Source organism: Mesocricetus auratus, unplaced genomic scaffold (genome assembly GCF_017639785.1).
Source record: "Mesocricetus auratus isolate SY011 unplaced genomic scaffold, BCM_Maur_2.0 Super-Scaffold_100048, whole genome shotgun sequence".
NCBI classification, from domain to species: domain Eukaryota; kingdom Metazoa; phylum Chordata; class Mammalia; order Rodentia; family Cricetidae; genus Mesocricetus; species Mesocricetus auratus.
In genome coordinates, this window is record NW_024429225.1 from 263,697 (window position 1) to 403,224 (window position 139,528).

Genomic DNA, 139,528 nt, shown 5'->3' on the forward strand with positions numbered 1-139,528 from the left:
CTGAGTTCAATTCCCAGCAACCACATGGTGGCTCATAATCATCTGTAATGAGACCTGGTGCCCTCTTCTGATCTGCAGGTATACATGTGGGCAGAACACTATACATAATAAATAATTATCTCATATTTTTTACAATGTAAAATTATTTCTGTAAAATAGTTGTGTATAAAGTATAGAACTATATACTTCAGTTTAGACAGAAAAAGCATGTTAACATTTTCTATAGTGTTTATCAGTAATTGTTAGCATTTATTTATCTCTTAAGAGTTTACCAGGAGGCTGGAGAGATGGCTCAGTGGTTAAGAGCACCCAGGGTTCAGTTTCCAGAAGCCACTCCAGACAGTTCACACCCACCACCTGTAACTCCGGTTCCAGGGGCTCCAGCTCACTCTCCTGGCCTCCACAAGTATGCGTACGGTGCCCATGTAGACAGTGCGTGTGCCTGCACCTCCCCCCATACACACACAGTCTTTTTGTTTTTGAAGGGCTTTATTAGAATGACTTTTTGTTGTTGTTGTCAGCTATTTCTTATATGGCCCTCTCCCTCTGTTAACAGAAAATATTCCCAGTCTCAGACCATATCTAATTTACCAGGGTTTGCTTAACACGTGACGATGGCTCATTTGGCTTCCTTGTGGACTTAGCGTCTTCATGAGGCACGACTTTAGTCTCAATAAAGTCAAAGCTGTAGTTCCTGAAGTCAGAAAGGTGAATAGTGCAAACGAATGTTGCTGACCTAGACGGCCCCTTGCCTGGAGGTGCAGATTGTGGATACCAGGGCCATCTTCTTTTAGCCCCCTTTTCTCTGTCTTGTTCTTCTTCGGAGACCTGGGCCCTAACCTCAAACCTGGGCTTTGCAGGGACCTCACATGCAGTGATCTTACCAAGCCAGGCTGGATTCTCCCCTTCCTGTCCCACAACAGGCCTCTCCAAACACCTGGCATAGAGGCAGTCCGCCAGTCCAGAAACAGCTCTTTCAGGATGCAGAGCTCTCCTTGAGTTCTCTGCATCCTGATCCACCCCCCAAGCACCCTGCCTTAGAAAGAGGGAAACCCCACCCCCAGCTGCCTCCTCGTGCAGTTGGGTTTAGACCTCGGTTGGGTGACTTGGCTCAGTGGGAATGTGTACTTTTCAGTCAAACCTAATGACCTGGGTTTCATCCCTGGAACCCATGAGGTAGAAGGAGAGAACAGATTCCTGCAGGTTGTCCTCTCGTGTGTAAGCTGTGGCATGTGCACGCCCCTTCCCCCATCAATTTTTTATGTTTTTGGATTTTCAAAATGGTTTCTCTGTGGCTTTTGGAGTCTGTCCTGGAACTAGCTCTTGTAGACCAGGCTGGCCTCAAACTCACAGAGATCCACCTGCCTCTGCCTGTTTTCACTGGATAGTGGGGCTTTGTGAGATTGCTCAGTGGTTAAGAGCGCTTACTGCACTTCCAGAGGCAGAGGAACTGGGTTTGGTTCCCAGCACCCACATGGTAGCTCACAGCCATTCATTCCTAATTCCACTTCCAGGGGATCTGATGCCTTCCTCTGGCACCAGCATGGCACATGGTGGGCATACTTAAACAAGCAAAAACAGTTACACACATAAAATAAACCTGAAACTTTCAGCTGGATAGGATAGAATACAAGCTATGTCTGACATCTTAATTAACTAATTGGGTTTTTCTTTAATATTTTAAAAAATTATGTGTATATCTGTGAGGGAGTATGTGCACAAGCCAGGAGCATCAAATCCGCTGGAGCTGGAGTTAGAGGAGGTTGTGCGCCATCAGATAGAGATGCTGGGAACTGAATTCCGGTCCTCTGCAAGAACAGTAAGCACTTTTCACTTCTGAGCTCTATCTAGTCCCTAATTTGGTATTCTAGAGTCTCATTCCATAACTCAGGCTGGCTTCAAAGTCACTGTGTAGATTAGATCATACAGTCCTCCTACCTCAGCCTCCTGAGTGCTGGGATTCTGGGCGAGAGTAGGCCAGTGCCTCCTGGCCACGCCCCTCCTGCTAATATGATCTGACTTTATTTTTTCTACAGACTTGCATTGCTTAGAATCTGTGGTGGAAATGAGTTGAAGTTTGAACTGGAAATCAGCGGATCCCAGATGGGGTGGATGTTGTGGGCCAACATAACCGTGGTTCTGGGCCTGGCCAGTGGCGGGGTTGGTCATCTTTCCAGCTCTCCCTTGTCCTCACCACCAGGGGGAGCTCTCCTGCATTGGCCTGGCCAGTTCACCCCTGGCGGCGATGAGCAAGGGTTGAGGCCGGTTCTCCTGCTTCCGCGTCCTCAGGGGCGGATCTCCCACACATTCACCTTCGGGGCCGGCTCTCCTGTGGTGCCCAGGCATGGCATGGGGGCCACTTTCTCTAGTGCTGCAGCTCATGAGGGAGGGGCAGGACTAGCTCTCCGGATGCTCTTAGGACCTCAGGGCCAGCTCTCCCATGTGCCTCAGGCGTTGATGGGGCTATTTGCTTTTTCTAATATCAGAATGTTTTACTAGCTGTGCAGAGGCAGGCTGAACATAAAGATAATTAAATCTTTTTAAAACTGGAAAACAGAGGTTCTTATCTTACCCGTCTCAGGTACATAGCTGAATAGTGTGAAGTAGTTTCATGTCGTGTAGCCCACCTCCAGAGCTTCTGCCCTGTGACAGGCTGCCCCCTGTACTGGTTAAACATCACTCTCCATTCTCCACTCCTCCCCAGCTCCACTCCAGCAACTGCTGCTCTGCTCCCTGCGATTACTGTCGGCACCTCGTGTGAATGAACCCCACAAGCTATGCTTTCCCATAATTGACTTGTTTCATTTAGCGTAGTGTCCTCAGTGTTAGCCATGTCGTGGCATGGTTTCAATTTTCCTTCCCTTTAAAAAGTTGAGCTGCATGCCTTTGATCCCAGCACTAGGGAGACAGAGGCAAGAGGATCTCCAAGGGTTCCAGGCCAATTGGGTCTACATAATGAGCTCCAGAGCAACCAAGGCTACATGGTAAGACCCTGTCTCAGTGTCCCCACACCCAAAAAGTTTGAAACTTGCATTTTTAAAAAGTTTTTTCAAGACAGGGTTTCTCTGTATTGTTTTGGAGGCTGTCCTAGAACTGGATCTGTAGTCCAGGCTGGCCTCGAACTCACAGAGATCCGCCTGCCTCTGCCTCCCGAGTGCTGGGATTAAAGGCGTGCGCCACCACCGGCCGGCTGAGAACCAAGTCTTACAAGTTATCTTTTGCCCTCCAAAATTTGCATACACACATGGAAGTCAAAATATACTGGTTTGAAAAGAAGAACTTTTATTGTCATCCATGATAATTCTGTGTGTACACACAGAGAATGTAAATGTTAAAATATAATTGCTTCTGCAGGGTAATAAAGCAGACAGTAATTCAAGTCAAGCCACCTTCTAATGACTTATTAGTAAAAAATAGTGTGCATGCTCTTTCTCTCTCTGTCTCTCTCTCCCTCTCTTTCTGAGTGTGTGTGTATGTGTGTGTCTGTGTGTGGTGTGTGTGACTGTGTGTGTGCACATGTGTATGTGTGTGTATGTGTAAGTGTGTGTCTATGTGTGTATGTATGTGTGGTGTGTGTGGTGTGAGTGTGTGTGCATGTGGGTATGTGTGTGTATGTGTGTGTGAGTGTGCATGTAGGTATGTATGTGTGAGTGTGTGTGATGTGAGTGTGTGAGTGTGTATGTATGTGTGTATGTGTGTGTGAGTGTGTGTATGTATGTGTGGTATGTGTGTGTGGTCAGAGGACAACCAGCAGGAGTCAGTTTTAGCCTTCTACTACCTGGTTCCCAGGCATCAAATTCAGATCATTGGCTTGGCAGCAACAGCTTTTCCTTCTGAGCTATCTCGATGGCTCTCAAAGACTGACTCTGTCGCACCTGCTGTGTAGCCTGCATCCGAGAATGTAGCGAGGTGGTCAGGATAGATGACACAGAGACCGGTCGGTTGCTTTAAGAAAACTTTATGTTTCTCAAGTCAGCTTAGGAGGAGACCCCAAGTCCGCTTAGGAGGAGAGCCCAAGTCTGCTTAGGAGAGAGAAGTCAAGTCCGCTTAGGAGAGAGAAGTCTCCCCAAGAAAAAATGCTTCCCTTTTTAAGGACTTCTGCCATCCACCTACATACAATTCTTTTCAGACTTCTCACCCTCTTGGCTGGTGGTTTAATCTCCGGCCCCAGAATTGGGGAGACACCGCAGGGGGGACAAGAAGAAGCATCTAGCCTTAGGGGGGATCAAAGTCATGGTGCTTCAGTGAGCGAGCCCTTATCTGAGCCCTATCAAGAGCTTTATAGCACTGAATTGTTTTCAGTAAACATTATCTCACAGCTGCCTGCTCCCAGGCCGAAGGGGAAGTGGATTTCTGCTCAAGGTCTGGTGTCCCCACATGACTCTTTGGAGATAGGAGTCACTATGACAGAGTCACAGGCAAGGCACTATGACAAGCATTTGTTCATGGTATACACGTGACCAACAGAGAGTGGAAATGTCTGCTTTCCCCTGGGCACTGCTGTTCCATTGCTGTGGAGAGAACCATGACCAAGGCAACTCTTCTAAAGAAAGCATTTAATTGGTGGATGGCTTACGGTTTCAGGGGACTGGTGCATTCTTATCATGGCAGGAAGCATGGTGGCAGCAGGCAGGCACAGGTCTGAGAGTTTACAGCCTTCCCAGTACACAGGCAGGCAGGCAGGCAGGCAGGCAGGCAGGCAGAGACCGAGAGGTTGGGCCTGACACGGGTGTTTGAAACCACAAACCCAAGTCCCAATGACACACTTCCCACAAGGCTACACCTCTTCCAACAAGACGACACCTACTGATCCTCCCAAACAGTTCCGCTCCCTGGTGACTAAGCATTCAAAGAGAGCCCGTGGGGGCCGTTTTCTGTCAAACCACCACAGGAACCCTCTTCTCTATAAAGCCTATATAAAGAGGGTGGCCCGTGGTACCTCCTCTGTTATTTAAAGGATGCCTTTGTTTTCAGGATGATGTGAAAACTTAATAGCAATTTGTAATTGTGTCTAGAGTAACCCCAATACCATGTCTGTGGAGGAAGTCCTGTGCATTTGTCAATAAAGCACTGCTGGCCAATAGGAATCTAGATAGGTTGGGACTAGGAGTCCAGGAGGACTCTGGGAAGGAGAAACACGTAGAGTCAAGATGTAACGCCATGGGGTAGGAAGCCCGGAACTATTCTCTGGTAAGAGAAATACTTAGATTAACAATTATGGGGTAATTACTTAAGTCAGAGCTAGCCAGTAAGAAACAAGCAAGGCCAACAGCTTCATAATTAACATAGCCTCCTGTGTGTTTATTTGGGACTAATGCGGCTCTAGAACCAGGCTGGCGGGAAGGCTTCTCTCAAGGAAAAGGTTTCCCTTTACACATGTCCAAGTTAAGAGAAAATCTATCTGTTTCTTAGTTGTGCCTTATATGATAAGGCTCTGAAATTGCCAACATTTACTGCTTTGACTTGCCAAAATAGCCCTTTACATCACTCAGCCTAGTAGAACCCTGTGGCCATTTTCCTTCATCTATCAGAATAAGTTATTCTTTTGTGGCGAAGTTGCGTGCGATTGATGCAAGCAGACCTGGATTTGGACCCTCACTCTTTGGCTCTGCAGCTGTGTGCACTGAGAGCTCCCTGGATTTGGACCCTCACTCTTTGGCTCTGCAGCTGTGTGCACTGAGAGCTCCCTGCCTGTAAAATGCACATCAGAGCAATACTTCTCCCATGGGGCTGCTGGGAGGTGAAATGATACAGCTATAAAATATCTCATGACCTCTGGCACGTAGTAATTGCTCCCACCAATGCTTATTATGACACCAAAAGCAGGGAAAGATAGTAGCATGTTAAGGTCAAGTGGTGTTAAGTCATGGGTCTCGGGTCATTCTCCTGTGCTGTGGAAAACTCCCCAACAAAAAGCAATCCAAGAGACAAAGGGTTTATTTTGTTTCACTGTTCCAGGGTACAGTCCGTCATGGCAGGGGAGTCAAGGCAGTAGGAGCTTGAAGTGGCTGGTCACATGACACCCACCGTCAGGAAGCAGACAAGGACGACTTCTAGTTCCAGAGTGTTCTATCTGCACTGTATACAGTCAAGCATCCCCACCTAGGGAATGGTCCCACCCACAGCTATGATCGGTTTTCTCACGTCAATTCACATAACCACAGCCATTGTCAGAGGCTTGCCTCAACCTGCATATCCCTCATGAGGGTGCCTGAGGCGTATCTCCTAGGTGACTATAGATTCTATCAGGTTAACAGATAACACTCTTACAGCATAGTAAGGTCATGTGATATCAAGTAGTGAGGTTGGCACCATGTTCTTGCCCGCTGTCCTGAACTGAGATGTGCAACCTTAGCCCAGTGGTGGTGGTGCACGCCTTTAATCTTAGCACTCGGGAGGCAGAGGCAGGCGGATCTCCATGAGTTCGAGACCAGCCTGGTCTACAAGAGCTAGTTCTAAAACAGGTTCCAAAGCTACACAGAGAAAACCAAAATAAATATAAATAAATAGAAAAATGATATGCAACATTGTAACAACAGCAGAGTTAGGTGGGGGTGGACCATGGCCCCCTGTGGTGAATGTCTGAGGCCTGTCCTGGCTGTCCTTTGTGGAGTGTGTCCTTTAAGGATGGAGGTTCTAGAATGGCATGTCATTGCTGAATACTCAGACTTCAGAAAGGGATGCCATTAAGTGTAAGGGACAAATGGCTCTGGCCCATACGTAATATTCAAGTTTTCTGTTTCTCTGGAAATTGGCTGGCTTCTGTTTGCTGTATTTCCTGTGTACCAGCCAGTTCGAAATGAAATGCTTGTGCTGTGATTTTAAAATCAGGCACATCCCAGAGACTCCTCACACTGGGCTCTTGCCAGTCTTCAACACACAATCTGTGACTCTAATCACGGCGACGGATTGGGAAAATCTGTTGTAGAGGAGGAAACGAAAGAGCCAAAGGCATGGCGGGTCACATCAGCTCTCTGTCACATCAGCTCTCTGTCACATCAGCTCTCTGTCTCGTTTGCGTTGTGGAGCAGGGAAGTGTTTTCTTGATGAGGCCTTTCACACTTACCTGGCGATCATGTTCATACACACAAAGGATCAGAGAAGCAATACATCCAGACCTTAAAGGGACAATCTGTCCAGCTGGCCTGGGCTGGATTTGCCCTCATGCCTCTGTGAGACCCTTGAGTTAATGCACATTGTGTTGGAAAACTGTCAGACACTGTTTGTCTTGCTTTTCCATTGCTGTGAAGAGGCACCACAACCAAGGCAACTTATACAGGAAAGCATTGGTCATAATTTCAGAGTGTCAGTATAGTCCATGACCATCCTGGTAGGGAGAGCGACAGCAGGCGAAAGCATTGCCACTGGGAGCTTGATCATAATTTCAGAGTATCAGTATAGTCCATGACCATCCTGGTAGGGAGAGAGACAGCAGGCAGGCACGGCACTGTAGCGGTAGCCAAGAACGCACATGCTAAGGCAATGCCCACAAGGCAGAAGAAAAGCTAACTGGAGATGGCAAGGGCTTTTGAAACCTCAAAGCCCACCCCCAGTGGCAAACCTTCTCCAACAAGGCCATGCCTCCCAATCCTTCTTAATCAGTTCCATCGACTGGGGACCAAATATATGAGCTCATGGGGGCCATTCTCATTCACACCCCCACACTGTTTGATGTCACTGAGAAGCTGAGACTGGAAACGGGGTTGGAGCCCACCCCCATTTCAAAGCAACCCCAGCTCTACCTAGGTATAGCTGGCCTCTCTTGCCTTTGACAGGAAGAAAGAATGACAAGTATCTAAGAGTATTAAAAAAACATTGTGGTACTGAGAACAGCTAGGGTAAGTCATTTCCCACAAGAGTGATTGTTGTGTCTTCCTTAATAAGAAAGTTCCATCGGTGGAAATGGAAGCCTGCACCTCGGCCATAGGAAGCTCATCTGTGGGAAGATAGTTCTCAATCGAGAACACTGGCTGACTGCCTCGGTTTCTCCAATAGGACTTATTCGATGACATTCTCTGTCTGTTGTTTGTTCTTTTACTTGGCAGCTTCACCCAAGAGGACATTCTGCTGCACCATGACCCTCCATCTGCTTGAACCCCAGCTGGCTCCCTCGGTGGGACATCTCTAGCTGATTTCTGCTGGATGAGTATAGGTGGCCAATTTGATAGTGTTTTGCTGTCTCGAGGTGTTTGATTGCACTGTGTAAAGATACGTTTGTGATTGGTTTAATAAAAAGCTAAATGGCCAATAGCTAAGCAGGGGGGGTATAGGTGGGACTTCCGGACAGAGAGAGCTCTGTCTGGGAGGAAGGATAGGGAGTTGCCAGCCAGGCATAGAGGGAGCAGGGCATGCAGGAAGAGTGGTAAAAAGCCATGAGCCACATGGCAACAATAGATGAATAGAAATGGGTTAATTTATCAGTGCTAGTGGGACAAGCCTAAGCTATAGGCCAAGCTTTCATAATTAATAAGAAGTCTCTGGGCCGGGCGTTGGTGGCGCACGCCTTTAATCCCAGCACTTGGGAGGCAGAGGCAGGTGGATCTCTGTGAGTTCGAGGCCAGCCTGGTCTACAAGAGCTAGTTCCAGGACAGCCTCCAAAGCCACAGAGAAACCCTGTCTCGAAAAACCAAAAAAAAAAAAAAAAAAAAAAAAAAAAGAAGTCTCTGTGCTATTTTTTGTGACCCAAACAAAAAGGCTGCTACAACTACTTGCTATTTATTCTTTTAATTACTATGTATTTAATAAACTCATTCATGAAAAAAGAAAACCAAAAGCGTGGCTATTACAGGTCATTCCTTGTTCAGATCATACAGAACACTTGGCAAGCTCTTTGAGTGTTCTCTGCCTCTATTTCCTCTAGGTTTGAGGTAATAATGGAAACTCTCTGGTTACTAGTGTTAAAATTACTAGAATAACACACTCAGAGCAATGAAACTTCCCAGGCCTTAAAATTCTTTGAAATGACCACATGAAATTATTTATTTTAGAGCCTTAAACTTCCAGGAACCATTCAGGTTTAGGGAAAGCTATTTGGAAAATCATGTAGAGAATTTGGGCTTCTTGATTAGTGTATTTATGCATAGTTCAGACCAAAGATCTAGCTGGATTGTAGTCACCAGCATTTGATGACAGTCATGGGAAAGTTGACAGGCTCCTGTAACCCAGGCTCTAGGACCCTGTCCTTCCTAAGACAGACTTCAGTCCCAAAGTGGAGTGTGAGGAAAACATCTCTTGGTGCTTAGGAGGCCATTCTGAGTGCTGGGCTGTGTGACTTGGGGGCAAAGGCCAGCTGGAGAGAATTCAGAGTTGTCATCAGTGGAGTCTACTGAAGCCATCCTTGAGAATCCTTGGTCCATCTGGGCCTGCAGCCTCCCTTCTCTGTTCCCCTCTGGGTCAGAGGCACACCCGTCACTCCTCTCTCTGCAGAAACTAGAGGAAATCGTAACCGATGCGCTAGAGTTCTCTTAGAGCATCACCCAGGGGATGGGGAAGGACCAGAGCCCTTAGAACTCAGCTTTCTGACTGTGCTGGTGGCACGCGCCTGCAATCCCTTCCACAGGAGGATTAGGACTCCAGGGAAGTGGAGGCTACATACATTATCTATTAAAACCAGTTTTTGATGGAAGATGTAATTCTGTAAATCTTATTGGTTGTTGAATAAAGCACTGTTGGTCAAGGAGGATTCTGGGAAAGAGAGGCAGAGTCAGACACGATGTAGCCGCCAGAGGAATAACAAGTCTGGACCCTTTTCTCCGGTAAGAGAAATACTTAGATTAACAATTACGGGTTATATAAATAAGTCAGAGCTAGCCACTAAGAAACCAAGCAAACGGCCAACAGCTTATAATTAACATAGCGTCCTATGTGTCATTTGGGGGTTCAGACAGCGCAGCAGGGCCCAGGAGACTAGCAAGGAAGACTACACTCTACAAGTTTTTTAAATTATACAACTTTTGCCGGGCGTTGGTGGCACACGCCTTTAATCCCAGCACTCGGGAGGCAGAGGCAGGCGGATCTCTGTGAGTTCGAGGCCAGCCTGGTCTACAAAGTGAGTTCCAGGACAGCCTCCAAAGCTACAGAGAAACCCTGTCTCGAAAAACCAAAAAAAAAAAAATTATACAACTTTTATTTGAACCTTCAGTTTGGTTTTCACTGATATGTAAAGTGTTAGGCTGCTATGGAGGTTTTTATTTAACCCTCCAGGGGTTATGGAGGTACAGCAATTACATCCACCCACTGGAGCAGTCAGGAAGAGGTTAAAGAATTTATTATTATTGTTATTATTATTATTGTTGTTGTTATTATTATTATACAAATCCCACAGCTATGGTGGAGGAAGGTAAGCCAAGCATCATGTGTTGCACTGGCTCACTCCACCTAAAGTCTGCATTCTCTTTGCCTTGCAATTTCCCCCACTCAGCACCCTCTTATGACCTACAGGTGGAAGGGAAGGGGGAAGTCATCCCGGGACTCGGCCAGTGGATTGGGTGTCAGCTTCCAGCACTGGGAGATCGGAGTTTAGTCTTCGGGCTGGCTATAATTAGCCAAGTGGGACCGCTGCTGGGAGCTGTACACAGCGGCGCTAAGCAGAGGGGGTATTCAAGTGAAGGCAAGCACAGGTCTGCTGTCTCCCGCCGGGGACTAAAAGAGAGCAAGTGGAAAGGAGGGCTTGACCCTGGCCTAGATGGCTACAGGTGTTTGCCGTTTTATTCTTGGAGAATCCTATCGCTAGTTCCTGTCTAGTTCACTATTCCAAAGTTGTTGTCCCCTTGGGGTGGAGTGAGGGGCTGACAGCCCGGTGAACTGAAGACAGTTGGAGGGGGGGGAAACCTCTGGTCTCTCCCCCCCCCGACGAGGATCCCGGCTTACTTTCCCTTTCTCTGGCAGAGCCTGACTCCAGCCCCTTGGTTTCAGGAAACCTTCCCTTTCCAACGTCGTCCCTGGAGAAGGGGAAGAAACAGGATGACAGCGACGACTCTGCGGAGCCTGAGGTGCTGTGCAGCTTGGAGCACCCCGGGCAGTTCTTCGCTGAAGCCCAGAGGCTGCGGGAGCAGAAGCTGCTGCTGGACGAGGAGGTGTCAGTAGGGGGCCAGGTATACGGGGTGCATCGGGTGATCCTCGCTGCAATCAGCAGCCTCTTCCAGGGCAGGCTGAGCGGCGGCGGAGGTCAGCAGCCTCGCCTCTGCCTCGACGTGACCCGGAGGGGCTGGGAGGCTGCAATGACCTTTGCGTACGAGGGGGTGCTGGGGGGCCCCGCCTCGCAGGGCGAAGTGCTGGCTGCTGCGGAGGCGCTGGGAGCGCCCCGGGTGAAGAACGCGGTCCGGCTGCGGCCGGAGGGGCTCGGCAAGGCCGGGGGAGACGAAGAGAAGCTCAGCCGGGCAGAGGAGCTGCGGGAGAACCTGCGCAGCATTGAGCGCCTGTATCGAGAGGGCATCGGGTGCGACCTGGAGCTGGAAGCCGAGGGCTACCGCCTGCGCGGTGAGGGCCTAGGGGCAACTGCTAAGAATGCATGTCGCGGGGTTCTGCTTGTTTTGCGAGGCAAAGGATGGAACCTAAGTCCTCACTTCCCTTTTACCTCTGGACCACACCCCCAGTGCTGTGCCGGAGTTCGGATCATTTCTCCGGCAAGAACGTCTCTTTTTTTTTTTTTTTTTGGTGCCTTTCCAGCGCCACCAAGAGATGCACATGCGCAGTTGCATTGTTTTCCTAGACGCCCGGACAGATTTGAAAGGAAAGTTCATGCGCTTTCCCCCCACCCCTGCCCAGTAGCTAGATCTCCAGCCATCTGGCTGGGGCTTCCAGTACAGTCCATGGCAGTCAAACAAGCAGAAAGTAACTGGCTCAGATTAACCGCAGGCCCTTGACACACAGAAGAGGCGGTCGGTAGGTGTGTTGACTCTGGCCACAGAGTCCAGACCAGCGGTTCTCAACTTCAATGCAGCGGCCCTTTAATATAGTTCCTCGTGCTGCGGTGATCCACAACCATGCAGTTATTTTCGTTGCTACCTCATAACTGTGATCTTTCTACAGTTGCTGGGCGGTGGTGACCACCCCTGCTTTTGATCCCAGCCCTCGAGAGGCAGAGGCAGCTGAATCGCTGAGTTTGAGGCCAGCCTGGTCTACAGAGTGAGTTCCAGGATAGCTAGGGAAACATAGAGAAATCCTGTCTCAAAAAATAAAAAAACAAACAAACAAAAATTTGCTAGCGTTATAAATCATAATGTGTTTTTGGATGGTTTTAGGCTACCCCTTTGAAAAAGTCATTTGACCTCCGCGGGGTCGCGACCCACAGGTTGAGAACCACTGCTCTGTACCGTGCAGTACCTGTTACTCAGTTATTCCGCTATGTGTCTGACCTGGAACATGTCGTCTGCATGCGACACGACGAAGTTTAAAGTTGCAATAGGCTTGTTTAGAGATACCTAGTTCGGGACTCACACTTCAGCAGTGAAGAAACCAAGCCAGGTTGGGGGGCTCATGCCTGTGATTCCAGCACTAGTGAGACTGAACAAGAGTACTGCCCAGAGGTTAGGGCCAACCTGGGCTACACGGCGAGCTCTAGGCTGGTGTGGGCCTATCTCACAAACCAGAATGAAAAAGGAAAGAAAAAACAAGGCTAGTATGGCCTTGGGACAGATACCTGTAGATGATACCAAAGGATGATTGACATGACTTCAAGGCCAGCCTAGGCTGACTCCAAGCCATGCCCAGTCACACCATTAAGTTCTTAGGGGGGGCGGGTACTCTAGAAGAAAAGCTATCATTAAAGGCTTTCTGCCTCATGGCATTAGCTGGAGAGTGATGATTTACAGTGTCGTAATTGTAACATTCCCATGAAGGTTTGGGGTTCCCACATATTCATAAAATCATATGGGGACTCATCACTTTAAATCTTAGAGTACAGCAATGAGTAAGAGGGAGATTCCAAGAGGCTGTGGGCTTCTCACAATTGAGTCTCAGAGACACATGTTGGTTGGTGATATGGAAACTGAGCTGATTTAGCTCATTTCTCAGAATGCAGATTTTCCTCAGACCACATAGACTAGGAAGCTGTAACTGATATTTATTATGTTTGGGACACACCAAGCCACTACCTACTGCTTAAAGAGACGCTAAAAACATTGTTATTGACAGTTGTCCTCTGAAAGGCACACATTCTGCCGCTGGTCAAAACAGAATGAAATTCATAAGATTCTCAGGGATGCAGAGGCCTGACTAAGACTTCCTGAGGCAGTTTCTAGCAGTGTTCCTCTTTCTCTCATGAAATACTTCAGACGCAAAGAAGAATGAACACTCAAGCATTTATCACACTGGCTTAGCAATTAATACGCTGCTATGTCTATGTATTTCTGCTTGGCATTTTACTGAGGGCTATGCATTTTAAAACAAAGGAGGGGGCTAGAGAAGTGACTCGGGGTTAAAAGCTCTTCTTAGTCTTCCAGAGGACCCAAGTTCGGTTCCAAGCATTCTCAATTGGGCAGACCACAACTGTCTGGCCTCCGAGAGAACCCATGCTCCCATGCACCTACCCATACATAGACACACTTGGAATACTAAAAACAAATCTGTAGAAGGGGTATTTGAGCTTTTGCTTTCTGTTTTGTTTTTCATTTTGATAAAGAGTCTCAGCAAGTTACCCAGGTTGATCTTGAATGCATTCTTCAGCCCAGGCGGGCTTTGAACTCGTGATCCTCTTGCCCCCATGTCACTGGGGTTACAAAGCCTTCAACACAAAGTCCATTCTTTTTAAAAACAAACAAACAACAACACTCTTCTATACTCAGAAAACATCGCATTTAATTATTCATGTATCTGAAAGTGTGTGTGAATATAAACAGCAGGACATTTCAGTACTAGAGTGTTTGTGGAGTCAGAGGGCAGCTTAGAGAAAGGAGCCCTCTCCTTCCATGTGGGTCCCAAGGTCAGAACTCAGGTCATTGGTCTTGATGACAAGTCCCTTTAGGAACTGAGCCATCTTGCCTGTTGATTTCTTTCTTTTCTTAAAGGCTTATATGTTTTGTGTGTTTGTGAATTCCTGCATCTATGTTTGTCATGCGCCATGTGTGTGCCTGGTGCCTTCAGAGGCCAGAAGAGAGTGTCCGGTCCCCTAGAACTGGACTTATAGGTGACTGTGAGCTTCTGGGCGGGTGCTGGAAACCAAACCTGGGTCTTCTGCACCAGTAGCAAGCATACCATCACGCCTGACATGGGTATAGCTATTTTGATTGGATGGCTGATGGCTGTAACTCTTGCAGCTATAAATGGAAACTCCTTATTTTGTTCACAGTGCAGTGATACCTTTCTGAGTTCACTGCTCTGTTCAGCTTATTTTGTATCCTATTAACAAGTGTTGTGTATAGGATTTTCTCAACTGGATTCATTAAGACTGTTTTTTTCTTGCGGTAATGCTACACACCTTTAATCCCAGCCCTTGGGAGGCAGAAGCTGGAGGCTCTCTGTGAGTTTAAGACTTTAAGACCAAGCTGGTCTACAGGGCAAGTTCCAGGACAGCCAGGGCACTATAGAGGAAACCCTTGACTGGAAAAACTAAAACAAACAAGCAAGACTTTTTTCTAGCTGACATGGGCCTAAAACACTAAAGTGTCCTCCAGACACTAACATGAGAATAATACAGGGTTATTGAAATTTTTAAAATAAAGGTTGGGTACAGTAGCACATGTCAGGTCTCTACAGTAAGTTCTAGGCCAGCCAAGACTACATAATGAGACCCTGTCTCCAGAAAGAAAGAGAAAGAAAGATATTAAAGCAACGACTCCCTCCCCCACCAAGTTACTATGTAGACCTTGGGATCATAACCCAGGGAGGTGCAGGGAGGGGTCTGAAAGCTCCAGTTTGCTTGTTTATTTATCCATTGAGCACTGGGGAAGGAGGAATCCAGGCTTTGCACATGCTGGACAGGTGTTCCTCGCTGGACTAGTCCCCAGAATGAAAGCTGAAAGCATTCCACGCTATTCCAGTGTACACCATACCATGGCTTGGCCTGTGCCCTTGGGTGATTGGTCAAAGTGGGGCTTACAAGTTAGCTGCCTTGCAACAACAGATTGGGTTTCCTTTGCCTCCACTGCAGTGCACCGAGTAGCCCTGGCCTGTGGCAGCGAGTTCTTTGGGGCCATGCTTCTGAGTGGGATGAGGGAGTCCCAGGGCACAAAGGTGTGTCTGCATACCATCTCTTCCCAAGACCTGAGATTCCTCGTTTCCTTTGCCTACTCTGGAGTTGTACGAGAAAGATGGCCAGGACTGCTAAGAGTCGCCCAGGCTGCGCTGCAGTACCAGAGCTCCTCCTGCCTGGATTTGTGTCAGAGAGCCTTGGCTCAAAGCCTCTGCCCTGCCCTTTGCCTGGCTCTGTTTCCTATGGTTGAAGCCCCTGGACTGGAGAAAGTCTGGGGGAAGGCCCATCGTTACCTCCTCAGTCATCTGCCCGCTGTGGCCTTGTGCCCTGCTTTCCCGTCGCTGCCGGCTACCTGCCTGGCTGAGCTCTTGGATAGTGATGAGCTCCACGTACAAGAAGAGTTCGAGGCTTTCACGGCTGTGCGGCGTTGGCTGGCTGCCAACCCCGAAACCCAGGAGTCGGAGGCCAAGGCCCTGCTGCGATGTGTCCGCTTTGGCCGCATGTCTACCAGAGAGCTGAGGAAGGTGCGGGCAGCTGGGCTCCCTCCACCTCTGTCCTCGGACCTGCTGTACCAGCTGATGGTGGAAGCCGAAATTCCAGGACAAGAGAGGTGGAGGCAGCCTGACCAAGCGCTGGTGGTGATCGGTGGGGATGGGCTCAGACCGAACATGGACCGAAGACAGCCATCTCGCAAAGTGTGGTGGGCCCGGGCTTTCCACTGTGGCATGGGTCTGGTAAGATCTGTGGAATGGTGCCGGCTGCCTGCCCTGCCTGCCCCGGGGCGCTTTCGGCATGGAGCTGCCAGCCTAACAGGAAGTGAACTCTATGTGTGTGGGGGACAGGATTTCTACAGCCATGCCAACACTCTGGCTTCAACTCTCAGGTATCATCCATGCGGGCGAGCAAAGAGAAAATGCTAATCCAGCCAGCCGTAGGCTCTGAGGGTCACCCCTTTTGTATCTTGTCCAGGTGGAGCTCCAGTCAAGAAGACTGGGAGGAAATGGCACCTTTGGGCCAGGCTCGGAGCTTCTTCCCTCTGGTGGCGTTCGACGGAGAACTTTATGCCCTGGGTGGACGGGACGATGGTGTTGCCCTTAATTCCGTCGAGGTCTATAACCCTGAACTCAATGTCTGGAGGTAAGCTGCCAAATGGACATCCGGGGAGTGTGAAGCCGGGCGTAGGGGCACACATCTGTGATCCTGGCACTCAGACGCAGAGGCGGGAGCCTAGGCGGGATAGCAAGACCTACCTCGAAATAAAGCGAGGTAGAGTTGGGCACTCTGGCTGCCTGACCTGATGCTCTGCTCTCCCGTAGGCCGGCACCTGCTCTCCCAGGACCACGCTTTGCCCATGCAGCTGCTGTCCTCGAGGGCCGATTGTATGTAAGCGGTGGCTGTAGCGGGACCGGCCAGTGCTTGGACTCACTGATGCTCTATGATCCCAAACTTGAGCAGCCTGGGACACTTTTGAGCCCAATGGGAGCAGCTCGGGCTGGTCATGTGATGGCTGCTCTGGGTGGGAGGTTGTATGTGGCAGGTGGGGTAGGCGACACCGGGGACCTACTGAGCTTTGAAGTCTATGAGCCAAAGACCGATAGCTGGACCCACCTGGCCCCCCTGCCCTCCCCCCACGTGGGGGCTGCAGGTGCTGTGCTGCAGGGGGAGTTACTGGTGCTGGGGGGCTATAGCCACCGTACTTACGCCATTTCCCACCTCGTCCACGCCTACTGCCCCGGTCTGGACCGCTGGCTCTGCCTGGGAACTCTGCCGAAGCCTCGGGCTGAGATGCCTGCCTGCATCCTGACGTTGCCCAGCGTGCGGCACATAGCTTTGGTTCCTACCCAGCACCAAAACAAACCTGCTGGGTGACTGAGAGTCAGCAGCGCATGGGGGAGGAAGGGATGAGAAAACCGTGACAAAAGGACAGGAATTACGAGAGGATAAAAGAGTTGTGCTTGCTTGCTTACTTTTAAAAAGCATCAAAAAAATATATCATTAGGGAGGTTCTTGTTATTGTAGCTCTGGCTGGCCTTGAGCTTGATGTATAGCCTAAGCTGGCCTCGAAGTCCTGCCTCCTGCATGCACTAGCCCTCCTTAATTGAGAGGTCTGATAATGATGATGGTGGTGATGGTGATGATGATGATGGTGATGATGGTGATGATGATGATGATTGACAGGGTCTTGTGTATCCCAGGCTGACTTACAACTCCCTATGTCATCAAGAATGACTTTGAGCTCTTAATCCTCCTGCCTCCATCTTGAAAGAATTGGGTTCACAGGCATATATTACCATACCTGATTTGTGTTAGAGATCAAACTCAGGACTTCTTGCATGCTGAGTAGGTACCAAACCAGCTTAACTACATCCCTAACCCTAAAAGAAGGCTTTGTTCCTTTTTGTTTGCTTGTTTTGTATTTAAATTGTTTAGTATTTATTTATTTTATATGTATGGGTATTTTGCTTGCGTGTATAACGTGAACCAAGTGTTTACCTGGTGACTGCAGAGGCCAGAAGAGGGCAGCAGATTCTGTGGAACTGGAGTTACAGTTGGCTGTGAGCAACCGTTTGAGTCCTTGAAACCGACCCCTGGGTCCTCTAGAACAGCAGCAAGTGCTCTTAACCGCTGAGCCATCTCTCTAGCCCGCATGTTGTGCTTTGAGGCAGACTCGTTATGTAGTGCAGACGGGAATGCTTGATTCTTATCAGTATTTTACTCCACCCTGGACCTTGCAGCTCATACAATGTCTTATCTTGACAGTTCTGGAACTCATGGGAAATGGGTCTTGGGAGAAGGGCTGGCAAATGAATACCCCGGGAAGACAGGCAGGCAGGAAGAACTCCACAAGGATTGATGGTTAGTTGGGAGCTAAAGCCGGAGCTCATTGACGGAGGGCCTCCTTAGCATAGGTAAGGTTCTGGTTCAATAATCCCTGGCATCAAAAATAAATCAAAGCTACAGAAACCAAACTTCAGCGGTCAAAACATAGGGACCAGGAAAGGACCCTGGGGCAACTGGAAAACTGATGGAGGAATGTGTGGAATGAGTTAAACAGTCCTCCCTTTGCTGACACGTTCCTGTTTTACTCTCCCGTCTCAGGAGACCTACATCCTCCTAACAACATTCTTTCTAGGGTAGGTTTGTAGGTCCATCTGGCTCCAGAGGCTGCCTGTAGAGTCTTTTGGTTCCCACGTGAGACGGACATCCCCGTTAGGTCTAGACATGGCGGTGCACACTGGGAACCCTGGCTTTTGAGGGTTGGGAGCAGGAGGACTTGAGGTCATTTTAAGAGAGCAAAAAAAAAAAAAAAAACAAACAAACCAACAAAACAAACAAGAACACCAAGAAGGAGACGCTCCCATCAGGATTTGGACTGCGCACCTGGGGACCTGAGGCCGGGGTGAGATGGGAGTATTCATGGGGGGAGGGAGGAGAAAGACAGAGGCCAAGGAGACAGACTAGTGTCCATGGTGGAAACTGGGACGTATGAGGCTGAGAAGATGGAAGAATCCGTGTCTTTCCTCCCCTTTGATGAGCTCAAGAATCAGGACTAGAAAAGGGACAATTGTGTGAGGTCCTCTGGCCGAGGAAATCGAAGGCCAAAAGACTGGGAGAGCAGTTTCTTCTCGTCAGTCCCTCTCCTTCATGTTCTTTTGAGCCTATTTCCCCTCTTTGTGTGTGTGTGTGTGTGTGTGTGTGTGTGTGTGTGTGTGTGTAGGTTTTTGTTTGTTTTAGACAAGGTTGCATGTAGCCTAGGCTAGCCTTGAACTCATTGTGTAGCTGAGATGACCCTGAACTTCCAATCCTCTTGCTTCTAACACCAGAGTGTTGGGATTACAGGAGTGGGCCACCATGTGAAACTATATGTCTCTGTTTGAGACAGACAAGGACTACAGTTGAAAATGAAAAGGGTTAAGTAGAATGTATAAAAAAAGAAAGAAGATTGGAGAAGAAAAGGAAGAAGGAAATTGCTAGTGATTTGTTCATAACGATGGCTGTAAATAAATGTTTCATACTGACAAAATCACTCTTGTCTGAATGCCTCTGCTATAAACAGAATCCAAAGTAAAAGTCCCTTTAGTTTGGTTTCTGCCTCATTATTCTCTGAAACCTCCCTCCATTCATCGTGACCAATGGAACAATCCATGGCACCATCATTTCCCCTCACCTTTCTCCAGGACCTTACTGGACTGTCTGAAAACTCAATCTCATCCTAAAACTGTCCCCTCTCTTGGCTCCAAGGATAACATAACCTCCTAGGCGAGCTTTCCCATCTCCCCAGAGGGGTGTGGCTTTGTCCCAGGTGATGCTGTCAGCAAGGGTTAAAACTATGCTTTGGGCTGGAGCATTGACAATGTCTGACCTCGTCTGAAAAACTGAACTGACCCCACAGTTATTCTCTGACCTCCATGCATGTGCCATAGGAACTCCCCCACAATACCTATCATGCACTCATGTGTACAATAATAAGTGATTTTAAAAAGTGAACACTGTACAGAAAGATTATTTAATAAAATCGTGGAATGGAGAGATTTTGGAAATAACAAAATTCACACATGTTTTCCATTTAAGATTTATTGTTTGAAAATGTGAAACATGTATATACTGTGCTTTCGTGAAGTCCAGCCCCCATTCCCCCTAGCCCCTCCCATACTCCCCCACTTTACCCTCCCAACTTCTTGTGTTCTAATCCAGTGACTCCACTTAGTGCTACCAGTGTGGGGGTTTCTGGGGGCACGTGGGGCCAGCAATGATCCCAGAGAAGCAAGAAGGAAATCAGGCTCAGCAAGACTTAGCTAGGGCTGGTTCAAACTTTTAGAGTTTGACTGACCCCATGCAGTTTACTGCAAGCATATTTAAATAAACACAGTACAATTTGGGGAAAAACTTTCCCGGTGTAACACAATCCTCTGTGCACAAGGAGGCATAATTGCATTGAAACTCAATTCAAAGTAACTCCATTTCTTCCAAGAAGATGGGTTCTAGAGATAGAACCTGTATTAGCTGAAGGGCCTAGGAAGGGGTCTGGTCTGGTCTCAGTCATACAGATAGCACAGAGGTCATTTGGGCTATTAGCTCCCTCTGGTCCTAGCTGGGGGAGCCTGGGGGAGCCTCTAGCCATACAGATAATGCAAAGGTCACTTAGACTATTAGGTATTGCAAATCCCGGTTGTGGGAGGTTGGGATGGTCTGGCAATTCAGATAAAACCAGGCTATTAATCAACTCCACTCCCAGTTATATGGGTGGAAAATCAGGTTATATATCATTCTCTTTAAAAAGACAGCCTTGCAAACATTCCTGGTGTTCTTAGTGATCTGAACATGTAAGGACCTTTATGCTCCCAACACTGCCAGTATGAGCATGGGTTTTCTGGACAGGACAGTGCTGCCACACATAGAAACTCACATGGACTGTGACTGCACTTCCAACACCTGCACACGGTCAAGCCAGATAGGAACTGTGGCATAGATAACGGAGGGTCTCACAAAGTAGTGTTCCTAGCTGGGTAGCTATCGGCAACTGATGGCTGCTGGGGATGGGAGAATGAAATTTTTTTTACTATATTACATTTATTTATTTATGCATGTGTGCGTGCATGCATGCATGCATATGTGCGTGCGTGCGTGCGTGCGTGTGTGTGTGTGTGTGTTGTGTACCTGTGCAATTACCTCAGCACTTGTGTGAAGATCAGAGGACAACTTGCAGAATCAATTCTTTCCTTCTACTATATGGGTCCCAGAGATCACTGTCAGGTTGTCAGGCTTGGTGACAAGTACCCTTATCCACCGAGCCATCTTGCTGGCCCACCTTCTTGTCTAACTAAATTTTATTTATTATTATGAGGTGTGTGTGTGTGTGTGTGTGTGTGTGTGTGTGTGTGTGTGTGTGTGATGTATGACCGTGGGCAGGCACTCATGGACCATTGTACATATTCTGTTTTGCTTCTGTTACTATGATAAAACACTTACCAAAAGCAACTTGGAAAGGAAAGAGTTTATTTCATCTTACAAGTTACAGCCCATTAGTGCAGGGCAGGGTTTTGAGGTGGCAGAAACTGAAGCAAAGACCATACAGGAGTGCTGCTTACTGGCTTACTCTCCACGGCATGCTCAGCTTGCTGTCTTGTAAACCGGGACCACCTGCCTAGGGGACGCACCGCCCACAATGGCAGGGCCCTCCCACACCCGTCTTTAATCAAGAAAATGCCCCACAACATGTCTATGGGCCAATGCAATAGAGGCAAATCCTTAGATGAGTGAGGTTCTCTTTTCCCAGGTGACCTCATTTTTATCAAATTGACAAAATCTAACCAGCACAGTGCATATGGAGAAGTCTGAGGAGCACTCTGGGGAATTAGTTCTCTTTTTCCACGGGGATGGGGTGGGGTTTCCAGAAAATGAACTTAGGTCATCAAACTTTCACTGTAAGTGCTTTTACACACTGAACTGTCTTGCAGGCCTGCAATCCATTCTTTATAAAGGGAAGAAGTTAAAAGCAGGGCCTACACCCATGGAGTTTAGAAAGCAAAGAGGAGGGTTTTTTTTTTAGTGTAGCCGCTAAGTGATATAACTACATGAGTACTGAACCATCCTAATTACTCCCTCATGAGTATAGACAGTGTTCTAAATCCTAGCTAACTTTTAAGATCAATGGGTTGTGGACAACGATTATGATTTTTTATTGATTTTATGAGACAGGGGTTTCTCTGTATTGTTTTGGAGGCTGTCGATTGCAGGCATGAGCCACCATGTTTGACTTTATTTTTTTGTTTGTTGTTTTAACAATATTAGTGTGGAAAGGTAGGTAATCTAACAATATTAGTGTGTAGAGGTAGGTAATTTAAGCCAGGCGTGGTAGTTTGTATCTGTAGTCCTAGTAGTTGGGAGGCTGAGGCAGAATGGTCCAGAGTTTAGAACCAGCCTGGGTTACAGGACACCCTGTCTCAAGATGGGGAAAAGGTAACCCTGAGTGATTGAGGGTAACACACCTAGTCACAACACTTCTGTTAGAACCAGCCTGGGTTACAGGACACCCTGTCTCAAGATGGGGAAAAGGTAACCCTGAGTGATTGAGGGGAACACACCTGGCCACAACACTTCTGTTAGAACCAGCCTTTCCTCTTAACAGTATTTCTCACACTAGGTTAAAGTGCTCTGAGGGTCACTGTCAAATTTCAGATTAAATCTAGGGCATGGTACAAATATCTGGTACTTGCTGCTGGGACTGGCTTACTGGAAGTCAGTGGCAGTGCAGTATGAGTCCTAACCCTCAGGAGAGTGACCTCTTTGTCATCTTTGGAACAGAGATGTAATAGCCTGTCACAGAGGCACAACCTTGCACAGATCCTTCATCCTTCATCCATTCCAGGGCGACACAAACGCTCCTCCGTGTAGGTCATCTCATAGAGGTGACAAGAATGAAGTCAGGCCGTGGCAGCTGCTGCATGGCTTTCGCTGTGAGTGAGGAGACAAACAGTTGAGGCCAAGCTATCTGCCTAGAAAGAATGTGCCCATGCAAGGGGAGAATTATGACGAGAAAGACACATTGATCCTATCTCCACATTAGTCAGGAAAAGTGGGAAAGGGGTTATGAGATGGAGCTGTTGGCTTGCTGCGTACGTCTAGTAGACTGTGCGGGAGGGGGTTATGCTAAAGAGCCTTTCTTAGGGTCCAAAATCTTGGTACCCGTGGGAAGGAATTGGATAGTGAGTATATTATCACTTCTCTGATAAAACATCATGACCAACGCAGAGAGAATCCACTTGACCTTGTAATTGGCTTGCAGTTCCAAAGTGGTAAGAGCCCATCAGCGTGGGGAGGCATGGCTGTGGAGCAGTAAGCTGAGACACTATATCCTCAACCACAAGCACGAAGCAGAGAGGGAAAACTGGAAGTAGGATGAGGCTATGTAATCTCAAACCCTGGCCCTCGTGGCATGCTTCCTCCAAGGAGGCTACCTACACCTTCTACACTTCCTTAAACAGTTGCAACTGGGGATGAAGTTCAGATATCTGTGAGCATGTGGGGGCTAATTCTTTTTTTTCTTTTTTTGGTTTTTCAAGACAGGGTTTCTCAGTATTGTTTTGGAGGCTGTCCTAGAACTCGCTCTGTAGACCAGGCTGGCCTCGAACTCACAGAGATCCGCCTGCCTCTGCCTCCCGAGTGCTGGGATTAAAGGCGTGCGCCACCAATGCCTGGTTTGTGGGGGCTAATTCTTATTCAAGCCATCACAATGAGGAAAAGTAGAAGTATTAGAGATTATCACCTAGGTCTGACTTTGAATAGAAAGAAAAGAAAAGAACAAAGAAATAAACTCAGCCGGGCATTGGTGGCACACACCTTTAATCCCAGCACTCGGGAGGCAGAGGAAGGCGGATCTCTGTGAGTTCGAGGCCAGCCTGGTCTACAAGAGCTAGTTTCAGGACAGCCTCCAAAGCCACAGAGAAACCCTGTCTCGAAAAAACCCAAAAAAAAAAAAAAAAAAAAAAAAAAAAAGAAAGAAGCTCATGGTTCAGAATACAGAGGCCCACTACAAGAAACCATGATAATCAGCGAGCATGCCCGATCTGAATTGCTTGACTTGGGATGTATTTATTTGTTTGTTTATTGACTGAGGGGGAGAGGCTCATAAGGCTGTGATACCTGGGGCCAGATTGGACCAGTTTGAGGAAGTAGAAAGGTTGGGTAAAACAGCTACCCATCCCTCTTTAAGATAAAGCTGTCTCAACCTCAAGCACTGATGGGCTTACTGGAACCGAGTTCACAGGATAATTTAAAAAGAACCTGAGCTGGACACGGTGGCACACAGGTGGAGATCGGACGACAGCCTGCATCTTGCCTGCCACCATGTTGAAGGAGGGTCAGGAGAATTGGGCCATCCAGGAAAGCAGGGATGGGCCCCATCAAGAGGGGCTGCCTGTTGCTTCTGGGGTTGTTCCTTGCCGTGATACCAGCTGTTACAAACGGCTCACCCTGGGGGAAAAGAGCTTACCTGAGAGAGGATACTGTGGGTGAGACAAATGAAGGGGAAGGAGAAGGAGTCAGGAACGGGAAGGGTCAGGAGCCTTAGGTCCCACACAGAGTCCCTGGGTGGCCTCTCAACTTTGAGGCCTTTTTCATCTCCTTGATGGGAGGAGTTTGCCTGTTCTTTCATGGTACTTTTTAGTTTTTGAGATTATAATATAATTACATCATTTTCTTCTTTCCCTTCCTCCCTCCAAACCCTATCCTATACCCCTCCCATTGCTCTCTTTCAAATTCACGGCCTCTTGTGTGTATACATATATAAATTCCTAGATGAATAAATACAACCTGCATAGTAGAAACTATTAGTATTAGTTGTGTGTATGTTTTCAGTGCTGACCCTTTGGTATGGGATAACAAGCTGGTGTTGGTGTGCTCTTCCCTGGGGAAGACTGTTTTTCCCAGTCCCAGCATTCCAGTTGATTGTAGTTCTTCGTGAAACCTCTTTGGCTTTTGCCATCCAAGTTAACATGTCTATTGGTGCTACCCTTGTTCGGGTCATGCTTGGGCAGTGGTATTTGTGAAGCTTCCTGGGGGTAGCTTCTGACATTTCTAGGAGCACCGTCTCATAGTGAACTCCTTGATCCCCTGGTTCTTTCGATCTTTGCACCCTCTCTTCCACAGTGACCCCCGAGCCTCAGTTGTAGGAGTTCTTCTGTAGATGCATCCACTGGGATTGGGATCCACAACTGTGTTTTGATTGGTTGTAGTTTTCTGTAATGATCTATGTCTGTTGCCAAGAGAAGTTTCCTTGATGAGGGATGAGGAGTAGACTAGACTTATCTATGTGTGTAAAAGCAAAAATTTAGAATGTAGTTAGGGAGGGTACTGGATAGTTTTATGTCAACTTGACACAAGCTAAAGTCTTCTGAGAGGAGGGAGCCTCAATTAAGAAAATACTTCTATAATATTGGGCTGTAAGCAAACCTGTAGGGCATTTTCTTAATTAGTGATTGATGGGGGAGGGCTCAGACCATTGAGGGTGGCACCATCCCTGGGCTGATGGTCCTGGGTTCTATTAAAAAAAAAATCAGTCTGAGCAGTCAGGTGTTGGTGGTGCACGCCTTTAATCCCAGCACTCTGGAGGCAGAGGCAGGTGGATCGACCAGCCTGGTCTACAAGAGCTAATTCCGGGACAGCCTCCAAAGCCATAGAGAAAAACCTGTCTCGAAAAACCAAAAAAGAACGAGAGAGACCCTCATACACATCAGGGAATGCTGCAGACAACACACAGTTGGAATGGTGGGAGCTTAGTATAAACCCAAGTTTTCTGAATAGCTTCACTATTAAAATTGGATAAAGCAAACCGGGCGTTGGTGGCGCACGCCTTTAATCCCAGCACTCGGAGAGGCAGGCGGATCTCTGTGAGTTTGAGGCCAGCCTGGTCTACAGAGTGAGTTCCAGGACAGCCTCCAAAGCCACAGAGAAACCCTGTCTCGAAAAACCAAAAAAAAAAAAAAAATTGGATAAAGCAGAGCTTTCCCATAGCCCACTGTCTGAAAGAACAAGATTGCTTCCTGAGAGCTTATAATTTAATTAGTCTTTCTTCCAGATAAAGACTTTAAGATTATATGCGAGCCTAATTTTTTGTAAATAAAAGCAACAGAACTATGTACAGGTGGCTTTTTTTATTTATAAAAAAGTAAAGTTGATGGTAGTTTTAAAGAAGAAATATAAATATAGAAATCTATAAATCAAAAGAAAGCTGTTGGAGATGAAGGGGAAAATGTTCAGGTAAAATCAATGGTGCCTTCATTCCTGATTTTCTTACTCCCCTTTCAGCTTCTTCTCAGAGGTTTGTCCTTCCCAGTTCAAAGTCTATCTTCTCCAGGAAGCTGCTGGAAATTCCCGACACACTTTACATCCCTGTGGTTTATGCCTTGTATCACTGCCCTTTGTGCTTGACAGAGGTTTGTTGAGGAGGGTAATGAGTGGGAAATAAAACTGACTACTACAGCAAGCGGTTTTAATAGACAGAAGGGTCTTTTCAGAAGGGCTTCCCGGGCTCTGCTGGCAGAGGCATGCTGCTCAGTCTGACCACAGAGTCTGCTCCCCAGACCCTCCCTGGGGTAAGGAGAAAGGCGACCTCCACACGTGTGCAATGAGCACGCATGTATGTGCGCATACACTCAAACTAACAAGACAGAAATGTACTAAGAATGTTTAAAGGCCATCCAAAGACTGAAGGCCACTGAAGCTCAGTGTCATTCAGCCACAATTAGGGGTGTAGTTAGTATGACTGAGAGCACAAGGCCTTAAGGGAAGGTGGAGAAGGGGTAAAAGAATGGAGTCCATGTGACGTAACAGTAGAAGATGCAGCTGTTGGGGAGGAGGAGCAGAGCAAGAGGGAGACAGGGAGTTGGGGTCAGGTGGCGGGGAGGAGAAGATAAACCAGAGTAAGACATGTGTGTATGACAATGTCATAGCTAACAGGGGATGAGTAGGGGGTGAATATAACCAAAAGGCATTGTGTGAAATTCTCTAAGAATTAATAACAATATTTACAAAAGAAAATGCCGTGATTAAATCCATTACTTTGTATGCTAACTTAAAAGAAAAACAAAACCAAATTGTAGAGGCTGGAGAGATGGCTCAGTGGTCAAGAGTATGCACTGCTCTTCCAGAGGACCCGAGTTCAATCCCCAGCAGGTGACTACTCATAATTACCTGTAATTCCAGTTCCTCTACCTCACCCTAACACCCCTACCCCCCCTTCTGAGGGCACCCATGCGCATACCCACTCACAGACACCCTTGTATACGTTGTTAAAAGTAAATATAAAAAAATAACACTTAAAGGTGAGTGGTTCTCTAAGCACTTGAAAATAAAGATACGGGATTTGGGAATTAGATGAATTCACGGTGATGGAAAATGACAGAGTGTCTCATTAGCTCTGAATAGTTACTTGACTGGCAAAACTCCTAATTCAGCAATGTAAAGAAAGAATGCTTCCACTCAAAGAAGCTGCTGCTTGGGGAAGTGGGCAGACGGAAGCAAACGTGGGTAATGGACGCTTAGTACCATCCACCCCAAAGACAAGCTGAGATTGGACTTGGTGACCATCTGCTCACTTAAAGGTTTTCTTTGTCCCAAGCAAAGACAAAAGTTACGTTTTCCCTAACTCCCAGCAGAAATGTCCCTTAGCATTCAGTCTGTAACTGTCTCTGGAAATTAAGTCCAGTTAACTTGTTTGTTTGTTTGTTTGAAATAGGATCTCATGTAGCTCTAGCTGGCTTGGAGCTTGGCCTCAAACATACAATAATTCTCTTGCTTCTGCCCGTGTGCTTTGGTTATAGGCATGTAATTATGCCTGTAAAATTTTAATGTATATACTTATAATTCAGGCTGGAAGATGTATTCCCTATTAAACTGGTTCAATAAAAACTACAGGAAACCAATGTTTTGGGTTAAGTTCCTACACTATGGTTCAACAGGTGAAAACTAAAAATGGAAGCTGGTATTGTAGAGCATGCCTACAATCCCAGCGCACCGGGGATACAGAGGCAGGAGGATCACTTCAAGTTCAAGGCTAGCTTGGTAGTAAGTAAAAAACGCTATCTCAAAGAGCCAAACCAACTAATCAAACAAACAAATTAGAAAACAAAACAACAAAACAAAGCAATCTTTGATGTTAGAGCTCAACACTGAGCTCTTCCCCTGGCGGATAAATTGTATTCGAGGATGGTGGGCAGAGGTCACAACCCAGTTGCAGTTGCAGTGACAGGAATTTTTTTTACCAAAACCACTGGCTGTTTACTCATCGATTTTCTCTTGTGAGGCCTCCCTGTTTAGCAGTTGTAAGGGAAATAACTGAGATGCCCAATCTACCTTTTGTTCTTTTGTCTCTGCTTTTCTCCACCTTTCTGTCCTTGAAACCAATGCCTCCTGCTTAGCCGATAGGAGAGTGCACTTTCTCAAGTGATGCTCAATTCGAGACCCATAGCTAATTAAGATCTTTAACGACTGAGGGTGTAGCTTTGTCCTAGAATGTCTGCTTAGCGTGCTCTAGGTTCTGAGTTGGACCCACAGCACCTCCGTTCCTAAAAAAGAAAGGAGGTCATTGAGAGGCTCTCTCCTCTTATTTCCATTTTTTCACTATGTCTCTTGCAATGGCTTTTTTAAAAAGATTTATTTATTATATATACAGTGTTCTGTCTGCAGGTATGCCTGCAGGCTAGAAGAGGGCATCAGATCTCATTTATAGATGGTTGTGAGCCACCATGTGGTTCCTGGGAATTGAACTCAGGACTTCTGGAAGAGTCATCAGTGTTCTCAACCTCTGAGGCACTCCCCAGCCCCTGGCTATCTTTTTTTTATGAAAAATTATTTACTTTGATTTTATGTGCATGAGTGTTTTGCCTGGATGAATGTGATATACCACTTGAGTGTATTGCCTAAGGAAGCCAGAAGAGGGACTCAGATCCTCTAGAACTGGAATTATGATGGTTAGCCACTATGTAGGTTCTGGGACTCGAACCATAGTCCTCAGCAAGAGTAGCCTCAGTGCTTCTTACTGGCGAGTCGTGTGATCAGTGTTCATGGTTGTCATCACATGTGGGAAGAGGGAATCTCAGATGGGGAGATGACCCGATCAAATCGGCCTATGGATACATCTGTGGTCACTTATTATTATTATTATTAATTGATGAGGGGCCGGGCAGTGGTGGTGCACGCCTTTAATCCCAGCACTCGGGAGGCAGAGGCAGGTGGATCTCTGTGAGTTCGAGGCCAGCCTGGTCTACAAAGTGAGTTCCAGGACAGCCTCCAAAGCTACAGAGAAACCCTGTCTCGAAAAACCAAAAAAAAACCAAAAGAGTTAATTGATGAGGAGAGCCAAGGGCCAAGGCAACCCTTGGGCAGATGGGCCTGAGCTGTATAAGAAAGTCGGTTGAGCAGAAGCAGGAAGCCAGCCAGTAAGTGGCATTCCTCCAGTGTTTCTACCTTGGCTTCCCATGACGATAGACTTGAAACAGGAAATAAATCCTTTTCACCAAGTTGTTTTGTGCAGGTTTTCCCCTTCCTTCCTCCCTCCCTCCCTCCCTCCCTCCCTCCCTCCCTCCCTCCCTCCCTCCCTCCCTTCCTTCCTTCCTTCCATTCTTCTTTCTTTCCTTCCTTCTCATCCTGAAGGTAGTTTCCCCTCCCTCCTCTCCTCCCATTCCCTCCCCCACTCCCCACCCCCCAATTCCACTCCTGTTTGTGTTCAGAAAAGGGAGGCCTCCCATGGTCCACAAAGCATGGCATATCAAGTTGCAGCAAGACTAAGTTCCTCCCCTTGTGTTAAAGCTGGGCAAGGCAATCCAGTCTGAGGAATATGTTCCCAAGAGCCAGCCAAGTGTTAGGGACGGCCCCTTGCTCCCATCGCTAGGAGTCCTACAAGTTGACCGAGCTACACTACCGTCATATATATATAATATATATATATATTATATATATATTATATATAGGATCTAGGTGAGTCTCATGCAGGCTCCTTGGTGTTTGGCCCACACTCTGTGAGTTCCTGTGATTCAGGTTAGTTGTTTCTGCGGGTTTTCTTGCCATGTCCTTGGCCCCTCTGGCTCCTACAATTCTTCCTCCTTCTTTTCAGCAGGATTCATTGAGCTTAGCCTGATGTTTGGCTGTGGATCTCTGCATCTATTTCTATCAGTTACTGGATGAAAGCTCTCTGATGACAGCGGGATGGTCACCAGTCTTATCAAAGGCGAGGGCCAGTTCAGGCGCCCTCCCCACCACTGCTAGGAGCCTTCTTGGGGTTTATTCTGAAGATTCGTGGGAATTTCCCTTGCATCAGGTTTCTACATGACCCCCAAATGCCCCATCTTTCCAGTCATCTCTTTCAGTACTCTCCCCCTCCGTCAAACCCCAACCCGATCCCTTGAGTTCCCACCTACTGCCCCCCCCCCCATTCACCCAGGAACACTCTTGGGCATATACCTAAAGGAGGCACATTCACACCACAAGGACACTTGTTCAACTGCGTTCATAGCAGTTTTATTCGTAATAATGGAAACAACCTAAGATGCCCCTCACCTGAAAAGTATAAAGAAAATGTGGTACATTTACACAAAGGAGTTCTACTTAGCGGGGGAAAAAAAAACAACGGCATCAGGAGATTTGAAGGCACATTCACTTCCAGGGTAGATAGAAGGAAGGAAGAGGGAGAGAAGGGATCTGACTTTCATAATCACTCAGAGGACACACTCTTGGAGATTTAACTCCTTTCCCAAAGTTTTCACCACCTCCCAATAGTTTGCCCAAGCTGGCAATCAGTCTTTCAGCACATAACCCTTTGGGGGCATACTTAAGATACATAATATCATCAGAACAGACAGTATTCGGTAGGGGTGCCCCGCAGTTGGTAAAGGTGGCCTGATCCTGCGTAAGAATCCGGGAACCGTGCAAATCAAACCGGGTGTGGTTGGCACAGGCCTGCAGTCCCAGCATTTGCGATTATACACCCCGCAGCAGTCCGCCCTCAGCCCCGCCCAGGTCGCTGTCCGGCCCCGCCCACAGCCCAGCCTCGCCCTTTCTCCTCCTTGGGGTGTTGGTTTCCTTTCGCTTCCCTGTTTTCCAACCTTTCCAGTGGCTGACCCAGGCCGCTTTCTGCTCCCCGCTGCGGCGAACCAAGGCGCCCCTCATTGGGCAGTTTTTCCAGTCCCGAGCGCAGGTAGAGAGCCCTGGCTGAGTCCCGTGTGGCTGGACTCTGGGAAAGATCGGGCGAGCGCAGTGCAGCCGCTTAGTCCTTCCGGGCCGCCTGGGTGGGGGTAGCGGGTGGGGGTAGCGGGTGGCGGAGGGAGGGGGTGGTAGGTGGTTGGGGGAGAACAGGTTCCTAAATGCTCCTGGGAGGAGTGAGTGAATGTCACAAATGAGGGGTGTTGTGAACACTCTTAGCGACAGAAACTCGCTAGACTGTCCACACTTAACACAGAGTTGTACGCTAAGATGCTAACACAGCAGGCCTTCACGACTTCCCAGAGACCAGAATGTTTGAAGTACGGCCCCATTCGTGAAGCCAAAGAGAAAGGTTGAAGTGGGGGCCGGTATACATGCTTGTATATGCACAGAAAATGTTTGCATGCAAGTATAAAATCATCGGTAGCAGTTCTCTCTGGGACACGGGGAAGAACTTCTAAGTTTTCTGATTTATTCATCTGAATCTTCACAAACTCCAGGGAGAGAGAAAAAAATTACATGTCTTTATTTTTCTGTTAACTTAGTTTTTATTTTGGTAACTTGTGTTTCAATCCTGGGTTATGCCGGGTGTGGTTGTATATGCCTTTAATAGCACTGGGGAGGCAGGGAGAGAGGCAGGTGGTTCTCTGTGAGTTGGAGGCCAGCCTGGTCTACATAGTAGCTCCAGGCCAGCCAGACCTACATAGTGAGACCTTGTCTCAGCAACAAATAAAAAAACAAACAAACAAACAAATAAAATCTCGGGTTAATTCCGAGAGACATTGTTGTTCATGGTGTGTGTGTATGTGTGTGTGTGGTATATGTGTGTGCATGTTCCGCGCGTGCAAGAGTGTGTGCACGTCCAGGTGTGTACGCAAGGCTCGGGGGCACACCAGGTGTCTAACTCTGTTGCTTCCCACCTTACTGTTGGTGGTTGCCTGGCCAGCTTGCTGGCAGAATCCACCTGTAGATGCTTTATCAGCTGAGTTCCTAGCTCCTCAGCCCTTTTGGACAAAGTCTCCTATATTCCAGGGTGGCTTTGCTCTTTTCACTTGCTAGGTAGTCAAAAATGACCTTGAACTCCTGATCCTCCTACTTCTGCCTCAGATGCTGAGAGGACAGGTGTGTGCCACGTCTACGCTCACTGCCCCCCCCTTCTAGTACAGAGACACGAGGGGAATAAGCCGGACGCGATTTCTTCCGAGAAAGGGTGTGTTAGGGTAGCTCACAGGGACCTGGAATTTGCTATGTAGCCCAGGCTGGTCTTTCGCATGCCCTCCTCTTCTGCGGGGATTCTAGGCAGGTCACCACCAGGCTAGGCTTTCTATTCCCTCTACACTCTTGCTTTACTTTTTCCCATCTTGTTCTCTTAGAATTCTCCCTGGATGAAGGGAAGGGCCGGCAAGACGGTTCAGTGGCCAAAACTGTTTGCTGTGCAATCCTGATCGCCTGAGTTCAATCCCTGGTCCCACTTTGGAAGGAGAGAGCCAACTCCTCTAACCTCACGCACGCTGTGACGTGTGTGCCTGAACTTACCCCAACCATGCACACAGCAATAATAATAATAATACTAGTAATAGTAATAATAATAATAATAATAAGCAGCCAGGCAGTGTTGGCGCATGCCTTTAATCCCAGCCCTCAGGAGGCAGAGGCAGGCAGATCTCTGTGAGTTCAAGGCCAGCCTTGTCTACAGATTGAGTTCCAAGACAACTAGGACTGTTACACAGAGAAACCTTGTCTCGAAAAAACAAATACTACTACTACTACTGCTACTACTACTACTAAATCTGATTTTTAAAAGAAATAAAAATAGTTTGTTCTTTGCATATCACTGGTACAAACAGATGAATATGGAGTTGGTATGTTTCTAATACAACTCATCACTCACTTGTTCTTTTCCCTAGGCATATGTTGGTTGTGCTGCAGCTATGGAGAAACTTTGTGGTCATGTGCCTGCCCACCGAGACATCCTCTCCTTGAAGAACCGGTGTCTGACCATGCTCCCTGACCTCCAGCCCCTGGAGAAACTACATGGACATATATCTGCCCACCCAGACGTTCTGTCCTTGGAGAACCAGTGCCTGCCCATGCTCCCTGACCTCCAGCCCCTGGAAAAATTACATGGACATACATCCGTCCACCCAGACATCCTGTCCTTGGAGAACCGGTGCCTGCCCATGCTCCCTGACCTCCAGCCCCTGGAGAAACTACGTGGACATACATCCGTCCACCCAGACATCCTGTCCTTGGAGAACCGGTGCCTGCCCATGCTCCCTGACCTCCAGCCCCTGGAGAAACTACGTGGACATACATCCGTCCACCCAGACGTTCTGTCCTTGGAGAACCGGTGTCTAGCTACCCTCTCCACTGTAAAGAGCACTGTGTCCACCAGCCCCTTGCTCCAGTGTCATCGTGCATCTCACATGATGCAGACTGATTTGTGCAGTGCAAACATTAGCCTGTTCTCTGAGCCTCCTACTAAGAAGGGTCCATGTTTCTCTGGGAATCCAGACCTTCTGACTTGTTCCAGGGCCCCGGAATCTATCTCTGCTACATCTGGAGTTCAGGAAGTAGCTTTGGTAATTGTTTTTGGATGCTGATCTCGACTCTAGCCATATCTGTTATGTTATCACTAGATTTCAGAACCTTCTCTAATGCTTTGCATCTAGGGAATTTTTCTCAGAGCGATTTTTGGTATCGGCCTTTTGGTACCTTTGACAGTTCAAGGAGTTGAACCCACGGGCATGCACATGGTAGGCAGGCTCCACTGCTGAGCTACATCTCCAGTCTCTCATGGCTTTTTCTGAGTTACTCTTTACCTTGTGGCTGTCTTCACTGGCATCTTTGTTCTTACCAAGTACTTAGTACAGGGATTCTAGGTAATAGATCTCAAAACCAGTCCTTGTCTCAGAAGGCCTCTGATCATCACAACAGAGTTAGCTGGCTGCGTCCAAGGTCAGACACGCAGTGTATCTACTGCGTCAGAACTTCCTTCCTTGTTCACTTGTGAGCTAACACATGGCCACTCAACAGATCCCTGTAAGCACATTTACTACGCAGATCAGGATGGCGGACAGGAACCCATTTCCTCTGTGGACACTTGGGGAAAAGTCTACCTGAATCTTAACAGCATCTCTGGTAACTCCAAAGAATATAGCCTTAGGCAACGCGAGCATTCCTGGTGGAGCTTTAATTTCCCCATCTTTCGAATCAAGCCAGGAAAAAGGCACTTCACAAAGTTCTGGTTTCAACATACAACCGCCGTTCCCCTGCTGTGATTTAGTGTTTTGCAATTTGTAGAGTTGAACATATGTTATTCCGTTGAATTTTCCAACAGCCCTATTAGGGAGAGGATAGTGAATGAAGAAGCTCTTTGCTTCTTGGGGGCTTGAATTGGGGCTTGACATTCCTCTGCCCCAGAAAACACCCGAACTGCATTTAGGAGGTATGCGAGAGACCTTGGGCTCCCGGATGGCAGTCATGAGCGGCAGTGTGGAAGCCTCAGAGCAGCTGAGCAAAAAGCTTAGGAGCTTGACTAGGGAAAGGTAGCGTGAGAAAGAGTGCCAAGCCAGACAGGAGGGACTCGAGGTGACTAGTGAAGGCAGAGATGTGGGCCTTCCCTGTCCCTGGGAGACACTTTCCATCCCTCTTGGAGGACTGTGAGTCCACAGTATGATTCGTAACTGCCACTGTTTCTAGGCTCAGCGGTGCTTCTCAGAAGACAAGGGAATGCAGGGAGAGACGGAGAGCGCCCAAATGCCGTTGTATAGTCTGAGCCTGGGGGAGGAGGAGGAGCTGGATGCGCCTGTCCTGAAACTCGCACCTGGAGACTCGGAGTCTCACACCGAAACCGCTGACCGGGTCCTACAGGAAAAGAAGGTAAAACTGGAGAGGTTCTTGGTGAGGGAATGGTGAGGGTGGAGACCAAGGGCTTCTCCCTAAAGGTGGCAGAGGGGACAAGATCCTGCTCTCATTTACTCTCCTTAATCCGCCTTTCCAACCTGTCAGCTGAGCAGATGCCTTTCTGCACCTGGAGTCCGTTCTTTCTGGGTTTTTTGGTTTTGTTTTTATGCCTGTTGAGTATTTGCCTGCCTGTGCAGATCTGCACTGTGTGTCTTGTGTTTGTGGAGGTCAGAAAGGACGGCACGTGACTTGTAGTCCAAGTGCATGGGAGGCAGAGGCAGATGGATCTCTGGGAGCTTGAAGCCAGCCTGGTCTATAATAGTGAGTTCCAGCTAGGGCTGCAAACTGAGACTCTGCCCCTCCCCCTAAAAAAATGTTTCATCCTCTGGAGCTGAAGCCAGAGGAGGTCATGAACCACATGTGGGTACTGGGAACTGAACCTAGGTCCTCTGGAAGAGCAGTGAGCTCTTAACCACTGAGGCGTGCCTCCAGCCCCTGATGGCGCAAGTTGGTCCATGTAGATAGATCCTTTCTTCCTCCTCCTTTCATCCATGTTTCCCGATTCTTAGATGGCTCTCTTGACCTTACTGTGCTCTGCTCTGGCCTCACACGTAAATGTAAAAAGTGCATCTGACCGTACCCGGGCATCCATCCTTAAAGTCTGTGGTGAACTGGCCTCCTTGGATCCCGAGTTCATCCTTAAGGTACCGTGGTATGAAGGAGTGGGGAGGAGAGGGGGGGTTGGAGATATTAATGCGGTTGTGGTGTGAAGAGCCGGTAGCTGGCAGGGGTGGAGGGGACATTTGCTGAGGAAGGGAGTAAGATGTCTGGGTGAGTCTGGGACCCCTGGGGTCCTGCAGAGTGGAGAAGGGTGGGGCGGGGACAGGTGTATAGGACTGGATTTGTACGAGCTAAATGCACAAGACTGGGCTGCGGGAGTCTCGTTAACATGAGGAAACTTGGGTCTTGTTCCAAGAAAGTAAAACACTTCCCCAGATATCAATCAAGTGTGGCGTAGATCATCATGGCTGCTGCAGAAGCAGAGAAGAGGCCTGCTCTAGTGTCATTCTGTTGCCAGGATAAGTCATTCTAACCAAAGCAACTGAGGGAAGGAAGAGGGTTCTCTTGGCTTACACTTCCAGGTCACAGTCCGTCCTCCAGGGGTCGTACAGGAACATGAGGGGGAACCTGGAAGAACACTGCTTGCTGGCTTACACAGGCTCAAGCTTTCTTTCTTTTCTTTTTTAACTCTCACTTTTATTTACCGTAACGAGAATATGCACAGTATCCATACAGCTCAGATGGTTATTGTCACAAAACAAACAAACAAAAAAGGTAGATTAATCTGGCTAACTAGCTCCAGAAACAGATCATTCCCTCAGTCTCTCCCAGAACCTGCTTCAGACCCTGTCCCTTCCTCCTTCAGTAAAAACAACCACCGCCCTTGGAGAAGTTGCCCAGGAAGAAGAAAGCGTCCTCAGTCAGATCCTCCTTGCTTGGGGGGGGGGGGAGGGGTGGGAACAGTTAGGATACTCACTTCAAACAGCAATTCTCGGTTTCGTATAGAGAGAGAATTATACTTTGGGCTTTTATGGGGAGGGAGGACAGTACTTTACCAGCATTATAACATTGACCCGCAATGTTGCATACAGCTGACGCTGACTGTTGCTGTAACAGAGTCTGTACACCACAGCTTATCGATGCTACAATTTAAGAATTTGTTCTCCTAGGCCATCACAAACAGTGCTGTCATGGACACATGCCATTTCAGTGTACACATACAAGCATCTTTATTGCATATTTTTGTACCAAGAGTTAGAATTTCAGACACTGATCAACTATTGTTCAAAAGAATTTATACCAATTCCAACCCTTTAGCCAGTTTTCTTATACAGCCCAGGATGACCTGCCTAGGGATGGTTCACCCACAGTGGGAGCCTTATTCAGCAGTTAGTCATTAAGACAGCCCTCCCCGAGACACGCCCATGGGCCAGTCTGATCTAGGGAGAAATGTTTACTATGGGGCTTTGGAAGACAACAAGTTTAATCAGCAATTTGAACCCTAGGTAAGCTTTTTTTTAGGTTATGATACTTTATTTTACTTAGAAATATTTCAATAGATAGTGAATGTTTTACTTAATATAATTTGTCATAATTCTGAGACTGAAAGTCACCAAAAAGATTTCAGAAACTGCCCGTTATTTCCCTCTTAACTTTTTTTTTTTAACAACGCATCCATGTTGTAATTGGTAAGTTTTTGATAGATGTTGGTGTGAAGGATCTTCCAAACAAGGACAGCCTGGTTGACTTAGGAGACGGTCGGTAGACCAAGAGGACACTTGGGTCTTTGTATTTTGTAGGTACTGAGGATGCTCAGCAAAGGTTTTATCCCGGCAGATAGAATGAGCGTGATAGTCCAGGGCATGAAGCTATGAGATAAGTGACCGACCAACATGCCACTCCTTTCCACCCTCCCCCCCCCTAGGCATCTCTGTATGCTAGGCAGCAGCTTAACATCCGGGAGGTAGCCAATACAGTTTTGGCGATAGCTGCCGTCTTGCCGGCCTGCCGCCCACACGTGCGACGGTATTACTCCGCCATTGTTCGCCTGCCTTCAGACTGGATCCAGGTAGCCGAGTTCTACCAGGTATGGTATTTAGCACCCTGCGCTGTGACCTTCACGGCTTTGTTTTTTTCCTTTATTCACTGGGGAAATTTTCAGATAGGGTAGCCTTCGCTCAGTTTTCCTCCATCCGAGTGCCCAGAAGGGATACATTGTCTCTGTATGAGGGATACATTTTCTCTGTAAGAGCCGAGTGGACGAACAGTGAAACAGGGACTGGACCAGAGTTTGAGGGGAAAAAAAATAGAGCTTATTCTAGACATCCTTTATAGCATTGGGTGTCTCCTCTGCTGACCTCCTCTCTTCTCAACAGAGCCTGGCAGAAGGAGATGAGAAGAAGCGGGTGTCCCTGCCAGCCTGCCTCCGTGCTGCCATGACTGAGAAGTTTGCACAGTTTGATGAGTACCAGCTAGCGAAGTACAATCCACGGAAACACCGGTCCAAGAAATGCTCCCGCAAGCCACCCCGCCCCCAAGTCAGTCTTTGCCTCTGGCCCCCGCTGTCTGGGAAGGGAGGGGTGAAGGAGCGTGGTGAGCTTTGGGGCGCCTGGCAATTCCGTACATCAAGAAAGCAAAGGAACCAGAGAGGTCCAGGTGACCTGTGTGGGGCTCAGGGGGAGAAAGAACAGACTCACCTGTGTGAACGCACTTCCTATTTGGCAGAGATGTTTGTTCAGGGGTGCTGGAATGGGAATCTCCAGGGGCAACTTCCTTTTCCCTGTTTGAAAATGTTTCTCCTATCCTTGTAGAAAACAGAACCACCGTTTTCAGAGCGCGGGAAACGTTTTCCGAAGAGCCTTTGGCCCTTTAAAGCTGAACAGATTATGGTGGGTTACTTGGTTGGGAACTGTCTGTATGTCTGCGCAATCCCTTCTGAATTTGTATTTAGAAATATAATCCCATTAATTAAAAAAAATTCTAGTAGCCAGTGTGGTAGACACTTACTTGTCCCCACCTGGTGATTCTTCAGTTGTGTTTGGTTTGGAGGGTAAAGGGAAGGGATCTTCTTTTTCATCTCTGTTCTTGTTGTAATACTTTGCTGACTGATGACATATCAAGTTGGATAAATGAGTTTAAAACATGAAATACCTACACTCCATATAAATTTTTTTCTCTTATTTTTCTCTGTTTTGTGGGAACCTGTGTTTTGTCTGCATGTGTTTTTACCACGCGTGTACCTAGTGCTCTTGGAGGCCAGAAAAGGGCAGCAGAGCCCCTGGGTTTAGAGTTACAGGCGTTTGTGAGTCACCATGGGGATGCTGGGAACTGAACCTGGGACCTCTGGAAGAGCAGCCAATGTTCTTAACCACTGGTCTCTCTCTCCAGCCCCTCGTAGAAAGTTTTCAAAACAGCAGCTGCTACCACTGCTTATGATATAATTAAGAGTTGCCTTCTTATTCTTTTTTAAAGATTTATTTGTTTATTATGAATACAACATCCTGCATCAGAAGAGGGCACCAGATCTCATTACAGATGGTTGTGAGCTACCATGTGATTGCTGGGAATTGAACTCATGACCTATGGAAGAGCAGTCAGTGCTCTTAACCTCTGAGCCATCTCTCCAGCCCTCTTTCCTATTCTTTCTCTGAGAGAATAAGGATGTTCTTTGTTCTCATTACCTGCCTTTTTTTTCATGTCAGTCCTACAGGGTTTTCCCTTGCTTGTTTCTATCCTTTGTCCAAATGGGTTTTAGAGAATGAAATCATCTCAAGTGGTATGCAATCTTTTTTTTTTTTTTTTTTGCTTTGCTTCCTGATGTGGTGTGGCAGGCTTATGCTTTTATTTCTGATACCCCATGATCATGGCTGAAACAGACCTTGTGGTGCTTGGGGCTGTTTCCACAGTTTGAAGCAGCTTACAATGCAGTGCCGGAGAAAAGCCTGCCAAGGTTCACTCTGAAGAAGTTGGTGGAGAAGCTGCATATCCATGAGCCTGCCCAGCATGTCCAGGCCCTGCTGGGCTACAGGTGAGACCCTGTTTCAAGCGCATGATTACCCCAGTTCATTCACGGCTCTGATTGTGGCGGCTCTCAATCCCAGCAGTATGAGTGTAGGCAGACAATGTTGTGAGCCAAACTTGGGCTCGTTTCTATTGATGTTAGCTTAGAAATGATAGGTACCGTCTTCCCTCTCCTAGGTACCCATCTACTCTAGAGCTCTTTTCTCGGAGTCACCTCCCTGGGCCGTGGGATTCTAGCAGAGCTGGGCAGCGGATGAAACTCCAAAGGCCGGAGACCTGGGAGAGGGAGCTGAGCTTGCGTGGGAACAAAGCTTGTGTCTGGGAGGAGCTCATAGGTAGGTGACCTTGACCACTATGTTCCTTTCGGGTCTTCCCGGTTCATGCTTCTGAATTGTGGATACCACGCTGAAGGTTTCCACAAAACGATGCAGTTATTTCGCAACGTGGTTTACATAAACCAAAGTTTGACTGGTATTTTGAGGTCTTCTACTGATGTGGACAGTCGAACTTGTCTTACATAGTGTTTATATCTCAGGTTGATCATTATTCCAAATATGCTTACGTGTGATATACAAGTCTTCAGGAACACGGGACAAAAAAGTGGCATCTCTTCCTTGTTTGCACCTGTATCAACATATCTGTAATTTATCTCAAGAGAGGTAGGATTAGATCATGAGATGATAGAACTTCTATAGAAATTCATGTAGGACCTGGACATTCTAATCATTTCCCAACACCGATAAAGGGGAAAAATTCATATTGGGGAATAACGAATTACCTCCAGTCTTTTCTGTCTCCCTTTGTTATCTGTTTTTAACTATGAAAGGCTCTTTCATGCTCTCTCTCTCTTTTTTTTAAGATAGACTTATTTTATTGTGTGTGTGTGCAGGTGAGTGCAGGTGCCCTCAGAGACCGGAGATGGGCATTGAATGCCTAGAGCTGAGTTACAGGCCCACTGTAGGTGTTAGGACCTTTCCTGCAAGAGCTGTCCTCACTGTTGACTGTCTTCAGCCCATTTTGAGGTGCTGAGAGATGGCTTAGTGGTTATGAACATTTTTTGTTCTTCAAGAGGCCCTGGGTTGGATTCCCAGCACCCACATGGTGGTTCATAACCATCTGTAACTCCAGTTCTAGAGGATTTCATACTCTCTTCTGGCCTTCACAGGAATAGGCATGCATGTGATTCATGGACATGCATACAGGCGAAACACCCGTACACATGAATGAATGAGTGAATGAAGAGTAATCTAAAAAAGTAAAGTTCCATTCTCTTTTAAGCCCCTTTCCTTCTGCTTCATCTTTTGTCTTTGTCTTTGGAAATTCAAGGGTATTTTTCTCTTTGTTGAAATGTATGCAACTTCAGACCTTGATGGAATATTGTAGACTTCCAATTTTGGAACTCAAGAAGCTCTAATGTCCTTTGCTGACTGCTGTATTTTAGACTCAGGGCAGCCTGAGTTTCTTGGCTACTTATTATTCTCTCTGTAGGTGCCACTGGTGATATGTGTATCAGAATTACCTGGGAATTAAATGCCACACCCATTTGACTGCCTTTTTGCCAATTCACAAGTTAAGATACAGCGATGAAGGGGCTTAGATGTGGGAAGGTGGGGTGATGCACATTTATAATTTCAGAGCTTTGGACACTGAGGCAGAAGGTGACTATTTTGAGAACAGCCTGGAGATCCTATCTCAAGCAAACAGAGAAAACAACTAACAAAGAAGGATGTGGCATAGGGCTGAGTCTGTATGCGTGTCTTTACTTCCTCCTTTTAGCCGAGAATCACTAACCCTGAAACTTTAAATTGTGACATTTACCTTGTTTGAGACTAATGCCTAATATAGACCAAATCCCCTATGGTTAGTTTTTTTTTCAAATTTTAATCTGATTTATTTATATTATATGTGTAGATGTCTTAGTCACTAAGACTAACCCTATTGCTGTTCTATTGCTGTGAAGAGACACCATGGTCAAGGCAACTCTTATAAAATAAAGCATTTAATTGGGGACTTGTTTAAGTTTCAGGGTTAGTCCATTATCATCTTGGAGGGAAGCATGGTGGCATGAATGGCTGGAGCAGTAGCTGAGAGGTATATCCTGATCTGCAGGAAGAAGGAGGGGGAGACAGAGAGATGAGAGATGAGAGATGAGAGAGAGAGAGAGAGAGAGAGAGAGAGAGAGAGAGAGAGAGAATCTGGCATCGACTTTTGAAAACCAAAGCCCATCCCCAATGACACACTTCCTCCAACAAGGCCACACCTCCTAATCCTTCTAATCCTTTCAACAGCTTTCATATGTATGAGTCTATGAGGGCTGTTCTTATCCAAGCCACCACAATGGGGGCTTTGCTTGCATGTATGTCTGTGAACCACGTTTGCATTTGCAGCCTGAAAATGCCAGAAGAGGGCATTGGATCTCCTTGGATTGCAGTGACAGAAGGTTGTGAGCCATCATGTAGGTGTTAGGAATTGAACCCAGGTCTTCTGGAAGAGCAGCCAGTGCCCTTAACTGCCGAGGCATCTCCCTAGCCCTACTTTTTTATTTTGAGGTAGTGTTTCTGTATATTGCCCAGACCGTCCTATTTTTTCTCCTGCTGAGATTGTAGGCATGAACCTAGTCCTAAAGACATTTATTTTCATTTTCTTCTTCTCCATGTCCCTCCCTTTCTGATAACGCCTACCTGTGTAATACAGGCTAGTCTCAAACTGGCAATCCTTCTGCTCCAGGCTCCACAGTACTGTGAGTATGCCTCCATGTGTGGTCACCTAGAACATCGATGAAGCTGTAATCCCACTTACTTAGATCTACAGTCAAATAACTGCTTGCTTTTTAATTTCTTTATCTTGAGAATATGTTTTATTTTTTCCTCCCTCCAACTCTTCCCATGTACTGACTGACACCTTGCTGTCTCTCAGATTCATTGCCCTTACTTCTTTGCTATACATAACATGAATAATAAAAACTCAGAGACTGATATTGGGGTTCAAGCTTCAAGCTGAAGATCAGAGAAGCGAAGCAGCTGGCTGCTAGCTCTTACCTCTACCTCAGGCTGATTGGGCTGTTCAATGGGCATGGCTGGAGAATAAATCTTTCCAACCAACCTCCGACTGAAAATCCTGTCTCCACCAAGCCTCAGAATGCAACCCCAGACTGCTGCCTCTTCCTTTAATTCCTATCAAATCCTGGGATTAAAGGCGTGTGATCCCAAGTGCTGAGATCACCTTTGTGTGAGCTGTTTCTCTTCAGGACTGGATCAATTTCGTGTAGCTCACTGTGGCCTTGAACTAACAGAGATTAGTCTGCTTGTCTCTTGAGTCCTGGGATTAAAGGTGTGTGCCACCACTGCCTGGCTCTGTGGCTTGTAGCTGGCTTTGCATTTTGATCCTAAGTGGCTTTATTAGATCGTGAACAATATATCACCACAGTTATAGTCCTAAACATATAAATACAACATGCTCAGTCTGTATAAAGTTAACCTGTGTGTACATGATTTCCTCTGTAGAGGACCTGAGTTCAGTTCCAAGCACTCACATCAGGCAGCTCACAACCTCCTGAAACTCTAGCTCCAGGGGACACTACATCCTCTTCTAACCTCTGTGGGCACAGCACTTGTGAGCAAGTGGTGTTGCTCCCACACAGACAAACACAAATGCATGGATATAAATGATTTTAAAAAGACAAGAAAAAAAAAAAACCAGGTAGTTGTGGTGCACACCTTTAATTCCAGAACTCAGGAGGCAGAGGCAGGTGGATCTCTTGAATTTGAGGCCAGCCTGATCTGCAGAGTAAGTTCCAGGACAGCCAGGGCTACACAGAGATACCAGAAAAAGAAGAAAACAGAAGAAAAGTTGCCTTTACTTATTTGCTTATGGGGAATGCTATCTGGAAGGTGAGAGTACAGCTTGCAGTAGTCAGTTCTTGCCTTCCATCAGGTTGGTGGAAAAAAGAGGAATAAATTTTGCCAGTTGAACCATAACTAAAGCCAACTGATAGTGACATACGTTGTTACTGAGACAGTTATCCCTTAAACAGTTACATAAATTTTACTGCCCGCTTCAGGCAACTCTGTTTCAGACTCCTGGATCTTTAAAACGTTTTGAGTAGAGCATTTTGAGTTTCTGTGTGACTCTGTGTTTCCTGCTGTGGGCTGCAACTTTGTGTCTGCCGCTCACTGGTTTTATCTTGTCCGCTTTGTCTGAAGACAATGGGAAACTCCCCTTCATGGCCATGCTCCGGAACCTGTGTAACCTGCTGCGGACTGGGATCAGTGCCCGCCACCATGAACTCATTCTGCAGAAACTCCAGCATGAGGTGAGTGGGATCAGTGGGGAGTGTGCGGCTTAGCGGATCCACGCTGGTCGGGAGCGGCTGCGCCTCTAGTGGCTGAGAATGGTCATGGCTACCAGCTGGTTTCTGTGTGGGATAACAATAGGCGTGGAAACCCAGATATGCTGGGAAGGACAGGTCTTCCAGAGATTACAAACAGAGAGTAACAACTTCCCCGTTTACTTTGTAAACTCAGAAGCACACAGAAAGATCCCCATCTATGGGTTAACTCACTTCAGGGGCAGTGTAGTATAAAAAAATGGGGCTCTGGGCCTGGAGAGATGGCTTGAGAGGGTTATGAATCCCGGCTGCTCTTCCAGAGGACCTGGATTTGATTCCCAGCACCAACATGGCTGCTCACAACCATCTGTAACTACATTTCCAGGCGATCTGGTGCCCTCTTATGGCCTGTGTGGGTACCAGGCATACATGTGGTGCAGATGCATACCTGTACACCCATACACATAAAATATTTTTTAATTAAAAAAATAGAAAGAGGGCTGGAGAGATGGCTCAGAGGTTAAGAGCACTGGCTGTTCTTCCAAAGGTCCTGAATTCAATTCCCAGCAACCATATGGCGGCTTACAACTATCTGTAACAAGATCTGGCGCCCTCTTCTGGCCTGCAGACATATATACATAATATACTATATACATAATAAATAAATAAATCTTTAAAAAAAGACCCTGACTCAAAGTAACAAAACAAAACAAAAAAACTCACTTAAAAAATAGAAAGAAAGAAATGGGGCTCTTTGTATTCTCTTTTCATGCCTGTCTCTCCTTCTGTTCCTTCTTGAGATCTGTTTTTCTCTCTTTACCTTCCTACAAGCCTCGTGGCGTCACAGCTCCATTGTCCTGGTCCTGTCAGCCCCACGGTCCTCATCCTCCCTGGACCTCTGCTCATAATTCTTCCTTGTTTTCCAGAAATCTGTGGTTAACAGTCGGCAGTTTCCGTTCAGATTCCTGAACGCTCACGACTCTATTGATAAACTTGAGGCTCAGCTCCGAAATAAAGGTATCTGTTCTCTTCTGACTCCCGTTTGCCTCTCGGGTGTAAGTGAGGCGACACTCAGATGCTTTCGGCCTCTTGCTTTGCCGACTTAGAGTGTGTCGTAACCAGTGGCAGACCGCTGCCAGCCCTGGGGGTAGGGGCTTAGAATACTACGGTAGTGGAAGCCGTCTGACCTGGGCGTTTTCCTGTTGCCACACAGCGTTGCCCTTTCCTTCCAATACAACGCTGATGAGGCAGATAATGATCAGAAGCTCAAAAACTATCAAGAGGCCTGCCAACCCGAGGCACCTATGTGCCAGCCTGACGCGTCGGCAGCTCCGGGCGGCCATGACCATTCCTGTGATGTACGAGAAACTCAAGCGGGAGAAGCTGAGGCTGCACAAGGCCAGGTATGGGCCCACTGTCTGGGACAAAGGAACTCAAGGACAGAGCTGAGGAGCCATCCGGGAACGGGCATCCACTGTCCTCCAGGGAGGGGCACGGGCATCCACTGTCCTCCAGGGAGGGGCACGGGCATCCACTGTCCTCCAGGGAGGGACATGGGCATCCATTATCCTCCAGGGAGGGGAACGGGCATCCACTGTCCTCCAGGGAGGGGCACGGGCATCCACTGTCCTCCAGGGAGGGGAACGGGCATCCACTGTCCTCCAGGGAGGGGCACGGGCATCCACTGTCCTCCAGGGAGGGGCACGGGCATCCACTGTCCTCCAGGGAGGGGCACGGGCATCCACTGTCCTCCAGGGAGGGGCACGGGCATCCACTGTCCTCCAGGGAGGGGAACGGGCATCCACTGTCCTCCAGGGAGGGGCTTGTGAAGTCATCCAGTGCCGACACCTTCTGGGCTCCCGCCACTTTCACACCAAAACCCAGCCTTTGGCACTCACGCTGAACTTTGTTCTGTGAAGACGATGAAACCCAAACTTCTCTAGCCTCCGCTTTGTAGCTTGAGATGATTTCACTGGTTCCGATGGGGGCTGTGAATGTTTGGTTCCCATGGGGGCTGTGAATGTGTGTCGCGTCTCTTCTTGCTGCCTGCTGAGTTGTAAGCGGTGTGAGCCACCTGGTGCGGATTGTAGGGAGTCTGAGGCTTGGGCTCCTCCGGTTCTCTGCAAGAACAGTACACACTCTTAATCACTGAGCCATCCCTCTAGCCTGAGACGGAGTCTGTTGCTGTAGCCTAGCCTGGCCTTGAACTTGCTATGTAGCCCAGCTGGTCTCAAACGTGAGATCCTCCTGCCCCAGACTCCTTGGTACTGAGATTACGGTTGTGTGCTAGCCTGCTCAGTCTAAGTTCCTTAGTGTAGTTGATGGCTTGTTCATTGATTTTTTTTTTTTTTTTTTGCCTTAGCCACATTGTGTTTATTGGCAGTTGGAGACTGAGTTTTCTGTCGTTCTGTTGTATTCACTAGGCTGGAAATCTAGAAAGTGATTCCCTCATCTGCTATATCCATTGGGAGGTGGAGGCCCAAGGATCAGCAGTATGAAGGCGACCTGGTCTATGTGAGACCTTACCCCCAAAATAAACCCCCTCGGCTAGAGCGATGGATGGCTCAGTGGTTAAGAATGCTGGATGCAAATCCCGCCCCTCAGATCTCAGGGAACCCCACGGAAAAGGAAGCAGAAAGAGTGTAAGAGCCAGAGAGGATGGAGGGCACCAAGGGGTGTTCTAAGTCAGCGTGATTACGCTCATATGAGCTCGCAGCGACTAAGGCAGCACACACCAGGCCTGCCCGGGTCTGCACCCCGTCCTGACTGTACATTAGGGCTTGCAGGGTTAGTGTTTCCCTGGGAAACCTGAATGTGTGAACAAGTGGGTCTCTGATTCTTGGGCCTTTTCCGTCTGTTGGTTTGGCTTGTCCAACTTTGAGGGGATAGTTCTTGTTTTATCTTATATTTTATTTTATTATTGCATCCTAGAAGCCTGTTCTTTAATAGACAGAAAGGGAGTGGATGTGGATGGGAAGGGACCTGGACAGAGTGGAGGGAGGGAAACCAGAATCAGGATGTATTATGTGAGGAAATAACCTATTTTAATAAAAGGAAAACCACGAAACAAACAGCAACAAAATCAAACCTACAAGTAAAAGTGTTAAAGAAAAGAACACTGGATGCTCTTCAGAAAATCTGGGTTTGAAGTTGGGCAGCGGTGGTGTTCGCCTTTAATCCCAGCGCTTGGGAGGCAGAGGCAGGGGGATCTCTATGAGTTCGAGGCGAGCCTGGTCTACAAAGATAGTCCCTAGACAGCCAGGGCTGTTAAATGGAGAAACCCTGTCTTGAAAAACCAAAAAATAAACGAAGGAAGGAAGGAAAGAAAAGAAAAGAAGAAAAGAAAGAAAGAAAAATCTGGGTTGGAGTCCCACCGTGTGGTAGCTCACTGCTGTCTTTAATTCCATTCTCAGGGGATCCAATACCATCTTCTGGCCTCTGTAGGCCTTGCACATAGGTGGTGCACAGACACACATGCAGTCAAAACACTCGTCACATAAAATAGTAAAATGGTTTTGAAAAATGTAATATCCCCTGATAGGCTTGTAACAGTTAACCCATGCCCCTCGAGGCAATTACAGATGAGCATGGCAGGCGATTGCGGCACCCGCTGGGAGTCCCCACGGAGAGCTTCTGTGGCAGCATGGGAAGTGGGCTGTGGGAGGGCGGGGGTGCTTGGGGAGGGAGAGAGAGGATCGGAGTGGCACATTTCTGTCTTTCCATCTGCTTCAGAGTTGCAGACAGACGGACAAGCTTCTGAGCCCCTGTGTCTGTGTCTTTTCTCGCTGTAGACAGTGGAATTGTGATGTCAAGTTGCTGGAGAAGTATCGCCAGGCCCTGGAAACCGCCGTTAACCTCTCTGTAAAGCACAACCTTGCCCCACTGCCGGGCCGGACCCTCTTGGTCTATCTCAAGGATGCAGGCGCCGACAGGATCTGTCCCAAGAGTCACTCACAAGGGGTAAAGAAGTAAAAACGAAACAAAACCCATCTTCCGTGGGGCTGCCAGGACGCAGGGTCTGCTGTATCCCAGTATGGGCGTGGGCATGGGCGGGGTTGCTGAATGTGACCCCTCCTGAGAGACCCGCAGTCCTTCCCCCGCCCCCCCAAACCAGGAGATTGGCCTCTAGAGCCGAGTAGGCCAGTGTGGGTTCTGAAGTGTGACTCGCAATGATGCTGTGTTCTGCAGCCTCCCCTGAACTATGTGCTCCTGTTGATTGGAATGATGATGGCCCGGGCAGAGCAGGTGACTGTCTTGTTGTGTGGAAGTGGAGCTGTGAAGATACCAGTGCTTGAGACAGACGAAGGTATCCTGAAGACGGCCATCAAACTTCAGGCTCAAGCCCAGGTCAGAAACGTACCCCACCACCCCGAAATATGTAAAGGACACAGCCCTGAGAGCACCTGAGAGAGTAAAGGCATGAATGGCCAGGTGTGGCAGGGCACACCTTCAATCCAGCACGCGGGAAGCAGGAAGCAGGGGCAGCGAGAATGCAAGTGTGAGGTCAGCCTGAGCCACAGAGCGGTTTTTCCTTTTCTTTAAGAAGCATATATGCTGGCCGTGACGGCACTCGCCTTTAACCCCAGCACTTTAGAAGCAGGGGCACGCAGGTCTCTCTGAGTTCAATGCCAGCCCGACCTACATAGTGAGTTCCAGACTAGTTAGGACTGCATAGAGAGATCCTGTCTCAGGAAAGAAAAAAGAAAAAAGAAACGCAGATATACATAACTCTGAGGATTTCTCAAACAAATTGACACTACTTTTTAAATTTTATTTATTTATTGTGTATACAGTCTTCTGCCTGCATGCCAGCAGAGGGCACCAGATCTCATCCAAGGTGGCTGTGAGCCACCATGTGGTTGCCGGGAATTGAACTCAGGACCTCTGGAAGAGCAGTCGGTGTTATTAACTGCTGAGCCATCTCTCCAGCCCTGCTTTTTTTTTATTAATCATAATAGTCTTCCATTTCCATAATAAAATGCAAGCTGACTTTACAAAGCAAAGATGTTTATCCTGCTCGCAGTTCTCCAGGCTTGAGGGGATGGCACTGGTATTTTGTTTGTTTGTTTGTTTTTGTTTTACGAGACAGGGTTTTTCTGTATTGTTTTGGAGGCTGTCAGTCCAGCCCGGCCTCGAACTCACAGAGATCCGCCTGCCTCTGCCTCCTGAGTGCTGGGATTAAAGGCATGCGCCACCACCGCCTGGCCTGGCACTGGTATTGACTGACTCTCGAGAGGAGCTCATGGCAGGTGGCGTGTGGAAAATTCATGAGGAAGGAAAGAATTGCATCCCGAAAGAAGCTAGAGGGTGATTTACGGCTCAGCTTCGGGTTTTTACAACGTAGTGTTTGTAGGAACTCAGATACCCCAGAGTCTTCCAAGAGTGATCCCTAAGAGCTGAGGACGCCCCACTAAGCCTCACTTGTCAACACCGAGGTCCAGCTGAGCCCCCCTCTCTACATCACAGTGGGATCAGATTTCAGATGACCTGTAGGGGATCCACGGAAACTGCCTCCAGGCACAACCTTCTTTTTTTTTTCATTTATTCATTATGTATATAGTGCTCTGGCCTGCCTGCATGCCAGAAGAAGGCACCAGATGTCATTATAGTTTGTGAACTACCATGTGGATGCTGGGAATTGAACCCAGGAACAGCAGGCAGTGCTCTTAACCTCTGGGCCATCTCTCCAACGCCAGGCACAACCTTGAAACCTGTTTCTTTCCATCAGGAGTTGGAGGAAAATGATGAATGGCCCCTGGATACGTTTGGGAAGTACCTGCTGTCTTTGGCTGTCCAAAGGACCCCTGTGAGTCCTCCCCGGTTCCTATGGAACTCTCCCTTCCGGTATTTCCTCCGCAGCCTGGCTCCTCATATTTGTTGTGTCCTGTAGAGGAGGCTGGCCTTCCTCGCCTCACTCTCCTGCCTCCGCCTCCCGAGTGCTGGGCTCACAGATGTGGGATGTGATTCTAGTTGCTTCTCATTTCCTGACCCTTCAACCTTTCATACTGGGCAGTGTTCTCTCCGGCGTACTGCTCAGGGTTTCCCTCAGACAGGGTTGTACTGGTAACCTTCAGCGATAGATGGAAACTGAGAGTGTCGTTTAATAACGCTTGCTAGTCCCCGTAGTGTAAACTGTTCGACCACCCTCCAGCTACCTGCATCGCGTCACTAAATTCAGACCTGTGCAGAAATGCTCAGCAGGCTGTCGTTGGGTCGTTTTTTCCCACAGTACTGAGTTAATAGGGAAATGTGGTAAGATAATCAGAAGGCCATGCACCTTGAGAAGGTCTTAAGTATAATAGTCATAATGTAGTGTTGAGAGTTGAAGTCTGGGTGAGTGCATCCCCATGAACTGTACCCATAAGCCCTTTATTTATCAGCCTGAATGTTTAAAATGGCCATATTGGCTGAGCACGTAGAGAAGGAGCTTAGCTTAGCATGCTCAAGGCCCACACCAATAAATAGCCAAACTTAAGAACTGGCTCGCAGTGTGCATGGTGGCGCACACCTTTACTCCCAGCAGAGGTAGGAGGCGGGAGGATCTCTGTGAGCTCAAGGCCAGCCTGGTCTACATAGTGAGCTCCAAGACAGCCAGGGCTACATGGGAAAACCATCTCAAAAAACAACCCAAACCCAAACCAAACCAAACTGGCTCACAGAATGAGCATGAAGGAACTGCATAACACCCTGTCCCTCCTTTTTTAAATTTAATGTTTTTAATTAATTAATTTATTTATGTATTGTATATACAGCCGTCTGCCAGCAGAGGGCACCAGATCTCACTCAAGGTGGTTGTGAGCCACCATGTGGTTGCTGGGAATTGAACTCAGGACCTCTGGAAGAACAGTCAGTGCTCTTAACCGCTGAGCCATCTCTCCAGCCCTCTGCCCCCCTTTTTATCTTCTTCCCATGCCTGCTGTCCTCGCTTCTTTGATGCTGCCCTAAGTTGGGGTGTAGTGGTGTCCCCCCAAGCATTCCTAGGAGCTGCCGCTTCCTCTCCCCTTCAGAGTTCTGACCCTCCAGTCTTCAGATGTCTTGATGGCCCTGAGCTCACCCATGTCTATTCGAGCCTTGTACCCTGTTCTCAGCCTCCTCTCCTCATCTTACAGCTCGACAGGGTCGTCCTGTTCGGCGCAGTGATGGACACTGAGATGCTGAACGTAGCCAAACAGATTATCTGGCAGCACGTGAATCCCAAGTGTCTCTTCGTCGGCGTCCTCCTACGGAGAACACAGTACTTGTAAGGGTGCTCGCTGGTCACGCGTGTCCGGCGTCTGAAGGCCCCGACCCATATTTCCTGTTGTGCCTACCAAAGTCTCACCTATGTGATACTTCCCGTCTCTTGCCTTCTTAATTTATTAATCCTGCCGAACTTAAGTTTCTGGCACCTCCTTTAAGGCCGTTTTATCCCTTTGTGCTATTGGAAACTGGACCCAGGGCTTTGCTCCTTTGAGGCTGTACTCTGGCCACTCAGGGTGACATGGCCACAGGTCACAAGCCTATTATACAGAGATGGAGTGTGTATCTTAAGGTACTGGGAAATAGAGTCTGGGTATGTAGCCTGGGCTGGCTTTGAACTTGCTGTCTTCCCCACCTCTGGGGCAGGTGCCGGGACTGCAGGTGTAAGCCCCCACACCTGGCTCCAGGCATCTGTTTTGGTGTTTAGTGACTGCTTCTTCTTTTGCCAGACCTGCAAACTTGAATCCCAATGATGTGACGCTCTCAGGCTGTACCGATGGGATACTCAAGTGAGTAGACTGGGCGTTAGCGGGATGGACCTGGCGTTACAATGCCCTTTAGACAGTCTCCACTGCCTGTCAGCTCACTTACTTACTTTTTCCAAGATGGCTTCTTTTCCTCCCCAGGTGTCTAGACTTAACAGCAGCACAGTGTGATGGGGGCTCCAGCCTTCACCGTCTTAATGCTCGATCACCCTCAGCAGCCTGTATCTCCTGGCTGGAGGTGGTGCTCCCGCTCTGTCCTATTCATCCAGGCTTAGCCTGTATCTTCCGCTCCGTCCTATTCATCCAGGCTTGCGGAATACTTAGTAAGAAGGAGGAAACATGGGCTGGAGGACTGGGTCATCTTCTGCTTTGCAGAGGGCATGGGTTTGGTTCCCAGTACCCATGCCAGGTGGCTCGAGACTTCCTGTAACTCCAGGTCCAGAGGGATCCAATGGCCGCCTGCAGCTCCAGGAGATTTGGTGCCTCTGGTCTCTACAGATATTACATTTTATGCTTACACATCCATAGACACACACACACTGACACATAATTTTTTTCTTAAAAAATGAGATTGTTCACTGAATTATTATTTGCAATTTATTTTATATTTGAGTTTTTATCACTCATAACCTTATTTATTTCTTTATATTTTTAGCATTTGAAATTATAATTGTTTCATCTTCCCCTTCTCTTTCCTTTCTCCAACTCCTCCCACGTCCCACTTTTCTTGCTTCCTCTCAAATTTGTAGTTTCCTTCTCTTTGTTGTTGTTATGCGCGCGCACACACACACACACACACACACACACACACACAGAGAGAGGCACGCAAGAATATATGAGAACAGCTTGCTCAGTTTGCTTGGTGTTACTTGCATGTGCATGATTTCAGGTCTGATCACGGGTCTTGGATAACAAAGTTGGAGGGCTCGTCCCCGGGGAAGGCTGTGTCTCCTGCTCTCAGCATCCCTTAACTGCCTATGGTTTTTTTGTTTAGGGTCATCTGCCTCTTCCATGTTAGTAGGCCTGTGGCTGTTGCACTTGCTCAGGTCTTGTATAGGAAGCCACACAGGCATAACTGAAATGTTTAAAAGATATTTTTTAAAAAGACAGGGAGCTGGGCGTTGGTGGCGCACGCCTTTAATCCCAGCACTCGGGAGGCAGAGGCAGGCGGATCTCTGTGAGTTCGAGGCCAGCCTGGTCTACCGAGCGAGTTCCAGGACAGCCTCCAAAACAATATAGAGAAACCCTGTCTTGAAAAAAACAAAACAAAACAAAAAAAAGACAGGGAACCTTTGTTCCCGCCATTTGGGAAGCAGTAGCAGGCAGAGCTCTTAAGTTCTGGGATAGCCAAGGCTGCATACTGAGACCCTGACTCAAAACAAATATGAATAAATAAATAAATAAGAAAGGGAAGGAAAAGAGGTATAAGAAATGGCACTCCTTGGTTTTATCTTATGTGTATGAGGGTTTTGCCTGCGTATGTGTATGTCTGTGACTAAGGTCAGAGAGGTTGTCAAATTCCCTGGAACTGGAGTTACGAACACACGGGTTCATCCATGCGGACCTGTGGGTGGTGGGAGCCAAACGCATGTCCCCTGGAAGAGCTCCAGGTGCTCTCTAACCTTTGTGGTTTCTCCCCTGCTTTATGTTTTCTTTGGATGTCACCCATGCTCTTCAACTCACGGTGGGAACCCTCAAGCAACTGGGAGCTGTTTGGAGTTAGTGCAGAGCTGATCACCCACGATAGGGAAAGTCTTAACCTGTAACCTTGGCTCAGCCAGGTTCTCTCTCTCTCTCTCTCTCTCTCTCTCTCTCTCTCTCTCTCTCTCTCTCTCTCTCTCTCTCTCTCTCCTTCCTTCCTTCCTTCCTTCCTTCCTTCCTTCCTTCCTTCTTTCTTTCTTTCTTTCTTTCTTTCTTTCTTTCTTTCTTTCTTTCTTTCTTTCTTTCTCTTCAGGGTTTCTTTGGAGCCTGTCCTGGACTGGAACTCTTGTAGACCAGGCTGGCCTCGAACTCACAGAGATCTCTGCCTCCCGAGTGCTGGGATAAAAGGCATGGGCCAGTTTTCTAATAGGGATCTTATACTATGCACAATGAGTGGGAGGGGCGGGGGCCGGTGTCTTCCTTCTGCTTTGGTGTTCTGTAGCCTCATTTATTTTCAAGAGTGCTTTCTCAGCTTATGGTTATCTTTTTGGTTTGGCTAGTCTCGAGATGAGGGCCTCATCTCCCAGGCTGACCTCAACCTGTGATCCTCTGGCTGAGGCTGAAGACTGTGGACCTGGGTTAACAGGCCTGCAGTTTTTCTGTCTTCCTCAGGGGCCCCACTGAACTGGGCGGGCATGTCTTTGTTCCCTGTTTCTCTTGGGGCACCTTCCTGGTTCTGAACTCTAATATTCTGTTCCCATGGTGCTTTTTGTTAGGTTCATAGCAGAGCATGGATCTTCCCGTCTTCTGGATCACGTGGACCAACTAGATAAAGTATTCAAGATTCCCCCACCCCCCGGGAAGACACAGGCCCTGTCTCTCAGGCCCCTGGAAGAGGACAACCTGGGCCCCTTGGGTCCTATTTCCCAGCGTGGGTTAGTTGAGATTCTGTGTCTTGGTGAACTGGGCTGGTTGCCATCAATCAGAACCTGGAGAAATCCTGTGACTGCCACTCTGTCTGCTAAGGTGGCATTTGTTGTATTTACTAAGACAGTTTTCTCCTCCCCAGACAGGGGCTTTCTGGAAACTGTCAGATTGTGACAGTTTGTGTCCTTGCTTTACTAGAGAAAAACAAAAACAAAAACAAACCAGTGTTTGAATGCAGAGAAGGCAGGGGACTCCCTGTAGAGATAGCCAGGGCTTAGGTAACAGGTTTAGAGCACAGGTTCTGGCTTTTCACACAGGCTTTGCCAAGTGATAGCTTAGATTGGTTGTTTAACTTCTTAAAGATATAGTTAAGGATGAGGTTAAAGTTTGCCTCGAACTTTAATCCCAGTACTCAGGAAGCAGAGAGCAGGTGGATCTCTGTGAGTTCGAGGCCAGACTGGTCTACAAGAGCGAGTTCCAGGACAGCCTCCAAAGCCACAGAGAAACCCTGTCTCGAAAAACCAAAAAAAAAAAAAAAAAAAAAAAAAAAAAGTTTGCCTCAGAGTATTGCACTGATCAAATAATAACTTTGTAATAATGGTTTTCTGGGGCTGGAGAGGTGGCTCAGAGGTTAAGAGCACTGACTGCTCTTCCAGAGGTCTTGAGTTCAATTCCCAGCAACCACATGGTGGCTCACGACCATCTACAATTCAATCTGGTGTATATGTAAGAAATAAATAAATATTTAAAAAAAAATAATGGTTTTCTGAAGAAAGAGGCGCATAAGAGAAATGGCAAGTAGAACTCAAATTTCAGGTTTTTGCAGTTGGTCCCAGAGCTAGGTTATTCTCCGGAGGCCTGTAAGACACCCTTCTGCTGCCTGTTGTAGGGGTTTATGTCACGTGCAGAAGGGTGATTGCACCTATGACTGACCTAGAGGTGGGGGCTGAGCCCAACCCTCCCTCGCCCCCAGGTGGCGCAACGTCCGGCTTTTCATTTCATCCACTTTTCGAGACATGCATGGGGAGCGAGACTTGCTGATAAGATCCGTGCTGCCAGCCCTGCAGGCCCGGGTGTCCCCCCACCGCATCTGCCTCCATGCCGTTGACCTGCGCTGGGGTGTCACCGAGGAGGAGACGCGGAGGAACAGGTACACAGGGACACAGGGAAGAGGGGCCGGGTCAGGCAGGGGAGGATGCAACCCAAGTAATCACGGTGGGACTTCAAGAACACATGAGGGGCAGGGCATGGCTTTGCCGTTTGGACGGCAGTGGGAGCATCTTCCCCTCCCTTTGCCTGGTATGAGTCAGGGCCCTGCCTCCTCTGTATTTTTGCCTGGATCGCTTGAAACTGCCCCCAGTGACCCCTTCCTGTCCCCGTTGTCATGCCCACAGACAACTGGAAGTTTGCCTCGGGGAGGTGGAGAACTCGCAGCTGCTTGTGGGGATTCTGGGCTCCCGCTATGGCTACATCCCCCCCAGCTATGACCTGCCTGACCATCCTCACTTCCACTGGGTAAGACAGAGAGCTTGCAGGGGCTGGAGAAGGAAACAGGAGTGGGGAAAAGCCAGCCTGACCGGGGGAACGATGCACTAACGAACGGGTCCTTGAGTCTTGAAGTAAAACAGTACAAGACCATGGCCTAGACGAAGCGGTCCCTATGGGAAGGAGCTTCGGTCTGCTAAGCTTTGGCACCAGACAGGCCTGGTTCAGCCCTCCCTTTGGACGTTTGTAGGTTGTGTGGCTTTTTGGACACGGGGTGGTCTAAATTAGCCTCAGTTCCAACACATATTAAATAAAAACAGCATCTGTGTTTCAAGGTTACCACTCGGTAGAATTTTACATAGCTGGGTGCAGTTATGCGTGCCTGAGGTTGGGTAGGCAGGTCAGGGGTTCCAGGCCATCGTTATCCCGGAATGGTATGAAAACGGTCAGAAGCAGAGCATGGTGGCGCACGCCTTTAATTCCAGCACTGGGGAATCAGAGGCAGAGGAGCTCTGAGAGTGTGAGTTTGAGCCAGACTGTTTACATAGCAAGTTCCACACCTGCCAGAGCCATATAGTGAGACCTCCCCCATGCCCGCCACGCCCCCCACACCCCCAACCAAGATCTGGGAATGTAGCTTAGTGGCAGAGTACTTACTTGCCTGCCATATGTAAGGTTCTGAATTCAGTCTCCAACCGTGTCAAGCATTTGGTAATCATCAGCTGTAACTACGTTCTACTGCCTGTGTCTCCGGGAAGGACACACGCTTACTGAGATAAGGGTGATCTCGGGCTTTTGAAGATTTCCAGGGATGGATTGACCCTTGGGACTGACCCTGCCCGTGCCTTGGCTTCTCCATGCAGGCCCAGCAGTACCCTTCAGGGCGTTCTGTGACGGAGATGGAGGTGATGCAGTTCCTGAACCGTAGCCGACGCTTGCAGCCCTCCACTGAAGCTCTTATCTACTTCCGGGACCCTGGGTTCCTCAGGTACCTTCTGTTGCTGCCGAGCCAGATTCTCCTTCACAGAAAGCCAGACAGGTTCAGTCCTCAGCCCCCAGCGTTCAGTGCTGAAAGAGAAACAGGCCTCAGAGAGCGTGTCTCTGCCACCCCAAGTCAGATCTCAAGCTGAGGGCCGAGTTCCCGGGGAGCCAGAGGAGCCTTGTCCCCTGGCTGGGTCAGGAGGCTGGGCACTGAGTCGGGCCCCGCCCCTGGCCTGTCTTTGGTGGTCAGCTCTGTGCCAGATGCCTGGAAACCTGACTTCATTTCCGAGTCGGAGGAGGCTGCACGTCGGGTCTCAGAACTGAAGAGCTACCTACACAAACAGAAAGAGGTCACCTGTCGCAGGTGAGCCTCGGGAGGCGGTGGCACCTATCCAGGTGAGGTGTGGCGGGGCCAGCCAGCCCTGCTCTGACTGCGTTTGCTTTGCCTACAGATACTCCTGTGAGTGGGGAGGAGTTGCAGCCGGCCGGCCCTTTACTGGGGGCTTGGAGGAGTTTGGGCAGTTGGTTCTCCAGGATGTGTGGAGCATGATCCGGAAGCTTTACCTGCAGGTCAGCAGGGGTGCTGATGACGGGAGAGAGCGAGCTTGGTAGTCTTGGGTGGAAAGCGGGTTGGTGGTGGTGGTGGTGGTGGTGGTGGTGGTGGGAGTCTAGGCCAGGAGGTCCTAAGGAACATGAAAGCATAACCAGCACCCGTGACCCTCAGCCTGGGGCCCAGTCGGAGCAGCCAGAGGCCTCCTTGGATGACGATTTGATCCAGGCCAGCTTTCAGGAACTGAAGAACCCACCGAGTCCTGCGCGGCCACGCCTCCTTCAGGATACAGTGCAACAGCTCATGCTGCCCCGTGGGAGGCTGAGCCTGGTGACTGGGCAGGCCGGACAGGGAAAGACTGCCTTCCTGGTACGCGGCTCAGGCAGGAGGAAGGGCCGCGGGGCCGCGGAGGTGGCGCGGGACACCACCGTGCGCGCACTAAACTGTAAAGATGGTTTTGCTGTGCCCCACACAGGCCTCCCTGGTGTCGGCTCTGCAGACCCCCGACCAGCGCAGCGTCCCCGCCTCGGTGTTCTTCCACTTCTCAGCAGCTCGTCCTGACCAGTGTCTCGCCCTCACCCTTCTCAGACGCCTCTGTACCTATCTGCAGCGAAAACTGCAAGAGCAGAGTGCCCTCCCCAGCACTTACAGGTGCGTGCCCCGAGAGTAGCCGGCTCCGTTGGCCTCTCTGCTCCCCGACTCTGACCCTGGCCTCTCTCTCTGCTCCCCGCCTCTGACCCTGGCCTCTCTCTCTGCTCCCCGCCTCTGACCCTGGCCTCTCTGCCTGCCCGCCTCTGACCCTGGCCTCTCTCTCTGCTCCCCGCCTCTGACCCTGGCCTCTCTCTCTGCTCCCCGCCTCTGACCCTGGCCTCTCTCTCTGCTCCCCGCCTCTGACCCTGGCCTCTCTCTCTGCTCCCCGCCTCTGACCCTGGCCTCTCTCTCTGCTCCCCGCCTCTGACCCTGGCCTCTCTCTCTGCTCCCCGCCTCTGACCCTGGCCTCTCTCTCTGCTCCCCGCCTCTGACCCTGGCCTCTCTCTCTGCTCCCCGCCTCTGACCCTGGCCTCTCTCTCTGCTCCCCGCCTCTGACCCTGGCCTCTCTCTCTGCTCCCCGCCTCTGACCCTGGCCTCTCTCTCTGCTCCCCGCCTCTGACCCTGGCCTCTCTCTCTGCTCCCCGCCTCTGACCCTGGCCTCTCTCTCTGCTCCCCGCCTCTGACCCTGGCCTCTCTCTCTGCTCCCTGCCTCTGACCCTGGCCTCTCTCTCTGCTCCCCGCCTCTGACCCTGGCCTCTCTCTCTGCTCCCCGCCTCTGACCCTGGCCTCTCTCTCTGCCTCCCGGCCTCTGACCCTGGCCTCTCTGCTTCCCAGCTCCTGACCCTGGCCTCTCTGCTTCCCAGCTCCTGACCCTGGCCTCTCTGCTTCCCTGCCTCTGACCCTGGCCTCTCTGCCTCTCTGCCTCTGACCCTGGCCTCTCTGCTCCCCTGCCTCTGACCCTGGCCTCTCTGCTTCCCCACCTCTGACCCTGGCCTCTTCACACACACAGAGGCCTGGTGTGGGAACTGCAGCAGAGGCTGCTCCTCAAATCTGCTCAGTCACTGGAACCCGGCCAGACCTTGGTCCTTGTTGTCGACGGGGCGGATAAGTTGGTGGGCCAGAATGGACAGCTGACTTCAGACTGGGTCCCCAGGTCTCTTCCCCGGGTGAGTATGGGGCCCGACTGAGAAAGGAGGAAGGTTGGAGGGTGCCCTGTAGGGAGAGGGACCTCGTTAATGCTGTTCTTCCCCCCCCCCACCTCTCTGTTCCTGTGTGCAAACATCACAGCGGGTGCACCTGGTGCTGAGCGTGTCTACCGACTCGGGCCTGGGAGAGACCCTTCAGCAGAGCCAGGCGGTTTCCGTGGTGTCCTTGGCGCCTTTGGTCCCGTCTTCGAGGGCTCAGCTTGTGAGAGAAGAACTAGCGCTGTACGGGAAACGGCTGGAGGAGTCGCCCTTTAACAACCAGGTTGGACCCAGACCGGAACTCGTGGGGATGTGGGGCGAATCGGGGACCCCCGGGGGTACAGCTGCTGAGGCTGCTAGCTGCCTCCTTAGGGCCGCTCTGTAGATTTCTCCAGACCCCTCTGCCCCGGGATAACTCGTACGACCACTCAGGCGTTGCCGTGGTGAACGGTGTACCTGGGGAGGGGGAGTAGAATTATGAGGGGCATCAGCCTGGACCGGGGAAGTTTTCCTGACAGGATCTGGCTGGAAAGTAGGAGGGGAGTGTATTTTGAGGTGGTGTGATGTGCCCGTCCCCTAATCCGACTCTCAGAGGAGGAGGCTCTTGGCGGTAAGCTTGGTGTAGAAAGCTACAGCGGGCTCTCCCTCGCCCCTGTGCTGAGCCCCCCAAATCTCCCCAGATGCGACTGCTGCTGGTAAAGCAGGGCTCAGGTCTGCCTCTGTACCTGCACCTGGTCACTGACTACCTGAGGCTCTTCACGCTCTACGAGCAGGTTGGTTTGTTCCTTACCCACAAAGTGCTAACACATTTCCCATCGCTGTTAGCCTCCTTGGGCCCCGTGCCTGTCTGTCTTCGTTACTTTTCTGCTGTTAACCATAAAATAACCCTGACACAAGCAGCTTAGGAGGGGTTTATCTGTCTCACGGTTCTAGAATATGGTCTGTTGTCTCGGGGTTGCTGTAGTGGTAGGAGCTTGGGGTAGCTGATCGCGCCTGCAGTCGCGCAGCCAAGAGCCGCTGTAAATGCTTGTTCTCGGCCCTCTTTTGCTTTCCAACACAGCGTAGTTTATCAGCCAAGGGAATGGCGCCACCCACAGTAGGTACACAGCAGGTAGGTCTTTTCACCGCAAGTTCTCAGGGCACGGTCAGAACGAAACCCGATTCTTGGCCAAACTATCACACAAATAGGCCCCGTCCAGGTTCCCGATAAAGTCCTTGTTGCTTTTTGAAGCTTCTTGCTTTTATTTTCTTACTCTCGTTTTCTTTCTCTGTGATGAGGCCCTGACAAAGGCTGCTTAAGGGTGTCAGGATTTCTTCGGCTCACACACAGTTCATGGGTATAGTGCATCATGGTGGGGAGGCCAAGAGGAGCCTGCGCCAGGAAGCAGAGAGGGGTGAGGCCGTGCTGGCGCTTAGCATAGTGCATCTTATGTGTGAGTGTCTGACCTGTGTGTGTGTGTGCTTGGTGCCCCAAGAGGTCAGAAGAGGGCATCAGACCCTGGAGCTGGAGTTGCAGACGGTTGTGAACATCACGTGGGCCTGGGAACTAAACCTCAAGTCTTCTCCTAGAGCAACAAACGCTCTTTTTTGGGGGGGGGGGTTTCTCTGTATTGTTTGGGAGGCTGTCGGTCCAGCCCGGCCTCGAACTCACAGAGATCCGCCTGCCTCTGCCTCCCGAGTGCTGGGATTAAAGGCGAGCGCCACCACCGCCTGGTTGCAACAAGCGCTCTTAACTGCTGAGCCGTCTTTCCGCCCCTCTGGCTTCTTTTCTAGTCCAAGAACCACCCAGGGGTTGGCTCCGCCCCTCCCCCCCCCTTGAGTAGCTCTTCCCACCACCTTGGTTAATGTAGCCAAGGCAACTCCCCGCAGGTGTGCCTGGAGCGCCATCCGCCAGGTGCTTCTAGACCAGCGTCAAGTTGAAGATCAGCGTCAAGTTGAAGATCAGCGCTGAGCATCAACTCTCACCGTCGGCTGTCTCTGGCCTCCCTATCTTTGCGTGACCCCTGCGTTTCTCTCAACTGGTTTTCTTTACCTTTTCCTTCCTTCCCGCTGTAGTCCACGCCACTCCGTACCCCCCTGTCCCACCCGGCACCTCTCTGCCTCCCCCGCCCCCTGCTGACGGGGGCCCGGCTCTTCTTCTTCTCCCAGGTGTCTGAGAGGCTTCGAACCCTGCCCGGCACCCTCCCACTGATGATGCAGCACCTCCTGAGCACCTTGGAGCAAGAGCATGGCCACGAAGTCCTTCCTCGAGCTCTGGCTGCCCTTGGGGTCACGCGGAGTGGTCAGCGATCCCCCCGGGAAGGGTGGGAGGCTGGGGGCGCAGCTATTGGGGGACCTTAGTTCAGGTGGGATCTTAGCCAGGGGTGCCGGGAGGGGCCACGTGTCATGGAGACGGAGTCCCTGTGCGGCTTGGGTTGTCTGAGAGTTTACGGTTTCAGGTCTGACCGCGGACCAGCTGCACGAAGTGCTGAGCACGTGGCTGAGTTTGCCCAAGGAGATTAAGAGCTGGGAAGAAGCAATGGATGCCGGGCACAGTAGAAACCTTTACCCATCGGGTCCATTTGCCTACCTGGTCCAGAGTCTGCGAAGGTAATGCTGCCCCGGCTGAGCTTCCGCCAGCCCCACCGCTTCTCCAGTCAGCCGGTGACTCTTTGGGATAGCCCCGAGGCTTGCCTCCCTGGTCCTGAGTGCCGCTGGTCCAGTTACCATTCTGCGGTGGGAATGCTCGCACACGGCCGTGCTCGCTTGTTCACCGGCTGGCTCTATTTCTCCCTCCTTACTCTTCTCCCCTCTTCTCTCGAGGACAGCTTACTACAGGAGGGCCCTGTGGAGCGCCCCGGTGCCCGTCTGTGCCTCTCTGACGGGCCTCTGAGGACGGCAGTTAAACGTCGCTATGGGAAAATGCTGGGGCTAGAAAAGACCGCACATCTCCTCATTGCAGGTGATGGCAGCCTGTGTCAGCATGGGCGGGGGGCGGGGGTATAAGGCTTGGACCTGGAGGGCAAGACCGTACACCCTGGCCGCTGGGTGGGTAACTGCTGCAGCCTAAGACCCTGGAGATGCTGCGAGGATAACCCCTTCTCAATGTCTGTTCTTGCAGCTCACTTCTGGAGGATCTGTGATCCCGATGCCTCGGGCACCTTCCGAAGTTGCCCTCCTGAGGCTCTGAAAGATTTGCCTTACCACCTGGTTAGTCCCCATACCTCATAGATTCCCTAGTCCGTGGGCTAAGGCTTAGGCTCCCCTGTCCTTACCCACCAATCCCACCAGTGAAATTAGCCTCCTTACAGACTCCTCTACCTTCTTGGTGTTTTCCTGCTTCCCCGGATTTGTCTCAGGTCCTGGGTGTAAGTCCCGAACGCGTAGGCGCACCCTAGGATGAGCCCATAGCTCCTCACCAGCTCCTTCATATCCTAACGAATCCAATGTGCTCCCCCTAGCTCCAGAGTGGGAACCTTGATCTCCTTGCAGACCTCCTCACCAATCTCCACGTGGTAGCTGCGTATCTGGAAGTGGGTCTAATCTCTGACCTCTTGGAGGCCCATGTGCTCTATGGTGAGATAAGTCACTGGGTTTTTCTTTTGAGCTATGGGATGCCCTGCTCAAGGGGAAGTGCAAAATAAACATAGCCAAATTTCCATTCCAACTTGAAAATGGCACGGGTATAAGCAAATGATTCTTTTTTTTTCCTTTGTTGTTGTTTTTGCAAATGATTCCTTTTGCTTAAACCTCCTAGGTAGAGTTTCTAAGTTTATACTGAAGTAAATTATGTAGGAAGTTTGTTAAAATTGTAGATTCTAAGGTCACAAGATTCCACTTCCCTAGGTCTGCAGGGAGACCCAAAGCTTCATATTTTGAATATGTGTTTCTGATATAAAGTTCAGAGGGTCACACTTTGAGACTTAGAATTTTAAATACACCGTATAATTTTCCTTGGTTAACGGAGTTACTGAGGTTAATGGAGTCTAGGCTGGCTTCCTAATGATAATGTCTTCTCTCTAGCCTCCACTCCATTGGGGGGTGTGCATTTTGTATTGTGTATTTCTGTGTGTGTATATGAGTATGTGTATGAGTGTATGTGTGTGTGTTTGTGTGAGTGTGCGTGTATGTGTGTGAGTACTGCACACAGTCACCTATAGAGTATGTGTGTGTGAGAATACTGCACTACTGCACACAGTCACCTATAGAGTGTGTGTGTGAATACTGCACACAGTCACCTATAGAGAGAGAGTGTGTGTGTGTGTGTGTGTGAATACTGCTCACAGTCACCTATAGAGAGAGTGTGTGAATACTGCTCACAGTCACCTATAGAGTGTGTGTGTGAATACTGCACACAGTCACCTATAGAGAGAGAGAGTGTGTGTGTGTGAATACTGCTCACAGTCACCTATAGAGAGTGTGTGTGAATACTGCTCACAGTCACCTATAGAGAGTGTGTGTGTGAATACTGCACACAGTCACCTATAGAGAGAGAGAGTGTGTGTGTGTGTGAATACTGCACTCAGTCACCTATAGAGTATGTGTGTGTGAGAATACTGCACTACTGCACACAGTCACCTATAGAGAGTGTGTGTGTGAATACTGCACACAGTCACCTATAGAGAGAGAGTGTGTGAATACTGCACTCAGTCACCTATAGAGTGTGTGTGAATACTGCTCACAGTCACCTATAGAGAGTGTGTGTGAATACTGCACAGTCACCTATAGAGAGAGAGTGTGTGTGAATACAGCACACAATCACCTATAGAGTGTGTGTGTGTGAATACTGCTCACAGTCACCTATAGAGTGTGTGTGTGAATACTGCACTCAGTCACCTATAGAGTATGTGTGTGAATACTGCACTACTGCACACAGTCACCTATAGAGTGTGTGTGTGAATACTGCACACAGTCACCTATAGAGAGAGAGTGTGTGTGTGTGTGTGTGTGAATACTGCTCACAGTCACCTATAGAGAGAGTGTGTGAATACTGCTCACAGTCACCTATAGAGTGTGTGTGTGAATACTGCACACAGTCACCTATAGAGAGAGAGAGTGTGTGTGTGTGAATACTGCTCACAGTCACCTATAGAGAGTGTGTGTGAATACTGCTCACAGTCACCTATAGAGAGTGTGTGTGTGAATACTGCACACAGTCACCTATAGAGAGAGAGTGTGTGTGTGTGTGAATACTGCACTCAGTCACCTATAGAGTATGTGTGTGTGAGAATACTGCACTACTGCACACAGTCACCTATAGAGAGTGTGTGTGTGAATACTGCACACAGTCACCTATAGAGAGAGAGTGTGTGAATACTGCACTCAGTCACCTATAGAGAGTGTGTGTGAATACTGCACACAGTCACCTATAGAGAGAGAGTGTGTGTGAATACAGCACACAATCACCTATAGAGTGTGTGTGTGTGAATACTGCTCACAGTCACCTATAGAGTGTGTGTGTGAATACTGCACTCAGTCACCTATAGAGTATGTGTGTGTGAGAATACTGCACTACTGCACACAGTCACCTATAGAGAGTGTGTGAATACTGCACACAGTCACCTATAGAGTGTGTGTGTGAATACTGCACACAGTCACCTATAGAGAGAGAGTGTGTGAATACTGCACTCAGTCACCTATAGAGTGTGTGTGAATACTGCTCACAGTCACCTATAGAGAGTGTGTGTGAATACTGCACAGTCACCTATAGAGAGAGAGTGTGTGTGAATACAGCACACAATCACCTATAGAGTGTGTGTGTGTGAATACTGCTCACAGTCACCTATAGAGTGTGTGTGTGAATACTGCACTCAGTCACCTATAGAGTATGTGTGTGTGAGAATACTGCACTACTGCACACAGTCACCTATAGAGTGTGTGTGTGAATACTGCACACAGTCACCTATAGAGAGAGAGTGTGTGTGTGTGTGTGTGTGAATACTGCTCACAGTCACCTATAGAGAGAGTGTGTGAATACTGCTCACAGTCACCTATAGAGTGTGTGTGTGAATACTGCACACAGTCACCTATAGAGAGAGAGATGTGTGTGTGTGAATACTGCTCACAGTCACCTATAGAGAGTGTGTGTGAATACTGCTCACAGTCACCTATAGAGAGTGTGTGTGTGAATACTGCACACAGTCACCTATAGAGAGAGAGAGTGTGTGTGTGTGTGAATACTGCACTCAGTCACCTATAGAGTATGTGTGTGTGAGAATACTGCACTACTGCACACAGTCACCTATAGAGAGTGTGTGTGTGAATACTGCACACAGTCACCTATAGAGAGAGAGTGTGTGAATACTGCACTCAGTCACCTATAGAGTGTGTGTGAATACTGCTCACAGTCACCTATAGAGAGTGTGTGTGAATACTGCACAGTCACCTATAGAGAGAGAGTGTGTGTGAATACAGCACACAATCACCTATAGAGTGTGTGTGTGTGAATACTGCTCACAGTCACCTATAGAGTGTGTGTGTGAATACTGCACTCAGTCACCTATAGAGTATGTGTGTGTGAGAATACTGCACTACTGCACACAGTCACCTATAGAGAGTGTGTGAATACTGCACACAGTCACCTATAGAGTGTGTGTGTGAATACTGCACACAGTCACCTATAGAGAGAGAGTGTGTGAATACTGCACTCAGTCACCTATAGAGTGTGTGTGAATACTGCTCACAGTCACCTATAGAGAGTGTGTGTGAATACTGCACAGTCACCTATAGAGAGAGAGTGTGTGTGAATACAGCACACAATCACCTATAGAGTGTGTGTGTGAATACTGCTCACAGTCACCTATAGAGTGTGTGTGTGAATACTGCACTCAGTCACCTATAGAGTATGTGTGTGTGAGAATACTGCACTACTGCACACAGTCACCTATAGAGTGTGTGTGTGAATACTGCACACAGTCACCTATAGAGAGAGAGTGTGTGTGTGTGTGTGTGTGAATACTGCTCACAGTCACCTATAGAGAGAGTGTGTGAATACTGCTCACAGTCACCTATAGAGTGTGTGTGTGAATACTGCACACAGTCACCTATAGAGAGAGAGAGTGTGTGTGTGTGAATACTGCTCACAGTCACCTATAGAGAGTGTGTGTGAATACTGCTCACAGTCACCTATAGAGAGTGTGTGTGTGAATACTGCACACAGTCACCTATAGAGAGAGAGAGTGTGTGTGTGTGTGAATACTGCACTCAGTCACCTATAGAGTATGTGTGTGTGAGAATACTGCACTACTGCACACAGTCACCTATAGAGAGTGTGTGTGTGAATACTGCACACAGTCACCTATAGAGAGAGAGTGTGTGAATACTGCACTCAGTCACCTATAGTGTGTGAATACTGCTCACAGTCACCTATAGAGAGTGTGTGTGAATACTGCACAGTCACCTATAGAGAGAGAGTGTGTGTGAATACAGCACACAATCACCTATAGAGTGTGTGTGTGTGAATACTGCTCACAGTCACCTATAGAGTGTGTGTGTGAATACTGCACTCAGTCACCTATAGAGTATGTGTGTGTGAGAATACTGCACTACTGCACACAGTCACCTATAGAGAGTGTGTGAATACTGCACACAGTCACCTATAGAGTGTGTGTGTGAATACTGCACACAGTCACCTATAGAGAGAGAGTGTGTGAATACTGCACTCAGTCACCTATAGAGTGTGTGTGAATACTGCTCACAGTCACCTATAGAGAGTGTGTGTGAATACTGCACAGTCACCTATAGAGAGAGATGTGTGTGAATACAGCACACAATCACCTATAGAGTGTGTGTGTGTGAATACTGCTCACAGTCACCTATAGAGTGTGTGTGTGAATACTGCACTCAGTCACCTATAGAGTATGTGTGTGTGAGAATACTGCACTACTGCACACAGTCACCTATAGAGAGTGTGTGAATACTGCACACAGTCACCTATAGAGTGTGTGTGTGAATACTGCTCACAGTCACCTATAGAGAGTGTGTGTGAATACTGCACACAGTCACCTATAGAGTATGTGTGTGTGAATACTGCACACAGTCACCTATAGAGTATGTGTGTGTTTGAGTACTGCACACCGTCACCTATAGAGAGTGTGTGTGAATACTGCACACAGTCACCTATAGAGAGAGAGTGTGTGTGTGTGAATACTGCACACAGTCACCTATATAGAGAGAGAGTGTGTGTGTGTGTGTGAATACTGCTCACAGTCACCTATAGAGAGAGAGAGTGTGTGTGTGTGTGAATACTGCACACAGTCACCTATAGAGTATGTGTGTGTGAGAATACTGCACTACTGCACACAGTCACCTATAGAGAGAGAGTGTGTGTGTGAATACTGCACACAGTCACCTATAGAGAGAGAGTGTGTGAATACTGCACTCAGTCACCTATAGAGTGTGTGAATACTGCTCACAGTCACCTATAGAGAGTGTGTGTGAATACTGCACAGTCACCTATAGAGAGAGAGTGTGTGTGAATACAGCACACAATCACCTATAGAGTGTGTGTGTGTGTGAATACTGCTCACAGTCACCTATAGAGTGTGTGTGTGAATACTGCACTCAGTCACCTATAGAGTATGTGTGTGTGAGAATACTGCACTACTGCACACAGTCACCTATAGAGAGTGTGTGAATACTGCACACAGTCACCTATAGAGTGTGTGTGTGAATACTGCTCACAGTCACCTATAGAGTGTGTGTGTGTGTGTGAATACTGCTCACAGTCACCTATAGAGAGTGTGTGTGAATACTGCACACAGTCACCTATAGAGAGTGTGTGTGAATACTGCACACAGTCACCTATAGAGTATGTGTGTGTTTGAGTACTGCACACCGTCACCTATAGAGAGTGTGTGAATACTGCACACAGTCACCTATATATATAGAGAGTGTGTGTGTGTGTGTGAATACTGCTCACAGTCACCTATAGAGAGAGAGTGTGTGTGTGTGTGAATACTGCACACAGTCACCTATAGAGTATGTGTGTGTGAGAATACTGCACTACTGCACACAGTCACCTATAGAGAGAGAGTGTGTGTGTGAATACTGCACAAGTCACCTATAGAGAGAGAGTGTGTGAATACTGCACTCAGTCACCTATAGAGTGTGTGTGTGAATACTGCTCACAGTCACCTATAGAGAGTGTGTGTGAATACTGCACAGTCACCTATAGAGAGAGTGTGTGTGTGAATACAGCACACAATCACCTATAGAGTGTGTGTGTGAATACTGCTCACAGTCACCTATGGAGTGTGTGTGTGAATACTGCACTCAGTCACCTATAGAGTATGTGTGTGTGAGAATACTGCACTACTGCACACAGTCACCTATAGAGAGTATGTGTGTGAATACTGCACACAGTCACCTATAGAGTGTGTGTGTGAATACTGCACACAGTCACCCATAGAGTGTGTGTGTGAATACTGCACACAGTCACCTATAGAGAGTGTGTGAATACTGCACACAATCACCTATAGAGTGTGTGTGTGAATACTGCACACAGTCACCTATAGAGTATGTGTGTGTGTGAATACTGCACACAGTCACCTATAGAGAGAGAGTGTGTGTGTGTGTGAATACTGCACACAGTCACCTATAGAGAGAGAGAGTGTGTGTGTGTGTGAATACTGCTCACAGTCACCTATAGAGTGTGTGTGTGAATACTGCACACAGTCACCTATAGAGTATGTGTGTGAATACTGCACACAGTCACCTATAGAGAGAGAGTGTGTGTGTGTGAATACTGCACACAGTCACCTATAGAGAGAGAGAGTGTGTGTGTGTGTGTGTGAATACTGCACACAGTCACCTATAGAGGCTAGAGCTGCTGTTAGTTGTAGTCTGTTGCTCTCCACCTTACTCCATGGAGCTCACTGTGTTTTGGTAAGCTGATGGCTAACAAGATCCAGTGGTTCTCCTGTCTTCTCTGTCCCAGCTCCCAACACCAGCACTAGAGTTACAGGCGCGTGTGGCACACCGGGCTTTTTATGTAGGTGCTGGGACTCTGAACTCGGGACTCATGTTCGGGCCGCAAGCTCTCCAACCCACTGAGCCATCTCAGCTACTCTCAATCTCTCCGCTTTTAAACCAGCTTCTTCCACATCCGGAGCGAACCCAGAGCCGCTGGATGTAGATGTTGCTGCCTTCCATACCTTCCTGAGACAGCAGGCTTTGCTCCTTGCCCAGTATCCTCTGCTCCTGCTCCAGCAGGCAGCCAGCCAGCCTGCAGAGTCTCCTGTGTGCTGCCAGGCCCCCCTGCTCACCCTGCGATGGCCTCTCCAGTCTACACTACGGTGGATCAATAAGCCCCAGACCTTGAAAGACCAGCAAAGGTGAGACCCTTGGCCCCAGTCTGGTAGGCTGTTCAGAGAAAAAGAAAGGGCAGACTAGAGCCACCATGGAGAGGGGTTCGGGCACAGAATGGCAGAAGCCGATTCCCATTGGCTGTCTTTCCCTACTTCCTCCTCCTCCTCCTTCTTCCTCCCCCCTCTAGCTTGTCTCTGGCAATTTCCTCTCCAACCGCTGTGGCCTTATCCCCTAACGGACAAAGAGCAGCCGTGGGCACTGCCAATGGGACAATTTACCTGCTGGACTTGAGTACCTGGCAGGTATGACTCGGAAGGCAGGGCAGGGTGACCGTCAGAAAACCCTCACATAGTGACCTGAAGGCCTAGGCAAAGCCTGTGCATCCTTAAAACCCTGGCTGATCGTTCAACTTCCTATCAAATTAGACATCTTGGTCAAAGGGTCATTCTACAGTTGGAAGGTTCACAATGTAATCCCAGCAGCAGGGAGGCTGGGGCAGGGGGACCGGGAGCTCAGAGTCAGCCTGGGCTGCCTGTTAAGTTCAAGGCCACCTGGGATTACATGGAACACAACGAAACTCAAATGGCAGATACAGCTGTGCAGTATTGCTGTCTGGCTCCGCTCAAGCCATGTTACTTGGGATTCAGGGGAACACAGAGCCAGAGCCCAGTTGCTCACATAATAAGACCTATGGTAGTTGTGTAGCTAGATGACGTAGGATAGAAAAAGGCAGGCCTTCTGGTTTGCACAAGGAGCCCAGCAACGGCACGGGAGAGAAGGGCCCCATAAGTTGCTGCGGATGATTGCAGCAGCCCGTGATACCAGACTGGAGAGAGGAGACGTAGACACGCCTTTCTCTTCTTGCCCACATCACCCCTCACCTGTGTGCATGCATTTGTGTAATACCCTTCCCCAGAGCCCTTCAAGTCTGTGGTTTGGGGCCTGCTTTGATTGTGAGGTTCACTTGAACCTGCGCTTGGGCTGGGCTGGGTAGGCAGCCGAGACTTGAGCTCTTTTTTTGCCTTGCCTTGGCCTCCCTGTTAGTGGCTGGAATGGGTTGGTGATGGAAACTTAGGGACTTGCCTGAACCACGCTTCCCAACCGGCTGTTACAGGAGGAGAAGTCGCTGGTGAGCAGCTGTGATGGGATCTCCTCTTTGGTGTTCCTCTCGGACAGCGCGCTTTTCCTTACTACCTTCGATGGACTCCTGGAGCTTTGGAACCTGCAGCATGGCTGCTGGTGAGCGGCTCCCTCGCGTTTCCGAGTGAGAAGCCCTGAGAGAAAGGCCTGAGGAGGAAGCCTAATTGCCAGATGACCCCAGGACCCTGACTTTGTCTTCCTGCACAGGGTGTTCCAAACCAAGGCCCACCAACACCAAATCACTGGCTGCTGCCTAAGCCCGGACCGGCACCTGCTGGCCACCGTGTGTTTGGGAGGTTACCTAAAGGTAACAAAAAGTGACCCTCAACCCTGAGTCAAACCTCACTTGTTGCTCAGTATGATAGAACTCCTGACTGCCGGTCCTGGGGAAGTTTGCTGAGGCAGGGGACTAGATACGGCGGCCCTCAGGAGCTCTGGGGCTGGGAAGCACTGCCATTTGTGCCCGGCACCCCGATTCCTCTTCTCTCTCATCTCCAGCTGTGGGACACAGTAGACGGACAGCTGGCCTTCCGGCACACCTGTCCCAAATCCCTGAACTGCGTTGCCTTCCACCCAGAGGGCCAGGTGGTAGCCACAGGCAGCTGGGCTGGCAGCATTACCTTCTTCCAAGCGGATGGACTCAAAGTCATCAAGGTAAGAAGGTCCTGCGTGGGGCATGAGCTGGCTTTTTGGAGCCCATTCCCTGCGGTTGGCTACCTCGATCAGCCATGATACAGTGTGTGTGTGGGGGGGGGGCTTGGTCCTTACCCCTTCTGAGGAGTAGATGGGGGGCGGGAAGGGAGGGAGGTCAGGGGTCAGGATAAAGGGAGGGAGGAGGAACTGGGGTTGGTATGTAAAATAGAAAAAAAACTTAAAAAAAAAAAAGGGTTAAGACAAAAAGGTTCCGTGTTGCTCTCGGGGAGAACTCACAGGACGGGAGTGAAGTGGAGAGTGACAGCTGCGTTCCATGTGCTTTTGAGCCTATGTTGAGAACAGGCCCTGGTGTTCCTGTTTCTGCATCCTCATCTAGGAACTAGGAGCCCCAGGAGCCTCTGTCCGTGCTCTGGCATTCAGTGCACCTGGGAAGTCTGTGGCCGTAGGCAGGGTAGACGGGGCAGCGGAGCTGTGGGCCTGGCAAGAGGGCGCTCGGCTGGCGGCCTTCCCTGCGCACGGCGGCTCCATTGCTGCTGTTCTCTTCTTGCAAGCTGGAGACCGGTTCCTGACGGCTGGAGAAGATGGCAAGGTGAGCTTGCAGAGGGCCTGCGGTGGGCTCCGGGACAGAGGAGCAAAAGCAGGGGTGTGTTCAGGTGGTGCTGGGAGCCTTTGTTGAGAATCCCTGGGGGAGTTTGATTGGTGAGGGAGATTTTCTGAAGTCTCTTGACGGAAGATGTCATAGGGGATGGGGGCCAGGCAGCAGAGGTGAGTATCTCTAAACTCTTTTCTGGCATCCTAGGCTCAGTTATGGTCAGGATTTCTTGGCCGGCCCCGGGGTTGCCTGGGCTCTTTTCCTCTGTCTCCTGCGCTCTCTGTGGCTCTCAACCCAGATGGTGGCCAGGTGGCTGTTGGGTACCGAGAGGATGGCATCAAGATCTACAACATTTCTTCAGGTATCAGAGGGGGAGTGGACGGGCTGGCTCCCTTGGAAAGGAGGTACCCGCTGCCTCACTTCTTTTCCCAAATGTTTGTCTTCCATTTTCTAGGCTCCCAGGAGACTCAGGGTCAAGAGCTAAACGTGGCAGTGTCCGCACTAGTCTGGCTCAGTCCCAGCGTTTTGGTGAGTGGCGCAGAAGATGGATCCCTGCGTGGCTGGATGATCAAGGGACACTCCCTCCATCCCCTGTGGCTGCTGTTCCGACACCAGAAGCCTGTGCTTGGACTGGCCACCTCCCAGGAACTCTTGGCTTCTGCCTCCGGTACTTCTGAGCAGTGTTACTGACTCATTTCTTTGAAGTGTGCTGGTGTCACCCTCCAATCTATAACTAGTTACACGCGCTCGTCAAAACCCAAGCACATACAGTTCTTCCTTACAACCTTTGAAATGCTTTTGAATGTGTTCGTCTTACACACTCACTCTAGACTGCTTTAGAAAGAGTAGAGAAGGGGAGGGAGGAGAGGGAGTGCAGAAAGGCCTTGCTCCTCTGGAGGAGAGAGATGTTGTCCTCACGGATGGTGAGGTGAAAGCAACATCGAGGCCTTGAGAATCGTAGCTTCTGCAGCAGCTGCTGTGAGAAGTGTCGCTGGAAATGAAGATGCATGGTGCCACCTTCCTGACCCTGCCAAGCCGGAGCTGGGGTGCAGGGTGTTCCCTGCTGTGTGCCTATGTGTGTCTGACCTTGCCTGGGGCCTGTGCACATTCTGGGGTGCAGGGCATTCCCGTGCTGTTATGTGGTGTCTGACCTTGCCCAGGGCCTGTGCACATTCTGGTGATTTAGAACATTCCTGTGCTGTGTGCTTACGTGTGTCTGACCTTGCCTGGGGTCTGGTGTACATTATGGGGTGCAGGGAATTCCCGTGCTGTGTGCTTACGTGTGTCTGACCTTGCCCAGGGCCTGTGCACATTCTGGTGATTTAGAACATTCCTGTGCTGTGTGCTTACATGTGTCTGACCTTGCCCGGGGCCTGTGCACATTCTGGGGTGCACCATCTCACTTCCCCGGAGCTGTGTTCCTGGGTGCCATGCTGTGCTCCTGTGGTTCCCTCTGGCCCCCTAGGCCAGTCTTGCTTTGGTGTCCAGGAAACACTTCCCTTTCTGTTTCCAACGCAGAGGATTTCACAGTGCGGCTATGGCCCAGGCAGCTGCTGACGCAGCCAGGCAAGAGAGAAGACTTTTCCTGTTATGCCGAACTCCGGGGACATGAGGGCCCAGTGTGTTGCTGTAGCTTCAGCCCCGATGGAGGCATTTTGGCCACTGTGGGCAGGGATCGGGTGAGCAGCAGAAGGGCGTGACCCCGGGGTCCCACAGTCCATTTCCCATTGCTTTCTCCTCTGCGGCGCCAGCGCCACAAGCAACTCCAAGGTATCAGGAAAGAAAGACCAGACGTCCAGCTGTTTGTACTAGGAGAATGCATGTGCTGCCTTTATTGCCAGGAGAGTGTGTGCGCGTCTTCATTATAAATGCTAAGAGCTCTCTCTCTTGTAGGAGGGAGGAGCTTTATATACAGGTTTACAGCACAGTGGAAAAACCCCAGGTAGAAGAGAGCGTGTTTTCCTCCTGCTGAATGTTGATGTCAGAGGGTCAAGGCCAGGGCAGTAAGCCAGGACTAGAAAACAGGAAGCAATTGGACTGGAAAACAAGTTGCACTTGTAGGCTGACCAGCAACTCACAGAGACCCGGTGGGGTTGGGGCCCAACACTCCTCCTTCTTGGTCTGCTGACCCTGCAGGGGGGTCTGCCGGCATGCCTCACACGTTTTCTCCCCCTTTAAAACTCGCTGCTTGCAACCAGTTGTGGTGGCACCGACCTTGGTCTCAGTACGTAGAAGATGAAGTCAGGAGGGTCAGGAGGTCATTGATCATTAGTCCAGGGCCAGCTTAGGACACAGGAGACTTTGTCAAAAACAAAACAGCCACACTATCTGAAATTGCTTCGACGTTCGTTCGTTGCCATGGTCTGTGTGTCCTGATGGATCCCTGTCCTTGCCTGCCCAGAATCTTCTCTGCTGGGACGTGAAGACAGCCCAAACCCCTCTTCTGATTCACTCCCTCACTTCCTGTCACCGTGACTGGATCACTGGCTGTGCATGGACCAAAGATAACATGCTGGTGAGTGAAGGGACGGGGAGAATGCGCAGGGCCGGCAAGTAACCTGGGGGCAAGCAGTCTCCACTTCAGACTTTTCTAGCAGCTGGTAATGCTAGTCTGCCGACATCCTCAGGGCACATAGGTTGGACTCGAGCTCAGTTTTGCTTATTAGCATGATTAATCCTTGCGATCCCCTGTAAAGTAGTGACTACCGTTATGTCTTCTTCACAGATAAGAACACTGACCCCAGAAAAGCATTTTCAAGGTCATGTAGTGATAAAGCTGAGCTAACACGAGTTCTTTTTTGTTTTAACTCTTTACACTTTGTGTGTGTGTGCGTGTGTGTGTGTGCGCGCGCACGTGTGTGTGTGTGTGCGCACGTGTGTGTATGTGTGTGTGTGCACGTGTGTGTGCGCGCACGTGTGTGTGCGCGCACGTGTGTGTGCACGTGTGTGTGCGTGTGTGTGCGCACGTGTGTGTGCGCACGTGTGTGTGTGCGTGTGTGTGCGCACGTGTGTGTGTGTGTGCGCGCATGTGTGTGTGTGCGTGTGTGTGTGTGCGCGCACGTGTGTGTGTGTGCGCACGTGTGTGTGTGCGTGTGTGTGCGCGCACGTGTGTGTGTGCGCACGTGTGTGTGTGCACGTGTGTGTGTGCGTGTGTGTGTGTGCGTGTGTGTGTGTGTGTGTGTGTGTGTGTGTGGCTGTACCACTGTGGTACATGGAAGTCAAAAGACAACTTTTAGTAGGCAGTGCTCTTTCGCATCTGGGTTCTAGGAACTGAATTTAGGTTGTCAGGCGTGGTGACAAACACCTTTACCTACTGAGCCATTCCACCATCCCTGAACCAGTAAACATTCTGGTAGAAAAGCCCCCTCTGCCCTTTTGGTGTTGGATATTGAACCCAAGGCCTTGCGTGTTCTAGGCAGGTGCTCTGCCATCTAGCCCATGCCCTTTTTATTTTAAGGTTAACATTTTTTTAAAGATATACATCTTTCCTCCTACATGTATGCCTGTAGGCCAGGAGAGGGCGCCAGATCTCACTACAGATGGTTGTGAGCCATCATGTGGTTGCTGGGAATTGAACTCAGGACCTCTGGAAGAGCAGTCAGGTGCTTTTAACCTCTGAGCCATCTCTCCAGCCCCAAGATTAAAATTTTTTAAATGATGTTTTTAATGCGTATGTGTGTGGGTTTGTGCATGTGCGTGCCATGCCTATGGAGGCCAGAAGAGGGTGTGGATCACTGAATCCAGAGTTACCGGTCCTTGTGAGCTACCTGATATGTGTGTGGAGGGGCGAATTTCTGTCTTCTAGAACAGAGCAAATTTTGCAATTGGAGCCATCCCCAGCCCCAAAGCCCGTGTTCCTGACAAGAACACAGTGTGGTCTCTCCAGCTTTGGAATGCCTGAGAGTGAAAGATTTCTAAATCTCAGAGTATTTTCTCAGGGTTTGTAAAGCACATTTTCCCTATGTAGAGTTCTTATGTTGTTTTGTTTTTTATCACATATGTAACTTATTTAATGTTCCTCGGTGATTTGCCTGCATGTGTGTCTGTGTGAGGGGGGCAGAGCCCTGGAACTGGAGTTGCAGGTATATGTGAGCCGCCATGTGGTTGCTGAGACTTGAACCTGGGTCCTCTGGAAGAGCAGACCATGCTTTTAACCACTGAGGCGTCTCTCCAGCCCCTCTTATGTCGTTTCTTTAACAAGGAGAGATAGGGAAGGACCCCGCCTGGTGCCGCAGTCCTTTAGTCCTAGCATAGCGAGTTCCAGGCCCGCCAGAGCCAGAGCTACAGGAATGCTGATGGTCTTGCTCCTTCCCTTTTGGCTGCAGGTCTCCTGCTCTAGTGATGGTTCTGTGGGACTCTGGAATCTGGAGTCAGGACAGCAGCTTGGTCAGTTCCTGGGCCACCAGAGTGCCGTGAGCTCTGTGGTTGCTGTGGTAAGGCGATGGGCTTCACCAGCATTCTCTGGGAAGGTCAGGAGAATCTGGGAGGCTGGACGTATTAGGTATCTACTCTCAAAGGCAAATAGAAAAATGCAATACTTGGGACTGTATTAGGTATCTACTCTCAAAAGCAAATAGAAAAATGCAATACTTGGGACTGTATTAGGTATCTACTCTCAAAGGCAAATAGAAAAATGCAGTACTTGGGACTGTATTAGGTATCTACTCTCAAAGACAAATAGAAAAATGCAATACTTGGGACTGTATTAGGTATCTACTCTCAAAGGCAAATGGTAAAAATGCAATACTTGGGACTGTTTTAGGTATCTACTCTCAAAGGCAAATGGTAAAAATGCAATACTTGGGACTGTATTAGGTATCTACTCTCAAAGGCAAATAGAAAAATGCAATACTTGGGACTGTAATACAGTGTTGGGGGTGATGGGCCATATGACGGGTGGCACATAAAAGTCCTCTTAGTATTATGAGTTTCTGTCAAGATGGCAGCCCCGAACCACTCAGCTCCACAGTTCTGAGTTTGTCCTCATTTTACATCTTCCAAGTCCCTGCTGTTGACCTTCCCCTCTCTGGAGGGGGGTTAGGGTCTTGGCCAGGTGTTTTCTAGGTCCTTGGTATCTTAATCAGGAACTCAATAAAAGCACACACAGAATGGACTGGAGAGATGGCTCAGCAGCTAAGAGCACTTCCCAAAGACCCGAGTTCAATTCCCAGTACCCATGTCAGGCATCTCACAGCTGCCAGTATCTCTGGCTCCATGGAGATCTGGAGCTTCTGCCCATCTTGGGCAACTCCATTCATATGCACATGCCTACACGCGCACGCACACACACACGCACACAAGGCTCTGCCCCCTCACACACACACACAAATACACAAATACACACACACAGATACACACATACAGATACACAAATGCATACACACACAAATAACACAAAAGCATACACACATGCACACTTAAAAATTTTTTAAAATGTTTAAAGCGCATGCAGATTGTGAGAGCAGAGAGGTGGTTTTATTCAAAGCAAAACAATAGTATAGGACCAATAGCCTGTCACCAAGGACAGCTGGTGACATAAGTGAAAGAATACTCAGGGGCCCCAGTTATTGGCTGGGGCTTCTTGGATGACGTCTGAAGGAAGGAGGAGTTTGCTTACTAGGGGTTCCTAGGGGGTGTAGGGTATAGGTTTCGTGGTTCTCTATTTCTGTTGACAGACTTGGATTAAATCATCTTTTTTGCCCTCTGCACAAGTCTGTTACCACCGTGCTTCTACTTTTAATTATATATATATACACCAAATAGGGACACAGTTCGATTTATTGCCCATGCAACTAAAACCAGTTCAGGCCGGATCCCTCCTACTCAGAGGGAAGAGAGGGTATGATTGGATGGAAATCCATCTATGTTTGCTGCGTGTTAGGGGGAAGAGAAATTTGTTCCATCGTTCAAAGGTAGGGGTGTGCGCGCCTCTACGCAGTGGGAGACTCGGGTTGCTAACGAGGTGTTAGGTGTGTTGTTTGGAGAGGGGGGGTATGTATAGCTCGTGCAGGTCAGGGTCTCAGGCTGCCAGATGAACTCTTTACAAGACAGCTGTGTGCGTACTCCAAACAAGTGCAGTCCAGGATGCTAAGCTATTTCTCACATTCCCCCTCGCTGTGACTGCCCCCTGACGCTGTGACCTGGGGACAGGAGGAGCACATAGTGTCTGTGAGCCGGGACGGGACCTTGAAAGTGTGGGACCGTCAGGGAGTGGAGCTGACCAGCATCCCTGCTCACTCAGGACCCGTCAGCCAGTGTGCAGCTGCCCTGGAGCCCCGCCCAGGTATTAACCATCAGCCCTTCCCCTTCGCTGCCATCAGCCAATGTGCAGCTGCCCTGGAGCCCCACCCAGGTATCAGCCCTTCCCCTTCGCTGCCATCAGCCAATGTGCAGCTGCCCTGGAGCCCCACCCAGGTATCAGCCCTTCCCCTTCGCTGCCGTCAGCCAATGTGCAGCTGCCCTGGAGCCCCGCCCAGGTATTAACCATCAGCCCTTCCTCTTCGTTGGTACTGTCTTTGTCTCCTCCTCCTCCTCTTCTTTTCCAGTGGGGAGATCAAACCCAGGGCCCGGTGCTTGCTACCTGACACCCTATTACAGGCCTTTGCGTCTGGTCCTGACCGTTCTTTCTGAGTTGGTCTCCCTGTCTTTTCAGCCGGACAGCCTGGCTCGGAGCTTCTGGCGGTGACAGTTGGACTGGATGGGGCCACGAAGTTGTGGCATCCCCTCTTGGTGAGCCCCCTGCAAGAACAGGGGTAGGGGAGGGGTAGGGAATGCCTGAAGGGCAACCTCTGCAACCCCCTTCTCCTAGGTCTGCCAAATACGCACTCTGCAGGGACACAGCGGTCCAGTCACTGCTGCTGCCGCTTCCCAGGCCTCAGGCCACCTGCTGACCTCGGATAACAGCTCTGTACAGCTCTGGCAGATACCTAAGGGAGTAGGTGAGCGAGGGGAGGAGGAGGTAGCATAGAAGAAGATTGGAACAAAGAATGCCAAGGGTAAGCCAGGCGTCGATGGCGCACGCCTTTAATCCCAGCGCTCGGGAGGCAGAGGCAGGCGGATCTCTGTGAGTTCGAGGCCAGCCCGGTCTACAGAGCGAGTTCCAGAACAGCCTCCAAAGCCACAGAGAAACCCTGTCTCGGAAAAAAAAAAAAAAAAAAAAAAGGATGCCAAGGGTAACCTTACACCTCTATCCCTTCCAGTCGCCCAAATGTCTTCTTTCTTTCTGAGACAAGGTCTCACTTTGTGTAGTCTTGGATAGCCTGGAACTTTGGACCGGGCTGGCCTTAGACTCACAGACTCTGCATCCCCAGTGCTAGGATGAAAGGTGTGCACCGCCATTCCTCTCTCTGTATCAGAGCCCTCAATGTGTCCCCTCCTCTCTTCACCAGACGAAACGCACAAACCTAGAAGTGCTGTGGGCGTCGCTGCCGTGGCGTGGGCCCCAGACGGTTCTCTGGCAGTGTCTGCAAACGAATCTGGGGAGCTGACCCTGTGGCAGGAAGCCAGAGTTGTGGCTACAGCACAGGTGCCTGAGCATGGGCGGGTTCTGTCCGTCAGCGGGACTTCCTTGGGCTAGAGTTTGGCTCGCACGCCCGGGAGGGCGAAGGCTTATGGTTTCTTCCGCGCTGAACTGGGCTTGCTTCGCACACAGGCTCCAGGCCGTGTCAGTGACGTGACCTGGCAGTCGGCACGCGAGTTCCTCGTCCTCAGTGCCAATGAAAAAGTCAGCGAGTGGCAAGTGGAGCTTACGTCCAGAAATCCCAGGTGAGAGCAGCTGACGGGAACGTGGAGCCGCACCTTCCTCGGGGTTTGGTGTGATCCCTCTGTGCTTCTGAAGGGTGTCGGCTGCCTCCGGCTTTGTCTTGTTTCCAGATTGCGTTTATTGATCTTTGTGTGTCCTTGTGACGAGGAACTGGAGGTGCTGAGGGCCAGCTGAGATATTTTGCTTTGCTGAGACATTTTGCTTTATACTCCTTTATTTGTGAGCAGAATTGAGGAGGCTGAGGGAGGTTAGCTAGACTGGTGCCCTCCTCTGTTTATGCCTTGGTAGTCCTCACCTGTGTGTGCAGAGGTCGGAGAACAGCCTGAGGGAGCCGGCTGTCATACCGACATGTGGGTTCTGGGGAATCAAACTGAGATCACCAGGCTCATTGGCAAGTGTCCTCACCCGCTGAGCCCTCTGACCAGCCTCTGGTCTTGTCAGTTTAAATGAGTAATTCTTTTTTTTTTGTTTGTTTTTGTTTTTGTTTTCAAGACAGGGTTTCTCTGTGTAACAGTCCTGGCTGTCCTAGAACGCACTCTGTAGACCAGGCTGGCCTCAGACTCACAGAGATTGACCTGTCTCTGGCTCTGAAGTGCTGGGATTAAAGGTGTGCACCACCGCTGACCAGCTAAATGAGTAATGCTTAAATGCCTACTTGTTGTTAAGTTCTGGGCCAGAGAGTGTGGCACACCTGAATTGTATTTATCTACTTACTTATTTATTTTTTTGTTTTGTTTTTTTATTTTGTTACATTGCTCAGGCTGGCAGTTCAGAGTCCTTTCCACTGAGTCTCCTGAGTTGCTGGAATCAGAGGCGTGTGGCACCAAGCCCAGCTGAATTTTTAAAAGGCCTCCAGTAGCTCATGGGTCTGCAAAATTTGAGATATGGTAGCAAAGAGATGGTCTTTAAAGTTAGACATAAAAAATGAAGAATTTTCTGGGCCAGTAAAAGAAGGGAATGGTGTTCCAGAAAAGCAAACAGTGTTAGCACAACCCGAAAAAGTCAATCGTAGCAAGGGAGTTCTCAGAGTATTCTGGGTTTCTGTTTGTTGTGTGGTTGTTGTTGTTGTTGGTGTGTGTGTGTGTGTGTGTGTGTGTGTGTGTTGATGAGGTGTGGTGTGTGTGTGTGTGTGGTGACAAGGTGGTGGTGGTGTGTGTGTGTGTGTGTGGTGATGAGGTGTGAGTGTGTGTGTGTGTGTGTGGTGACAAGGTGGTGGTGGTGTGTGTGTGTTGATGAGGTGTGGTGTGTGTGTGTGTGTGGTGACAAGGTGTGGGGTGTGTGTGTGTGTGTGGTGATGAGGTGTGAGTGTGTGTATGGTGATGAGGTGTGGGGTGTGTGTTTGTGTGTGCGTGTGTGTGTGTGTGTGGTGTGTGTGTGTGTGTGGTAATGAGGTGTGTGTGTGTGTGTGCTGATGAGGTGTGTGTGTGTGGTGACGAGGTGTGCCTGTTCAGGCCACTCATGTGGAGGTCAGAGGACAATTCTAGCTCTTTCCTACGCCTTGTGTCTACCTGCTGAGCTGTCCTTCTGGCTCTCCTTGGAGGATAGGGCCAGAATTCAGGCTGTAGCCAAAACTTGGATTTCTAAAGGCAATGCGGAAGGTGATCTCCCAGAAGGAGTTCGGAGGTGGTGGGAATTCCTTTAATTCCAGCATTCGGGGAAGAGGCAGGTAGATCTCTTTGAGTTCAAGGCCACCCTGAACTACAGAGAGAGTTTCAGGCCAAAAAACAAGGTTTACAGACTTGCCCAGAACTGTGGACTTTGATGGATTAGGTCTTTGTTTCCATTTTTGGCTGGTGGTACTGTTTATGTGCTGAGTTTTATGGCCTGAGTGGTACTTCCATCTTGGATTCAGTTGAGCTGAGGTTTGGAGGCCTGCTAAGGTCTGAAGCCCTATTACAGGAGGAAGTAACCACAGGGCTTATTGGTGGAAACAAATGACAGCAGTGTCAGAGAACCCTCTTTTGAGCAAATGAGGGAGAGTTATGGTGCATCTTGATACAAGAAAGACAGGTGCTGGGATTATAGCTCAGTGCTTGAGTGCTTGTCTGAATCATGCCCGAGGCTCTGGTCACATCCCGGGGACAGCCAAAGCAACCAAGCATGCCACAGATGGCTAGGAGCGGGAGTCACTGTGTTTTACACTCCATGCACGGGAAGGAGGCCGAAAGAAGTTGGCTGAAGGAGTATTCTTTCCTGTCTGTGTGTCTTTTGAACTGCAGTCTTCACATGAAGCGAGCTTTGCCAGAGGACGTGGGCGTCTTGACAGGTCTGGATCTGGCCCCCGATGGCCAGTCTCTCATCTTACTGAAGGAGAATGTGGAGTTGCTACAGATGAAGCCTGGGTGTGCTCCGTCCGTGATCTGGTGAGATACAAAATGCAAAGCTTCTTGAGTTGAAACGGGAAGTGTTTTAGTGGTTGCCCCAGATGGAGTGAGCTAGGGTATAGCACCAGGGTCCTGAAGACTCCGTCTTTCACTTTCCCATAAAGCCGCTGCAAGTTCGGATCACATTCTTCCCTACTGTGCACCAGCAAAGAGCATGGCGTATTCTACCTGCAGCAGGGGGACTCTGGATTTCTTTCCGTCTTGGTGAGTCCTATTTGGATGTGTTACCGCCAACATTTGCCTGGATTCTAGAGTCCAGAACCAATGCAGTTGAGCACTGGAAGCCACCATGGAGGAGAGGGAAGGGAAAGGCAGGCGCTCCCGTCCGCTGTCTCCCTTCCCCTGGAGTGACTCTATTTTAAATTACTGGATGCTGAGTTTCCTTGTAAGATTTCACTGTGCAAACAAAGGTTGTAGAATTCTTAAAATCATGGATCTAGGAGTTTTTGTTGTTTTGTTTTTTCCTTTGCCTTTCCTTTTCCTTCCCCTTTCTCCCCTTTCCTCTCCCCCTTCCTCCCTCCTTCTTCCTTGTCTTCCCCCTCCCCTCTTCTTTTCCCTCCCTTTCATTTTGAGATAGGGCCTCACTGTGTAGCCATGACTGACCTGGAGCTCACAGGCATCTGCTTGCCTCTGCCTCCGTGAATGCTGGGAGGTCTACGCCAGGTCTTTCTCATCTTTCTTAAATTTCGTTTTACATTTGTGTGTGTGTGTGTGTGTGTGTGTGTGTGTGTGTGTGTGTGTGTCTGTCTGTCTGTCTGTCTGTCCATGTGGGCACTTGCTTGCCATAGTATGTGTGTGGAAGTCAGAAAGCAGCTTGGTGCATTGGTTCTTTATACCATGTGGGTTCTAGAGATCAAACTCAGGTTGTGAGGCTTCACCGAGCAATAGTGAAGTTATAACCCTACTTGTTAAGTTGTAACCCTTCCTCCTTCTTTCCCTTGCTCCCTCCCTCCTCTCTCTCCCTCCCCCCTCTCTTTCATTCTTTTTGGTTTTTTTGAGACAGGCTTTCTCTGTGTAGCCCTAGGCTGTCTTGGGACTGACTCCATAGAGCAGGCTCCCTGGAACTCAAGATCCCCTAGCCTCTGGATCCCTAGGGCTGAGATGAAAGGTGTGTGCCACCATGTCCAGCCTGTCCCCTGGTTTTCCTATTACTGACTCTGTCAGTATTAGCATTTGAAGGCAAGGGCTGCATTTCGTCTCTGTCATGATGCAGTTACCTCATAGGTGTTTGACATTCACTTATTTGGTGTGTTAAAGCTATATTTCATTCCCAAAATTCCTAAGGTTTCTCGTTTCTGGAAAGTTTATGAAATCCTAACCTGACACCTACTAAAGTAACTTACAAAGCCAGATAGGAAACAGTGATTCTGTCCCCAAACATGAACCTAAGTGAAAGAAGTGTACATAATCCCCAATTGCCAGGAACAGGCACGTCTTTGTCATCCTAATTCAACATGGCCAAACCAATGTAAGTGCCCGGACACAGAAGGAAGACAGGTGACTTGCAGTATAGAACTGTGTGGCAGAAGAAGCAGAGCATGACATTGAGTGTTGGCAGATGGGAAATACAGACGTCATTGTTCTGCTGAAGGAGGCTAGACACAAATGTGTCCAAAATGTGTCCACACTGCGGTCAAATGTGTCCAAAATGTGTCCACACTGCGGAGACCTCACTCAAGCGGAGGAGGACATCATGACACTAACACCTGCTGCCAGCTCTGGGGGTTCCTCTAGCAACTGGGGACGGCATGATAACAGCGTCAAGGTGGTCCTACATCTTCTCCTGGGGGTCTGCGTGGGTACATTCTTCCATGCCTCCATTCGAAGCATGGACTGTACTAGTAGATTTTTTTTTTCGAGACAGGGTTTCTCTGTGGCTTTGGAGGCTCTCTGTGGCTTTGGAGGCTAGATTTTTTATTTTTTTAGTGTCCTGAGCACCTTAAAGGAGAACACCGTGGCTTTGTTAGTGGAGTTGTGAAATACGGACAGGCCGAACAGACTTACCTAATCACCTATCCTTTTACAGGAGCAGAAGGAGTCAGGAGAGTTCGAGAAGATCGTGGACTTCACGCTGAACATAAAGAATCCCAATGGGTCCCCGGTAGCAATCACTCAGGCCAAACCTGAGTCTGGTTAGTGGGCGTGAAAAGAACAGAGGACCTCTGGGGTGGCTTAGGGGGGCTGGTGGGTCCTAAAAGCCTGACACCTGGTTCTCTAACGTCACTCTTAAAATGGCAGAGTCAGCATTCCTGTGCGCCACCTCTGACGGAATGCTCTGGAGCTTAGCTGAGTGTACCCAGGAAGGAGAATGGATTGTAGACAACATTTGGCAGAGAAAAGCAAAACCGCCTAAAACCCAGTCTCCAGAGACAGATCCATGTGCACACTCTGATTCAGACTCCTGCGTGGAGAGCTGGTCAGGACCTAGACATTTAAAGGCACAGCAGGGGAAAAAGGTAAGCGTGGGGGCCGGGCCCTCGAGAGAGGGAGGAGGTTCGAAATCTGAAGCCTGGGCTGCTTCCTTAAACGAAAGGTCTCCCAGAGAACTCACGTTGTCTCCCTCCTCTCTGAGATTCACTTGGACTCAGTCACAGCCCTCCATGTGCTTCCTGGGCTGCTGGTGACTGCTTCGAAGGACAGAGATGTTAAGCTGTGGGAGAGACCCAGTATGCAGCTGGTAAGTGTGTGTGTGTGTGTGTGTGTGTGTGTGTGTGTGTGTGCGCGCGCGCGCGCACGCTCACACGTGCATGCAAGCTGGGAAAAGGCTAGTGCAAGAAAACGCTTAGGATAAGCAGGGGCAAACGGTAAAAGTTGCTTTCTTCAATGTCTCTTGCGGTGGCCTGTTTCTAAGGTGTTGAGAGAAAGATAAGTTGATAAGGACACCCAGGCCTGTAGCTTCACCTCTCCTCTATTTCTGTTCCTGTTCTAGTTGGGTTTGTTCCGATGTGACGGGCCAGTGAGCTGCCTGGAACCTTGTCTGGGGCCCAACTCTACCCTGCAGCTTGCCGTGGGAGACACACAAGGAAACTTGTACTTTCTGTCGTGGGAATGAAAATGCAGGACTCAGGACAAAGATGACATCACTTGTCCTAGATGATGCAAACAGAATAAATTGTTGGAAGGTCTTAAGTGTAACCCTGATTGTGTTCTGTAGTGGGGGGGAGGGTAATGGGTGTTCTTTTCTAATTTAGCATTCATTTATATTAGAACTGCGAGGAAATGAACCACACCTTTAATTGATAGGTTAGACTCCTGTGTCCCTCTCTCCCTACAATCTAAAGTTCCCCTCCTGTCAGGAGGAGGGATGAGAGTCTTGTTGAGCAGTACTTTGAATAGACCCGAGGGACCTTGTTTGGATGTGAAAGGAAGCAAGAAGAGTGGGTTAAAGCCAATAGGATTGTGAGCATTTAGGAAATGGATAGGCCGGGGGCAGTTCTGGTCCCTCCCATAGACACAGCCCTCTTTCCAGAACCAGCTGGCCAGAGAGCAAAACCAAGGCACGGAGGGTAGAGTGAGTCTTTTAACTCTGCATTGACTTACAAGCATTCATTCGTAGACTAATTGGCATTCTTGGAAGAAACCACATATTTCTCCCTCAAATTGAAGTTCATGGAGCTGGACAGATGACCCCATGGTTAAGGGCACTGGTCACTCTTACAGAGGTTGTGGCTTCAATTCTCAGTCCTACATGGTAGCTCACAACTGGTTGTAACTCCAGTTCCAGGAAATCCAGGGCCACACAGAGAAACCCTGTCTCAAAAACCAAAGGAAAACCAAGATAAAAACGAACTTTATAGAGCTTACCACATGTTGACAAGTGGAATCATCATGTCCATGGGTTTACATTGATTCTGACCTATGAAGTTCTAGCCTTGGACTCACAGAGATCTGCCTGACTCCCCCTTCACCTCCTGAGTGCGGGGACTAAAGGTGTGAGTTACCATGTCCAGCTCTGCAAACGTTACTGAGAAGTGTCATGATATAGGACTGAGAAAGGAGGATTATCATGAATTTGAGGTCATCCTGGCCAACATAGTGAGCTCTAAGACAACATGGTACATAGAGTGAGATCCTGTCTCAGAAGAGAAGGGGCCAGTGAGATGACTCAGCGGGTAAGGGCACCTGCCACCAACCTGAGTTGATCTTCAGAACACACAGTAGGAGGAGAACCAACTCCTGCAAATTGCCTTGTGATCTCTGTGTGCACACCATAGTGTGTCTACATGTGTGTGTCTCCCTGTCCCCATAAGTAAAGTGGGAGATAATGAAAAAAACTTCTCTGAACCTCATTATTTTCGTAAAATACTATCTTACGGAAGAGAAAAGAAAGAAATCTCATAGAGATCTTGTGTTTCATGTATCAAGTAGTTGCTGGCATTCAGGTTTTTCACCTGGTAATAACATACACAATCCCCACTCACTATTTCGTAGTTATACCATGAATATAACACAATTCCCACTCACTACTCCATAAATGTTAGCAAAGAAGTCATATGGTTATGCTGATGTTGAAGAGGGAGGGGCACTAAATTATTTCTTTTTTGAGACACTAGAAAGACCTTGCATCCTTTCAGAGGGCAGAAGATGCCAAAATGACTTGTAACTAGTGATATCAACTGTCATCATTTAAACTTTTTTTTTTCAGACAGGGTGTCAGTATGTAGTATTGGCTGCCTGGAACTTGGGGTGTGTGTCCCTCCTGCCTCTACCTCTGGGGTGCTGGTATCACAGGCATGCACCATACCACTGCACCACCAACCCTGCTGAAAGTTTTGTTTTGATAAGGCAGCTGGGCCAGGTGGGCCAGGCCTGTAATTCTAGCTTCTCTGTTAGGCTGAAGCAGGAGATGGTTCAGAGGTAGCCTGAGCTACAGAATTAAGTTTGAATCTAACCTGGCCAACTCACTGAGACCCTGATTCATGTAGCTTATTGTTATGTATTTGTGGAGAGAAGGGTGTATACATGTGGATGCAGATACCCACAGAGGCCAGATGTGTCCCGTCTGCAGCCAGACCTGACCAGGGTGCTAGAAAGTGAAGTTGTTCCCCTGGAAAAGCACAGTTCTAAGTGCTGAGCCATGTCTCCAGCCCCCGACCCCATTTGCTGAAAGGATTTATTTTTTCCTCCTCTGAATGGTCTTGACATGCTTACTTATTTTTCACATTGTGAAGACAAAATATCCCCCAGAAGCAGTGGAAGGAAGGAAGGAAGGAAGGAAGGAAGGAAGGAAGGAAGGAAGGAAGGAAGGAAGGAAGGAAGGAAGGAAGGGTGTATTTGGGCTTCTCGGCAGGGCAGACGTGGCAGCAGGGACAGGGGGTGGCTGGTCACATCACGATGGCCGACAGGAAGCAGAAACAGGCTGCTGCCGCACTGTCTGTTTTTATTAAGTCCTGGACCCCAGCCTGTCTGGGGATGGTGCCGCCCACATTCCGGGCAGGTCCTCCCACTCCAGTTAACCTCTGTAGAAACGCCCTCCCAGAAACACCCAGCTTTGTCCCCACAGGATTCTAAGTGCCACCGAGTTTGAACATGAAGGCCGTAACCACCACGGCACGCTTACTAAGAGCCAGTGTGCCATACATGCGCGGATTCTCTCCTGGGTTCCCCGTCTGCCCCTTAGCTGTACCTGCCCTGTGGTGACGTCACACCATGTTCACGCAGCAGCTTTGCAAGAGTTTTAAAGTCTGCAAGGGGGCAAGCTTCATCTTTGCTCGTCTTCAACGTTGTTCTGTTATTTAGGACAGATGATCTTACAATCCCACGTGAATTATAGGGCTACCCTGTTCATTCTTCAAAAAGGGAGGGGCTAGAAGTAACTAAAAATCCACCAACACAGGATGTCTTTGCATCCACTGAGGTCCTGTCACCTGTGTACTGTAGTCTCCATTTTTTTTTTTCTGAGCTGGAAATGAAAGCCTTGTGCATGTCAGGCAGGTTTTCTACTGCTGAACTACGCCATGGCCCCTTCAATCTATTTTCTTAATTTCCTTTTCAGATTATTCATTCCTCATGTTTAAAAAGCCTTGCTGACTTCAGCTCTAATATGTTTTGGTTGTAAATCTTTTGCCTCTGCCTCCCAAGTGCTGGGATTATGGGCAGGTGCTCCTACACCTGGCTTCTTTAATTATTTCTACACATGAGGTCGTGTATAGTCCTGTCTCACAGAGTCCAGACTGGTCTGGAACTCACTATGTAGCCAAGGCTAGCCTTGAAATGGTCCTCCTACCTCTACCTGCTGAGTGCAGGATTACAGATATCCATGTTTAATTTTCTTGTTAAAAAATATGTAAGAAGCTTACTGTATCAACTATCTCTAAATAGTTATATAAGATGAAATAAGTCAGTACAGCCACTCACAATGATAAATCGATTCTGTTGTATGATCACATAATTATATTTGGAAATAATTATAAACAATAGGTAAAATTTCATGAGAATATTTCTTTTTATTGTAGCTTGGGAAGTTCTGCTCATATCAGTAGTCTGCATCTACTACTGCCTCAGACACACAAGCAGTCACATTGTTTACAGTTTTGGTCAGACAGACCGGGCAGCCTAAGTGCCATCTGCATTAGTCCATAGGCAAGGCCAAGCACGTCATTCTCGTTGATGACGTCTAACTTCTTGTATATGTGCCCTCAAAGATGACGTGGCAGAGCAAGCACACGTTCCTTCATAGGCACCAAGGCCAGCAACATCTAGATTATTCTCAATAACATCATCTAGCAGAGTCACTAAACTTTTTACCTGGTTGCTAGTGTTTCAACGTCACAGTGTCTTTCTGTTTTTTCCTGTGTAGCTCTGCTGTCCTGGAACTCACCCTGTAGACCAGGCTGGCCTGGTGCTCAGAGATCTGCCTGCCTCTGCCTCCCCAGTGCTGGGGTTACAGGTGAGTACCACCATGCCTGGGCACCATCACAGGTTTTAAGGTGGGTTGTTATCTTCTGAACACCTCAGGCAGAAAAGCTCAGTAGCCAGTGGCAGGCTGGGCCACAGAGGGCCTGAGAGACACAGGCTGAACCTGTGGCTCACCTGTGTCCTAGGACTAACTACCGTGGCTTGTATCTCCAGTAAAACACTGAATGTGAGTGGTGGGAATGGACTTCCTGATTTGACTCTAGATTCTTAGATCCCCACTTCTGTTTTCAGACAAGGTCTCAGGTAGCCCAGAACTTGCTTTGTAAACGACTTTAATTCCTGATACTTCTGCCTGCCTCCTGAGTGCGCCACCATGACCACTTTGTGCAGTCCTGGGGATTTACGTAAGCTATTCTATAAGTCGGGCTTCTCTAGAGTAACAGGATGAATCTCTCTCTATAAAGATAAAGGGAATTTATTAGAATGATTTACAAGCTGTGGTCCAGCTAATCCACCAACAGCTCCCTGCCAACACAAGGTCCAAGAATCCAGCAGTTGTTCATTCCACAAGGCTGAATTTGTCAGCTGGTCTTTGGTATACTCCAGATCCCCAAAGCAGCAGGCTCTAATGCCAGTGAAGGAATGGACTTGCTGGTGAGGGTGACAGCAAGCAGGCAAGAGAAAAGCTTCGTTCTTCAAGTCCTTCATTACAAGATTCCAGCAAAGGGTAAGTGTTGTCCTCCACTGGTTCATTTCCATGTTGGACCAACCTTGCATTCCTGTGATTTCACTTAGTCATGGCATACAATCCTTTTTATGGTGATGGATTAGGGTTAGTCAACATTTTGTTAATCTTAAGGGATATTGGTCTAAATTATTGTAGTATTTGTTATCTGGTTTGGGTTTATGTTGTCTTTTCTTTTTTTTTTTTCCCCCTTTTTGGTTTTTCGAGACAGAGTTTCTCTGTATAACAGAGAACCCACTCTGAAGATAAGGCTGGCTTGGAACTCAGAGATGCGCCTGCCTCTGCCTCCCAAGTACTGGGATTAAAGGCGTGTGCCACCACTGTCCTGCTTAAGTTTTTTTATTGGATGAGCTGTGAAGCACATAAAACTACTTCAGTTTTTACATTTTTAAAAAAGTTATTTTTACTTATGCGTCTATGTCTTCTGTGGATATGTATGTGTGTGAGGGTGCCCTTAAATGCTAGAGCTGAGAGCCACCTGAAATGGGTTCTGGGAATCAAACTCTCGTCCTCTGGGAGAGCAGTACACTCTCTTAACTATTGGACTGTTTCTGTAGCCCCTTCTTCAGTTTTATTAGTGATATATTTAGTGAGTGGGTAGATTTGACTAGATCCTTTTCGATGAAGTCATCTATGTAAACTTGGCCATCTGTTCTAGGTTAAAGGGTATGCAAATTTTGGATATTTGATAGATGATGATTAGGATATCAAATAGAATTGGGTTAAGTAATATTTTGGTGGGAAAAGTGAGTCTTTAGAACCTGTACTCCGTCTACAGTAACATTTAACAGACACCAGTTGGCTGGGGGAAAAAAAATGGATCTATCAGGGGAAAGCCTTAGCGTCCCTCAGTGGAGAGACTATGTACTGTGAGAGAATAGACTCCAGAGTGACCTGTCACAAGGGGTGGGATACAGAGAGCAATGGGTACTCCCTGGAAACGAGATATAGGGATATCAGAGGAAGTAAGTGTTTGGGGGTCTGAGGAGATGGCTCAGTGGTTATGAGCACATACTGCATATACATATACATACATACATACATACATACATACATACATACATACATACATACGTATGAGACAGTGGCTTACAGGCTATAGTCTAGCAGAAGACAGTCCAAGAGGCTGAACAGATTCGGTCTGGTGCTGGAGTCCTAGGGAATGTCTAGATTGCCCCTGGTCCTCAGTCTACCTACACTGGAGTTCCAAAGAGGTAGGTTCTAATACAGCCAAAGCCTCAGTTACAGGAGAGATGAACTTGGTAGAAAGTGTGAGAGCAGGCAGGCAGAAGCCTTTTCATGTGGGCTGTGTAGTTGGGATTTTCTCTGAGCCACCAACCGGCTCCCAAATAATGATACAGAGACTTCTTAATTATGAAAGCTTGGCCTTTAGCTTGGGCTGGTCCCACTGGCTCCTCCAACTTAATTTAACCTGTTTCTATTTATTTACATTTTGCCTCAGGGGTCTTTACTTTTCTTTCATTCGGAATGTCCTCCGTGTCTCTGGCTGGCTGGGCCCTGGCATCTCCCTGTCTCTCTCAAGCCTAGCTTCCCCCTCCTACTCTCTCTCTCTGCCTGGAAGTCCTACCTTTACCTGTTGTCTAGCTATTGGCCATTTAGCTTTTTATTAGACCAATCAGGTGTCTTGCAGCATGCAAGGAAAACAAATGCAACACATCTCTGTATAGTTAAACTAATATTCCACAACGTAAAAAAATGCAACACATCTCTGTATAGTTAAACTAATATTCCACAACGTAAAAAAATGCAACACATCTCTGTATAGTTAAACTAATATTCCACAACGTAAAAAAATGCAACACATCTCTGTATAGTTAAACTAATATTCCACAACGTAAAAAAATGCAACACATCTCTGTATAGTTAAACTAATATTCCACAACGTAAAAAAATGCAACACATCTTTACATAGTTAAACTAATATTCTACAAAAGGGCTTCTACCAGAAGCTGTGGCCCAGTTGTAGGGTGGCTTTTTCCATCTCAGATGATTCAATGAAGAAAACTCCCTCATAGTCATGCCCAGCTGCTTGGGTTTTAGTTGATTCCAGATGTAGTTAAGCTGATTTACCAAGATCAGCTAGCACAGGGCCCTTTAACTCCAGCCTCAGGGGATCCTGCTCCCTCTGCTGGCATCTGCACTCATGTGCATATAACTATACAGACACTTCAGACACATAAACATACTTAAAAATAAATCTAGAAACCCTGTCTCGAAAAACCAAAAATCAATCAATGAATCAATCAAAAAAGCAAGCTAAGTGTGGCTGCACATTATCTGTAATTCCAGCATTTTGGGGTCCAAATGGCTGAACTGATGGGGCTTGCTGGCCATCAGCCTTTCTTCAGATGCAGTAAGAGGCCTTGTCTGTGGTAGTGCACACAGATGGACCTCTGAGTTGGAGGCTATGCTGGTCTACAGAGTGAGGTCCAGGACAGCCAAAGCTATACAGAGAAACCCTGTCATGAAAAACCAACCAACCAACCAAACAAACAAACAAAAAGAACAGTATGCACACCACACACAAAGAATGTGTGTTTGGAGAAGCAAAGCCCAAAGAAGCCAGAGGTAGAGTTATACTATTTTATTAAGCAAATTTAAAAAAGTTCAGAAACGTAATATTGCTGGGTTTTGTTTGAAGACTGAGCCTCTCTTGCTTATTTAATCAACATTCACCACAGCTGCAGAAAATTAAATTGAATCTTTAAAAGGTATCGCATATGGACCTGGTTAGGGTTGTAGACAATAAACTCGTTGTAGTTGAGGGTATACCCCTCTGGATTGACAATTCCTGTGTCATTTGCTGGTCCTAAGGGCACTGTACTCCCATTCCTACCAAACGGAAGAAAATGTGTCAACATTAGTATTTGGTCCAGTAATTCTGTTTATCTACCTGTCTATCTACATTCCAATCCCAGTTCTCCCCCCACCTTTTCCTTTCCTCCTGCTCTCCCTTCCTTCCCCCGATCCAACCTCCCTAGGAGGTCAACTAAGTTTGTCCCATCACCTCGCTGAGGCAGGACCAAGTCACGTGTCCCCCTCCTCATGTCTAGAACAAGCAAGGTATCTCTCCATAGAGAATGGGCTCCACAAAGTCAGTTTAAGCATTAGTAGTTAGATCTTGGTCCCACTGCCAATGGCTTCATGTACTGCCCATGCCACACCATAAGACAAGTAATTCTTAACAATCTGAAAGAAGTCTTCCCTTAGCTCTGGGTACTCACAGGGTGATGAAGTGGCTAGGGTTGGGAGCCATCTTTCCCAGCCCCTTGGTGCTATGCTTGCCCTGAAGCAATCCTTCTGCCTTAGGATTGGCCTCCAGTAGCTCATTAGACTGACCTAGAGCTACCTGTAAAGCAACAGATCTATGAATGCCTATACACAGTTCAGAGGTAGGTGATTACAAAGCCATCATCCAGAACATCCCCATTTGTATTTTATTCCCTTACTTTAGCAAAAGAATCTAATGCAATGGAAATCCCATCCCAGGTGTACCTCTTGATTCCAAAGTCCAATTTTCTCAGTGACCCAGAGATCATAGCCGTGTTCCCTGCCTTACCTCTGATAGAAGAAGCAGTCCTGTGTTCTTTAGGTGAGAGGCAAAGCAGTAATTGGCACTTTTGGAAGACATGTCAGCAAAGTAGATTCCTTTCCCAAACTGAAAGACATCAACAAAAATGGAGATCAGCTGTCTAATCCATTGTATGAGAAGGTTCTGGCATGGTGGTCCAAGGCTTTTACCCCTGAGTTCAGGAAGCAGAAGCAGGCGGGTCTTTGAGTTTGAGGCCAGCCTGGTCTACACAACAAGTTCCAAAACCACCCCAGGACACAGTGAGACCCTGTCTCAAAACAACAACAAAATTATATGAGGATGAAGATTCAGCAGTGACCATGAGGTTCTGTTCCCATAAACACAACATGGTCTCTTCCCAACTGCCTTTTCCTACTCAATTCAAGAAACAACAAAATAGCCACAGACCTCTGCCATATCTTTTAGAATTTAAAGGAAGAGGGACACAGTAAGAGATGAGGTGGTTATCGGTGAGCTCTTATAACTCTTTCAGATTAGTAGCACTTAATCCTAATCTAGGCTGGGGTACCAAGATCATCACTGTACCTTTTTTTCTTTGGGCTTCTTCTAGAGGTCAGTCTCTACTTACCATATAGCCTGTGATGGGAGCCTCAGGTGGGGCCACTCGGAGCCCGTGGCTCAGAATTCCCACCCAGTTACTCAGCCTGGAACCGTGCCAGAGCAGCATCCTAAGAGAGACCCATTATTCTACTCCGTTGTTCTCCTAAAACATCAGTCACAAGCACAAAAAACAAACAAACAGAATAGCTGCCCCTGCCACCCTCCAAGCTCCTTCACTACACGTCAGGCCGGGCAATGTCTACTAGACCAGAGCTGGGCCCAGACCTGTTAGGAAGGTCCTTCCTGAAGGCCTCCTTCTCCCCTTCCTTCTCTACTTCGAAGACATCCAGCAAGGTCATAGTGTAGTCCTTGTGCGTGGGACCATGGGTAGACTGTAGGTACTGCGAAATCACCTGTGGGAAAGAACCAGGAAGAGCAAATGGAGACCCTGGAGGAGACTGGACTGGACGGAAGGAGGCAGGGCTTCTGCTCTAAGTTAGCAGAGCTTTCTGCCCCCAAATAACCTCACAGTGCAGTCAGAAGGAGCTCCCCACTCCCAAGTTCCCGTGAATACAGGGATGGGGAGGGTGTGTTTACTGGAGTAAGAATGGGAGATTGCGAAAGTAAGTGACTGTTTTTATTACTTTGAACTCGTAACTGTCATGGTCCAGAGGGCGCAATGCGCAGTGGAGGTTCCTATAGTGCTGGTCCAGTGGGTGCTCTAGGCCTTGGTGCCCCGACTTCACCAGTTTGAGGGCAATCTCAATATCTCCCAGCGCCTAAGAAAAAGAGGCAAAGAATCAGTGACGGCACGTAGGAAAAGAGTGAGAACTTCCCAGTGCGCTCGCACCTCACCTCTAACAGCTGCACTTTGTCCGACAGTTCTTTCTCTGTGCGGATTACTGGAGGGGTAGAGAGCCTACGGACAGACACAACCACTGTGAGCGATCTGGACACGACAAAGAATGGGCCAAAAAGAATTGGAAAACTGATATTTGTCTTCTTACTAAAAAGAAGAAAAGCTGGGCCTGGTGGTACATACCTTTAATCTGAAAGAGAGAGAGCAAGGGGAGAGAGACAGATAGAGAGAGCGCGGGAGGGAGGGAAGGAGAGAGAGAGGGAGAGGGAGAGAGAGAGAGAGAGAGAGAGACAGACAGACAGAGAGAGAGAGACAGAGAGAGAGAGAGAAGAAAATTAGGACTTCCTATTTTGAGGAGGAAGGCCTGTGAAAAGACTTGATATTGAATGCACATTCTAAGTAAGATAAAACATCCGTTTAGATTGCCATGTTCAGAATTAGAGTTGAAATACTCTTTTGGGATCCTTTTTTCAAAATTAGCTACACTGATGTCAATAAGGCAGTTTGAATTCAATCTAGAGGGGATAAACATTTGACCATTCAGGACTACTTACTTTGAGGTCATGGAGTTCACAGAAAGCAATGGAGGAAATGGAAACAATGAAGCCAGAATGAAGAGTGAAATGGGATAAGACATCTCAGAGGAAAAGTGCTTGGGTAACACTCACAGGAGCCTAGGTTCTATCCTGAAGACCACACACGTCCACGAGTGTGCGCGCGCACGCGCACACACACACACACACACACACACACACACATCCATGAGTGCAAACACACACACACACACACACACACACACACACACACAAGTTGGGTGTGGCAATGTGTTTTATTAGTTCAATATTAATCATTTGGTTTCAGAAGGTGGTATTTGTATGGACGTTATCTTAAAGGAAAGGAAGGAAGAGTGCCCTGCAAGGTGTCTTACTGAGTGGCTAGACACGACCTCTTTTTTTTTTTTGGTAGGGGTGGGGATCCATCGTCTCTCGAGTTGGTTTAATTTTCACTTGGTCAGAAATATGGTTCTAGCCGGGCGTTGGTGGCACACGCCTTTAATCCCAGCACTCGGGAGGCAGAGGCAGGTGGATCTCTGTGAGTTCGAGGCCAGCCTGGTCTACAGAGTGAGTTCCAGGACAGCCTCCAAGACAATACAGAGAAACCCTGTCTCGAAAAACAAAAAAAAACAAAAAAAAACAAAAAAAAAGAAATATGGTTCTAATAAAGTGGAGAGATTATGTCCCATATTTCTATTATTTTTAAAGTTTTCTTGATTCATAGTCTCTCTGCCTCCCGAGTGCTGACTCCTAATATTGCAATATTGGATCCAGTTCTAGCTAAGGTAACAATTTCCTCAGAATAGAAGGCTGAGGGGCCCACAGCTGCTGCGGTTGCTTTAGGAATAACAGTGAACAGAAGAACAAAGTAAAGAAACAGCCCCACCTTACCCGAAGTCATGTGGGATCCTGGTGTAGAATTCATTGCAGGCTTCAAGAAGAGCTCGCCCATGCTGGCCGGTGCGGATACAGTTCTCAATCTTCTTGAGGGACTCGTAGCCTGCCTTGATTTGCATCACTGTCAGCTTTCCTGGAGGCCCAGTGAGAGGTCAGACTGCAAACTACACGTCTCTGCCCAGTTAAAGCTCACTTTTCAAAGCAGTGTCACCCTCCCAGAGCCTCACTCAGCACTTCCAGCCATCCTTAGATAGTGACGTGACTGCTCATTAAGGGAACTGGGAAACGTAGGACTGTGCAGCAGAGCCCCAAGTCCTACCCAGTGGGGCTTTCTTGGTGTCATACTTCATCTCTATCATCGTCTCCTCCATCGTCTGCACGCTACAGATCAACTTCATCAGCTCCTGGACCCGAGGATCCAGCTGTGACTCTGGCTTCACAGTTCCAAGAGAGTCCTCCTGCTTTGTTTTGTCTTCCTCCTGTAGCAAAATGAACACCTTCTAATGTCTGTAGGGCATCTGAGTGCCCGTGGGGAGGTCTACGATGGTCCCCGGTGTGCTCGCATGCTGGTACATTCTGTGAGGCCTCGAGTTAGAGTAGCTAATGTGATTCCCACCCTAGCTTGTTAGCACTCCCTCCCAGTGAAGCACTCAGAACAAACTGCCCTTCCAACAAAGTCTTTAAGTATGCAAACCCAGCTCTTATACCACAAACCTGATCATACGAATACAAAGTTTCTTAATTTTCAGATCTTTGTGTTTTTAGGAAAATTCCTGGAAACCTTAGTTTGTCAAAATTATTTTTCTTTCTTTTTTCTTTTTGATTCTCAGTTTTGAACCTAGGGCTTCATGCATGCTGGGCAAACATTCTACTTCTGACCTGCATGGCCAGCCCATGATCTCGTCACGGTGGTGTAGAAGTGAAGTCAGCTTTAGATAATTTCTCAGTTTGGTTATGTATTGATCTTCTCTTGGTCTATAACACTGGACTTCAGGAAGCAGGGCCTTGGGTCTCATAAGAATTTTAGTACACAGCAGGGGAGACTACAGTCTCGTGACTATAGACACAACAGGAAGGCACACTCGGGCCCCTTGCGATCAAAGATGAGGGATTTATCTGAGGTGGAAACAGCAGTGACTCCTAATGTCCAGCCTGTTTGGCCTTGCACTGACCTACGCCCCCTGGCCAGACTGGCTTATTTAGAAGACGCCTTCTGTAGAGTCGGGTTACCTGCACACTGGCAGCATAGTCCATCTGCAGCATGTCGTATTTTCCAGGTACTTTCTCAAAGTTCTCACGATTCTCCCAAGAGTTTTTGGTTTTGTCAAGGAATCTGTGGAGCCCAAGGAAGTGGGGAAACCATACAAATCAAGGTCCAGTGCCAGAGAGGGGCACACAGCAATTTCCTAACACAACTTCTAAACAGTCCGGGTCCCTCCCAGCTCAGTGTCCTGTAGTGTGAATTGTAAAGGAGGACACTGAATGGACAAACAAACAAACAAAAAAACTGGAACAAAGGAATCAAGCAAAATTGGGAGTAACGGCTTCCCAGGCATCCCAAAGGTCCCAAAACACAGAGGCCACTGGTACATGAGACAAAAGGTAGACAACCAATGCTTCTTTCAGAAAGAAACGTGTATCTGGACTCCAGAAAGTCTGCCCTCAATTCACCATGACAAGTTTAAAGCTCCAGGTGGATAGTCTCTGGTGTTTCTAATTTCTTAGATTTGCTTGCCGTGTTTAAGATATTCTACATTCTTCTGGTCAGCTTCAAGGTTCTAGGTTGATTTAATCACTGACTAAAGATACAATTTAATGTCCTAATCACAGGGTGTCAGAGTAGAAACGAATTGACATTTAGGTCCAATTATCCTTACACGAAAGGCTTCAACAAGAGATCCAAGAAGGGTGTGTTTTTAAACTCACTTTTAGCACTTACTTCTTCTGAAATATTGCCTTGGCTTTGTTGACGTCACCAGAACAAGCCACCAGGCTGTGCTGTCCTGTTTTCCCAACTGTAAAGTAAATGCCACACACAGGATGGTTCCATGCCCTTGACCCCAAGTATAGCTAGCTCTGCAGTACTAACAAGCATCATCTAGGGCCTCTCTGCTGAGCATGTGCCAACAGGCAGGAGCGGAGGGAGGGAAAGGTCAAGGGCCTAGGCAGCAGATCCCACTGACACAAGCTGCCTACAGGCAGTTCCATCAGTCCAATGCAGGGAGCCTTCTCAGCCTCACAAAACTTCCTAATGAGGATGCCTGCCACTCTCCAAGCTCAAAATCCAAGTGGGTTCCTGAGCCCTTCACAGACTTAAACCTGCTCCCTGCATTGGAGCCTCTGTGTTTCTGAATGGCAACTCATACAATCCACCATAAAGCCTTTACCTCGGCCCCACCGCATCCAAACACTGAAGTTCCTCTGGGCATCATCTTCTAACAGCTGGATAAGATAGTACTTGTTGTTGTTGAACTGGAGATTGGTCTGTGACAGGTGGGAGAAGAGTAACATGAAGGAGAGTTTTACTACTGGAAGTCACATCAACCAGGAATGTTTCCTTGGTTATAACTAGTCAGTAATTGCCACAATGAAAAGCATAGCATGAGGAAAACAAGTAGATCCTGAAAGAATAAGGATATAAACAGGAAGTTAACAATTGGTTCCTGGAAATCAGAAGTGGGATCATGGAAGCTTCCTGAAATCCCCTGCCCAATCCCAACACCCTGCACGAATGGGGGTCCTCTTGTTTGGCAAGCACAAGGCACTGGGCTTGGTCTCTCAAGCTGGGAGAAAAAGAAAAGAAACAGAAAATGGTAGCGCATACTTGTAATTCTAATACTCAGGGGCTGAGGCAGCAGGATTACTGTCAGCATGAGGCCGGCACGGTCTACAGAATGACTGCCAGGCTAGTAAGGGCGACAGGGACACAGACACAGACACAGACACCCAAAGGCAGGGGGAGGGGTTACAGTGGGGGAGGGGTTACAGTGGGGCTAGTAGGATGGAGAACTGATTCCACAAAGCTGTCTGCTAACCTCCACACACGGACGGTGGTAATGCGTGCCTCCCCCCATCATGCACTCCCAGCAATAATACTTTTCTTAAAAAAAAAAAAGTTAACTAGCTGGGCGCACGCCTTTAATCCCAGCGCTCGGGAGGCAGGGGCAGGCAGATCTCTGCGAGTTCGAGGCCAGCCTGGTCTACAGAGCGAGTTCCAGGACAGCCTCTAAGACAATACAGAGAAACCCTGTCTCGAAAAACCAAAAAAAAAAAAAAAAAAAAAAAAAAGTTAACTACACAAGTTTAAAATGTCAGTATGAACTGGCTGAGACAGCTGTGCCCCTGAAATCCCAGTCCTACAGATATGGAAACAGGAGGGTTGCAAGTTCAAGGCCTGCCTGGGCTACACAGTGAGAACCTGTGACACAAATAAATAAAATAAATAACAAATATTGGTGGAAAACGTAGCTAACCTAGCATGTTTATAAGACCCTGGGTTTGCTCCCAAGTATTTCATAAAACCAGATGTGGTGATACATGTCTGAAATGCTAACACTTGGAAGATCAGGGGTTGAAGGCCATCCTAGACTTTATACCCAGCCTGGGCTTTGTCAGTCTGCCTCAAGAAACAAAACCAAATCAAACAAAAAACACACAGAAGACCCTACAGGACAAACAGTCTTCAACCTAATACAAAGAAACTCGGACAGCCTGGGCTAACAAGAGGACTCATGGGCAAAGGCATGCCAAGCTTCGTGGGAGGAGTTAAATCACAGGGACCCTCGAGGCAAAAGGAGAGAACTGACTCTTTCCAGTTGTCCTCTGATCCCACACACATACACACACAAGTTAAACAAATAAACGTCATTTAAAACTAATAATAATAAAAAGAATTTCCCACTATTGGAGTGACTTATCCTCTTACCTGGTTTAGCATGACATCATAGACATCATCTCCTTCACAATACACATGAGCCTGGGAAGAGAAGACATCAGTTTCCTCAGTCCTGAGACCAAAGCCTGTTTGTTTCTTTAATGCTGAAGGTTTATTCTCCAGCACATCTAACACCTGCCTTCCAGGAAGAGAAATGGAAGTGTATGTTCTACGCACAGCCTACCACTATGAAAATTAAAACACACTAATTACAGAGGCCAAGAGATTCTAACTCAAAAGACACCTGCTTTCTACAGTCCCTGAGAGGGGAGCAAGGAGAGAGATTTTCTTGAAGATTTATTATGTATAGTGTTCTGCTCTGCCTGCATTCCAGAAGAGGGCACCAGAGCTCACTGCAGATGGTTGTGAGCCGTTATGTGGTCGCTGGGAATTGAGCTCAGGACCTCTGGAAGAGCAGCCAGGGCTCTTAACCAGGGGAAGGGCAGGGTGCCTCAACTGCCCTTCCCCTGGAATCAGACTGAAGACTACGGGACTGAGCCCCTGGAGCCCAGCCCGAGAGAGGGAGGTACGATGATACGAGTGGAGGGGTCAAGACCATGGTGGCGACCCAAGCTAGTGGGAGCTCTGACCCCGGCCCGACAGTGGGGGAACCTGCAGGGACTGAACTAGGCCCTCTGTGTGTGGGTGGCAGCAGTGTGGCTTGCTCTGTTTGTGAGGCCCCTGGCAGTGGGGGCAGGAGTTACCCCGGGGGCGTGGACTGGCTTTTTGGGGCCTTTCCCTATGGAGGGACACCTTGTTCAGCCTCGATACAGGTGGGAGGGCCTTGGTCCTGCCTCAACATGATGTGACAGACTGGGTTGACTCCCCATGGGAGGCCTCACCGTCCCCAAGGAGTGGATTGGGGGGAGTGGGGGGGTGGGGGGATTGGTACGTAAAATAAAGATGGTTTTAAATTAAAAAAAAGACTTTCTTCTAGATCCTTCAGATCCTTTCCCCTGTCATCAGCAACTTATGCCATTCCATGAAAGTTCCTCATCGCAACCGCACTGTCCTCCCTTAACAATCAATATTTCCTGGGTGAAGAAAGGAAATAAGCCGATGGCAACCCCTAGAGTACTGATCTTGATATTCTGTGAGTTTCTTAAATTAAATGTATTCATTCTATTTTAATTCAAGTATTTTTTTTAAAGATTTATTTATTTATTACATATTCGGTGTTCTGCCTACATGCCAGAAGAGGGCACCAGATTGAATTGTAGATGATTGTGAGCCACCATGTGGTTGCTGGGAACTGAACTCAGGACCCCTGGAAGAGCAGCCAGTGCTTTTAACCGCTGAGCCATCTCTCCAGCCCCATATTTATTCTTTTAATGCGTGTTTTGCCTGCATGTATGTATATGTTCCACTTGCATGCCTGGGACTTTTGGAGGTCTGGAGAGGGCGTCAGATCCCCTAGAAATGGAGTTACAGGCGGTTGTGAGGTGTCATGTGGGTGCTGGGAATCAAGCCCACACGAAGGTCCTCTTGAAGAGCAACAAATGTTCTTAACCATTGGACCATCTCTCCAGGCCCAATATTCTGCTCATTTGAAACCCCGCCACACCCACGTCTCAATTCTGGAGAAGATGACTCACTAGCAATATTTGAGACAGGCGTTATAATAACAGAAGAACTCCGCTTTCCGTGCCCTACGCCTTTACCTTTCCCACCTTGGCGGTACACGCTGGGTCCACAGGAGCTTTGCCCTTCATCAGCAAGGCCTTCACCGTCTCTGAGGGAACATAAACATTCAGTCATTACTAACATGCAACTCAAGAGAGCCGCCTTGGCTAGGAAGCTGTCATAATCAACTTTGCCCTTCCCGAGCAATCTGGGTGCCCAGGTCCTAATCCATCTCAAATCTATGAAAATAAAAGCTTCGGCAAAGCATACTGGTACTGCAGAATGCCTAAATGACAGAAGAGTTGATTATATCTTCAAAGAGGATGACATATTATCCCACTTCCTTCAGAGACCTGACAGCTGGCCCATGTCCTCCCTGGCCCGTTACCTTGCTGGCCGTTTGTCCTGTCTGCATCCTCTCCTCCAGCCTTAGGCCCCTTTCTCTGGCACGTGCGCATTTTCTTGGCAGGAGGAGCACCTCCTGAGGCTTTGCTGCCATTATTAACTCTCTTGGCTTCATTCAGCACCTCAGAAGCTAAAGGCAAGATCAACAGGCAAAGAATTACTACATAATTACTGATCTAATATTTAAACAACACCAAAGCAAAATTAAGCAACAGGAAAAGTTAGGAGGATGTGGAAAGAATAGGGAGCCCCTCACCCCAGGCTGGTTGAAGCCCCCCTGCGGCTGAGAAGCGAGAATGCCAGCACAATTAACATGTGCTGTGAGCATTGCTGACCTAGATATATTCAAATATTTTAATGTTAAAATGACAATCAACTGGGCTTACTGCCTAGATGTGTATGGCAATGGGGTTGGGCTCATTTCTCTCTTGTTCTATGGGAATCTTTAACAGACCATGATCATTGTTTACATGAAGATAACCTAACTTCCTGCATCCCTTATGATCTAGACTTTGACACTGTAATTCTGTCAGATCCACCTCAGGAAATGTGATTTCATTTAATTTCTTTAACAACTCTTGGAAGAGCCAACATCACAACTCTTGCATATATCTCTAGTATAAAGAAGGGCGACTCTTCTTAGAGAAGCCCACACTCATGTTCTGTGGTGTCTTTCTTCTCAGGCGTTTTTTTTCTTCTAACCCTTGCTAATATCTCTTTTAATAAACTCCCAACTCTGGTTCATCTTGCATACTCCTGAAATTCCTTCCTACCTTAAAGCCAAGAGTACTAGGTTTGTCTGACTGGCGGTCTCTGAAAAAACCTGGGTTGCAGCCAGGGACAGCAGAGTTGTGTCCCTGTCCTTGAATATGCTGACAAATCTTTAAGAAAGAGGGGGGGGGTTATTATTTTATTTTTACATGTATGGGTGTTTTGCCTTCAAATATGCATGCATATCTCATGAATGCCTGGTGTACCTGGAGGTCAGAAGAGGGCATAAAATCTGGTAAGGTGGCTGTGACCAACCATATGGGTGTTTGGAATTGAACCCAGGTCCTCTTCAAGAGCAACAAGTACTTTTAAAAAATATGAGCCAACTCTCTAGCCCCCTGACAATTTCTTTTCTTTCTTTTAACTTTGAGATAGGGTCTGTCTACATAGCCCTGGCTGTCCTGGAACTCACAGAGATCCCCCTGCCTCTTCCCCTCCCAAGTGCTGGGATTAAATGGGCCAATACACCCACCGTTCTGACAAATTGTTGTGAAGAAAGAACTTGAAGGGGGTTGAAAAGATGGGTCCGGGGATTTGGGTTCAAGTCCCATCACTCACATGGTGGGGCACAACTGTCAGTAACCCCAGTTCCAGGGTACCCAACGCCCCCTCTGGCCTCCAAGTACACACTTGATAGGAAATAATTTAAGATGTTCTTTTGGACGTTTACAAACAAATGCCACACCACCACTCACCACTGTTGAAACAATCCCAGAAATCCTTCCTAAGTTGCTCTCCTGGCCATATATTAACAACAACAACAACAACAAAAAAAAAAAACAGAATAAATTTTCAGAGATGTTCAAAGTTCAATTCTTGTGGCATGGGCCTCCTAACCTTTGGTCTTCCATACCTTACTTCAAACTGTATCATGTGATCATGGTCAATTAGGCGTTCTACAGTCTGGACCAGCTTCCGGCCAGCTTTTTGCTTACTGAAGCTTCAGAACCCTGGGGTTGGCCGTACGTCAGCTGTCAGAAATGTAAGAACACCCCCCCTCCAGCAATAAATAGTATGTAACTTAACAGGTTACAACTACGAACACAGTATGCAGTGCACAGCCAACAATCCCGAGATCCGAATTTTGCTTTCTGAACTCGGGCGCCTCCTAAAAACCTGGGCATCAGCAGCTAATCCCTTCACCGTACGCGTTTGTCCCTTCGCAGGGACACACTCAATAGCGAGGACTTCTAATCGCATGCATCAGTGACTCGCAAACCGTACTCGGTTGGCAGTTACGCCCGCTGTTAACGGGTCCGCGCGCCTCTCCGGATCGCCCAGCGGTACGAAAGGGCGAGCCGTCCCCTCGGACTCTGGGCCCCGCGGACGCGGCTCTCACCTCGCCTCCCGCGGCCGGATCTCCGCCGCCGCGGCGCCATGGCGCTCGAGGCCCGACGTCATCATCCGCAGTCGAAATGCGCGGGCTTCTTGTGCGGAGAGGGAGGAGCCCGGGGGCGGCGGGAGCGTATGCAAAGAGGCTGTGCGCTGAGGCTTGTGGGAAACCACCCTAACCGAGAAAGCGCTTCCTCCGCGGAGGCTTATATAGTTCGCCCGCCGCCGGGCCACGCCGGGCGGAGGAAGCTCATCAGCGGGGCCACGTGCTGAGTGCCCGTCACTCCCCGGCCCCTGGGAAGGTCTGAGACTGGGGCCCCCCGCGGCCCTAACCGGGCCCTCCCCGACCCCGGGGAGGTGAGTTCCCAGAGAGCAGGGCTCCACGCGTGGGCAGACTGGGCAGGAGAGGCCCCGAGTGTCGGGGCGGATGCCTCCCTCGCCGGAGCTTGGAACAGACTCACGGCCAGCCAAGAGCGAGTTCAATGGCTGAGGTGAGGTACCTCGCGGACCTCATAACCCAATTCAGACTACTCTCCCCCGCCCTTTTGAGTGAGCGCTTAAATTTTTAAATTAAGTCAACTCTGAAAGCTGCACAAATCAACATGACCTAAAATTTAGCCGCCGCAATATTATGACCCCGTTGCTGGAGTATGACTTTTAGCAAAACTAGATGTGGTTCATGCAAGCAAATGAGCAGAACCGAGCTAGGAGCAGGTGGAGGAACACTGAGAGTCAGGAAGCGTTCGAGATGGGAGAGACTGCGGTTCACAGCAAGCCAGGCTTTCCTACCAAGGTCAGAAGCCTAGGCTTGACTTATGTGCGGACACCTCAGATTAATTAATGGCCAATACTCAAAAATAAGTTTGATTATGGCTTCCCATCCCTCATCTCCTCCCAGATTCTCCCCACCACCCTACCCACACAGCCAAACTCCACGCCTTCTCGCTCTTGATTTAGAAAACAGACAATTAAAAGATAAATAAAGATCACGAGTGATATCTACACACGCCACCGCCACACCCAAACCCCAAAGCTCATTAAAGAAAAAAAAGTGTGTGTGGTGGTGATCGCCTTTAATCCTGCACTCTGGAGAAAGAGGCATGCCGGTATCTGAATTCAAGGTTACCCTGACCTGCGGAGTAAATTCCAGGACAGCCAGGGATGCACAGAGAAAACCTCTCAGAAAGAAACAAAACAAAAGAATAAAAATAAATAAAGGGAGGAAAAGATTAAGAGAAATATACACGCACACAAAAAGAACCCCCCAAAACACGAAACTGCAAACCATAAATATACAAGCAAAATGTAAAGGGAAAAGGGGCTAAACAAAGCAATACAAGCCAAAACAAACAGAAACAGAAAAAGAACCCTCCAGAAATACCACTGAGTTTGTTTTGTGTTGGACATCTACTTCTGGATACAGGATCTGCCTTTAAATCTGGTAATGCACCATGAGAGAAAAGTAATTGAGCATCAATTGCAGATAGCCTCCAGGTGGGAGCTTGTGTCCAGACCTGAGACCCAATGTGGCTTGGACATGTGCAGACCCTGTACATCCAGCCATGGTCTCTGTGAGTTCATATGTGCATCAGTCCTCATATGTGCATCAGTCCTCATATGTGCATTGGAAGGCACTGTCTCTTTTTTTTTTTTTTTTTTTTTTGCGGGGTGGAGCAAGGGTTTCAGGACAGGGTTTCTCTGTGTAGTTTAGGAGCTTGTCCTGAACTCACTTTGTAGACCAGGCTGGCCTCGAACTCACAGAGATCCACCTGCCTCTGCCTCTGGAGTGCTGGGATTAAAGGTGTGCACCACCAACGCCCGACTGCCTTTCTATTCTTTAACTGGCAGAGAAAATCGACCCGATCAAGAGTATCATTTCAAGACCCCCAAACTGTAAGAGTAGTATGTAGAGTACCTTCTAATGCTCTGAAAGTAGTAGTCAGTAGGGATGAAGGCTCTAGCTAGGCACTAGCTCAACTCCATATTCAATGAGGTTTGTATCTTTTTTTTTCTTTTTAGCAATAGGGCCTTACCATCTGTTTGCAAAGAGCAGCGGTACCTTGGCAATAGACTTAGTTGTTTGGGGGTTTCCATTCCTAGCACTGGAGGTTTCTCTTGGTTGTGACAGATTGGCAACTCCACTTAGCTTTCTTTCCTACATGTACATGTTTTAGGAAGCGTCTACAGTAGTACGTTTCCATATGTCCTTTAGTTACTTGTATTCCTTCGTTACCCTCTCCTCATCCCTCTTCCCGTTAAATCCTCCTGTCTTGCTTCTCCAGCTGTATACTCTATCCCCGCCCCCTAGTCCCTTACTCTGACCTAACTTCTGTAGTTGTATGGATTGTAGCATGCCTACTGAAACTCCAAACGCTAACATCCATGCTGGATGGTGGTGTACGCCTTTAACCCCAGCACTCTGGAGGCAGAGACGGGGAAGAAGAGGCAGGTGGATCCCTCAGTTTGAGGCCAACCTGGGCTACAAAGGCTACCATCCACATATAAGAGAAGACATATTACATTTTTTTTTTAAGGTTTGGGTTACCTCACTCCGGGTGATTTTTTTTCCTAGTTCCATCCATTTACCTGTGAATCTCATAACTATTTTTCCTCCTCCTCCTCTTCCTCTCCAGGCTTTCTCTGTGTGGTCCTGGTTTTTCCTAGAACTTCTCTGCAGACCAGGCCTGAAACTCAGGGCTCCACCTCCCTCTTGTTCCCAAGTACTGGGATTAAAGGCATGTGCTAAGCATGTGCCACCATACTTTACTTGTAATTTCCTTTTTTCCATTTTTTTTTGGTTTTGATTTTTTGAGACAGGGTTTCTCTGGATTTTTTTTTCCCCCGAGACAGGGTTTCTCTGTATTCTCACTCAGTAGACCAGGCTGGCCTCAAACTCACAGAGATCCGCCTGCCTCTGCCTCCCGAGTGCTGGGATTAAAGGCGTGCGCCACAAATGTCCGGCTCCCTGGATTGTTTTCAAGGCTGTCCTGGAACTTGCTCTGTAGACCAGGCTGGCCTCGAACTCACAGAGATCCGCCTGCCTCTGCCTCCCGAGTGCTGGGATTAAAGGCGTGCACCACAAACGCCTGGCTCTCTGGATTGTTTTCAAGGCTGTCCTGGAACTTGCTCTGTAGACCAGGCTGGCCTCGAACTCACAGAGATCGACCTGCCCCTGCCTCCCGAGTGCTGGGACTAAAGCGTGTGCCACCAACGCCTGGCCTTTTTTCCATTTTTAACAGATGAATAATATTCCACTGTATAATGTCACCGGTCCCCCCAATCCATTCATCTGTTGAAAGACATCCAGGCTGTTTCTAATTCCTGGCTATTATGAACAAAGTAAGCAATGATCATGTTGAGCAAGTATCTCTGTAGCAGGATGAAGCATCCCCTTGGGTTTGTGCCCAAGAGGGGCATAGCTGGATCTTGAGGTAGATCTGTTCCTAGCTTCCTGAGGAAACACTATACTGATCTCCATAGAGACTGTACAAGTTTGCTCTGCCACCACCACCAACAGATTTTCTTTTCCCCACATCCTTGCCAGTATGAGCTGTCATTTGTTTTATTTATCTTGGCTGATTCTGACTGGGGTAATATAAAATCTTAAAGAAGTTTTGATTTGCATTTCCTTGATGACTAGTGATGTTGAACAGTTTTAAAAGGTGATTTTTAGCCATCTGTGTGTCCCCCCCCCCAACAGGGTTTTTCTGTAGCTTGGAACCTGTCCTGGACCTCAGTCTGTAGACCCGGCTGGCCTTGAACTCACAGAGATCCTCCTGCTTCTGCCTCCCAAGTGCTGGGATTAAAGGCGTGCACCACCATCACCTGGCTCTGTTTCATCTTTTGAGAATTTTTTGTTTAGGTCTGTACTCCATCCCCCACTACCCCCAGGGTTTCTTTGTAATTTTGGAACCTGTCCTGGAACTCGATCTGTACGTAGACCAGACTGGCCTTGAACTCACAGAGATCTGCCTCCTTCTGCCTCCAGAGTGTTGAGATTAAAGGCATGAGCCACCACTGCCCGGCTATACTCCACTTTTAATTTTTTTTGATGTTTAGTTTTTAGTGTATTTTAGATATTAATCCTCAAGTGGATGTGTAATTGGTAAAGATCCTTTCCCATTCTGTAGCCTGCTGCTTTGTCTGAATGACAGTGTCCGGTTGCTATATAAAATGGCCTGTAAATAAAGCTGGCATCAAGGGCAAACCTAATTTCAGGGGCAACCTGTGATCCAGTTAATCCTCCCCTTGGCTTTCCACAACAATTTGAAGTCGAGGGAATGGAGGCTTAGATGTGTACAAGTATTCAAATTTTACTTTAAAGGATAAACACTAACCTTCCCATTAATAAATGCTAGTTATTCTTTGTTAGCTTGAAGATTAACTTGAATGCAACTTCTAACTTGGATGGTTTTGAACTGTTTATAATGTGACCTATTACCTTGCATAGGTCAACTGTGTTGAGGTCTCACAGGGCAGGTTAGCTCAGCGTGGAAATTGGAATAGAAGGGACCAAGGACGTGCCTGAATCCCTTCAATTATTCTGTGTGTGCTTGTGTTTGTGCTCTTATCAAGAAAGAAATTTGGTGGTGTTCAATCTTTTTTTTTTTTTGGTTTTTCGAGACAGGGTTTCTCTGTATTGTCTTGGAGGCTGTCCTGGCACCCGCTTGGTAGACCAGGCTGGCCTCAAACTCACAGATATCCGCCTGCCTCTGCCTCCTGAGTGCTGGGATTAAAGGCGTGCATCACCAATGCCCGGCTCTTTTTTTTTTTTTTTTTTTTTTTTTTTTTTTTTTTGGGTGGTGTTCAATCTTAAAACAGATAGTTGAGTCGCAGCCCGGCTGCGCCCTTTAAGGTCAAGGAGGAGGGGAGGCTCCTTGAACTCAGCCAATCAAACTCGGAGGCACATTACTTAGGTCGCTTCCCCTCGGTCTTCCTTCTCTACCTCTCGTTTCTGGTGGGCTGGTGAGTGCGCAAACAGTTTGGGTCTCTGGCTTTCAGGTTCTCATTCTTTTGAGCGGTCTGTCCAGGGGCCAGGCTTTTATTTCAGGTCGGAGCTGAAGTCTGTGAGTTCAAAGGGGATTCATTTCTGTTTTGGGAGGTTAGGGGCTGGTAGCAAGGTGGGCTACCTGGCTTGTCTCCACGTGGCCTTGGCAGCCCCGCGTCCCGAGACCTGGTGGCCCAGAAATAGATCTTGCCGTGTGCAGAGAGCGCCTGATCCTCGGGAAATCTCGGCTTCGTTTTTTGCTTGCTAGGTAGGCACCGTTATTACCCCGGCGCCGTTTTGCCAATCCGCTCGGGAGATCCCGGGAAGGTGAGTTCAGGTGTTTTAGTTTTCTGATGAATGTCCGTGGAAGCCACGACCTTGGCGGATTTCAGAGTATGTATGAGACTAGATGGCAAACTACGAGAACAGGTGATTGATTTCGTTAGCCCTATGAGGGCTCACGGTGTAAAGAGCGTTAGGCACTTTGAGAAGAACCAGGGGATCTCAACTTAGTGCACGCTACTGCTCAGGTGACATGGGGAGATAGTGTGAGCCATTCCGGGCATCCTTTTTGAAGAGCGAACAAAGTCTAGCCCTAGTTGGTGTATAGTAAATGTTACCTTGTAAAGGTAGCATGCGGGTTTACAATACATATTGAGGATATTTTTCTCATGAGGAGTTATTTAATTTTCCCTAGGGACCCCGCGAGTGATTTTTTTTTTTTCGAGACAGGGTTTCTCTGTATTGTATTGGAGCCTGTCCTGGAACTCGCTCGAGTGATTTTTTTTTTTGCCAGACTCTCTTTTTGTTTGTTTTGATAGCTAGTTCGAACTCTTTATGACCCGCCTGCCTTCCTCCTCCCGCGTGCTGGGATTAAACACGTGCAGCACTGCCCAGCGGCTATGCTTTTTTAAGGATTTGTTTTAATTTGTGTACGGACTGTATTTGCAGACAGTGAATACGCAGGTCTTCTCCCAGCCTGAGGGGGGTTTTAGTTCCCGGAACTGAAGTTACCTACTGCAGTGAGCTGCCCTGCATGGGTGCTGGGAATTGAACTCGGGTCCTTTGAAAGAGGTTTAAACTTCTGATCCATCTTTGTAGCCTTGCTTAGTTTTAAATTTTGAGACAGGGTCTCAGGTGGCTCTTACTGTCCTGAAACTTGCTATGTAGACCAGGGTTGCCTCAACTATAACTGTTAACTGGGTGCTGGGATCAAAGGGGTGTGGCCTCACCTGGCCCATGGGTTATTGTTAATAGGCAGAAAATGTGAGAAAGTGGAATCCTAACGTAGCTAATGTACTGATAGGCACTGATGACTCCGATGTCTTTAGACTTCATTTGTCTTTAAATCCATGATTACATGCATGACACATGCATGTATGTGTGCCTACTGCCTCAGAGGCAAGGAGAGGGCATTAGATCCCTTGAACTGTAGTTACTGGTGATGAGTGCTGGGGACTGAATAGGTTCAGAGTGCACAGTGGTGTTTCTTGCCTCTTCCTAGGACTTGTGCGTCTTAGAATGTGAGGTGCACAATGTTAAGTGTGTACCCCTCTTTCTGCGCATAACTAACCACCCTGTACTCTTCTCCATATTAGTAAAGGACATCCACATATGTTGTTACATTCTAATATATGCTCGTGCCATAATTCGTTAGTTTTTCTTGGTAGTTACTTAATAGCTTATGGTCTTACTGTCTTCCCCCAAATGAGTAACTGTAGATAAGTCAGTTGGCATGTGCGGCACTAGAGTTGGTTGGGCTTTAGTATATTCGTAGTGTAAAAGCATTCCAGTTGTCTGAGGCCTGGGGAGATGACTGAACAGATGAGAGCACGTGACTTTCAGTTCCCAGCACTGATACAGTATCTTAAAACTGTCAGTAACTTCAGCTCCAGGGGATCCAGTGGAAGGGAGAACGTGAGGGTTAGAAAGCAGGGCAAGAGGACCAAGCTTAAGCTCAGATCCATGTGCCTGTCACCCCAGCTCTGGGAAATAACAGACATGGGGAAGCAAATTTGGGTCATTTAATCCTAAAAGACAATCTCTTGGAGCTAGAGGGACGTTATGAATGACCTTTCTGAGTTCCTGTGAACAATGGATTTTTTTTTCATGGAGAGTATTTTTAGTTACTAGTGGGTTGACTGGTTTTCCACAAGTGATAGAAACATCAAACATTTAACTCCATGACAGCTGCTGTGGTATAATGTATATTTATTACCTTCAAAGACGTTCTTAGTGTGAGGTAGCTTTGTCATAGCTTGTATTTCTGTTCAAGGTTGCGGCAAATAATAATTAAAATGTAGTCTTGTCTGCCTTCAGGACCTACTATCTGGGCAGGGGACATAGTTCAGCTTCTAGAAGGCTTGTCTAGCATGGGTTGTCTCCACAATGGCACGATGTCAGATGTGAATTGAGAGAATTAGAAGTTCACGAAAAGCTTGACTTGTAAACAAAAAATTCCATAAACCATTGGCTCTCCAGTGAGTTTGCCATTTTCTAAAGAGGAAAACACAACCACGAAAATACATTATAATATGGAATGTACAAACATAGAAAATTATTCCATTGTTGATTGACTATCATTCACAATGACTAAAATAGACCCACAGTTTTAATTTACAGATTAAGTTGTGTACTACTTGAAACAATGAGGGGGGTGTTAATGTGCAGAATCGAAGAAGTTGAACTACTTACCTTTGAAACAGTGGGGGAGGGAGTTCTGCATGTCTGTACTCAAATTGTTAACGTCAGATATTAAGTGTGCTCACCACATCTTCCTCCACAGAAAGGATAAGCGGTAATGGAAGCCTCTTATCAAAACACTGCCCATTAGACTGCAGTTTGTATTTGTCGTTTATGCCCTAATAAAGCTGGGGAATGAATAATTAATTATCTTAACCATCAAGCTTACTTTGCCATTTCTCTAAAACAGCAGGGAAAATTTTGCTGCCTCCTGCATTCTGGTTTTCTAGTTAATTTCTCCCTGCTGTTTTGAGCCACAGCTTTTGGGTACTGTTCGTCGTGCCATCATGGGCCTGGGCGGACGGACCAGTGATGAGCATGGCTGGTCACATGCCCTCCCAGTGCTTGTTTTCAACAGCTGAGAGAGAGTAGGGAATGGAGCTTGGCGGCGCCTGTGCCTCATCACCTCGGCGTTTACGTTCTCCTGTTCTCGGGTTTCAGGTTGAAGATGAAATGTGTCCAGGAAAGAGCTGTAGCCCTCTGTGTGCCAGCGCAAATGTCCTGTGGAAACTCCAGAATATCTGTAAAGTGGCCTTGGATTTGGACATTCTCAACAGGAAGGCTTAAAGGCTGATGGGACTGTAAAGGCAGGTACTCATTTTGACCCAGAATTTCCGCATTGTGCATGTATGCTGTTTCCCTCTGCCCCTCCTCATGGTGCCGGGTACTGACCGAGCAGTAACTCTAGCCCTGTATATGAAAATTTGTTTAGAAGCAGGATCTTGTTAAATTGTCCAAGCTTGTTTGAAACATGCTGAACTTCTGACCTCAGGCTGGTATTACAGGTTCATACCTGTACTGGTTGGTTTTGTGTGTCAACTTGACATAAGCCAGAGTTATCAGACAGGAAGGAGTCTCAGTTGAGGAAATGCCTCCATGAGATTCTGCTGTAAGGTATTTTCTCAATTAGTGATCAGTGGAGGAGGGCTCAGCCCATGGTAGGTGGTGGGGGTCCTGGGTTCTATAAGAAAGCAGGCTGAGCGACTGGAGAGATGGCTCAGGTTAAGAGCACTAGCCGATCTTCCAGAGGTTCTGAGCTCAAATACTAGCACCCACGCGGTGGCTCACAACCATCTGTAACGAGATCTGGTGCCCTCTTCTGGCCTGCGGGTGTACATGCAGACTGAATGCTATATATATAATAAGTAAAAAAAGAAAGGCTGGGGGGAAGCAAGTCAGTAAGCCGCATACCTCCATGGTCTTCCTGCCTCCAGATTCCACCCCTGTTTGAGTCATGCAGTGGTTTTACACATGCTTTTTAATTTGCCTGGTGTTTCAAGATGGGGTTTGGTTTCTCTGTAGCTTTGGAGCCTGTCCTGGGACTTGGTCTGTAAACCAGGCTGGCCTTGAACTCAGATCCACCTGTCTGCCTTCCAAGTGCTGGGATTAAAAGGGTGCATCACCACCCGGCTATATACATGTGCAATTTTAATACCTACCTAAGACATACAAACCTTCATGTGCAGAATTTTTTTTTGGTCTTACTGGGTCAAACTGGTCTGGAATCTACAAACCTCCCCTTGGCTGGGTTGCACTGAGACATGCCTGGAGAGTTGCTCCTTTTTTCTTTGCTCTGCACCCTAGTACTTTTTTGTTGCTTACCTGTAGCCTAACAGTGAGTTTAATCTTTTTTGTTGCTTACCTCTAGCCTAACAGTGAGTTTAATGTTAATTGCATACAATGTAGAAAATGTCTAGCTCATTAGGTGAAGAATAGAAAAGCATTGATGTTATTTGTGGTAAATCAACTTTATTTTAATTGAAGCCTTATACTGCCATCTTGTGGCCAACAGGGGCTCAATGCTTTTTCTATGTCTGGGGAAGTTAAATTCAATCAGTATTGGCTCAAGTGAAATTAAAATACAGTTTGAGAACTATTTTGGATTACTTTTTTTCTTTACTAAAACCTTATGAATTGACTTTCCATGCTGTTTCACTTTCAAAGACTGGTCAGACTTAGTGTGATTTTTATCTAAATTAGAAAATACTTACCTTTACTATTGTGAACATGTGGGTGCCCATGAGTGTGCTGTCAGGAGAGTGTTGGACTCGCTAGAGCTGGAGTAGACTGCTGGGAACTGCTTGGTGTGAGCACTGAGAGCAGAACTCAGGTCTTTTGGAAGGGCAGCAGGGGCTCCTAACTTAGGTGTCTCTGGCTCCATCTTAACTTTGGTGGTTCCCCGACCCCCCCCCCCAGAGGGTTTCTCTTGAGCCTGAGCATTGGAGCCTGACACTTGACCTGTAGACCAGGCTGGCCTTGAACTCAGATCCGCCTGTTTCTGCCCCCTCGCTAACCCCTCACGTGCTGGGATTAGAGGTGTTCACTACTACCACCTGGTGGTTGTGAGCCACCATGTGGTTGCTGGGAATTGAACTCAGGACCTCTGGAAGTGCAGTCAGTGCTCTTAACCTCTGAGCCATCTCTCCAGCCCATTAAAAATTTTTTTTTGGTTTTATCGAGACAGGGTTTCTCTGTAGCTTTGGAGACTGTCCTGGAACTCACTTTGTAGACCAGGCTGGCCTCGAACTCACAGAGATCCGCCTGCCTCTGCCTCCTGAGTGCTGGGATTAAAGCCCATTTTAATTTTTAAATGTCTGTTTGTGTCCTCCCAATTTGATATTGACTTAGGGTTTTGTTTACAGATTTATATTTTGTAGGGCCTTTGCAGCTCGAGCTGACTGACCTGGTTTAAATATTCCATCTCCTTGCTTGGGTGGCAGGTGTGTGCCAGAAGCTGCCAGTTGTACTGAATAGTCAGACGGAAAACGAACAGTCACCATAATTTTCCTCACTCATGGTATTTGGAGCATGTTGGTGTGACTTGTTAAGTGTAATGTATGACCTTTGTTTATTTTCCAGAGATGGTGCTAAGCCGTTCTGATGTTTGGATTTGGATTCCTCGATTAAAGCTGGATTCAGTTGATGAGAGGTAAGTATTATAATCGCCTTTGCCAGGGAAGGTTAAGGAATGCAGTGTTGTTAGAGGCTGGGTTAGTTTGCCCTTCCTCAGACATTGACAGTTTGCCATGATGAAGTACATGTCAAGTCCGTGTTTCAGCTGATCACACTGATTATATACATGTGCTGAGCAGACTAAAGTTAGGGCAAACACTTAAATGAATTCAGCTTGCTAAATGTTTCTTACTTGGCTTTAGCCCTTTCCTCCTGGGGAATTCATAACGTAAGAATTTGATAGTATCAACATTTTGTGTTTTGATCTTTAATAATGTGAGAAATCTAGTTGATCCTTACTAACTTAATTAAGCACTACAAAAAAAGTACTCATAGCTGGTATAATTCCAGCTACTGAGTTTGACAGTTTAAAAGTTTTATATTCCATGTATATTGGCGTTTTTGCCGTCCTGTATGCCTGTGTACCAAGCACATACGGAGTTGACAGGTGTGAGCCACCATGTGGGTTCTGGGACTTGAACTTGGGCTCTTTGGAAGAGTCAGTGCTCTTCAGACAGTCTTAAACTCATCACTTCTATGATTACTTGTTAAATACTATGCAGTTTTATACATTTGTATTTATTAGATGTGTTTGCACTACAAACAGGGCAAGGCCCATATTCCTTACTTGACACTTTTCTACACAGATTTGCATGAGAAATCACTAAGGAGCAATTTACTCACCACCTCCCTTTTCTTTCCCCCCAGAAACCAAGGATGGAATTCAAGAAGTACACACATAGTGTTCAGGAGAGAACCAGATTGATACCAACGACATTTCTGGCCTGAACTTTGATGCAGTAAGTCATGGTTGTACAATAAACAGTAAATGTCTGCATCCTTTTATGGTAAGGCTTGAGGCTCAGATTTTGACATAAAATCTGCTCTGTAATTTGATCAGCTGCTTGAATTTTAGTTTTCAAATAGTCAAAGTCAAAATAATAGTATAGTGGTTATATTTAGTAAACACAGTAGGCTTCTATTCTAGTTGGACTGGGTTTAAGGTTGTTCTATCACTTAACAAGTTATATAACCTTGTTAAGTTTCCTCATGTAGATGAGAATAATAGTATAAGACAGGTGGATATTAGCTGTAAAGGATAATTAAGCTATAATTCACAGACTTACGCTAAGTAACAAGGAGGTCTCACTGGGGACATTTGGATCTAGATTTTTGTAGGTGGACTGGAGTGAGTTGGGATAGAGACATGGGAGATAAGGTGGGGGAGGGGAGGGAGAGTATTCAAAGAGCCCACTGGGAAAGTGGGGGAGACATGTCAGGGTCAGAAAGAAACCTAAGTACAAGGGAAACTGCCAGAAATCTAAAAGGATGACTAGCTGTAGCCTGAACTGGCCACCTCCTAGGGCTAAGCAAGGCTACCAGTGGAGGGATTAGGACACCAACCCAGCTATCTAACCTTTGACCTACAGTCTCTTCTGCCTGTGAGATGGTGCTGGGGATAGGGTGACACAGGTTGTAGGGGTGGCCAACCAATGTAACCAGTAATGATATTCTGCTATCTATGCTTATAGATTGGTGCCTAGACCCAACTGTCATCAGAGAGGCTTCCTCCAACAACTCATGGAAACAGCCGCCAAGACCCACTGAGTTTGGGAAATCCTGCTGAAGAACGGGAGAGAAGATTATGGGAGCCCAGGGGGTCAAGGACATCAAGAACACCCACAGAATTGTCTAACCGGACTCATAGGAGCTCACAGTCTGAACCAACAACCAGGGAGTCTGCTTGGGACTGACCTAGGCCCTCTACACATGAGACAGTTTGGGAGCAGATGTCTGATTCTTTTGCTGGCTTTTGAGACCCTATTCCTCATACTGTTATCCATGGAGGCCTGTGCTGTTCCTGAACATAAACTGGAGAGAGTGGATTGATGGGATGGGACAAACATAATAAAGTTAAATTCTGTATCTGCCAGGTGGCCTATTTATACTACCATTGGCTCCGAAGCCTGACTTAGTTCTAAAAATAGGCACAGTATTCAGTGAGTATATAATCGAGTAATACTTTAGTGGATTGATCTTGGTTAGGCACTAATTTGTTGGTCATCATTTTGTAAGCATTTAAGCCAATGGTCTTTTCTGTTTGTCTGATCCCAGTTTTATCAGAGCATCTTATGTTCTAATGCTTCATAATGTGGTTGCAGGTAAATTCTGCTCCTCACAGAGAGCCCAAGCAGTCCATCATACTGTTTGCCTTCTCAGGGCTTCATGAGGATAGGCAGCCTGTCCCCCTAGTGCTTTCTGAACTTGACCAAGAAAATTTTAGGACAGGAGGTGGTTGATCTTTAGAGTTACTGAAACACTCATGTTTAGATTTTAAATGGCTTGTTGTTTTCCCAAGTGATTAATACATTTGTTTAAATTTAATTTATATGAGTTCAGTGTTTTCGCTTGAGTGTATGTCCACCATTCCTGTTTGAGGTCAGAAGAGGGGGCATAAGAGTCCGTAGAACTAAACTGGAGTTAACAGGCAGTTGTGAGCTGCCATGCGGGTGCTGGAAATCAAACCCAGCTGCAACCTTCTCTCTGTCCTAATCCATCCCTCCTTTTCCAAAGACACAGTTTCTCTAACAAGCCTGGTTGTCCTGAAACTCAGATCTCCCTGCCTCTGTACCCCACAATGCCCCACCCAGTCCAGTTAATACATTTCAAAGCAGTTTAAAATCTTTAGTGTGAGGACATGAAAGTTGACTCAGCAGAATAGTGTCATAATCAACTTGCAATTAGATGAACTGAAGAGCCCCAACAGTTAGCCCCCCAATAGTTGGAAAATTACTAAGCTGTCCCGTCCTTGGACGTGAGCAGCTCCACTTAAACATCTTTCCCTGGTGGTCCTCAAGGACTTGAAAATAATTCCCCAGACCTCAAGGTTCCAGGCCAGTCACAAAGTTCAGCCAGGGCACAGACAGTTGCCTGAGACAGATAACGAGCCAGACAGCCATAAGTGTACAAACGAGATTCATGAAGGTCTGGCACCAATTTCCAAATTCCCCTTGTACCCCCACCACCCTGTTTGCGGTTTCAGGCTTTAAAAACTTGCTGTGATTTCTTGTGGGGTTCACTCCCAAGGCTGCTGAACCCCAGTGCACCAGCTTAATAAAACCCAAGAGGGTTTTGCTTCCTGGTGGTCTTTCTGAACAAGAACACAAAGTAAACTCTCGTTGCTGTATTGCTGTCTATAGCAGTCAATCCTCATTTTATGTCACGGGAAGCATATAGTTTACTTGAGAAATTAATGTTAACACAGCTGGGTATTCTATGGGGATTTTTGATGTTTAGTCAGGGAGACTTGCACAGAGGCTTAATCTAGATCAGTTTTTTAAATTATAAAAGCCTAGAGCCGATGTGAATTGGTATGCTTTAGTATATGCCTATTGGAATAAAGGCAACGTATGTATTACTTGGCTAAAAGACTTTGCAAGAGTAACATGGAAGTTAAGTGTTGAAATTGAGTGTTTTTACTCTGAAATTCAAATGAGATTGTACTTTGGTTTTTCGAGACAGGGTTTCTCAATAGTTTTGGAGGCTGTTCTGGAGCTCACTTTGTAGACCAGGCTGGCCTTGAACTCACAGAGATTTGCCTGCCTCTGCCTCCCAAGGAGATTGTACTTTGTGATCTGTGTTTGGGACAGTTAAAACTAGTCCTCAAAAGGCTCAGTTACCTTCAACATGGTAGGTTTACCCATGACCCCCTTAAGCTAAGGCCCTAAGCAGATCCAGGAAGCAGAAATAAAGCAGCTGACTCAACCTCAGACACCTAGTGGATAAGATTACAGATTTGCAATTTCAAAACCAGCTTGTCTAAGGAAAACAGTTTGGCTTCTTTCTTTGTCATTGGCTACAGAAACCCATTTTCGAGCATGTGTCATTCTGGTCATTGACTGGATCCTGTGCCGGAACTAGTTATATCTTTGTCTTTGAATAAAGCCTGTTGTAGTTTGAGGCTGCCTGAACGCTCGTCTTTTATTTTGTCCTACAAACTTAACATTTACTCATCCTTACATTTCCTCTTTCCCCTGATTAACTTGTACTGGTAGGATTAAGTTGCTAGGGGAAAAACTGTTAGAGCTGTTAAATTAATTGAAGGGATAAGGTTTAATGGCTGTAGCTTAGTTGTTTGCCTAACATGAGTGAAAACCAGGTTTGATATCTGCGGCACACACTCCCCTGATCCCAGCATTTAGTAGAAGTTCAGAAGTTCCAGGTCACCCTTCGCTACACAGTGAGGTCAAGGCAACTTAGGAAGCAGGAAGCCTGGGGCTCAGCAGTGAAGAGCACTGGTTGCTCTCCCAAACAACCTGAGTTCACTTCCTAGCACCTATGGGGACCTGGCAACCTCACACAGACAAATCATGCAGGCAAAATACACACACATCAGTTTTTTTTTTTTCTCAAAAACAAAAGGGAAATATTGGATATTGGGAAAGTCCATTGGTTGGTGTCCACTATGCAGATATAATTAGTTCATAACAGGGTCATCTCTCCTGAGGTGGCTGCAAGAGAATGGCATTGAGCTTTGCACACTACCTTTTTTTTTTATTTGTTGTTCTTCACATTGAGTCTCTCTGTGTAGCTTTGGAGGCTGTACTGGAACTGGCTTTGTAGACCAGGCTGGCCTCGAACTCACAGAGACCCGCCTGCCTCTGCCTCCCGAGTGCTGGGGCCTTCTAGCCTTCTTCCCAGCTTACGTTTAATTTTAGGTTAGAAAAAAAGCATTGACAAGCAGGAAAACCACAGTTGCTCTATACAGGTAACCCCTGAAGGCAAAGTGACAGCAGTATTTAGGAGCTGGCTCAGCAGTTAGGAGTGCAGGCTGCTGCTCTTCCGGAGGTCCTGAGTTCAATTCCCAGCACCACTTGGTGGGTCACTCACTAGTTCCACGGGATTCTATGCCCTCTGCTGGTGTGCAGATGTGCGTGCAGACGACACCCATATAAATCTTACACACATCTTGGAAACGGACAAAGTAATCCACTTAACTACTTGAGTACTACCAGCAAGGATTATCTCAGTTCTGACTCTTGGGAACTGGAGGGGTGCCTCAGCAATAGTTGCCGACCTAGAGGGCACGGTCTTCCAGCATCGACGAGGCAACTGTCAGTAACTCCAGCTCCAGGGCACCCGACACACTCTTCTGACTACAAGGGCATATGCGGCACACAGGTATTAAAGATATATATATATATATATATATATATATATATATATATGAGTAGGAATTTGAGAAAGGGTCTCACTATGTGGTCTTGGCTGGCCTGAAACTCGATGCTCAGTCTTTGTCTCCAGTGCTGGAATTAGAGAAATGCGTCGCCACGCCTGGCTAAAGATAAATCCCACAAGTAAGTAGGGCACTTAGGAAGGCAGCTGGACCAGCCAAGCTGAACATACACAAGGTTTATATAGTGTTAAGAGAAGCTTTTTCTTTTGCTAGCCGCTTTGGTTTATCCTCCGCCAGTCGCCTGGGCTCTGCCGCGCCAGCCTGGTTCTAGATCCGCATGAGTCCCAAATAAACACACAGGAGGCTATATTAATTATGAAGCTGTTGGCCTTGTTTGTCTCTTACTGACTAGCTCTGCCTTAAGTAATTACCCCATAATTGTTAATCTAAGTATGTTTCTTACCGGAGAATAGTTCCCTGCGTCCTACCCCCATTGTGTCACATGTTGACTCTCTTGTGTTTCCCCTTCCCAGAATCCTCCTTGACTCCTAGTCCCTCCTATCTAGGTTTTCTATTGGCCAGACAGTACTGTATTGACAAATGCACAGGCAAATAACAGGACTTCCCCAACAATATAGGGATTCTTGGGGGTGGGGAAGTTTTTCCAGGGTAGGGATTGGTCTGTTTTCAGTGCTGAGCTCAGATTGGCTAGAGCTCTCCTCGAGGATTGGTTACTTTTCTGAACAGGATTAAGGTCAGATTTGGCTCTGGTTTCAGGGCCAAAGTGTGTTTCTTTCTCTGGTCCTTTTTAGCCTTTTGGCTCCAGTTTTAGGGCCAGGGTACATTTCTTTCACTGACTCTGATTCCAGGGACAAAGTGTGTTCCTTTGGCACTGGTTTCAGGGTCAGGGTACATTTCTTTGGTTCTGGTTGCAGGGCCAAAGTGTGTTTCTTAGCTGGGCGTTGGTGGCGCACGCCTTTAATCCCAGCACTCGGGAGGCAGAGGCAGGCGGATCTCTGTGAGTTCGAGGCCAGCCTGGTCTACAGAGTGAGTTCTAGGACAGCCTCCAAAGCCACAGAGAAACCCTGTCTCGAAAAACCAAAAAAAAAAAAAAAAAAAAAAAAAAAGTGTGTTTCTTTGGCTCTGCTCAGGGTGTGTTTCTTTGGCTGGTCCCTTTTCCCTACACTCACTATGTGGTCTTGGCTGGCCTGGAACTCGATGCTCAGTCTTTCTCTCCGGTGCTGGGATTAGAGAAATGCATCGCCACACCTGGCTAAAGACAAATCCCACAAGCAAGTACGGCACTTCTAACTCTTTTTTTTTTTTTGACTTTTTATTTCATTTTATTTTATTTTGACAAGGTTTCTCGCACAATAGACCGGGCTGGCCTCGAGCTCCGAGGTCCGCCTGCTTCTACCTCCCGAGCGCTGGGGACTAATGGCGCGTGCCGCCACCGCCGGTGCTCGGCCGCTCTCCTCTAAGCACGCCGTGGAACACTTGTAATCCAGACGTAGTCATTGCTCTCAATGCACACTGACCCGCAGCGGCGGGAGGGGCGAGCACGGCCTCGGCTCCCCAGGCCCGGCGCCACCCAGCGGGCAGCCGGCCTCGTGGGGCTACCCAGCAGGCGCTGCGGCGGCCGGCACGCATGCGCCCTGGCGGCTCGGCCACGCGCCTGCTGCGTGTCCCGCTTCGTGGAAGGCCGGCGCCTGGAGCTTCCCTTGCTTGCAGGTACTCCTTCCCGTCGTTTTCCCTGAGAGACGCCAGGCCGAAGCCGCGTGGGTCTCGTTCTGGAGGAACTCGGCCGTCGTGGGGCTGGCTGCGCCCCTTCCGCTCCAGCGAGGACGGGCGCATTAACGCCGGGGTGGGGAGAAAAATTGGCCGCCGGCCGCCGGGCGAGCTGTGTCTGGGAACTCAGCAAGGGGCGCCTGTGTGTTCTCTGGAGGACCGCATCGTTGTAGCCCACAGTGGCCTCAGGGCCACCGAATCCAGGGCTGACTGCTCTCTTCTAGCGGCTGCGTCTCAGGTCGTTCAGGTGTGACATTGGAGACGAAGGTGTCAGCCTACCCGGGGATCCCTGTTACTGGAACACTTATGGTTTTATTATTTTTATTTTTGGTTCTTTTTTGAGACAGGGTTGCTGGCCTCGAACTCACAGAGCTCCACCTGCTTCTGCCTCCTGAGTGCTGGGATTATAAGGCGTGTGCCACCAACGCCTGGCTCGCCCTCCCTCCCTCCCTCCCTCCCTCCCTCCCTCCCTCCCTTCCTTCCTTCCTTCCTTCCCTGTTTTCCTCCTTCCTTCCTTCCTCCCTCCCTTCCTCCCTCCTTCCCTTCCTTCCTTCCTTCCTTCCTTCCTTCCTTCCTTCCTTCCTTCCTTCCCTGCTTTCCTCCTTCCTCCCTCCCTCCCTTCCTCCCCCCTTCCCTTCCCTTCCTTCCCTCTTTCCTTCCTTCCTTCCTTCCTTCCTTCCCTGCTTTCCTCCTTCCTCCCTCCCTCCCTTCCTCCCCCCTTCCCTTCCTTCCTTCTTTCCCTCCTTCCCTCCCTTCCTTTCTTCCTTCCTTCCTTCCTCCCCCCTCTCTTCCTGTTCCCTCTGCTCCCCACTCCTGTCCAGCTCTACCCCCTACTCTTCCTCCATTCAGAGAGGGGCAGGGCTCCTATGGGCCTCAACAAAGCCTGGCACATCAAGCCCAGGCAGGACCAAGCCCCTCCTCCTGCAGCAAGGCTGGGCGAGTCATCCCAGCAGAGCACAGGGGATATGTTTTGGTTTTTTGAGACAGGATTTTTGCTGTGTAGCTCAGGCTGGTCTCAAACAAGGAAAGATCTACCTCAGCCTCCTAGTACTGGGATTACAGAGGTGGCCCATAACAGTTAGGGAACATTTTTAGATTGTATGTTGAATGTGCTCACTCTTCCTTGGTGTATAATTGACTCACCACTATTAGTCGATAGATGACTGTTAATGCTATTGCTTTCTGTGGTGGACACTACTGAAAAGAAACTTCTAGACCTTAAACATCCCAGCACTCAAGAGGCAGAGGCAGGTGGATGGATCTCTGTGAGTTCCAGGTCAATCTGGTCTACAGGGCCAGTTTCAGGACAGGCTCCAAAGCAATACAGAGAAACCCTGTCTCGAAAAACAAACAAGCAAACGAACAAAAAATTTAAACAAACATTTTAATGTAGATTTTTCAAGCTTCAACATCGATGAGTTAGCATAGTTCATACCTAATTTTATCATGCAGCTAGTTAGTCTTTGAAAATCAAGGCAGTTCAGTTAAGGAATGTGAGAAACCAAGACGTGTTAAAAAACTTGAGTGTCACTGCAGTTATGTGCAGCCCCATGTTTGCCACGTATGAGACATACTAGCCCTGACTGTCCTGAAACTCACTATGTAGATCAGGCTGACCTTGAACTTAAAAGATCTACCTCTCAAATTCTGTATTAAAGGCTTTCATGACCACCACCATGCCTGGTCTTAATAGAATGCTTTGTGTTCTGGTGTTGGAAAATGGGCAGTTTTCATTTCTTTGTGATGTTTCTAAACAATTGCCACGTTCACAGCGTTCTTGACATCGGTAAGAGCTGGGACTGTCTGTATGTATAGCTTAACTCACAGCTTTTTATAGTGAAAGACCACATTATTTGAGGCTGAAATCAATGTAATTTTGATAAATAAATAAATAATTCCACATTCATTACACTTTGGCTTGCTTATCTTTACATTTGTCCCTTGCTAGGATCCTTTTGCTGGAGACGGTTACCATGTCTTTGTATGAAGACATGCTGCTCTGCAACTACCGGAAATGTCGCCTCAAGCTCTCCGGCTACGCTTGGGTTACTGCCTGCTCTCACATTTTCTGTGATCAGCACGGCAGTGGTGAGTTCAGTCGCTCACCAGCTATCTGCCCTGCCTGCAACAGCACCCTTTCTGGAAAGCTAGATATTGTCCGTACAGAGCTCAGCCCGTCAGAGGAGTACAAAGCTATGGTACTGGCGGGGCTCCGGCCAGAGGTCGTACTGGACATCAGCTCCCGGGCGCTGGCCTTCTGGACGTACCAGGTCGGTGCTCAGGGGCTGGGCGATGTCCCAGCGGGTGAGGTGCTTGTGTACACATGAGGGCCTGAGGTCAGCACCCACCACAGGAGAGTAAGACGCTGGCGGTGAACGTCAGCCTCCATGTGCACAAGTACTGAAGTGTAATCGGGGCCTCGGTGGGACCTTTTTATCTCTCGGCATAGATCTCGTGCTTTACCGGCGTGCTAAATCCCCAACTCCCTTCCCAGGGATTCCCTTCAGAAGTCCCTTCACTGTTATATTTCTTACAAACGCATGAATGACTGCTTCTTTAAACGTTCTCCCCTACTTTTTATTACAAGTTTTCATCATGTGATAAGTAGATATTTCCGTTTTTATATTTTGTGAAGAAACTGTCTGTACTTTTGTTTTGTTTATACTGTGTGGCAATTACCTACACACTTGTTCATCTACTGCAGCTCAATAACTTTTTTATAGTCCTAACATTGAAACCCAGGCTCTTAATTTGTTAGCCAAGTTTAAGCTTCTTCAGCCCTGAAGCTTCAGCCGCCAAAGTGTTTTCCAAAGTGACTGTACTGCTCTGTATTCCTGCCAAAAATGACAGATTGCACTTTTGGCTGTTTTAATCAGGTGGAGTGGAATTACTTTAATTTTTTCTGAGACATGATAGGAACCTATGCTCATTTTTTGCCCATTCTCACATTTAGTTAATATGTGTACATGACCCACAGCTCAGGTGACAGCTTGTGGGAATTGGGGCTCTCCATCATGTGCAATCTGAGGAGGTCTTTCCTCAGGCTACTGTTTTTTGTTTTGGGGACAGGGTCTCATGTAATTATCTATGTAGGCTAGACTGGCTTCAAGCACACAGAACCTGGCCCTGAGTGTTGGTATTAACGACATAAGCCACCATGCCCTGACTTTGCCCATTTTTAAAGTGTGTTCGTTGTTATTGCTGTTTAAACATTCTTCCCCCCCCCACAGGTCAGTAGAGAGGTTTATTTTTTTAGTTTAACTGGATTATTTTATTTACATACATAGGTGTATACAATTTACAAGGTTGCATTAAGTTTCCTGAAATAAACATTCTTTCTTATTTTGGATAGCAGCCCTTTTTCAGCTCTTTTGTGAGTATGTTCTCCCAGTCTGATGTGTCTTTTTCTTTCGACAGTGCCTTTCACAGAGTAGAGATTTTTATTTGATTGACATCTTATCAGTGACTTTTTTGATTTTGTGTAAAAGTCATTGTGGGGCTGGGGAAATGGCTCACTGGCTAACAGCACTCGTGGCTTTAGAGGACATGGGTTTGATTCCTGGCTCACGCATGGTGGCTCACAGCCATGTATTACTCTAGTTTCAGGGGATCTGAAGCCCTCTTCTGACTGGTGCACATACATATATTCAGACAACATAAAAATAGATAATGTAGCCGGGCGTTGGTGGCGCATGCCTTTAATCCCAGCACTTGGGAGGCAGAGGCAGGCGGATCTCTGTGAGTTCGAGACCAGCCTGGACTACCAAGCGAGTTCCAGGACAGCCTCCAAAGCCACAGAGAAACCCTGTTTCGAAAAAACCAAAAAAACAAAAAAACAAAAAAACAAAAAAACAGATCATGTAAACGCTGTTACCAACTTCAGTGTCTAGATTTCTCTTGTGTTATCTATCATCTATGAGTTGATTTTCAGTTTGTATTCAGGTCTGATCCATTCTGAGATAATCCTGTGGGGCCTCAGTATTTTGCAGTTGCTGCCATCCTAGATTTTTCCATCATGGCTGCTTTTTCCAGTCAGCAAGGAAGGGTATCCATCTCTAAGAAAAATAGACTTTGTAAAAGTCTTCTGTATCAGACAAATGACATCCTGATGTTCTAGTTACAGGTTCTGCCCAACAAGGAGTTACACAAATGTAAATTCTAGGAATCAAGGACATTTGGGGGGTCTTATTTTTCCAACTCTGGATCATCTGGAAAATTGGACTTGATATATGTGCATGTGTCGTGCAAACATGTATTTTTTTCCTTGGTTATGTCTCATGTAGCCCAGGTGGCTTTGAATTGGCCATAGCTGTGGTGGCTTACCTTGAGTCCCTGATCCTCCTGCCCGCATTCCCTGTGTCTGTGACTACTACATGCATAGCTCTTCACACACAACTTCGGTTGAATTTCTTAAAAACTTTCAGGATATATATTACTTGCAGATAAGGCATATGGCATGGTTCTCTGAGCATCCCATTTTTTGTAATCACTGAATCATATGTTGTGACTTTGTTTGTTTGTTTGTTTGTTGTTGTTGTTTGTTGAGACAGTGTTTCTCTGTGTACTCTGTAGCTCTGTTTCTCTGGAGCTCACTCTGTAGACCAGGCTGGCCTCGAACTCAAAAAGATTGCCTGCCCCCCCCCTTCCAAGTGCTGGCCTTTAAGAGATGCACCACCACTGCCTGGCGTGATTATGTTTTAAACCTGGCTTTAAATATTATAGTAATGCTATCCCTGTGTAAGCATCCTTTCCCGTTGAGTTTGGATGAGCTTTTGCAGTCTGTAATACTGTGCTGCTTCTCATTTGTTTGAACAGGTACACCAGGAACGTCTCTACCAAGAATATAACTTTAGCAAAGCGGAGAGCCATCTGAAACAGATGGAAAAGATATATACACAGCAAATACAGAGCAAGGATGTGGAATTGACCTCTATGAAAGGAGAGGTCACTTCTATGAAGAAAGTTCTAGAAGAATACAAGAAAAAGTTTAGTGATATTTCTGAAAAACTTATGGAGCGTAATCGCCAGTATCAAAAGCTTCAAGGCCTTTATGATAGCCTTAGGCTACGGAATATCAGTATTGCTAGCCAAGAAGGTTCCCTGGAGCAAGCTACCATCACACAGTCTGGTGTCTTTGGCTTTCCGTTAGGTAAGAAGTAATCCGTTACCCAATACCTGGTGTTATGTTTTTTGGTTTTTTGGTATTTTTTGAGATGGGATTTCTCTGTGGCTTTGGAGGCTGTCCTGGAACTAGCTCTTGTAGAGCAGGCTGGTCTCGAACTCACAGAGATCCGCCTGCCTCTGCCTCCTGAGCGCTGGGATTAAAGGCGTGCGCCACCAGCCCTTGGCCTAATACCTAGTTTTTAAATTAAGGTTTTTCACACTGTGCTGCATAGTTCTGCACATTCAGGAGACTCCGAGAGTGGTGAGCCACAGGAAGCTGTGGAGTCTTTGTCTTACTCTGTACACCATTACTCTCACTTGTATTTGCATACATTTAAATTATCTTTACCTTTTTTTTGCTTTTTTTATTTTTTTGAGACAGGGTCTCTACATAATCCTGGCTGTTCTGGAATTCACTGTGTAGACCAGACTGTCCTCAAACTCACATATCTGCCTGCCTCCGCCTCTCCAAATCCTGGGATTTCCATGGTGTGCCACCATGCCTAGTTTAAATTATTTTCAGTTTGAGCAGAATTAATCTCTTCAAAACAAATGTTCAAGTTGTACTCTGTTAGCTGTTTACTGGTAGTAATTAATATGAGCTATAACTTTTTCATTACTGAGTGTTAAGCACTGCTGTTTCATGTTTATTTTCATGTAATTTGAATTGCACAGTCCATCCTTTATCCAGGCTCTCCTGCATTTGCCAACAAGGCCATTTTATTTTCTTTCATGTGCCAAGATGTATTTGTCTTTCGTTATATTTATTTACTTGGTGTATGTGTGTGTGTGTGTGTGTGTGTGTGTGTGTGTGTGTGTGTGTGTGTTGGGCATTATATGCATGTCACAACTCACATGGATAGGTCAGAGGACAACTTGCTTTAATCTCCTTGAACATGTGGGTCCTGGGGATTGAACTCAGTTTGTCAGGGTAAGTAGCCAGCACACCTACTCACTGAGCCACTTTGCTGGCCCAGATTGTGCAATTCTTGTTTCTGCCCTTTGATCATTTAATTGTTTACTCAGTCATCACATAATTGCCAAATATATTTTAATGTGCCTGGCTCTTGGGCATGGTTCTAAGTAGTGAGGATGTAGTTATTGTCCAATAGGTAATTCAAAATCTTAGGCTGACTCAGGATCATTTTGATAGGTGGGCAACTTATTCCCAGTTCTTCCCTTGATGACACCAGTGCAACAGAGTCTAGTAGTTTCCCCTCAGTATTAATATAATTGTATAAATCGGCATACAAATACTGAAGTCTCTTATGGTAGACTTTTCCAAGTACTCAAATTTTGGCATTTATTATAGGCTAAGGAAAAAGGTTCAGTGAGAGGAAATGATGTTCTAGAATGTGAATGAGGTGATAAGAGCACACAAACAAAATGTTATGTGGGTTGGTCTGGTGGTGCAAGCATGAGAGGCAGAGGCAGATGGATCTCTGAGCTCTAGGACAGCCAAAGCTACATAGTGAGATCCTGTCTGGAAAAAAAGACAAATAAGAAAGGAAGGTTCCTGCCTGGCATGGTGGTGTATGCCTTTAATCCCAGTACTCAGGAGACTGAGGCAGGTGAATTACTGTGAGTTTGAGACCAATTGGTCTACAAACTAGTTTCAGTATTAGAGTGAGATTCAGTCTAAAAATGAAGTTTTCTACCTGCTTCATACTTATAAATGTCAATTTAGTCTAGTGTAGCGAGTCTTTCTCTGTATCTCCGGCTCTCAAATAATGACATGATGCTTATTGTTGATTATGAAAGCTTGGCTAATACCTTAGGCTTGTCCCACTAGCTTTCATAAGTTAAATTAACCCAGTTATAGTAATCTATGCTTTGCCTGTGTGGCTTTTTACTTCTCTTCCATCTTGTACTTCTGTTTCTTCTGGTGTCTAGATTCATCTCCTCCTCCTTTCTCTCTGTCCAGAAGTCCCGCCTAACCTCTTCCTGCCCACCTATTGGCCATTCAGCTCTTTATTAAGTCAGTTAGAAGGTGCCTTGGCAAATATTCCACAATAATTTAGTCATTCCAGATGACTGTTGTACATATTTTTCTTGTTCTTGTACATGTTTTTTAAATTCTTTTTGTACATTATAGAAAGATTTTTTGATGTGTATGTGTTGCCTGTGTGTTTGTTATGTATGTGTACCACTTGTGTACTGCCCATGGAGGCCACAAGAGGCTGTTGATCCCACGGAACTGCATTGTTTTGACCCATGATGTGAGTGCTGGGAACCAGACCTGGGTCTGCTCTTAACCACTGAGCTTCTCTCCAGCCGTGTGCTTAGATGTTGACCTCTGTTATTTTTAGGCAGATATAATCAGCTTTTTCCTTTTGAATGACCTTTATTAAAGCCAGGGAGGGGTCTAGTAGACATAGATGTTCATTCGATCTGTTTGATTTCTCACAGAAGGGGTAGTATGTTCTGAGGTAGGGGAGGAGCTGAGTGACATAGTCTTTGGTCTTGGGTTAGGTCTGTATTTATCCTATCATGGGAGATGAATTTAAGATAATTATTTTATCCACCTCATAGTTGAATTTTGTTAAAATATTATTCAATGACTATTAGTTTGTTCTAAAGACCTGTTAGGAGACATTCTTACACTGTTCCCTGATTTTCTCCCCAGGGAACAGCTCAAAGTTTCCTTTGGATCACACGCCAATGGGAAGCCGAGGAGGTGGAGAGGAAGATGTTCAGTTCAGACCGTTTTTTGTGGATTCCCCCACAGCGCCTGAACCCATTAACAACTTCTTTAGTTTTGCTTCTCAAAGCCATGAAGCAGAGCAGCAAGTCTGCAGCAGGGCCTTTAAAGCAAAAAGAATTTAGCTGGTTTCACATTTCTAGCCTGTCTCTGTTTTCGTAGTTTTACTCTAGATGAAATAATTGGCATTCCTGAGTTCTCTTCACTTTGTCACCTTAGAAGAAGCTGGCTTGCAGTACGTACGGTGTGTGGATTCCTGTTCGGTGTCTTCCTTCATTTTTTGCTTAGAGCATTTGGTGACTCTGTCTCTACATTCATCACTGCTCAGACAGTCACAACAATGTTGCATTGTCCCTGTTTCGGGCCAAGCTGCATTTATGCTTCTGTAAGCACCAGTGTTTTATTTACATGGAGCTTTTGATTCTAGTATGTGTATGCTAAGTGTGTGCATTGATTTTCTCTACTTGCCAGTATATTTATGTAAAAATTATGATCTTGGAAAGTGGTGGCCAAAAAGGGATAGTCTTGAAAAATGGTGGCTTGCTGTTTGCATGTATTGTACACAGTCGTGTGTTTTACTTGTATTAGCTTGTTTTGGAGGAGTGCTTGTGCTAGTGAATGGAAGTGTAATCTGATACATGTGTTCAGTTTCTATTTACAAGGAATTGGCACTGATGAAGTTATTTGCTGACTTAATTGGTATTTGTTTTAAAATAAAACTGCTTCTTTACCTTTCTAACAACTGCTGATGTGTTTATTTTGGTATTCATGTTTTGTGAGATTTATATTTATTTTTAATTATGTGTGTGTTTGGGCATGTGCACAAGAACTCAAACATTTTGGGTCTCTGCCGCTCTGACCATCTAATTTTAAATGCTGAACAAAGGTCATCTTTGTTGAATCGCACGGCTAATGTGGTAATAACAAGAATGAGGAGTGGGCTGTGGTGTTGCACACCTTTAATCCCAGAATTTGGGGGGGCAGAGACAAATATCTCTGAGTTCTACTCCAGTCTGCTCTACAGGGCAAGTTATGGGCCAGCCAGAAATACATAGAGAAACCCTGTCTTGAAAACACAAAAAACAAAAAGGAGTCAAGAGCTTTTGTCTTAATATTTTATGTGAATCTGCTGAGGGAGAAATTTGTTTTTCTGGCCCTGCTGACTAAAAACATCATCAAAGCTGAGAAGTCAGCTGAGGTTGGAGCTACACTTGAAGTCCAAAGGACAGTAAGATTGCTACAGTGTTTTCCTAGCTCAGTTACTTCTGAACAGGTTGAGCATAACGTGTTAAGTAGAGCGGCTCATGTTATGAATGACCTCAGAGCATGCTATGAACTTGATTACACATTGGGTGAAAGTTTGATCTGTGAAGGCAAACTTGAAACAGCATTCACTGAAGCTGTTCCCATGCCAGTGCTACTGACCTTAAGAGTTACAGTAATTAGCATAATTTAAAACACTTTTCCTGGGATGAATTACACAATTATCCCAAATGCCAAATCAGATTGCTGTTGAGGTAATACGAGTCACATTGAAGTTGCTTGAGGAATTTTCATGTCTAGTCACTGTAGGAAGAGTAAATACTGTTGCTTTACACAACTGAGTTTACTGTCTTTGGCTCTTTTTAAACAGTTTCATGATAGCTTTCACCTCCCAAGTGCTGAGATTGCAGGCTTCATTAGAATGAAATACATTTTACAGATTATAGTATAAAATATGAATTTTTTTCTTAGGAGGTTTTCAGTTTTGTTGGAAAAGGGTATGAAGAAATAGATATCTTGAGCAGTTTAATATAAGCAGGGTATAATTGAAACTAAAAATATAAACTGTCAGGAATATTATGTTTCTTTAAAAACTATTAAGGAGTTTAATTTTCATGGCAGGCTTTTTTTTTTTTTCAAGATACAGGGTTTCTCTGTACTGTTTTGAAGGTTGTCTGGAACTCACTCTGTAGACCAGGCTGGCCTCGAACTCACAGAGATCCCCCTGCCTCTGCCTCCTGAGTGCTGGGATTAAAGGCGTGCACCACCAATGCCTGTCTAGGCTTTTCATTTTTATGATTTATATCTTCTTCTTTTGTGTGCATTGGTGTTCTGCCTGCATGTATGTCTATGTGACAGTGTCAGACACCTTAGATCTGGAGTTACAGACAGTTGTGAGGGGCCATTTGAATGCTGGGAATTGAACCAGGGCCTTTAGAAGAACAGCCAGTGCTCTTAACCATGGAACCAACTCTCTAGTCCCTTAGTGGGCTTTTTTTTTGGAGGGGGGGGACTTCTTTTTTTAAAGGTATGAAAAAAAACACAGAGAAATTATCTCTTCTTTGTTTCTGCTGCTCAGTCTTTTAGGAAGCAATTACTGTTGGAAGTGTCTAATATCCCTTTAGCAAATGATCTAACTTTTTTTTAAAATTGTAGTTGGATATGGTGATACATGTGTATAATCCCAGAAGGCAGAGACAGGAGGATCTCTGTGGGTTTGAGGCCACCCTGGTCTACATATAGAGTTCAGAGCAGTTGGGCCTACATAGGGAGACCCCACCTTAAAAACTAAAATAAACGTCAGGTGTAATTATGAATGTCTATAATCCCAGTGGAGGCGGGAATTCAAAGTCATTTTTGGCTACATAGAAAGTTCCAGGCCAGCTCGAGATAAATGAGACCCTGCCTCAAAGCAAGCAGAAGACCCAAAGTGTTTATTTTTGAATAAGCAATTCATGTTCAAGGTAAAAAAAAAAAAAAAAGGAAAATACAGTGAAAAAAGTTTTCTCAGGTCACCCAGAGTTTTCAGTCTCTCCTGTATCTCCAGACTTCTTATGTTTCCTTTTGGAAATAATGAATATGAGAACATTATTAATGTACAGTATGGTGGCAGGCCAACCCAAACATTAGGATAATGCATCAAAAAATGCTAAAAATTACACGTGTGTGGCGCACGCTTTTAATCCCAGCACACGGGAGGCAGAGGCAGGCGGATCTCTGTGAGTTCGAGACCATCCTGGTCTACAAGAGCTAGTTCCAGGACAGCCTCCAAAGCCACAGAGAAACCATCTCGAAAAACAAAAACAAAACAAAAACAAAACAAAACAAAATTACACGTGTAGAAATCTTCAAAGTTGGAAAATACTCGGACAAGTTAGCCTTGCAGTATTTTTCCCTTCCAAATACCATCCAACACATATACATTGGTAACCGGTCTTGCCTTTTAAGAGTGATATAGGCAAGGACAAGAATATACGAAATAAAATTTTGAATGTAATTAATATAAGAACATTTTGATTCCGGAATTTGGGAAGGAAGTTTATGAACCTGAAAGTAATCACAAACTCCGTATGTGCTTGTTATCCCAGCTGGGAGGCTGGAGCAAAAGGATCGGGCTGTCCAAACCAGCCTGGACTGCGTAAGCACAGTGAGGTCAGTCTGATCTAAAAACAATGAAGCCAAACAAAAAACCCAAAGCGGCGTTGGATCAAGTCGGTTTGTAGCCGAGTCTCCCAGGGGCAGGCGGGCCTCCAGAGCCCTAGGTGTCGCTGTGGTTTCATCGTGAGACTGGCTGAGTCTCTGTGGTTACAAAGTTGGGGGAGGAGAAGCCGGCAGTGGCTGGGATGATGGCTGATGAAGAGGAAGAAGCGAAGCACGTCTTGCAGAAATTGCAGGTGAGGCTGTGAGTCAAACGCTTTGCCTGGTTGCTCTGGCGGGAGGGAGTGCAGCGGTCAGGGCCCGGGCGGCGGAGGACCCGGCTCAGTCTGTGCTGCGGCCGCTGGCCGGGAGCCCCGAGCAAGTCCGCCCACCCGGGATCCCTCGGTAACTAGCCGCGGGTACGTGGAGTGGCAGCTGGCCTCGACTGCTAACCGAGGTGCTTTGATCTCCGTCCACAGCTGCCATTTCTTTAGCATCTCTCTGTTTGAACTTGGCAACGCTCGGTGACGGACTGCTGAGCAGATGCCCTGGTTGTTAGTTTTAGGATCTGCTCTGTTAATCTCTTAACCCCACCCTCTCCCCAGGTGACTGTTGTAGGAAGGCAGACGAGTTTCTTTCAAGTTCGTGTCTTGTCTAATGTTTGGATGATCGAGATTTTCCCTAAACCTTAAAAGCTCAGTTTGTGGTCTAAGACACCCTGGAATTCAGGCCAGAGCTATGCTTATATACTTGTAGTCATTTGTTTGTTCACTTTTTGAGACAGGCTGGTCTTTTTTTTCTTTTTCTGTAGCTCAGGTTCTTCTGGAACTGGCCTTGTAGACCAGCCTGGCCTCGAACTCACACAAATCCAGTTTGCCTCTGACTCCCAAGTGGTGGGTGTGAGCCGCCATGCCTGGCTACTCCTAACAATTTTTAAAGCATTTATCAGGTTTCTTTGTTCCTTGGGTGTGCTAAAATAACACTCAGAATATGAACTTTGATTAATTTTATTCCTTAATGTGATTGGCAGAAATCAGATTTCCTTTTTTCTTCCTTCCGAGACTGGATTTCTCTGGGTATCCTTGACTGTCCTGGAACTCGCTCTGTAGACCAGGCTGGCCTGGAACTCACAGAGATCCACCTGCCTCTGCCTCCTGAGTGCTGGGATTAAAGGTGTGCGCCACCACTGCCAGGCCTGAAATCAGATTCTTGATCCTATCCACAGAGAGACTTTGTACATTTGTACACACTATGTTTATTTGCTTGGACAGAAACAAAACAAAACGCTATACCAAATAATGTTTGTTGAGGCTATTTGGAGTCGTTATGATTTCCTACTCTAATTTAACAACTTATTTGTATTGCTCTTGCCACCACAAAAAACTTTTCATTCCCGAAACACCAAATCAAGTAGGAAACAGACAATAAGACCTCGTTCTGAACTTGCAGCCATGGTCATTGCTGATTGTGATTTTTGCTTAGGAGTCTGTTTAAAAAAATATTTCAAACCTTGCGTTTCACAGAACATTTTGACCATTTTTATTATAGAACTTGTTGAAAATTCTGACTTTATATATGTGCTCAAATCAGTCTCTGCAGGAACTGTTTTCCCTGGGAATAATATATATATAAAGTTTAAAAGCACTACTGAAGGTGTCAGTGAGTTCTCTTTATTCAGGGTAGGACTTTGATTTACATATAGCCGATAGGGATATGTTAATACCACAGTACATCGGTTAATTTAATCGCTCTATTTAATGAGCACCTGCCACAATCCAGCCCGTGTTCTAATGCAAGCACTAATCAACGTGAAATTCTTTCCATTATGGAAATCACGGTTGTGATGCTGGGTAGTAATGAATGAATAGGTCGCATAATTTAAAATGATAGGCACTCTGGAGGAGACCGGGTGACTCAGTGTAGAGGAGGAAGACATTACTTTGGTTTAGGTAGTGTGCTGGCTAGTTTTTTGTCAGCTTGACACGGACTGGATCATCTGGGAAGAGAGAGCCTCAGCTGAGAAAATGCCTCATTTGGCCCGCAGGCAAGTCTGTGGGGGCATGTTTTAGGTTAATGAATGATGTGGGGGGGTTCAGCCCCCTGTGGGCACCTTCAGGAAGTGGTCCTGGACTAGCTTAGAAAGCAAGTCAGTAAGCAAGTCAGAAGCCCGTCTTCTCCGTGGTCTCTGTGTCAGTTCCTGCCCCCCAGGGTCCTGCCTTCATTTGTCGCCCTGACTTCCCCTGAAGGTTCTTGGCACGTTGTATGCTGTCCTCCACCCCACAAGTTGTTTCTGGACATTTTTTTTTTTAAGTCACAGAAGTGGAAAGCAAACTAGGATAGATAACTAGGGAAAGTCTTTCTGAGAAGTTGGAGTTTTAGCTCTGATCTCAGTGATGCTGAGGAGTGAGTCATCTGGAGATCTGAGCGAGTGTCCAGATGAGGGGGAAAGATGGCGCCAGGGGAGGGAGAACTTCCTAGTTGGAGGACAGTCATATGGCTTGAGGGTGATGGGGACAAGAAGAGTAAGACGTGGCGTCTGTGTGCAGTGGCCGTTGGAAGTCAGACCAAAATATCTCATAATATTGGAAAAGAGAAATTTTTTTTGTCTGCAATGGTGAATTTCTTGAGAGACTGTTAGAGAGTAGGAGCAAACTGACCAGTTAGGAAGTCCAGTCACACAAGGAAGCTAGTTTAGTCTAGAATGGCGATAGTAAATCCAGGTGGATGACTTTAGGGTGATAGTTGATGTAATTTAATGGAATTGGACTATATGCTTCTTCTTCTGCTCTTTGGTTTCATAAAAGAATAATGAAACAGTTTTATTGACATGACAGGAGTGTTTAGAAGCATTTAACATTTACTCAGAAAAAAAATGCATGAGTCAGAAGATGCCCCAAGCAAACAAATAAAATCTCCCAAAAAATACCAAGGTCACCAAGTTCAAATTGGTTGTTTTGTGGTGGAAAACAAGGCCTTCCTTACAGGTTGTCATCTGTAGAAAGGCCATCTATTCTCCTATATCAGCATGAGAAAAAATAATGGATATATATTTTTTAAACAAGAAGTGAAGTTTTATTTTGGGAGTGGTTTTTTCCTTCTGTGTGTGTGTGTGTGTGTGTGTGTGTGTGTGTGTGTGTGTGTGTGTGTGTTTGTGTGTTTGTTTCTGGGGATGAGATCCAGAGAGCCTTAAGCATGCTATCTATATCCATGAAAACAAATGACGCTTAAAAGTACCTTTTTTGGCACCTCCCCCCACCCTCTTAATGTTTTATTGCTATGAAGAGACACCATTCCCACCGCAGCTCTTACAAAGGAAGGTGTTTAGTCGGGGCTGGCTTGCAGCTTCAGAGGTTTGGTTCTTTGCCATCATGGTGGGGAGCGTGGCCACCGAGGCAGGCATGGTGCTGGAGGAGTAGCTGAGAGCTCGGCATCTGCATCCCCAGGCAGCAGGAGGAGAGCCTCAAAGCACAACTCCAGTGACATGCTTCCCCCGACAAGGCCACACCCCCTGACCCTTTCAAACAGTGCCAGCATTCAAGTCTACGAGCCTGTGGGGGCTGTTCTTATTGAAACCACACTCTCCCCCCTTTGTTGTTTCTTGAAACTGTAGCCCTGGCTGTAAAGGAGTGCACCACCATAACTGGTTTTTACATTTCTTTCTAATTATTAGGTATTGGGTGCATGCCAGGGCACATGGATAGAGGTCAGAGGACAGCGCTTGCAAAGTTGGCTGTCTCCCTTTACCGTGTGGGTTCTGGAAACTGAGCTCAGGTCATCCGGCTTCAAAGCAGACACTTGCCTTTACTCATGGGGCTGTCTCCCCTACTCAGAAGTCCAGCTTTAATGCTAAATTGCAGAGTTTTGGAGACCAGAATGATCTTGTTGGTTTGGTTTACTTCAAGTCTCAAGTCTCTCTCCCGTCTGTTGTGTGGTCACAGGGAAGCAGTTCTTGAGCCATGAGAGGTCAGTGCACACATAGTTATGAGGGATCAGTGTGGGACAGCTTGGGACCGTGATCCTGGCCCTTCCTCCTGATCTGTAGCTTTGGCTAGGACTGGGAGCCCTCTTGGGCTGTGCGTCATGTGAGACAAGGGAACCGGTATCGCTAGGTCAGAGGCTGTGCAGTTGATGTAAATCTTGTCTGGCACTCTCCCCATTTAACGATTCTGTGTCCCCCGCCCCCCTGTTTTCTAGGAACTGGTGAATCAACTCTACTCGTTTCGAGACAGCTATTTTGAGACTCACAGTGTTGAGGATGCAGGGCGGAAGCAGCAGGATGTGCAGGGCGAGATGGAGAAGACCGTGCAGCAGATGGAGGAAATGCTGGGTATGAGCGCCAAGGAGCGTCCAACCGCTTACCCTTCACCCAAGCTTTCTCTTTCTCTGTGGACCGTGTGGTGTCCCGTGCATGGCTGCTGTAGGTTAGAACAGAGTACCGTCATGTTCCTGTGTGGGATAGTGCTTATCCACTCCCAAGGTTTGGTCATAGCAAATGGTGCAAAAGAATATACTTTGCAACAATCTTAATATGTCTAATTGATTTTTCGCCTCTATTCTTTTTTTCTTCGAGACTGTCTTGCTATGCTGGCCTGGCCGTCCTAGACTTTGAATGTAGACCAGGCTGGCCTTGAAATCACCTTGAAATCTGCTACCTTTGCCTCCCAGTATTAGGATCACAGACAGGTGTGTGCCACCACACTTACATGCTCAGGTGTTCTTGAAGATCCTGACTGCCGAGTCGCTGAAGTCTAATCCTTTAACCTGACATGCAGTCCCCACTGCCCCTTCCTAAGCTCAGCTCTAAAGTCTTGTTTGCTGAGGACTTTTAATTACAGCTTCTGTTTGTCTAGGAAATTCTCAGCTGTGCTTAAATTGCTTATCTGATCTTTGTGTAACTTTGGTAGGTCATACATATCAAGAAATTCATCCATTTCTTTTTTGGTTTTCCAGTTTGATGGACTGTAGAGTTTTAAAGTATGTCCTTATGATTTTCTAGATTTCCTTGGTGTCTGTTGTGATGTCTCCTTTTCATCTATAGTTTTATTAATTTGGATTTTCTTTCCGTCTTTTAGTTAACTTGCCTAATGGTATATCTGACTTAATGATTTTTTTTCAAAGAATGAACTGTTCATTATTTTTTTTTGTAATTTATATATATATATATTTGTTTCTATTTTGTTTATTTAGCCCTGAGTTTGATTATTTCTTGCTGTGTGCTCTTTTTGGGTATTATTTCTTCTTTTTGTTTTGGAGCTCTTAGGTGTGCTGTTAATTTCCTAATGTGAGGTCTTTCTAATTTTTTTTATAGGCATTTAGTACTATGAACTTGGCCTCCTAGAACTGCCTTCATTGTATCTCATAAGTTTGAGTATGTTTTGTTTTCATTTTTACTCAATTCTTAAAAATTCTTGATTTCCTTCTTAATTTCTGTCTTGGCCCTTTTTTCACTCAGTAGTGAGTTGTTCAGTGTCCGTGAGTTTGCCCACTTTCTGTTGTTGATACCCAGCATTAATCAGGTGGTCAGAGAGGATGCAGGGGTAATTTCAGTTTACTATATATATTGATACTTGCTTTGCGTCTGAGTATGTGGTCAGTTTTGGAGAAAGTTCCATGAGGTGCTGAGAAGAAGGCATGTTCTTTTAGTTTTGGATGGAGTGTTCTGTAATCATCTGATAAGTTCGTTTGGTCTGACATTATCTAAGTCCAGCATTTCTCTGTCTAGTTTTCGTGTGGATGTCCTGTCTCTTGGCAAGAGTAGGGTATTGAGTTGACTCACTATCACTGTGTATAGGTCACTATGTAACTTTAGCTGTCGTAGTGTGTCTTTTATGAACTTGGATACCCTTATGTTTGGTGCATACATGCTTAGGATTGTAATCTCCTCTTGGTGGATTTTTCCTTTGATAAGTCTGTGTTGTCCTTTCTTCTGAATGGTCTGGTTTGAAGTCATTTTTTGTCATATATTAAAATGGTTATACTGGCTTGCTTTTGGGTTTCATTTTCTTAGAAGATGTGTTTCTGGGATTCAGGAGAAAGGGATCCTGTTTTCTTTTTTGGTTAGCACCACAGGTACCTAGTAAGATCTCTCCCTACAATTACTTATACAGTGTTCTGTCTGCATGTATCCCTACGGGCTGGAGGAGGGCACCCTATCTCATTACAGATGGTTATGATCATCACGTGATTACAGTGTGTTTTGATTCCTGTATTTTGGTGTTGTGGTGTGGGTTCCCCCCCCCCTTTTGATTTGCTGCTCTGGGATTATTTCTTTCTTTCTTGTTCTTGGGTATAGCTAAAATTGTCTACAGAAGCTGGGTGGTGGTGGCACACGCCTTTAATCCCAGCACTCTGGAGACAGAGGCAGGCAGATCTCTGTGAGTTTGAGGCCAGCGTGGTCTACAGAGCAAGTTCTAGGACAGCCTCCAAAACGATACAGAGAAACCCTGTCTTGAAAAATCCAAAAAACCAAAACCAAAACCAAACCAAACAAAACAAAAACAACAAACATGTCTACAGACTGAAATTGTTCTTCTAGTGCTTTCAGTAGAACTGGATTAGCAGATGGATACTGCTTATATTTGATTTTACTGTGGAATGTTTTTCTTTCTTCTATTGTGATTGATAGTTTTGTTGGGTATAGTAGTCTGGGTAGGCATTTCTGGTCTTCTAAAGTTTGTAGAATATCCTCCCACGTCCTTCTGACTTTTGGAGACTCTGTTTAGAAGCCAGGTTTTATTCTACTGGGCCTGCTTTTGTATATTACTTTAATCTTTTTCCCTTGTAGTATTTGATATTTATTTTTTATTCTGTACATTTAGTGTTTTGATTATCATGTGTCTAATTAAGTTTTTTTTTAATGTGCATTAGTGTTATGTCATGGGAAGTTTCAGGTTCATTGAAACTGGAGTTGCAGACAGTTGTGAGCTATCACATGGGTGCTGGGAGTTGAACCGAGGTCCTCTTGAAGAGCAGCCAGGGCTCTTAACCCCTGAGCCATCCCTCCAGCT

General features: G+C 47.4%; 5 protein-coding genes, 2 long non-coding RNA genes and 1 other non-coding gene across 14 annotated transcripts in view; 6 read left to right on the top strand and 2 right to left on the bottom strand.

Annotated features, from left to right (window-relative positions):
- Positions 1–8,961: 8,961 nt before the first annotated feature.
- Positions 8,962–11,007, bottom strand: LOC121136105. Its single transcript, XR_005873228.1, has 2 exons — positions 10,870–11,007; positions 8,962–9,429 (listed from the first exon to the last, which is right to left on the bottom strand). It is a non-coding gene; the product is annotated as an uncharacterized LOC121136105 (long non-coding RNA).
- Klhl33 (kelch like family member 33) lies at positions 10,506–19,154 on the top strand. Its single transcript, XM_005087478.4, has 5 exons — positions 10,506–10,694; positions 10,915–11,478; positions 15,089–16,013; positions 16,100–16,267; positions 16,447–19,154. The coding sequence occupies exons 1-5, from the start codon at positions 10,685–10,687 to the stop codon at positions 16,997–16,999; spliced, it is 2,220 nt and encodes a 739-aa protein (XP_005087535.3). The 5' UTR covers positions 10,506–10,684; the 3' UTR covers positions 17,000–19,154.
- Positions 19,155–30,668: 11,514 nt separating this feature from the next.
- Tep1 (telomerase associated protein 1) lies at positions 30,669–84,607 on the top strand. 2 transcript variants are annotated; one of them, XM_040735780.1, is made up of 56 exons: positions 30,669–30,821; positions 32,734–33,066; positions 33,157–33,408; positions 34,529–34,708; positions 35,302–35,436; positions 37,218–37,379; positions 37,669–37,830; positions 38,104–38,181; positions 39,199–39,320; positions 39,491–39,648; positions 43,516–43,625; positions 44,567–44,657; positions 44,854–45,043; positions 47,432–47,600; positions 47,829–47,987; positions 49,369–49,446; positions 50,750–50,880; positions 51,329–51,388; positions 53,782–53,940; positions 54,906–55,082; positions 55,327–55,447; positions 56,281–56,405; positions 56,649–56,762; positions 56,851–56,968; positions 57,123–57,317; positions 57,424–57,599; positions 58,489–58,645; positions 58,767–58,946; positions 59,344–59,436; positions 60,812–60,944; positions 61,102–61,252; positions 61,471–61,604; positions 61,764–61,852; positions 62,104–62,218; positions 68,736–68,976; positions 69,138–69,252; positions 70,065–70,189; positions 70,298–70,397; positions 70,589–70,744; positions 71,121–71,333; positions 71,544–71,697; positions 71,791–72,003; positions 72,855–73,015; positions 73,738–73,851; positions 75,662–75,769; positions 77,487–77,619; positions 77,989–78,065; positions 78,145–78,274; positions 78,725–78,861; positions 78,988–79,100; positions 81,318–81,461; positions 81,587–81,686; positions 83,509–83,614; positions 83,721–83,938; positions 84,055–84,159; positions 84,412–84,607. In XM_040735780.1, exons 2-56 carry the CDS (start codon positions 32,758–32,760, stop codon positions 84,532–84,534), a joined length of 7,869 nt encoding a protein of 2,622 aa, XP_040591714.1. In that variant the 5' UTR covers positions 30,669–30,821; positions 32,734–32,757; the 3' UTR covers positions 84,535–84,607. The 2 variants fall into 2 exon arrangements, with proteins under 2 accessions (XP_040591714.1, XP_040591713.1); XM_040735779.1 differs by having other exon boundaries at positions 32,734–33,408.
- Positions 84,608–91,675: 7,068 nt separating this feature from the next.
- Parp2 (poly(ADP-ribose) polymerase 2) lies at positions 91,676–103,728 on the bottom strand. 2 transcript variants are annotated; one of them, XM_013126264.3, is made up of 16 exons: positions 103,621–103,728; positions 101,494–101,640; positions 101,144–101,214; positions 99,474–99,524; positions 97,936–98,032; positions 97,488–97,563; positions 96,779–96,881; positions 95,868–96,027; positions 95,543–95,681; positions 94,094–94,157; positions 93,883–94,017; positions 93,524–93,651; positions 93,267–93,366; positions 92,666–92,764; positions 92,331–92,455; positions 91,676–91,938 (listed from the first exon to the last, which is right to left on the bottom strand). In XM_013126264.3, exons 1-16 carry the CDS (start codon positions 103,658–103,660, stop codon positions 91,779–91,781), a joined length of 1,695 nt encoding a protein of 564 aa, XP_012981718.1. In that variant the 5' UTR covers positions 103,661–103,728; the 3' UTR covers positions 91,676–91,778. The 2 variants fall into 2 exon arrangements, with proteins under 2 accessions (XP_012981718.1, XP_040591715.1); XM_040735781.1 differs by lacking the exon at positions 103,621–103,728 and adding an exon at positions 103,325–103,494.
- Positions 103,729–108,548: 4,820 nt separating this feature from the next.
- LOC110339582 lies at positions 108,549–118,254 on the top strand. 3 transcript variants are annotated; one of them, XR_002381630.2, is made up of 5 exons: positions 108,549–108,578; positions 111,784–111,933; positions 114,202–114,271; positions 115,003–115,094; positions 115,827–118,254. It is a non-coding gene; the product is annotated as an uncharacterized LOC110339582 (long non-coding RNA). The 3 variants fall into 3 exon arrangements; XR_002381631.2 differs by lacking the exon at positions 108,549–108,578 and adding an exon at positions 108,604–108,927; XR_002381632.2 differs by lacking the exon at positions 108,549–108,578 and adding an exon at positions 108,604–108,868.
- On the top strand, positions 114,361–114,437 carry LOC121136127. The gene has a single exon (XR_005873254.1). It is a non-coding gene; the product is annotated as a small nucleolar RNA SNORD126 (small nucleolar RNA).
- Positions 118,255–121,121: 2,867 nt separating the features above from the next.
- Positions 121,122–129,864, top strand: Ccnb1ip1 (cyclin B1 interacting protein 1). 2 transcript variants are annotated; one of them, XM_005087481.4, is made up of 4 exons: positions 121,122–121,201; positions 123,207–123,528; positions 126,074–126,407; positions 129,048–129,864. In XM_005087481.4, exons 2-4 carry the CDS (start codon positions 123,232–123,234, stop codon positions 129,245–129,247), a joined length of 831 nt encoding a protein of 276 aa, XP_005087538.1. In that variant the 5' UTR covers positions 121,122–121,201; positions 123,207–123,231; the 3' UTR covers positions 129,248–129,864. The 2 variants fall into 2 exon arrangements, with proteins under 2 accessions (XP_005087538.1, XP_040591722.1); XM_040735788.1 differs by lacking the exon at positions 121,122–121,201 and adding an exon at positions 121,234–121,505.
- Positions 129,865–132,671: 2,807 nt separating this feature from the next.
- The window catches only part of Ttc5 (tetratricopeptide repeat domain 5), a 21,679-nt gene continuing 14,822 nt past the window's right edge, over positions 132,672–139,528 (top strand). For both annotated transcript variants that reach the window (XR_005873237.1, XM_005087482.4), the window contains exons 1-2: positions 132,672–132,778; positions 136,716–136,848. Coding sequence is in view for 1 of the 2 variants with exons in the window: in XM_005087482.4 (XP_005087539.1) it covers positions 132,728–132,778; positions 136,716–136,848 (184 nt within the window). In the remaining variant the exon portion in view is untranslated. The remainder of the gene's footprint in view (positions 132,779–136,715; positions 136,849–139,528) is intronic.

Bases quoted from the DNA above. Each gene is read 5' to 3' on its own strand.
- Parp2 (XM_040735781.1), bottom strand. From the start codon at position 103,481: ATGCGATTAGAAGTCCTCGCTATTGAGTGTGTCCCTGCGAAGGGACAA. The intron at 92,765-93,266 runs GTAAGTAGAGAC...GATGTCTTTCAG, and splicing joins CTCCCATCACAGGCTATATG to TTTGGGAAAGGAATCTACTT. The intron at 91,939-92,330 runs GTGAGTACCCAG...TCCGTTTGGTAG, and splicing joins CCTAGCCACTTCATCACCCT to GAATGGGAGTACAGTGCCCT.
- Tep1 (XM_040735779.1), top strand. From the start codon at position 32,758: ATGGAGAAACTTTGTGGTCATGTGCCTGCCCACCGAGACATCCTCTCC. The intron at 68,977-69,137 runs GTGAGACCCTTG...TCCCCCCTCTAG, and splicing joins ACCTTGAAAGACCAGCAAAG to CTTGTCTCTGGCAATTTCCT. The intron at 69,253-70,064 runs GTATGACTCGGA...CGGCTGTTACAG, and splicing joins TGGACTTGAGTACCTGGCAG to GAGGAGAAGTCGCTGGTGAG.
- Klhl33 (XM_005087478.4), top strand. The intron at 11,479-15,088 runs GTGAGGGCCTAG...CCTCCACTGCAG, and splicing joins CGAGGGCTACCGCCTGCGCG to TGCACCGAGTAGCCCTGGCC. The intron at 16,014-16,099 runs GTATCATCCATG...TATCTTGTCCAG, and splicing joins ACTCTGGCTTCAACTCTCAG to GTGGAGCTCCAGTCAAGAAG.
- Ccnb1ip1 (XM_005087481.4), top strand. From the start codon at position 123,232: ATGTCTTTGTATGAAGACATGCTGCTCTGCAACTACCGGAAATGTCGC. The intron at 123,529-126,073 runs GTCGGTGCTCAG...TTGTTTGAACAG, and splicing joins TGGCCTTCTGGACGTACCAG to GTACACCAGGAACGTCTCTA. The intron at 126,408-129,047 runs GTAAGAAGTAAT...TTTTCTCCCCAG, and splicing joins TGTCTTTGGCTTTCCGTTAG to GGAACAGCTCAAAGTTTCCT.